At 50.3% G+C, this 142597-nt stretch overlaps 3 protein-coding genes across 3 annotated transcripts; all 3 read right to left on the reverse strand.

Annotated features, from left to right (window-relative positions):
- Positions 1–8676: 8676 nt before the first annotated feature.
- FGF18 (fibroblast growth factor 18) lies at positions 8677–75137 on the reverse strand. Its single transcript, XM_059860315.1, has 5 exons — positions 74869–75137; positions 74557–74593; positions 51496–51676; positions 24959–25065; positions 8677–9700 (listed from the first exon to the last, which is right to left on the reverse strand). The coding sequence occupies exons 1-5, from the start codon at positions 74898–74900 to the stop codon at positions 9434–9436; spliced, it is 624 nt and encodes a 207-aa protein (XP_059716298.1). The 5' UTR covers positions 74901–75137; the 3' UTR covers positions 8677–9433.
- A 10216-nt stretch (positions 75138–85353) lies between these two features.
- On the reverse strand, positions 85354–96814 carry NPM1 (nucleophosmin 1). Its single transcript, XM_059859951.1, has 11 exons — positions 96657–96814; positions 95881–95960; positions 93190–93309; positions 92328–92421; positions 91505–91608; positions 90973–91034; positions 90467–90521; positions 89736–89825; positions 88758–88859; positions 86683–86757; positions 85354–85699 (listed from the first exon to the last, which is right to left on the reverse strand). Exons 1-11 carry the CDS (start codon positions 96718–96720, stop codon positions 85661–85663), a joined length of 885 nt encoding a protein of 294 aa, XP_059715934.1. The 5' UTR covers positions 96721–96814; the 3' UTR covers positions 85354–85660.
- Positions 96815–131538: 34724 nt separating this feature from the next.
- On the reverse strand, positions 131539–133367 carry TLX3 (T cell leukemia homeobox 3). The gene is made up of 3 exons (XM_059860298.1): positions 132938–133367; positions 132313–132556; positions 131539–131749 (listed from the first exon to the last, which is right to left on the reverse strand). Exons 1-3 carry the CDS (start codon positions 133365–133367, stop codon positions 131539–131541), a joined length of 885 nt encoding a protein of 294 aa, XP_059716281.1.
- Between the last annotated feature and the right edge of the window lie 9230 nt (positions 133368–142597).

Here is a 142597-nt window from a genome sequence, read left to right on the forward strand (position 1 = left end):
AAAGGTCTCGAAGGTCTCATTGGAAAGAGGTGCCTGTGGACCTTCTTGTGGGGATGGAAAAGTAAAAGAGCGAGGATGGACCATATGAGTGTCCAGCAAGGTCATCATGGAGCATCTCTGCTGTTCCTTCAGCCAGCACAGGATTGTGAGAACAACAATCCTGTTGTTCTCTGTGACACAGGACAAGGCAAGGACTCAGAGTCCACACATGTGGAGTTATTCCTTCTCCAGAGCTATTTAATGTAGATGAAACAAGGTTGAACCCCAGTAGTTTTCACTGGGTGGGATGGGTGAAGCACCAGTCTGTACGGGGGTGTGCTGCCCAACACCCTGCCCCTCTGAGGCTGCTCTCCAGCCTCCCACTGTCTGACCCCAAAGCTAATTTCCATGCTACATGTTAATTTTCCCCAAGTCAAGAACCCCTCTCTTTCAGCAGTTTTGACATTTGCTGCCTTTCTTTGAATTTCTCTGTGTTGGGAGAGCAGGTGAGTGGGAGATCCCAATTTACTTTCTCTGCAGTCTAGACTATTCATTACTTTTCTGTCTCTAAATGAAGCAGGCACAGTCCTTTCAATACCTACATAAAGCATTCCCTCACCAGGCCTCTAAGTATTTTCATTGTCAGCCTCTGAACACTTATTATTTCCCCTATATCCCCTTTTGAGATCAGGTATCCAGAGAGAAGCTCAGTGTGTTAGCAAGGGTCTCCTCCGGATCTATGCTGTGAGCAGACAGGAATTAGGGAATATTTTATATCCCTCTCTTTAACCATCCTCATATTTTGTTTTACTCTCACAACAGCAAAGAGGAAAAAAAAACCCAGAGTGGCTGTTATTGCACTCATTTTGTGAGTGTAAATGACTACAATTAACGTGGAACCCGACAGAGTGCAGGCACAGCTCGAATTATTCTTTGCCATGCCTTGCCTTGCAGTTATCAGGGGTGAATTTTATCTGCCATTGTGCTGCCCATTCACCTAGCTTTGTGTGGTCTGACAATATCTCAACCCAAGGTGGTATATGGTTGCAGGCACTGCCGCTCTCGTTATTTACAATGGCTAATTAAGATCCTGCTACAACCTTCATCCCACCCTTAATTCTTACGAAGCAGCCAACAAAAGGTTTTGATTTCCTTTTTGGCTGGAAGACCTTTTGGCTTCTGCAAAAAGGGGATTAAGAATGAAAGCACATAAAGGTATGTGCACAATCACAAAGTCATAACAGCTCTCCCAGTGCAGTCTCCCAGGAATGAAACGCAGCATTAGCAAGAAGGGCTAATTGGGACTGGTTTAAAGAGTGCACATTGTGTAGCTCAGTCCGGTAACACTTTTGATCAGGCAGACAACACAGCCACAAATTGCTTTCTTCCCCCTCCAAAATATCTGACCCTGCAGGAAACAGTGTTTTACCTTTCCCAAGGAATCCAGACAGGCAGGCAGACGGATGGTGCACACGGAGCTGTGTGATCACCCAGATGCTCTGCAGGGCACAGCCTGCACAAGCCCAGCTCTCTCCCACCTCTGGGCAGATGCAGGGTCCGTATCCCTTTCCCTCAGGGTCCCCAGAGGCTGGTGCTGGCTCTGATGGTGATTGCCACTGTCATGGTCATGGCAACTTTAAGATCAGGCGGAGTCACACACAGGCAACTCACCCAGACTTTCTACCCAGGGAGTGCTTCAGGCACTGCCATCAGCTGTGGGTTTCCAAGCAATTGCTCTGCATCACCTCTTTGCCTTCCAGCGGAGTTGGGTCTCAGATCCCTGGTTTCAGGTTGCTTCTAGAGAGCCTCCCCATTGCACACCTTGCTCCAGAGCCTCCCCATTTTACACCTTTCTCTGGAGCCTCCTGACTGCCCACCTTGCCCCATGGGGGTCAGCCCTCCTCACTGCACTGTCCCCCCATGGGCAGGCACCCCATGCAGGCTGTCCTGTGGTGCTGTGGTCCCCAGAGCCCGTCCCCAGACCAAAGGCCTCCCCTCTCTGTCCCTTCATCCCCAAGCCAGCTCTGCAAGTCAAGCCCGGGAATCTGGTTCGTTAGCTCTTGGCAATGCCACCCCCCAAATGTCATGGCATGCAGGCATCTATGAAAACCAGAGGCCTGGAACATGTGGTTTTGTTTGTTTGGATGTGCCAACATTTCCAATGGCTCAGAAATGTGTGCCTGTGAAAGCTGCATGTGTGTTATTCATTTAGGATTATTTTCAGTCCTTATAATAGGAGGCTCATTTTATCCTTTTGAAAGCTCTCGAGCAGAGATGATCACAGCCCAAAAGCTTGCCATGGCTGTGAACAACATCTAAGCTCCACATAGCTGTCTCTCCTTGGAAAATGGTCCCACCAAGGAGTGGAAAGGTTTTCACTTTGTGCTCGTGTCAGATACACACATAAAGAGGCAGCTCATTTCTCTAGACTCCTTTGTAAACCCCAGCCAAGATTTTTACATTCTGATTCATGCAAATCCGATCATCTGATCAAAGTAACATGCTACCTCCCAGGAGCTCAGGCCCTGCTGGCTGGGCCGTGGCCCATCCCTCGCACACCAATGCCTTCCCTCTGGTTCCTGGCCGCTCCCTCCAGCCTCACACACCAATCCCTCTGGCCAGCAGCAGCTCCAGTCCTGGGCCGTGGTCACCTCCCAGCTGGCCACGGTGAGCTCTGCTCCCATCCAGCTCCAAACTGGCCACCACAGGAGCTGCTGACTCTGCACAGCCTCACAACACACTGGGACAGCCTTTTCCTGCACCCTCGCTGCTCCACCCATGCCAGAGTGGCTTCTCTCTCCTAGGTAGTCTTAAGGGTGTACCCCAAAATGGGCACGTCTCTGAATCCCCAAGCTGCAACGTTTTGGGGTGAAATTTCTCAATTACAAATTTCTCCCATGATTGCCATAGCTCATTGCATTCACTTGGGACAAAAGCAGGTTCAGAATTTCCTCTTCAGCAGAAAAAACTGGCCCTTCCAAGACTGGGATTGCACAAGCCACTGAAAACACATTCCAAGGGAGGAAGAAGCCCTCAGCTGGGAAGGGGAACATCATCATCACCTGCAGTGCTTCCCCCAGCTGGGCCACACTGTCCTGCATCCAGGACATCCCTCACAACATACCATGAACCTCAGGATGCCTGCGCTGCTTAACCCGGAGGAAACTCCCATCAGAGGCTTTGGTGCGGTTACGTCTTCTGTTATTCCTGGCCGCTGCGGTTGTTTTTTTCAAAACAAAGGCAGTGTTTTCTATCCTTTAGGCCTGAGCAGACCAATTCATCTCTCTTTAGATGGGTTTGATGTGGCTTGGGAAACTCAACCGGTTGTTTTCCAAGCCCAGCATAACTCAGTTATGCTTCCTGTGGCTCAGCCACAGGTTCTCCAGCCTGGCAGCCACTGGGATGCACAGACAGTTACCCTTTAGTCTGCTCCAGTGCTGGGAATCAGCCCTTGCCCAGGCAGGTGTCAGCCACCTTCACGCTGCACTGGTTGGACTAAACTTTCCATAATTTTCTGAGTAGAAACGAGTCCCACCCACAACAAACAGTCAGGGACTGGTGACTACCAGCCCAGAGCTCACAGCTTGGCTTCTCTGTTTCAGTAACCACTAAACTCACAGGTCTTGATGGCCACGGTGCCCCCAGTATGTGCCAGACCTTGCTGAGGGGCAGGGACTCTGGGGGATGCTCACAGTGTAGATCTCCTTGGGTTGGCACCTTAACACAAGCATTTAAAATGCCACGGGAGAAAGAAAACAGTGTTCTGAGCTGTGCTCCCATCAGCCAGGATTCAGCCTCTTATAAAAGGGGGGGGCAGAAGGAGGGCAGCAGGAATGGATGGGACAGGGCTGGAAGGTCTGGGCTCTGCACCCATCCGTGGGCTCCAGAGAAGGTTCCATCCAGGGCCTCAGCAAGTGGAGAGAGGCAGCATTTGCTAAAGCAACAGAAAACTGCCAAAGGATTGAAGGTTCAGTGGAGGGCTCAAATCAGTTTCAACTGACAAATAGGCAGGGGAGACTATTTTACTCATCACATAATTGTTTTTTACCTTCAAAATTTCTATTTCTCTTTTTTCGCCTAAGAAATCACATGTATTTAAAGAAAGTAAATAAATCCTTAATAAGAGTGAATTAAATGTCTCTGGTAAACCCAAATCACTCCACTCAGAACTGTGTCGCACTTAAAAAGAAAAAAAAGGAAAAGTTTCAGTTTGACCTGGTTTTTCCTCCCTAATTTTTCAGCTCACACTGTTGGAAATAACAGTCTACATAGGTTACATCATTTGTGAGGAATCTCCTCTCATCTGTCTCCAAATGAATAACAACAAACATTCAAAAATAATTGAAGTTTTATATATATCCCTTGGCCATTCAGGTGGTATGGCTGGCACGAGACATAGGCACTTTAAACAGCTGTTGTGAATCTTAAGTATAAACTTCCACCCTTTGGCACAGCACCAGGAAATTCTGCATAGGAATATACCTGCTCTGCCTCTCAGCAGACAAAACCCACCATGTTTAATACCTTGAGAGGGGACAGCAGAGAAAAGCTGTTTTCCCAGGGGACACCCCTGCTTTGTGTGACCCTTTACCCTCTGTTGGATGAGCATGACTGAGCGGGGCTTGGGGGAATGTACAGACCCACACACACACACACAGAGCTCTTCTTCCTCCTGCACCAGCAGATACTTGCGTTGTAGAGTAATCCAAAGGCCTAAAAAAGCCCAACCACCACTACACACACACACATCCCTATTTCACACACACATTTACACCCATTCAAACCTTATTTCTCAAAGGCAGGCATGGTAACACAGCAAGCTCTGGGAGCCAATGTAACCCATGTTTTCTGTTACACAGGCTGTCCCAGTAGAGCTGACTTCAATTGCTCAGTCAGATCTTCCTTGGTGGACAAACTCTTCTAAACAACATAAAGACCATCTTCTCCAGCTGGAGTCTAAAATCATGGCTGAACTCCCATTCCACTGCTTTTGTGAAAATACAGTGACACCAAACTGAGCAGAGAATCAGGGAAAGCTGATGGCCATCACCAGGCACAGGGTGCAGAACACCACCCCTATGGCTACACGTGTGCCTGTCAAGCCTTGCTCCAAAAGCTGGTCTAGGCTGCTAGTTTGCCTAAGCCAGATCTAACTTCCACCTCGCCGTGTTACCATGAGCAGGTAGAGAAGCTGCTGCAAAGACCGAGGTGATGCAGCAGGCAGGGCTGGGCTGAGCTCAGGCCTCACAGTGCTTTTAGGATCCTCCCCAAACTCTGCCCCACTCCAACATCCACCCACAGACACAGAGGGCTCACAAGCCTGAGGGCATCCAGCCTGTTTAGACTATGGCCTTAACTCCAGAAGCCAGGGACACAGAAATTGGGTCTTCTTGTCACTTAACTACTAGGGCAGCACCCCTTCCCAAGCTTCATTATCTTAACCTGACTGCTTCCTTCTCCCGTTTTTCCACCTCATGACATTTATTGGAGGATGGATCAGCCATGCTTCCTGCAGCTGTTATAATTACAGCTGTACAGATATCACACATGTTGATGTGTAAGAGATGCAGCTGAAGACATCAGTTTCTATCACAAGTAGGCTATACCTGGGCAGGTGCAGAAGGGCAGGGCTAAATCTGCAAACATGCTCCTGGAAGAGGCTGCCCCACTGCTTCACACCTGTGAGAAGTTCATCAAACTGTCCGTGTGACCCAGCACCAGGGGGGTGATCCTGAGCTAAAGACTGCAAGGACAGCACAGGGAAACAAACACGGCTTTCCCATGCCTGTGCTCCCAAGGGATTGTTGCCAAAAGCCAGCTGCTGGCCAAGAGGGGCAGATCAGGCTCTGTTGGGTACTCCAGGTCAGAGCCTGCCATGGCACTTGCAGACACAGAACAGAACAACTCTGCTGCTAAGCAGGAAAGACAAGACCAGCCTCAGGGCTCCAGCTGCAGGGATGTGAACTCAGTCACCCACTGACAGCTCTGTGGCAGAGGGTAGGAAGACCAGGGCAGCGTGGCAGGGGGCTAGAAGGCACCTTGCACAGGGACCAGGACACTCTTTGTCCTCTTGGCCAGTGGTAACAGGCAGGGCACAACACCACCATGGTGGGTTGCAGGGTGAAGGGTTTGCCCTGCCTGGACCAGACACTGCACCTAGATGAGTTGTGACCACTGACCCTTCACCCTCACAGGGACAGTACAGGAGATCCACCACCCAGAAGGTCTCATCAAACAGCTCTGGTTTGTGCAACATGTTCAAAAAACTTGGACCCACAAAGTTTCCCTCCTGGGCTCAGTGGCTCCTGCACCTGACAAAGCCAGCCTGGCGTGAGCAGCCCATGCCTCTCTGATCTCAGCTATCAAAGCAGTGTGACTAATCCAGCAGTGTTTCTGAGGCAGTATCTCCAATATGCTTGTATTAATGCCAGTTAAGCAGAGCACTGGTTAAAGTGTGCCCGCTCAGAGCTCCATGCACATTAATGCCATCACAGAGTGTTACATCCCTTGCTCTTGAGGAGAATCCCAGAATAGCAATTAAATCCTCATTAACAATTTTCAATTATAAAGTAAATCAAATGCAAAGCCTCCATGGGAATTCTCAGCTCATATTCAGGGTGACTGAAGATTTTCTGAAAGGACAAAATGAGGTTGAACACCACAGACAAGCTACTTCTCTGCTCTGGATGTCAGAGAGGGACCTGCTCAGCAGGGCTGCTGACAACCACCTCTAACCAGCTCCTGGCCCAAGCCCTGAGCACAGCCCAGGCAGGAGTACCATGTGCCCCACGCACAGGGCTGTCCCTCACTGGGCACAGGATGGATTTCCCCTATTTCTGTTCAGTCTTTGAATGTCTCCTACCCAGAGCACCCGTCTGTCCAACACGAAGGTCCTCTGAAGGGGACATGGTGCGAATTCTTCTCACCTTTGCCCCTGCTTTTGTTGTTAATAAAGCCTGAAAGCAGATGTTCAAATACAAACGCTTAATGTGCACCATCAGCCAACAAATCCCTCCAGCATCACCTAATCCAGGTGAGCATCAATCTCCTCACCACACTGCCTTTCCACAGCCTGGGGAACCTGTCCCACTGCTGTCCAGGGAATACTCCTGTAAACTGATGACGTGAGAGACAGAGGCCCCAGTTGCGTACCAGTTGTATGACCCCTCACTCCCATGTGCCAATTTCTCATTGTGCAACAGGGAGCAGATCCTCCCTGGTTGCTCCCAGCCTGAGTCTGGAAGAGGAGATCCCTTCTGCCCACACTGCTCCAGCCTTTACTGTCCCCACCCCTTTGAATTTCTCCAGTAGCAAACAAACCCTGTCGTTCTAACAGGCCCTGTGAAACCATCTGGGCCATGGCAATAGTTCAAGGAGAAGAAAGGCATCCATAAAACCTTTCTCACTCTGGAAATCAACTGGGTGTCTCCTCTTGGAGGTACTAACACAGCAAATCTCCAGTTGCTCCCAATCCTCCACCCCAGCACTCCTCTGAACTTTCCCCAAATCCTTCCCACATGAATCAATCTGAAGACAAAGCTGGCAAAGCCGTCCAGCCCCCACCAACCAATTCCAGCCCTGGGTCCCGCTGCTGTGCTTGTCTCCAGGTGCCCCAGGAGAGCAGCTCCCAGGACTCCCCTGGGACAGGGGCTGTTGAGTGACCTCCCATGCTTAGCTGGCATGAGGCATCACCTGTACAGCTGCCCAGCTCCTCCTGGAGCAGCGTGGAGTGACCCTGCTTAGCACTGCTCATTTTTCTCCAGGCTTGCAAGGTTTGGAGATTGGTTCAGATAAGCATCCTCAAGCTTGCATGCTTATCTGCCCCATCTCCCAAACAGCTTTGATCTGCAGGATTTGGCTGCAGCTCTCAAAGTTATCTTGGGAAAGCTTGTTCTGGGGAGAGTCATTCTCCTGATTAACAAGAAAATCTTTCTTAGTGGCTTTGAGCATTTCCAGCCCTGGCTGTACCCAGGGAACGTAGCCATGTCTGCAGACAGAGAGAAGGAAAAGCCAAGCAAGCTTCTCCTTAAAACTCCACCTGGGCTCCATCAACATTCCAGCTAAAATCTGAGGTCAGATATTTCATCTTGCTTCTTTTCCCCACTTTCTCTTTGTGGGGCACTTTATATCACCCATATCCTTTGCAGAATTCCTGGAAGGAAAGCTGGCTGGACTGATCAAGGAAACAAGTTCCTGGATGAGCTTGGTGAACCCTGCAGGACAAGGGAGAGGGATTTGTCTGGCTGAGGGCAAGTTTTAAAAGGCACAATTTTGAATTAAACAGCTGAAAGCAAGAGCCCCTCTAAAAGCTCTAATGAAGAAAACACAAGCCACACGTAAGTATGTGTTAATGCAGTCAGATACTCATTTTCCAGTTTACTTTCTGCCTGGCCACAGCTTTAGGAAATAGTACTTAGACTGCAAGGTATCAAATGTGCGGCTCTTGAAAAACGCTGCTGTGGATTCCCTCACACGCAGCCCACCATCACCCCACTGAGACTCTTCCTTGTGGCAACAACCAGGGAGGAAGAGGAAGATGGTATTAAGGAATAGGAGGAACTACAGAATCAGCAATGAAATTTATAGTGGGGAAACTGCCCCGAACATTTCCTGCTGGCCTCACATAAAGGATAAATATGCATTTAAAAACCACTACTCAGGGAAGGGAAAGAAGCGTGAACAGCAAAAATATGTACATATGTTTTAAATAATTTTTTTAATTGTTGAGGCAGTAATACTTGGTTCATGGAACTGCAATATACAGAGAGATGAAATAAATAGCTTATATATATATAATATATATAATATAGCTGGTTTTAAAATATTCCCTTATCATTGGTGTACTAGGTCATCTTGTAGTCACTTGGATGTAGTTAGCAGCATTCTCCAGAAGTGAGCGGGATGCAGGGTCACGGAGCTGTGACTCCCAGTGTCGTCAGGAGGGTTACAGAGGGTCGGTGCGCCGAGAGCTCCACGCGCGCGTCCCTGCAGCCGCCACCTGTCCTGGCCGGCGGGCAGCAGGCAATAAATAGATTACTGCAACCGGCACTCGGCGGGGCAGGGTCTCAGTAACTTTGGGAAAGAACTTTGCTTTTCTTTGGTTTTATTTATTTATTTCTAATAATTCTTTTTTTTTTTTTCCCTCTGGGGATATGCTTGAGAGGTTGTCCTTTCCGAAAAAAGCAAAAGAAGCACCTGTGTGTCATCAACAACAAGAAGTCAATTTAAATAGAGCAGTTAATTTCATTTTTCAAGTCACAATAAATCCCGAACAGCTTTCCCCAGCATTTGCCATCTAGTCTTTTATTAATTTTTTTTATTTTTATTTTTTTTAAACACAATGTACAAAAATAGAGCTTCTTCCTTATTTTTAATGTAAAAATATTCCTCTGGTGCAGTTTTTTTTTTTTTTTCTTTTTGTGGTTTCTTATTGTGACACTATTTTTGTCTGTTTTTAGCTGGGGTTGGTGGGTCGTATTCTCTTAGTCCTCTTGGTGACTGTCGTGTACTTGAAAGGTTTCTGTATCTCCATTTGCCCCTTTGGGTATCTCTTCATAAAGTGTACATCTTGCTGGTTTTCCCGGGTCTTGGGCCCTTTCCGTGGCCTCCCTTTTTTGGTGAATCCAACATACCAGCCTGAATATTTTGCAGACATCAGTGCCGTGTAGTTGTTTTCTAGGACTTTTTCAATGAAGACACACTCCTTACTGGTGCCATCAGGCTGAAAAAAGGAAAAAAAAAAAAACAAAACAGAAAAAATAAATAATCCAAATGCAAGCTCAGTGACCAAAACCCAATTTGGCTTAAATAAAATCATCACATCTGGACCTCTTTTTTGGTTCAAACATTCTTAATAAGAGCCATAACAAGCATCAGCTAAAATCAATTTTTTTTTTTAAGCATGAAAGCGTGAGGTCATAATTTTTTTTTTTTTTAATGCTCTTATCCAAGGGGAGAAAAATTTTTCAAAGACAACAGTTAAGTTTATCCAGTCCAGTGCCTTCAACTGCAAGCAAAGCAAGACATCCAGCTTTACTTTCTTCCCTTAGGGAGAGAGGATGAATTGAATTCATGCCAGGGAAACATCATACTTAGTCAGAAAAAAACCAAACCCCAGAATCTCACATGGCCCAAACAACAGCATTTCCCCTTCTACCCCTCACTCCTGAAATACCTCATGGGCTTTCACCCACAACTACCCAAATCCCACTAAAATTATGACAAGCTTCAGTCTAAGCCTCCACAGCAATTTGAAAACTCTCCCCCATGTGAAGCCAGGCAACCCCTGGCAGATGGACCACACATAGTGCTCCAGGGGTGCTGGAGCCACTGGGGTCCCCGGGATCCTGGAGAGCCCTGAAGCCAAACTGGGCTCAGCTCAGCCTGGAGATCCTACTAGACCCAGAACTGGGCTTTGAACATGGCAGAACAAGGATCTCTGCATTCAGGACTCTCACCCAGCACAGGCAGCACTGGAGGGAGCGACAGCACACAACTGCATCTTCAAGTCCTTGAGCACAAAGGAAATTCTTCTCACCCATAACCTTCTGCCAGAAAACATTTTGCCCTCTAACTGCTGAGTTACTGGTGCTGTACCTAGAATGTCACATGATTTGATTTATGCATCAGAAGATATTCAGGAGTAGATACAGGATAAGTAGATATAAACCATTGCACAGGACTTCATTTAAAGCTCAGCAAAGTCAAAGGACGGATTTCCATCACAGCCCAGTTCAGCTTCCCACTGATATCAGATAAGTTTTTTGGAACTGCAGGCCTACCTATACAACTATGAAACCCTGCCCACCCAAACTAAACACTGTCAGACCCTCTCAGTCTTTACCCATCATATCCTGGGGGGCAGGGAAGCGGCAGCAGCGCAAGCTGCTCAGCCCCCAGCCCTGGCTCTGCTTGGGGGCTCCTCTGGGCACGAGGCTGGGGTGAGGAGCTGAACCCTGCCTGGTCACCATCCCTTCCCTAAGGACAGCTCAGCCTGCCCTTCCAGGGCAGCCCTCCTGCAATGTGCTGCACAATCCCTGTGGAGTTTGCTGCAGTTTGTGGGAAGGGCAGGGGATCACGGAACAGGAGGGAACCCCTCCGGACCAGGCTGCACAGGCTTCCCTGCACCCCTGAGCCCCCAACACCCACAACAGGGAAACCATCCCGCACCACGACCCAGGCTGCAGGCAGCCACTGAGGAAAGCCAGGATGGCTGGCCATCACCTACCCCCAGGGCCAGCCATTCCTCAGGACTCCATGCCTTTAGCAGAGCTTTGGTTCCCTCTGTGTGACAGAAGGTGATGTTTGCCCTGAAGTCAGCACTGCACCCTCCTGTCTCAAGGCTTGGGGAAGGTCTCATTAAGAGGGTGAATTCTGGCAACTCTTCCAACAGTTCTGTTAATCCAGGGCCTGCACAGGGGCTCTGCCTTAGGACCAGCAGTCTCCGTCCAGGATAGGCACAAAGGTCCTCATTTACCATCCACAACTGGAAGCTCACAAATGCTTTAATGAACAGCAGAACTGGGCAAAGCTCAGTGATTCCAGTTCCTGGGGGTGTCATTCTCAAAGTCCTGGGTTTGATCAAAGCCACATGAGTGGCAAAGGGGGAAATCAGTCAACACCACGGGGTTCCACCAGATTTCAATGGGAAGCCATAAAACCAGCTCCAGGTTTCTCAGGGCCCAGCCCACTACAAACCCTTCCCCAGTGAGTGGAGAATTTTTAAACAATACCATGGCTGGGATTCAAATCCACCCAAACCCAGGTGCCTGTGAACCAACCGGATCCATACCGCAGGTAATTGGAAGGGCTGTTCCCCCCATGCTCGTGGGAAGGGACTGGATTTGAGCCCTGACCTTGTTGCTAGGAGAATTAAGGGTTTTTCATGCAATTTGGGAGGGTTCCGCTTCTACTGCAATGTCAGTTTTTCACAGAAAATGAGACTGGAATGAAAAGAAAACCTGTGTAGGAGGGGGGAACTTATTCTATTAATAACAAAAAAGTATTTACTTATACCTTCAAATTTGTCGACAGAGCCTAAGACGGAGACAGGAGGTGGAGGAATAACAAGGTGCAACTTCAGGCCAACCTCAGGGCTAATTTGAAGTAAACAAGGTGCATGAGATAAAATAACTTCGTTCTGGAAGAGGAAGAGCTAAATGGTTTGATAACATGAAATTACAGCAGCATTTACAAGTACCTAGAGATAAATCAGGATAAGGACCTCACTTCCCCAAACAGAGCATTCCTATATGTGCTAAGACACGTCACAGACACACAAATTATTTTCAAATACTGACAAGATAATTTTACAGTTTCTTTTATGATCCCCAACAGGATAAATCATTCACAGAAGTTACCTACACCATGAAGAACTGTACTCACAGCAATCTATTAGGGGGAAAATCAATTTGTGAAGGTTTTCAGTAATTTTTAAGCATCAGGTGCCCAACATTTAAAATTAAATCAGTTCCCTACTTAAGCCATAGCAAAACACTCCTTGGGTCTGTCAGCCATCCCCTCACTCCTCCAAAGAGAGGGGGGTGAAAAAGGAGACAGCTTTGGCCAAGCATCACTCCGTGCTCCAGCCACAGGCTCACCCTTCCCCAGGAGCTCCTGGTGCAACCGACCCAGGGCTGCACCCTCTGTCACCAACGCAGCTGGGAGCTGCTGCCAAGCCACATTTCATACACACTGCGCTGGCAGGGATGTGCCCTGCACAGCACTCACCCTCCAAAACACGGAGCTTAGTGTTTTCAACTGATTCTTAACAATAAAGAAATTCTTGAAAGCCTCAGAGCTGCACAGGAGCTGTCTGGTCCAGTGTAATGGCCTGGCCACAGGACAGAGGAAGTCTCACACCCAGCCCCACACCCCTGTCCCCTCCACAGCAGGAATGAGGGCTTCCTGTGTCCCTCGTGTGCCCCACTGGCTGCTCCTGCCTTTTGGCCTCACCATCCCACTGGCAGCAGCTCCAGCCACGCTCCCTGCTCAGAGCAGGACACAGCAGAGGCACAACCCTGCTCCCGCAAAGGCTCTCTGCAAGTCAGAGACCAAATTGTTGGTGTTGGCCCAGGGGCTGCTGCCTGGCCATGCAACAAGGCCATGCCACCTGGCAGGTCAGCTCTTTGCAAAGAAATCATTCAGAGCATGTTTTTGTTTAAAGGCAGCCCAAGAACTTTGGGAAGATGTGGTATCTGTTAGCCAAATTTCTGATAAATGCCTTATAAAATGTCTGATCTAAATGCCACCTTCCAGGGAGAGCTCTGGGGCATGGCCCAGCTCTGTGCAGAGTGAGGGGAAAGCCCAGCCCGGGCAGCACCAAGGGCTGGCTCCAGCAGAGCATCCCCTGGGACAAGATGGAGAGCAGTCCCGCTGGCAGTGCATCAGTGCCCAGCGCCAGGCAAGGACCTGAGCGGTGCCGGAGTTCTTACAGAGCAGGGTTAGAGCAGCAGCAGCAGCCCGGGCTCCCCGTGCAGTGAGGGGTCCGAGGAGAGTTTCTGCGCCGTGAGCCGGCTCCAGCCAGCGCAGCAGAGCCGAGGGGCCGCGCTGGGCAGCGGCTCTCGGAGCACACCGGGCTCACCGAGCAGCAGCCCCGGATTGTTTGTGCAGAGCATTTGGTGAGGGGCTCTCCAGTCTTAAACGTGAAACACGTTGAACTGACACTAAAGCAGAATTAAGTGCCAAAGCATTTGCTGCTTCTACAATTACACTCCGGAGCGATTGGTGCTCCTGCTCTCCTTTTTATGACCCAACTTGGTCTTATTGTAGTTTGGCTTTCTCGTTTTAAGTTCTCCAAATGGAAAGGATCAAAGAGCTCTTTGTTGTCGTAGCAGGAGCGCTCCTCGGAGCGAGGCATTCCTGCCACGAACAGCTTGCAGCTCAGGGGGAATTCGCGGCCGCTCTGTGCCACCAGCCCGAGCCAAAGCATCAGCAGGTGCAGCAGCCGCCCCCGCCCTCCCCCGCAGCGGCCACGCCGAGCCACCTGAGCAGCTCTTTATGGCACACGGAGGCCGAGGCAGGTTTTCTCATTTACGCTTAACAAATCTGGCGCAGTGGGCACCGAGAAATCAAAACTTCCCTCGGCTCTCACAGCATCAATGAGCCCGCGGCAGCAGCTCGGGTAACAGCGAGGAGCGGGTGGAGAAGCCTCCAGGACGGAAAAGTTTCTCTGTTTGCAAAGATCGGGGCACAAATTCAGCTGTTGTTAGCTAAGCTTAGGTTAAAACACTTTCCCTCCCCAAGCGCTGCAGTAATTAGGAGCTCTCTGGGTGAGCGACTGGTGATGTGCTGCAAATAACAAAAAACCCCAAACACCACCAAACACGTCCGTGACATCCCAGAAATGCCGGCTTGGCACATGGCACAGAGAGTCTCAGCACTCTAAGTGACAGGAGGCTGAGTCCCAGGTTTAATTATCACCTTTTTACCAGCTCACCCCCCAGGCTCAAAGTCAAACTGGTGACACCAGCCCTCCGTACTACGGAGAGCATCTCCCTCTGCGAGGGAAGCAAGCTCCCGCCTCCCAAAAGCAGGGAAAGCTACCACTCAAGCAAAAGGTTTCCAAGAGGTGCACGCACCCAGGCTTTTTCAAGGAAAACCGCTAAAAAGGGACCCCTCCTGCACCCATCCTTCTCTCCCCCTCCACAGACAGACGGACAGAGGGAGTTCCCAAGCCCTGGCACCCCACCGTGCTGGTTTTCATGCCACCCTCCGCTGTGAGGCACATCCACTGAGCTCAGCAATCATTTCAAAGGGCTGCTGAAATTCCCTCGGACACTGACACTGTTAGAGTCACCATTGCATTACACAGATGAAATCCCGCCCTGTGTCTCCTAAATTTCACAGCAGTGACAGCAGGGAAGGCTTGGGTTACCAGGAGCAGCACGGCTCAGCACACCCCATGAGCTGCTCCTGAAGGATGCCCAGCCGAGGACCCAAGGCTGGTGCCCCAAACTCCACTGATAACCCCTGGCAGCCCCAGAGCTGCTCCCCAGCAGTGCCCAGAGATGTGAAGCTTTCAGGAAGTTCCTTCTCTGCAGTTTTGCACGAGCTCAGCTCAAAGCCAGAGGGCCAATGCTCGGAGCCTCCTCTAGACTCGCTCCACATGGCTTGGAAAATCCCAGGTGGAAGGAGGCAATACAGGAGCTGTGTTAATGTCACAGCTTTTAGCACTGCCCTTCTCCCCCTTGACACACACCCACACACACACACTCCCCCCTTCTAAAGGCAGGTCAGAAAACACGATGGGGAGGTGAGCACAGCCCTGCCAGAGCCCAGAGCCCTGGGGTGGCAGAACCTGCTCACCCACAGCAGTGAGCCTGAGTGCTCAGCCATCCCCTGCACTTTATGGGCATTATCGGGACAGATCCATCAGCAGCATCCTGATGCGCAGCATCCTGGATTTATGACAAGGCATCCTGACCACAGAAACACCTCTTGACCCAAATGCACATTCCTGCTCCTAGAGCAGGCTGTAAATCAGGGAAGCTGCATCCATAACTGCCAAGAGTCACTCAGCCTCATGTGCGTTTCTTCCAGCTCTCTGCCCTCTGAACCTGCACAATCCTCCGAGGAAAATACTTAGGAGTCATGATGGGCAGTTCAATAAAAGTGTCTGCCAGCACAGCAGAGAGGTTAATTATGTATACAGGACATCTAAGTGCATTCACGAGGCAGGGAAGTAACACAAAACCACGCGGAGGAGATGCTCTGTGGAGGGCACATCTCCCTCCAGAGGCCCCGTTCCAAAGCAGCCCTGCCCACGTTTGCCCCCAGCTGCCCCCATGTGCTGGGAACTCCCCGTCCCTCCCAAAAACAGGCAAAAAAGGGCACGGTCCTGCATGTGTGGGTCAGGACATGCAGGCTTGGCAGAGCCCTGTGCATGTCTGTGCCAGACACTAGCTGCAGGAACTGAGGAAGGAAGAGAACAGTTTAAACTTTTTCTTTCCTTCCACCTTCCATTCCTAAACTTCCCTTTTCTAAGTAAGTTCAGTAATCCTCACAGTGCCCTGGGAGAGCTCTCTGTCACAGGATAAACAGGAGGACACAGATAAAAGGAGTCTCTGTAGGCTGGACCAGGCAAGGCTGGGGTTACACCAGGACAGGCCTCCTCATCGGCTCCTTCCGTCACTGCCACGGCTCCTGCCAACACTGCAGCAGGGTGGCCTGAATTAGGGCAAACCAGGTGGCTTCACCTGGAAAGATGCACATTTGCTTGACAGACATTCCTAACTGCATCTCAGAGAGCTGCATGTACTTAATGAGGAGAAATATCAACTGCTTTTTAAATTAACTTCATTAAACCAAGAGAAAATTTAGGAAACTTAAGTCAAAACTGCAGGTTCCCTGGAGCAGGAAGCTGTTGCTCTTCAGGAGGTCTGAATCCCCAGCCAGGTTTCAGATGTGATATCTGAGCAGATCTGCACCCACCAGGTCCAGTTCCATGGAAGCTGGGTTGCTACACGTGCTGAGGGATGGGAAGGTGTTTTTACCCCTCCGTACAAAGCACAACCTGCTGCTGAAGGGCTCTGCTGGGCTTTGATGGGAGCTCTTTTCCAGCAGTCATTTCCAGCCTCCAGTTGAGGCCAGTCCTCAACTTTCTATAAAAGCCATCTAAGAGCAGCAGCATATTTCATGTAGGCTTCAATTCAATACATAATTGTAGCAAGGTGGGGGTCACTCTTCTCCTGGGAACAAGTGACAGGATGAGAGGACAGAGACTCAGGCTTGGGGGAGATTCAGGCTGGACATCAGGTGGAATTTGTTAAACATGGGAAGGGGCTGCCCATGGAGGTAGAGTCCCCAGCCCTGGAGGTATCAAAGGAAGGCCTGGAGGTGGCACTCAGTGCTCTGGGCTGGGGACAGGTGGGCACTGGGCACAGCCTGGAGTCAGTGGTCTGGGAGGGCTTTTCCAACCTCAGTGATTCTGTGATACAGAGAATTGTGCCACTAAGGGAAATGTATTCTTAAAAATTTTTTTAAAACCCAGATGTAGATGATGAGTGGAGCAAGATAACAAGACTAGAACAGCTGCTGACCTCATAGCAAGTTGTGTTTGTCCCAGATTTATTCACATTAAACACATATGCACACTTACTGTAAGTTATCATTTCAAACAAATGCAATCTCATCCAGCCAAGATTCCATTCCAGTAGTGACACCACTTTCCCTGGGGGGCAAGCTTAAATGGGGGGAATTTAGAACCAGAAAGGTCATTGTTGGTATGCAGGATGGCATTAGCTCTCTTCATGTCAAGTTAATATTACTAAGAAAAGAGAGAAATCCATCATCAAATCAAGTGCCATCCATAAAAAATTATCATCCAGATTTGTTCCAGCCTGTGAGTGACCAACTTCCATCCCTATGCAACAAATGCAAGGCTTGAGACTTGTCCTCTCTGGGGAAAGCTTCGTATCTTTAGGTACCCAAAAGACAAGGCAAGAGAATCTCAAGAAAGAAAATGTATTTAAGCAGGATCTACTTTTCTTGGACCTTAAATATAGTTCTGTAACTGCCATATCAAATAGACTCTATTTTGCTACTGTTAGAGCACAGGTTTTATTCTCCACTACAAAAATAGTCTGTTTTCTCACCTCCTCCCCAAAACCAAACAGCAAGCCAAGGAGAAAAAGTCCTTGAGGAGCAGGAGTCCCCTGCACATGATCTCAGCTGCACCCATTTGAGATAAGGCTGCACTGCTTCCTTCCTTCTTGCAGTTAAATACATCAGTGTATTTGCAAAGCAGTGCTTAGAAAAAACATCACCCTCAGCTTAAGAGATGCTCAAGACCAACAAAAAATTGCACTTAGGAGATGAAATGCTGTGATGAAAGCAATTAAATCCAACTTGATAACTTTCAGCACAAGATGCATTCAGCAGCACACCCTCTTACCCAGACAAGACAAAGCATGACCAGGGCTCAGGGATCCCCATCAGTAATTTTAATTAACATTAAACCTTAGGGAACTGAAATGGTCCAACAGGACACACAGCTGCAGCCACCACAAAACAGGGGACAGGAGGTCAGCAGCTTTATGGTAACACTTGCTTCCTGAAGACAGCAAGGATTAAATTAAATTATCACACAGCTTTCAAGAAGATGGTTTTCTTCCCTGGAAGGGGATGGACACCTTCCAGCCATGGGATTAGGAAACGATTCAGAGGTCAAGCTTACGAGCTTGGGCTGCAAGTGAACCTTGACTTTGCAAAGCTTTGTCTGAGAGAGAACTGGGGCTACTTAGAAATATCCAAAGGAAACATGACATTCCCTGAAGAGAAAACACAATAAACCTGTAAATGTGTTACACAGCTTTCTGGTGCCCTGACACAGCCAGGACATACAATGCTCACATCCCCAGCAGAGTACCTGCCAGTCCTTATCATAAAAATAATACTATGAAGAATATATTTTTTTTTAAATAAAAGGACCATTTGCTTTATTTTAGAGCAAGCACTTGAAGAATTAGGGCTGTGCTGAGAAGCTTAAGTTAACTGGAGATGTTCACATATAGATAAAAGATGACTTTGATATATTTTGGTGCCCAAAACTGTCCCAGCACTGGAGGTGAGGCCACCCCAGCCCAGAGCAGAGCTGGGCAATCCCTCCCTTGCCCCTGCTGCCCCCAGGACAGGGATGTCCCTCCTGGCTCCAGGGCACTGCTGACTCAGATCTAACTGGCCATGGACCAGGATCCCCAGGTCCCTTATTGCAGCTCATCTCCAGCTTCTCAATGATGTTTGGGTCTGAGAATGGAGGAGGGGGGTTTAGCTTCCACTTCCACTTTTAATTTCATGAGAATCTCAGCTTCTAAATTTTCAGAAAAATAATTCAAAATCTTTTCCACAGGTTGCGGCAAAAAAAGCCTGATCAGGTAAATGTGGAAGATTCTGATGGCCTAACCAAAATAAAAGTGGTTTTGTCATCTCATTGCTTTTAAGACCTTTGCAATCCTGCTGGCTCTGATTCCAGATTTTTGGACACTTGAGACAATTCTGAATCAGGTCTCCCTGTCCAAAGTATGGCAATGTCCAAAGCTGGTTGGCTTCAGGGTCCAGTGCATGTGTTTATTTGGATGACTTAAACTAAAAAAAAAAAAAAAAAAAAAAAAATCTCACAGGAGAGTGAAGAGCAGACTGCAGTTCCAAACGAGATCTGAGCGAGACCCAGCAAAAGCCATGTCAGGTTCTGCTTTCACATGAGATGCCAAGTTGGAATGTTCTATGCCTGAGCATGTCACAGAGAGATCCACAAAACACGTGCTATTAAACCTGACACCCCGCCAGTCCTGCTCATGTTTATGTTGCAAATTCAGCATTCAAAATTGTTAGGTTTTACAAGTCCCTTTCAAGCAACCCGAAAACTGTGCAACTCCTGGAAAAATTCTGGATAAGCATCGAACTCCAGTGAAACTTAAGAGTTCTGCCCCAAATCCAAGATGCAGTTAGGTGTGGTTTTAAATATACAAGCTGAGGAGGGCAAACACCTCATGTACTGCATCAGAGTTCCAAACTGCAGCCCCAGGGTGCCCCTGCCCTCTCCACCCACCTCCTGGCACCTTTGCAGTGCCCTGGCTGCCAGGATGGCCCTGGCACGGCAGGCACCAGGAGCACTGGCACCCAAATGTCACACAGGACTGGGGCATGAGGAGGGCTCGGGGCTCCTCCTGGACCTCAGCCCCCAGCCCTGCAGTGAGGAACTGGTTCTCCACCAGCAGCTTTTCAAAGACAGCTTTTCAAGAAAGCTTAACCTCACTCTCAACCAAAACCAGCTGATGAAAACCTGCTCCAGGTACAGTAGAAAGGCTTTGGAGCATCCTCTGGAGTCTCCCACCTACAGATCCTACTGGTCTCTCCCCCTGAGTCTCCTTCCCTACAAAGGGAGGCTCCTGCTGAAGCCTCCACAGCTCCTTCTCCCATAGGGCCAGAGGAGTTTCAGGGGCCAAGGGCACATTTACAGGCCACGGTGGGCACCTTCAGTCTTTGATGCTGTCAAGAGTTTTTTTAGCCAACTTTCCTGACTAAACACACACATGCCTCAAGAAAACCCCTATTTTAAAGCTGTAATGTAAACAACTCCAAATTATTACTATCCCCTAAAGGCTACTGCTGGCAGGCACCAGTGATAAAGCTCTGCCAGAGCAGTCTGGCATCTAGCAACAATTTGTTTGCTGTCCTGCAAAAATACAGAGAGCATTGCCATGTGGTATTAGCAACTTTCTGGTAACATTAAGAAATATATTGGCTTGGAAAGCAGTTATCACACCAACAAAAATGCTGTGTCTGAGAGGCAGGTCTCTGCTGCGAGTGGCACCAGCACAGTGGTGCTGGTCAGTGCTGGGAGAGGCAGTGGTGGCCAGCCCGGCTGTGCCACCTCCTGTCCCCTGTAGCAATGACATGGCCCTGGCACAGGCTTTGGCTGGCACAGCTTTTGTTCAGGAGCTTGGCTGTGCCTGGGGACCAGAGCTCAGTGCTGCTTGTTGGGAGTGCTGGGAAGGCCCCAGTGCTGCAGACGTGGTGTCAGAGGACACTTCCCCAAGAGGCACCCAAATGATCTGTCACCTGTCTGGAGCTCTGCCTCAGCCACCCAGCTGCCCACAGCTTCCAACCCTTCACCAAACAGCTCTTCCCCTCTGCTCACATTCAGCTCAGAGAATGGAGGAATAAAATCAAACTCATTAAAATGTTTTTACAAAAATAATGCCCCTATATGCCTCAATACTACTATGATTTTGAGAGTGTGTGGACACCAGATCACTGAGGATCTTTGAAAGAAGGTGGGAGAGTGAAGCACCCTCCCCACAGATACCTGCTGCACCCTAACACCAGCAGTGACCAGACTGCCTCATCCCACAGGGGGATGTCAGGGAGCTTCCCTGGAGACAGTGCTGGGGTCAGGAGATGCTCTGCTCCCCATGCAGCAGCCACCCACCCTGGCTGTGCCCAAAAGAAAGGCAGTGCTGGGGTCAGGAGATGCTCTGCTCCCCATGCAGCAGCCACCCACCCTGGCTGTGCCCAAAAGAAAGGCAGGCTCTGGCCTCTGGCTGCTTCAGCTTCGCACAGAGCCCTGACTGCAAATGCTCTCCAGCCAGAGGATGGGACAGGGCAGGGAAAGGCAATCTCTGCAGCATCCTGCAGTTCTAGGGAGCTGGATGTGCTGTAAAGACAGGCCCAGCTCAGGTAAGAGCCACCTGCTCAGCCCAGGCTGCTCCTCTCTCTGGGAGACTTCAGTGACTCAGCCTTGCCAGCCTTCAGCAAACACAAATGGCCTCACCTCAATGCAGGAGATAAGAGAAGCTGAGGCAGACAGAGAAACCACAGAAGGACTCCCCAGGAGAACCACTTAGAAGCTCAAGAACTCCTCCAAAGAGACCATCAGCTCCTCTTTGCCTCTAACACTGAATTACTGCCAATATTCAGAGTTGTTGTGTTCTAGATGACTTGTCACAAGCAGACAAGTCACATTGTGCCTCTCCTTGGAAGAAGAACTGCACCTTTGAGGCCTCTTCCCCCTGTGTTTGTAAGAAGCCTGATATAAATAAACGGGTTTAATATTTTTTTTTAAAAGACAAAAAAGTTTCTCAAAAAAGCAGTTGGCATTCTTGTTCTGAATTTTCATATTTTCATCTCTCTCCTTGTAGTGTGATTCCACCATAAAGCCTGTAGAAGAGAGGGCTCTAGGAAGAACTTATTGCAGCCTTTCAGTATTTAAAAAACATTAAAGAAAGATGGGGACAAACCTTTCAGCAGGACCTGTGGCAGTAGAACAGGGAGTAATGGCTTTAACTAAAAGAAGATACATTTATGCCAGATATAAAGAAGAAACTCTTTACTTTGAGGGCACTGGCACAGATTATCTAGAGCAGCTGTGGCTGCCCCTGGATCCCTGGCAGTGTCCCAGGCCAGGTTGGACACTGGGCCCCGGAGCAGCCTGGGACAGTGGGAGGTGTTCCTGCCATTGCAGGGGGTGGAACGGGATGAGTTTAAGGTCCCTTCCAACACAAAAAATTCAGTGATTTTATAATAAAGTTCAGTGGTCCACTGAAAACCTCAGGAAGACTAGAAAACTCAGGACCTACAATTTTTATGTAGCTCCAAAAACCCATGGTCAAAGAAACAGATGAGCAGAAGTAAAAAGAAATAAAATTAAATGTTTCTTGGGCCTTTTTCAAAACAACACCAAGAATCCACAAAAAACACACTCTAGTTTGTTTTCCCCAGGTGCTGCTCACCTGTAACAGAGAAGTCACTGCTGTACAACACATCCCCTGTCTCGTTTTGCAAAGCATCACAGAGTGCCAGTGGCCACAGCAGCTGCTGTTAGAGTCAGGAGCCTGCCCAAACAGCTCCGAGCCCTTTGGTCACTGCTGCCTGTGAACACACACAGCAGCACCTGAGAGAGGCAGAACCCACAAGGTCTGGGGGTTTTGCCTCTCTCAGGTGGAGCAGGTCCATCAGAGCCGGAGCAGGCTCCATCAGAGGGCTCTGCTGGGAAACTCTGGTGGAGGTGCAGTCATCAGAAATAAGGACACAAAGGCTGCTCTTCTTACTCCTGGGGGGTTAATCTGCTTCCCTGCAACACAGCCAGCTCCAAGGTGGGGAAAAGCCCTGTCCACCTCTGGAGCTCTTGTGTTCATCACCAGTTCCAGCCGTGGCACTCTTTGTAGGTGATTATGGGACACAAAAGGGGCTAAATTCAAAGCAGGTTTTCAGCTGGGGGGGATCCAAAGCTGCTGAGTGAGGAGGAGAACAAAGCCAGATGGCATGTGCTGGTCTGGTCGGGGATTCTGCAGTGCAAGGCAATAGGAAACGAGCAGAGGAAAGGCCCGGGTTGGTCCCATGGCTCCTCTCCTGCCAAACGAACATAGCAGGACAACCAAACAATCACTTCGTAGGCTTCATTCCCTCCACCCCCAGACTGAACTTAAATATTTGTATAAGCCCAGGCGTAACTTTTATCTCATGTTTTCCTTGGGGTTTACTGGCTGTTTAGAGCATTCAGGCTAAAAAGCATTCCCTCAAACTCTTGCCACAAAGAGAGCTGAAACCATAACACTAATTAAAACCACACTCTTTGGTATCAAGAAGACATGCTATTGTTTTCTTTTGTTGCTCATGAGGAGCTGTTAATGTGGGCAACACGTCTGGAACATTTTCCTGCCAGTGCCGCGTTCCCTCTGGCCCAGCTCGGCTGCTCTGGGAACTTGTCACAGGCTGGGCTGGGAGGGCAGCAGTATTTACAAGAACATGCTTATTTATTCTTTGTAACAAAACATTTGCCAGCTTAACACCATGAAGAGCACATGGTGGGGAGAGGGAGGGGGGAAGGTTCATTCTGCCTGAAAGGTGACGAGTGAAACAAGTGTCCAGCCTCAGTGCCAGTGGGCCAGATCAAGGGATGAGCCTCAAATACACGCTGCATACAAATATATGGTGTGTTTGCAAAAACTGATGCTGACTTTGCCAGGATGCTCCTGGACACTCCATTCAGAACAGGAAGGGCTGTGGGCTGTCCTGTGCCACTGCTGACCCACCTGGGGCAAGGTCTGCTAAAGAAAAAGGATTTTTCTAAGATTTTGTGCTCAGTTTAGCCCACCTGAGTGCTCCTAAGATCTCCGTGACTGGTATCAGCACCTCATAAACATTAACAACATTATCCTTGCAACATTTCTGGGGAAAATGCTCAGATCTGGGAAAAATGCTATGATCACGTCTAAAGGATGGAAAATTAAGGCACAGAAAAATCTAAGATAGGTTTGTGTCCAATGCAACCTTCAAAAGCATCCAACACAGTTTAAAACCAGTTAAAATAATTTCCCTGTCCAAGACCAAGCAATGGGGTCCCATGCAGGGTGGTAACACAAGTGCAGGAAGCAGAGACAATTGGCTGCTTTGCCCCAGCCCTCCCAGAGTGCTGACCTCCATTTCTCCCTCATTTTAAGCAGCGCCCTGGATGCCTCCTGCCTTGACAGGTAGCTCCAAAGCAGGTCAGGCACAGGGTCCTGGCCAGCAGCAAATAACCTGAGCTTAGCCTCCACAGAGCATCTGATCCCCAAGGAAGCACAAGAGGGATGGGTCCTCCAGGGAAGGCAGTGTCCCACAGGTGTCACTCCTGGGACCACAACAGTAAATAATTTTTCATCAGAGCCATTTGGTGTCTGGTTTCTGTTTGGGAGCATGGCTTTCACTGCCTTGACTAAAAACAAAACTCTGCTTCCCTTTTTCACAGCCACAAAGATGCTAGATTTGAACTCCTGGTGGTGCAAAGTGCGTGCAGTTGAGGTTTGAAGGCTGGAATATTCTATTTGACATTTATTTTTTGGTGGCATTTCAGCTTTGCACAAGCCTCTGCCTGGTTAGCAAGCCTCCAGCTTTTCCAGCAATAAAGGAGGAATGTGTGAATTACAAAAATACTACTTCAGCACACAAGTTGGGCTGAAGAGGTGAACACACTGTGATTTGTTACATGCTTCCATTGGGGAGGCATCCCCCGATGTTCAGATTCCAGCCCTGGCTCTGCCATGCCAGTCCCTGGCTCCTGGCTGCCAGGAAGGAGCTTTCTGGTGCCCAGCACGAACAACAGCACAGTGCTCTGCTTGCCCTTCTGCTCTGAATTCTTCCCAAAAGGAATTCTGGGAGAAAATTCATATTTGAATGTTCCCCCAAAGAAAGATCAGGCGAGGAGGGTGCTGTGGAGGTGGCCATGGCTCTGGGATGCTGAGGTGACATCTCACATGAGGCACAACCCCATGCACACCTGCAGCAGCACTGGAGAGCCCTGGGAGGCTGCAGGGCTCCTTTGGCAGCCTGGGGGGGCTCAGGAGAGCCCCTGGGAGAGCAAGAGCTGCCCTGCAAAGCCCACATCCCCCGTCCTGCTCCTCATCTGAGGCTGACAGACAAGGCTCAAACACATCATTACAGCCTTGGGGAGGCTGCTTAAGGTAACACTCAGGTTACAGATGAATTAATAGGAAACACTTACCTTCCCCACTAGCTTGCCTTTCCTGTTCATGCAAAGGTAGAAATCTGTCTCCTTCCCTTTGATCCGGACTTGACTTCCAAAAGTGTCTGTTTCCACTAGAAGCTGGGCTTGGAAAGGAAGAAGACAAGAGAGCATTTACCAGTGTGGTCCCATGAAGGCACAGGGTGCAGAGCTCCCGGGGCACTGTCCCACTGCCCAGCTAAAGCACACCCTGCCCGGGCACTCTGCAGGGCACAGCCCCAGGGAGCACCAGGGGCCCAGCTCATGGCCTGGGGCAGGACTGACGCCTCTCCACTCACTCCCACACACACCCCCTGGATTTAAAGCTGGTTTACCACAGAACAACCAACACACGTGTGGGCTCCATCTGCCACACCAGCCCCACCACCGCCAGCATTAACTCAGTGTTAAACGAACCAGAGAATTGCTTTTGTTGGAAAAAACCTCTGGAGATCATCAAGTCCAAAACTGTTCCTCCAGCACTGTTGTGGGCCACCACTACACCCTGTCCCCAGGTGTCACATCTACATGGCTTTTAAACACCTCCAGTGATGGTGATGCCACCAGTGCCCTAGGCAGCCTGTTCCAATGACAGCACTGTCCTTCACGCTGCAGGAGGGTCATTGGAGGGTAAGAACATGGATTTTATTCTCATGAAGATGAAAGATTAGCATGACAAGAAAGAAAATCCTTTCCCCATAGCCAGCAGCCTTCAAACACTGCACAGAAGTGGTTCAGCCACACACTCCAATGCAAAACATTACAGTGACCTCCTGAAGGTCACCACAACAGCTAGCAGGGAGAAATTTGGCACTGCTTGTTCTGTCTGATGCACACCCACCCTGCACATGTCCTCCATGCCTTGTTGTGCATCCAGGAAGTCATGGATTTCTTTCTGGCAGCCCAGACTGAGGTCTCCAGCTCTAGCTGGGAGAAATGAGGCCAGAATCAGTGTCTTGCAGGGTATGCCAGGGCTGGTTTGCAGCAGAGGCCAGGACAGAGGACAGATTTCTGCTGCATCTCCATAAACCCCCTCCTCTGCCACAGCTGTACCTGCAGAAGGGGCCAGGCTGCCACCCAGACAAGCAGCGTGCCATCATCATCACCATCATCTCAAAAACCCAGACAGATTCAAATCCAGCCTTTTATTCCATCTCTAATCTAAACACAAATTCCAGTCATGCTCAAGATTCAGATTCCAGGAATTTCCCCAGAGAGGCATGAACAGGCAGACTGGACATTTTGGTTCAGATCCATCTCTGACATGGAGGAGGAGAAAGGAGACATGGTTGAAACACAATGCAAGAATGTGTGAGTGTCAGCAAGTGCAGCTCCACGCTCCTGCTCTGGAAATACTCATGCCTGTGAGTGCTGAGCCCCACTGCAGAAATCCAGCTTTTGCCAAACTCTGGAGAATGTTTGATCTGTGCTGCAAAAAGTCACATTCTTTTTGGCATTCATATTTCAAACTTTAAAGCCCTCTAAGAGCAAATATGTTCATTGTAAGGATTTACCATGGGGATAGAAATAGGAGTTTGTTTCATTTAAACACATTAATATTTTTCCCACTTGTAAAGTCAGCTTTTGGCTTCGGCAGCAGTGCAAATATCACAAACCTTAAACTCACAAGGGCCCTAAACAATTTTCCTCTCACAGCTCAGTCACATCTGTAAGTTCAGGGGTTTCCAGTTACTAGCTGCTTACATTTATTTAGATCTATTTGTTAAACCTGTTATCATGGGGGATATTTAAATCATAACTTCTTTCTGACAGCAAGTGGGATAATGTCTGTATGACAGCAGGATATTACTTGAAACCATGCACAGATATGGATATTTATGGAAGTTTTTCAGAAACACCTCATGGGTTTAGGTACCTGTGATGGAGAGCAGCCTGAAGCAACAACTGGGTGCTGCCCACTTGGTCCCCTCACCTGCCAGGTGACCACGTCTGTGAGGAAGGGCCCCGAGCCAGAAATAACCCCTCAAAGTGAGGATATCAAGGTGAGCCAGCCAGGAGGGGGGTGATGGCACAGGGCCAAGGCCAGCTCCTCCAGGGCAGGCTGAGCAGCACTGGAACCTGGTGAGTACCCACTGCCCCAGGAAGCCCAGGGAGGCTGCTCAGGTGCAACGCAGCATTAACAGACAAGGGAACAGGGAAGGTGGGACTGTCTGCCTTCAAAAAGGTGACTCTGAAAGGGCTTCTCCTCCCATGAGCAGAGGATGGAGGTCAGCCTCAGAGTGGGAGTCCAGCAGCCAGCGCATGAGCGAAGGGTGTGGAGCCAGCAAAGCCTGGTCCAGGAGCCATGGCCCACACCCAGAGCACCAAGGAGCTGCCCACAGCTGTGCAGAGGCCAAACCAGCCAGGCACGAACACTGCTGTGGGGCCACCCAGCACAGGGTCAGCTGGGGGCTCCACACAGGCCAGAGCAGGAGAGCACAGCTCCCTCTGAGCTGCGAGGCATTCCCTGCCCACTCCAGCCTGAGAGCGACTCTGAACATCAGATACAGGCTCTGGCCAGCCAAAGGAGGAGCTAACACCGACTAAACCCTCCAGCAGGAGAGCTGTGGTCCCGCGGGACAGGCAGCAGCTCCCACCCCTCTGACGCAGGTCACCGTGGCAGCCCGAGCTCAGATGGACAAACCCGGGGCACGCTGGCTCGTGCACCCCACCCCCTCGCTCTGCAGCCAGTATGACTAATATCCAAGCTGATTTTAATTTGAAAAATATCACCTTAAAAAGATGCCGGTTCCCTGCTGTGAAAATTAAATCCATCTGGATGGAGTGATTTCAAATAATTAATCTAGGACTCTTTTGGCACCGCTACTAATTAAAATATGATACCTTCCTCCCCCTTTTTAAATAAAAAATTTAACTAAAGTTTAAAGATCTAATAAAATAATGTCATAATTTAGAACTAGATGGAAGTCACCTTTCCTGTGGGCTGCAGAGGTTTCAGCAGCCTGAGATCCCTCCCAGGCAAGTGCCACGGCACAGCCTGAGCAACAGAGGATAAGCAGGCACCCAGTGAGACATTTGTGCTGGCAAAACAGTAGCACCCATCCGGGGGCCCTGAGAGACAGCCCAAACCCCCAGGGACCACCCTGCACCCCGTGCTGAGGAGTGGGAACAGAGGCCAGGAGGTTCAGCAGAGGATGGCTGATCCCTGCTGTGACCTGAGCTGCCCTAGGACAGGCCAAGGCCTCACAGAGGTTTCCCACTTTAGCAAAATCTGAGTGTTAAGATGTAGGAAACGTCTTATTTCTAGGAATCCCTGACCGCCTTTTCTACAAGAAAGATCAGTGCAGCTCTAGGGTGGGTTATAACCCAGCTGGCTGTAACCCAGGGGTCTGCAGCACCCCTGACAGCTGATGCTTCTTTGTGCAACAGACATCTTCCTAAGTTCTCTCAGGAGCAGGGACAGGCACCTCAAACAGCACATCTGAAATCCTCTGGGATGAACCCCAGCCCTGAAGGATGCAACCAGAGGTCCTAGGGGGTGGAGGCTGACCCAGCTCCAGGGGCTGCTCGTGTCTCCCCCTCCACTCACACACAGCAGGAGAAAAGCTCAGCCACCACCAACACATTTTATATTAATTCAGGCTGGACTTGAATGCTGTCCTGTCCTGTGATAGGTATGCCATGGCACAATGGAACTGCCAGGGAAAATCCAAGAGAATGTACAGGAGAGTTCAGCTGAAATGAGTGCCACCATGCCCCACATCACTCTGCTGTTCAGCACCCCTGACTTCCAACCCCATCTGTCCCTGGACACACCACACAGAGATTACAATCTTTATTTTCAAAGGCCCTGTGCTCCAATCTTCAGATCAGGTGTTATTGTTTAAATTCTTTGGCAGCTAGATATTCTGATATATTTTCCAGGGGAATAAAATAAAGAGAAAAAGAGAAAAGATGTCTTTGGAGGGTGAGATCTCCTGCTACATGTTTTGCCTTATTGGCCCATTTAACCTAAACCTTCCTGAAAACTCCCACTGGAAGAGACTGGAATTCCTCACAAGTCTAGGTGAGAAAGGATTACACATATACATATACATATACATATATATATATATATATATATATATATCTACCAGCTAAGAAAACATGAAGAGAGGGAGACATGTGAAGGTGGCAGAAAATACGTCAAATTACAAATTATCTTTCAGGTATTTCCTGGGAGTGGGAGGACAGGAGCCAGAAAAGCACAGGGAAAGAGAGGAGAAAGAGGGCACCTAAGAAGTGTAAGGTTTACAAGTACCAATCACAAAATCCTCAGGTCCAGATAAAGAAAGAGATAAAGGGGAAAACCCAAGAAGGGTGCAGAAGGACAGGATACTTCAAGTCTATCCACTGGTTTGTGGTTTTTTGAGGTGAAACTCGTGCAAAGGGAGCCACAGGGAGAAGGAACACAGCTGCCTACACTGTCCACAGGCATCTTGCAGCTGGCAAGACACTGGGGAAGAGGATCTCAGAGGGGACAAAGATTTTGTTGCTTTGGTTGCACTTCTTTTTCTGAAAAGTCAGGGGAACCATTCTCAGACTTGAAACCATTTCCAGCTAATGAAGAGGATGCACTGACACACTGAGGCTGGGAGCACAGCAGTGGGATGGAGGGCAGCTTTCCCAGTTTGTTACCCTGGTGCTGTGAACCAGGACATTCCCATCGTTCACAGTGTACAGATCACATCTGATGGGAGAGCAAAATCCACTCTGCTGAGACTGAATCTTCTCCTGAGACTCCCAGCATGGGCAACAGTGCTTAAAATAGTTGAAATCTGTTCAAACACTGCCTACCCCTACCAAAACCACATGAATCCCTTTCACGACCACAACACAGGAGAGACTGACCCTGTCTCCACAGTCATGATGTAATGATGAGGGAATAACACCAAAATTAGGTAAAGTCTGGAGGGTCTAATGAAGCCTGCAGGCTGTGGCCCAGTGAGGGAGTCAAGGCTGCATCCATAAGTTTTGTCTGCACACTTGTATTCTCCTGCAAACTGAATGGTATTTAATAGTCATAATCCACAGAACCCAGCTCCCTTCTCAAATATTCAGGTGCAAATTAGGAGTAACCACCCCAGTCAGTGAGGCTGGTGCTCTGACCCACATACCACTGCCCTGAGCTCATCCTGTCTCTCCTGAGCACAGCATATGCACATCAAATTATTCAAAGGTATGTTCATGGGGAGGATGACTAAGAGCAGCTCTGAGGCCCAGGCTCCAGATATTGCCTGTTTTAAGCCACTGTGTTTCAGGTGTGTTGCACGAGACAGGGGAATGCTCGGTGTCAGCAGAGGCTGCCCAGGGAGCAGCTCCCAGTCCTGACCCAGGGTTTGAAAGATGCTGTTACTCTAAACGAGGATTTCTTTTAAACGCTGTAACTTTCACTCGCTCAGCACCCTAACTGTTGCACCTGGGGACAAAGACTTTTGGGGTGTAAGGTCCTCAGGGCATCAACACACAGACCGAGTGCCAAGTCCCGGCGGGTTCCCCCACCCGTCCCGTCCCGGGTGGGAAGCGGGAGCGAGGGCTCTGTGTGAACAAAGGACGGGCTGCAGACACAACCTGCCACCCGCAGAACTGCCTCAGCGGCTCTCATGAACCAGACTGGTTAAATATTTGCATGGGAGACATCTGAAGAAAATCTATAATGCAGCAAAGACCTCAAAGGCATTTCCACTACAGCAACCTGATCTTGTAAATACTTCCACACAAAGGACTTCACACACATCGGAAGTCCCTCGAGTGCTGATAAAGGCCCTACACGTTTGCAGGGTGGGAGCGCAGCCTGGGACAGGCTTTGGGGACAGCTTCCCCCGAGGGTTGTGTGCTGCCCTCTGCCCACCCGCAGCCCGAGGGGGAAGCTGCAGGATTCCGGCATCCCCCTTCCCCTCCTGCCGCCTCCCTCGGGCCTTCCCCTCCGCAGCAGCCCACGGGAGCTTGGGGCTCGGGCGCTGCCTTCGGGCCCTCCCGCGGCCCCGCCTCACCCACACCCGGGAGGCTCCTGTCCCTCATGCAGCGCTCTGGGCTGTCCCTGGGCTGTCCCTGGGCTGTCCCTTGGCACTCGGGGCCAAGACACGCAGGAATGCCGTGCCGGTGCCAAGCACACCAGCCCGAGTGCCCAGGCCGGGCAGCCGTGCAGGCAGGACACGCTGTGCTGCAGTCAGCCCAGGGTGCACGGCCCGGCGTGGTCAGGACAGAAAGCATCACTCTCAGGCTCTTTGGTATCATTCTCCACTGTTTAATATCACTTCCTATTTAAGCCTGACACACCATTCCTAGAAACATGAAATCACACAGTGGTTGGGTTGGAAGAGATTTTCAAGCTCAGCCAGTCCCAAGCCCCTGGGCAGGGGCACCTTCCACTGGACGAGGTTGCTCTAAGCCCTCTCCGACCTGGCCTGAACCATTACAGAGCTCTTACCGGTAGGGATGCACCCTCAAAAAATTTCCCTACCACTTCTGTAGTGGCTAACAAAACACACCCAGGAGATGATGCTGAGATGGTGTTCCCCAAGCATCTCAGGGACCGTTTCAGGCAGATTCTGCCTCCCCACCCTATGGAGATGTGTTGTTTGTGTCAGAATGGCACTATCAAGGTAAAAAGGAGGTTCTAAAACATACAAGTCCTCTTTCCCAGACTGCCAGGATCCTATGGCATGACAAAGCTTCCAAACATAGTCCCTACAAACTCACTCTAGTCACCACATCTTGCGAGAAGCTTAAATGAAAATGTGCTAATTTGAGATCTTTTGTTAGCCTACACATATGAAAATTGTTTGAGAGTTCAACAGATATAAGACCAGAATCAGACCAGAATAAATACCAAGGTAGGTCTAAGAGGTTTTTGTCTAACTTAAATAAAACTTTTGTAAATCCCTGAATCTGTAATTCTGTGACAAACAAAACAAACAAACACACACAGAAACAGCGCCCACCCCATTGGAGATATAAGTACCATATTACTGGCCCAAGCTGGTACTGCCCAGGGGCTGGTCATCCCTTAGCCATGTGAGAAATGAATGCAAAATACTGTCATTCTAACAAGGAGCCATTTAGCCATTTGCACCCTTTTGTACATCTAAGAAAACAGAATTAAGGAGTGGGAATCAGACTTGACCTCTTGCAGATGTTTTATACGTAATTCACCATAAGAGATGCTAAAAATATTTTGGCAGTTGCTCCAACAATGGTGAATAAGCTTATCTAGACAAGATTCAGTAAAAGTGGAGGCGGGTAGGTTGTGTGCTTTAAAAACGCCTGGGCGGGGACAGCTGTGAACAGATTCTGCCCTGAACTTTGCCACCTGCAGACTTACCATGACTAAGAAATAAGCCTGGAAAGAGAAACATTCAGAACATTAGCACAGAAATTCCTCTATCTCACCAGGGTGTCCTGCTGTCTTCAAGCACAGCTCAAATGGACAGTATTTCTACAGAGGCAGGAAAACTGCCTGACAAGCTGCCAGGCTCTGAGTCTGGAATTACTGAAGGATGAGCCTCAAAAAAGTTCAGAAGATCTGTTATGCTTGAAAAAGCACCTAAAATGAAAAATAAAGGGCCAAACCCTGATGGTCTTTGATCATTCTCATTTCAATAAACTTCTACTGACACAGTCAAACCCAACAGACAACGACCTCAGAACCTGGCCCTGAGCTCCTCGCTGAAACGCATCCAAAGCGCTGGAGTCTCTCGGGTCTGAAAAGAGTGTGAACCTTTCCTGTCCCTGCAGAGGGTTAGAATTACTGCAAGAACAAACCCCGAGGAAGGTATTTTGACTATCTTGTTCCCAGTCTCAGCTGGACCCAATAAAAACGTTGATGTACACAAAAATAACAATAAGGAGAGAATGACCAGCCCAGGAGCCCGTGTGCTCTGGTGTCTCTGCAGAGCTGCTCCGTGTGTGCCCAGGAGCTCAGCACAGAGCATGGGGACCCTGCAGCACTGCCCACCTCCTTCAGGCAGCTGCTGGCGGGCTGCTCATCCCTAAGGATGAAGTAGGAGTGATGTCAGCACCACCATCTCTTCTTTCTGAGGAGTCCCAAGCACATAAATCTCTCCCACATCCCAACACCCAGATGGTTTCACACACTCCAGCAGTCAGCCTGTCCAGGCTCCACTGTCTGTGAGTGCTCCAAAACGGGGCTGATCGGTACAAATGTCTAAAGCATCTGCTCTAGAGGTTGAATTAGGATTATCAGACGTGCCCGATACAGAAAGATGTTAAGTTCTACCAAGCAGGGTTCTTATTCTGCACCAGTAAAAGCTGAAATTAAGATAATTAATTTTATGGATCAGAGTAGAAGTCTGTCTATGCATTCTCTCAAAGGGACTCATTGTAACATTCACTTCTTTCAGCAAGTGAAAAATATGCAGAAAATAAAGTTGCAGGATGCTCTGGTGTTTTAAGTGGGATTCTTGTGGCTCTGAAAACCAAAGGAGCAAAGGCAGCAGCACAACCTAGCAGAAGAAAATGTTCTGGCACATGGGGAAAATTCCTTTCTGTTTTAAGATTTTAAGCAGGATTTGCTCTTAGACATGGTCACAAACACAGTTTCAAAGATACCTGACTTCTTAATGCTTGTGTTGCTGAAGCTCCCTTTTGCCAGATAAAAGATAACTTATTATTAAATGAAGTACAGAAAATCATCACTCTTGGGTCAGAGGATATAAGAGAGTGTGACTGTTTTGGACTAAGGGTTAAAAGACATGGGCAAGGACTGATCTTCTTATTGCACCTGGGGACACCTGGAACCAGCTGCACCCTGAAGAGTGCCTTGGGAAGGACTGTGGAGAAAAGTCCTCTGCACCACCCCCTTTGGAGAGGTTTCTCCCTAAAGACACAGCACAATTCTTACAACTCTTAGGGCATGGGCAACAGAAATAACGCAACAACCACCAAAAATCAGGTATTACATTAACTCTCCCTTTAACACCTTTGGTTTCACATATTTATTTTTGGAAACATTTATCACGGGACTTCTCTTAAACTGTTACCCCTAGTCCTCAGCATATGTAAGACTATATACTTCCCTTTTACTGCATTTTAATTGCATGAGAAGTTTTAAAATCTTTTTTTTTTCTTTCCTGAAGTCTTTTGGGACAAAAGGCATCTGGCACTGGGTATTTAAATAAGACCTGTCAGAACTGTAAAATTAGTTTTACGTTTTAATAAAGGTACTTTAAAAATCTCAAATATAATTCTGCATTCAAACCATAAGTGTTTGGATTAAGAAAAGCAGATCCCATGTTAAATCTTAATATAAAAAATAAGTCAAGTACAGAACGAAGCCAGTCCTCATCTGTGGCATTATAAAGAGCAGCAAAGAAAAGAGGTAATATCTCCAATAGCTTTTTTTTTTTTGGGGGGGGGGGCATTCTGAGCTTAGAGAAGCAGCATTGACAGCAGAAAATGTGTATTATATTATATTATTTGCTATTTATTTCAGTTTATCTAGAGACCCAGGCTACCTTTAAAGCTCAGACTCAGCCCTGTGTTTCCATCCAAATTCTCTCAACTCTTTCTTGTCCTCCCTGGGACGGACCAGCCTGCCCTCCTCTCCCCACTCTGAAGGGGTGGCCCCAAGGACCTGCAGGCCAAGAGATCCCTGGAGGTGGCAGGTGCCACATTGGCAGGGGACATATCTGCTGCAGGTGTGCAGCCCATACCCATCCAAACTGGGACTGACAAAGCTCACTTAGCTTGGAGGGCTCTGTGATCAGCTCTGCAATCGGCACAGAATTCACTCCAAGGACCTGCAGGCATACAGACAGAGGACAGACCCAAACCTCCTTCCAACACTCACTACCCCACACCAATGAGCACATCCCTCCTCCCCACCAAGACACCTTCTGACTCCCCTTCTGTTATCTCCCTCCAGCCTTTGGAGTGCACAGAGAACTGCCCACCCCTACACCCCACAAATCTGAATATTTTTAGGCAGCCCTGCTGGCCACATCTATGTTCCAAACCCAAGGACTGGGCTGCCCTCACCTTTGGCACATGGGAGGACAAAGCCACCTTCGAACCCTGCCAATGTGACCGTCTCCCCATGTTTGCTGCCACCACTCAGCAGCCACTGCTGGGACACTCATGGCCAGCGCCACCAGAACAGAGGAACCCAAGGACACACCACAGTGGTGGGACAAGAGACAGCCCCTGGCCAACAACACCTTCTCCAAGAGCTTTATGGCCCAGCATAGAGCTGCAGGCTGACCTGTGCCAGAAGGGAGCCACTTCTCCCTCCAGGACCCCAAAGGAGCAAAGGAACCAGCCAACACGCACTAAGGAGCTTCAGTGCAAGCTCTTGGTGGGGAACTACCTGACCTTATGATCCCTTCCAAACCAAACCGTTCTGTGACTCTGTGGAGTGGCTTTCCAGGTGCTCAGCAGGCCTGGGCCTCCTCTGAGGTCACAGTGTGGATGAGGGGAGCAGGCAGGGAGGTGTCACAGGTGCAGACAGGCTGGGGCAGCACCCATCCCCCAGCCATGCTGTCACCTCCCTGCCGCCAGCTGCCCAACCTGGCACTTCCCCACAGGTCACCTCTGGTGTGAGGAGTTAACGCTCATCCCCCAGCAGGCGCGATGAAAAGGAGACAAAAAAGCAGGATGCTGGTGAATGACAGCAGTGGGTGGCCCAGCCCTGCACACAACAGGCACAGCCAAGTGTGTCTGGCACCAGACAATGCTTGGGCTGGAGGTGTGTGGGGCGGCAGCGCCAGCGCCGTTCTCACGGCGGGGCACCCGGCCATGTCGCCTCACAAATCCACTCCTCTCACTCCCAGCTCTTCCCCGGGGTTGGGTTTGTTTTTTTCTGTGCTGTCCTTCCTGTTGGGACATTGGCAGCTCTGAAAAGAAAGCAGGTCAAACCCCCTCAAATGGTGTATTTAGAGCTGCCCCTTGGGTTCCCATGGCTTCCTTGCCATTTCCCTGCTGCGCTGGGAAGTGCAGCTGGATTTTGGGGTAGCAGCCTGACCCCTGGCTGCTCAGGGCCTGATGTCAAGTGCTGCTAATGCGTTTTGCATTTGTGCTCAGGGGCAGGAAATCTCAACTTCCAGTGCCAAGGGGTTAATTATAATATATATAGCAAGATCTCAGGCTGCGGGAATTTTTTTCTCCAGCTAATTAAGAGCTGCAATTACCTTTGAGAATCAATGGGATAGTCTGGTACCCAGCTCTGAGAAGCAGATTACAGGCACTTCGGACACAAGGACATCTTTGCTTTCCTACATGTTCTTAGTTTTTGAAGTTGATCATTAACAAGAATTTGTCATATTTCTGATCCATCATCACAATGTCCTGCTGACCACACGCTGGAAGCCACTGCAACAGGGTAACACAGAGCATTGCTGCTTTCCCTGTGGTTACCGATCCTTCCAGCAACATGCTCAGCTGGCCTTTCACCTGCTGCTCAGGGCTCTGAGCAAGACTTCCTGCTTATTAATTAACAAAGCTTCCTGATGACATTGAGGTGGGCAATACCTAACTACCCAGTCTGTGCTCAGACCACAAGCTCAGGACTACTTACTCCCAAAGCAAGCAGGGCATTGATGAATGTTGTATTAATTTAATAATAATGTTTGTGGTTATTTGTAAATAGTATTATAAGTAACAATTATAAGCTGATACAATAATTATAATGAGTATTGTATTAAATTAGTAATAAATATGACTAAACTGTCCCACGGCAGCCACTCTGCATTGCCCTGTCCTACCCAGTGGTCCAGTGCAAACAGGAGGACATCATCTGCAAATCCACCCCCTCCCACAAGCTGTTCCCATCAGCTCCTTGCCTTCGTGTTTGTGCAGAGGCTTAACAGTTCCAGCTCTCTCTTCTCACCACTCCCGGAGGTGACTGCTGAGCCATTTGCAAGGGGGTAATGTAACTGAATATTCAGATGTGGGGAGTGGGGCTTTTGGCTGAAGACAGCAGTGAAAGGTTCTGGGGAGCCCTCAAAGTCCTGCTCTGGGGTCTCAGCAGAGATACACATGCAACACAGGCTGCAGCCTCAGCCTGGCCCAGAGTGCACAAATAAATCCTCAGCCATTCATTGTTTTTTAGGGATGCATTGGGCCACTGCTCTCAGTGAAATGGAGTGCTTAAGTTAGAAACTGGTGCCATGCAGTTGTCAGCAGCCCACACACGCTGCAGGGCTCACACACCCACAGCAGCAGCCTCCACCCTGACCCAGAGTGCAGCCAGAAGCAGAGGTGAGGCTGGCAGTGGCAGGAAGACCAACCCTTCCTCTGAAGAGGGGATTCCAAGAAGAAGCTCTGTCTGTGTGGGTTGGAAATGAAGCTCGTGGTGGCAAAGGTGACAGGGGGGCTCAGCAGCTGGTACCCAACATCAGCAACTCTCTGCCATAACTTGATTACACTGTGGCTGCTTTATCAGGCTGCCCTTTGATGTGCTGACAGCAGCAAACTGCCTGTGTTGAACTTGTGGTCAAGCAGGCAGGAGCACACACCTCAAACCACAGCACATGAGGGAGGCATTTTGTTAAATGAGGAGGAGATAACACAGCTGACACCTCAGCATGGAGAGATGCCTACTGGCACTGCTTATCTCACAGGGAGCTCCAAAAAGCTCCTTTAGACCTGACAACCGACTTATCCCACAGGTATTGCCATCCCTGGAAGCCATCCTTTGGTAGGTGGCTACCAGAGAAAGGGCACATCAGTTGTCATGAACCATTTTAGAAGAACACCTAAAAAACTACACAGACCTGTACCAAGCAGAGCATTTCCAGTACAACCAAGTCCCCAGATAACTAATCTGTTTCTCTTCAGGAGACTAAGCAAAAATCAGGACGGCTTTCCTCTGCAAAGGTTGAGAATAATCAGGGTAGAAGAGAGGATGGCAATTTTTAGAACACTTATTACTCTACACAAGAAGGTATCTTGCTCCTTGTTGGTGCAGGCAAGAGGTTGGGAAAGGACCTGGCTCAGCTCTGGAAAAAGCAAGAGAGGGATTACAAAACTATGCTTTTAGTCTGAGCTTAACCCACGAACCTGCACAGCATTCAATGAAAAAAGGTTGTAAATGCTTCATCAGCAACATGACCAAGCTGCATAGGAAAGAAAAAGAAAGGAAGGGCAGATCCAGAGGGAAATAAATTTACTCCAGCATTACCTTTCCCTACAGCTTGCTATTTATTGAAGAAGCAGCAAAAGCTTCAGTGTGCTTCTGGATACAAATGCTGACACGGAAATTCAGAGCCCTGAACCACCTCCAACAGGGAAAATATACTGACCGCAGTCTCTCTGGAGGTCAAACAAAATCAATAGCCTTTCTCTCCAGTCTGTCTCTAAACTAAGCTTCTTTCAAAGACATGCAGAGAAAATGGATCATCTTTTGTTGTTGTGTGTGGTTTTGGGTTGGGCTTTTTTTTGTTTTGCTTTTTTTTAAGTGGTCAAACATTCATAGAAGCATAAGAACTCCTTCCTCCCTAAGCATACTGAAAGGATTGTATAGAAGTCAACACTGCCCATCAGTTTTACTACACAATAGATGAGTTATCCACTTCTTGGGGAGGAAACCAAGCTGGGAGCTGCTTAGTGCTCGGCAAGAGAGGAAAAAATAAATCAATGCGTTTGCTTGATTGGGGTACGTTTAAAGCTGGTTGTCAATTAGTTCAACACAGTTTGCTGTTAGAGAGCACAACAATTTAGCCCCAGGAGCTGAAGTTTGCTGCATTTCCTCAGATTCCTCCTGCTGAGAGACAGATATTGGATGCAGCCAGGTCAGGCACAGAGGAGGAGAAGGGCTGAGGCTGAAGTCACAGCCACAGAGTGAGAGCCTGACATCAGATACAGCCAGAGGTGACGGCTCCCTTCTGTTCCAAGCACACAGCACACCAGGCTCGTATCCAAAGAGGAGCAGGGATGAGAGCTGGTTCTCATCCTGGCACACAGCTTGCCTCTCCTCAGCACACATCTTCTGAGATAAACTACAGCTCACACACCCTTGTGCTGATGGTATCATCTGTTCCACACAAGGTGTTCACCCCAAGATGAGCAAAAGGCCAGAAGGACCAAAGTGGGAGGATGAAAAATTTTTCCTATCTCCAATTTTTAAAGTAATACAAGTTCTTAAAAATCTCAATACAAAAATCACAAATGGGGACAAACCACAAAAGTCACTTCCCAAGGGTCGCACTGAATGCATCCAAAGGAAAATCAGAGCAAGGGATCACCAGTGGCTTTACCTGCCAGTTCTGTTCTGACAATCAGTGTTGAAAAACACTCATTCAGGCTGAGAAGGCTCTCGAGAGGTGACCCAGCTCAACCCTCTGCTTCCAGCAGGGCCACCAGGGCGGGGGGCCATCACTTCTCAGCTGTGCTCCAGCTGCCCTACAACAGGTCACTCTCTGAGCAAGTGACATCCTGACCTAAGCACACCTAAGGGTGGCATTACTGTGGCACAGGCATGGCTGGAGAGGGACAGACACATCTGCAGCTGACTGGGGTCCCAGCACCAGCAGGGCTGAGCAGTAGCCCCAGGAGCATGAGCTGTCCCCGGCCATGACTAGGGGACCCTGGTGCCTCGCAGGCACAGGGAGCCACATTCTCCAGCAGGCACCCATCCCACACTGCAGGGCTGCTGCTGGCCGAGCCTCCACGGGCTGTGCTCAAGCCACGCCGTGCCTGCAGCTGCCCGGCCAGGCACAGCACACCTGACTCACTCACACCACGGGAAGGAGGGTTTGTTCCCTCAGCCCATGTGAGGGGCACCTCATTTCCGAGCGAACACGTTTAGCATCCTGTCGTTAGGATCTTAGTCCCATACCCACACAGCTCTGATGATGCTGGAAAATCCTGGAGAAGCTCGGAACAGGCTCCAGCAATGGTGACCATCAAGGGTCCACCCCAGCCCCAGTAGCAGCAGGAACAGCCAAGGCTAGAAGCTAGAAACAAAAGCGCTGCTTCTTTGTAATGCTTTTTATCTCCCCTCCTCCAGCCCCCCCCAGGTGGGACAATTTACCCGGTGACTATAAAGCTCTTACATGTGCTTGTTAGCACCCCCAAATTAGTAGGTGTAAAGTCAATATCCTTTTGCCTATTTACTCCTAATGAGTCACCAGTCAGAAACTTCACTTGAAAAAAACGGTTACAAATGCAGATGCCGAAGCAAATGAAATAAAGGCAAGAATCACAAACGTTGCACAAAGGCAAGGGGCTGGGCACACCACACAGCACCAGGCCATTGTCACCGGCTCAAACCTAACAGCTTTGATTTGCCTCCCACCGGCTAAAATGGTTTGAAATGCAAGGTCTGAACAAAGGTGCAAGACACAGGAGGAATGGGAGGCACTGCTGGGCACTTAATCTCCTTTCAGTCTCACACAGGAGCTCCAGGAATGGCTCTGTTGAAGTCGGTGGAGTTTCAGGAGTGTAGGAAAAAGGATAATCAAGCCTTGGCTGTAACAGAGATCCAGCCCTGTGATCCCTCCATGCAACCAGCAGAAACCTTATTGGGGATTTATGCTGAAGTTACCTTTAGGCAAGTTCAGCACTGGAACCCGGCCCTACATCACTGATCCCAACAGGACAAGACCAGCTTTTGGGAGCTGCAGTGTTCACCCTCTAACTAACCAAGTATGTGATTTGAAATCAGGAGCCTGAAGCATCCCCCAGTCTGCTTCAGCACTCACCCCTGCAAACTGTGAGCCTTGCAGCTGTCCCTGGCCAAGCACTGGGGACACCTGGACAATATTTTTTAGATTTATCTGGTGCTTACATGCCATCCTATTCCTAACCCTTCCCTGCTGCTTCTCTACTCTAAGGTCCTCACAGCCTCCAGAGGCTGGGAGTGACATCCCCTGATGCTACAGCTCCCCTCTCACATTCCAACAGCCATTTCCTCTCCTGCTTGTCCTCCCAAAAGCACTTGAGTAAACCAAAGCACACCAGCTCGAAGGCAGGATCCCAAGCATGTCACCCACCACGTAGGTCAAACACCAAAGGCTCACATCACCATTGAGCTGCTCAGGAGCCACGTCTCCTCCTTCTCTGCCCCACCAGCCCAGCTCTGGGACAAGGCCAGAGCAGCTGAGCAGTGGAGGAGAACAAGGACTCCTCTCCACAGTGCTGCCTGGGGACAGACTCCTCCAGCCCGCACAGCTGCGGTCACTGCTAGAGAACACCCAAAACTCATCACAGCTGAAAGAGGCAGGGCCACAGTGGATGGGGGGGTTTTGTTCACAGTGCTCAGGGAGGAAAGGCACCTTTTTTGGCAGCTGCAAATGCAGAAGAGGAGAAGGCCTCCAGGTACACGTTTCAGCTCACAGAGACAAGGGCAAAAATATCTGAGCACTACCCAGTCACGCTGCAAGCTCCACCACTCCAGGCAGCACCAGCAAAGGACAGACACATCCCCAAGGTAGCTACAGCACAACTCAGGGACACAAAGCTCAGGATCTATTGAGAAGGCCTCAGCTCCTGTGTTCACCATAAAAGCATGAGCTGTCTGTTATGGGCATTCAGAAAATACTGAAAGCTCTTCAGGGGCCGAAGTGGGCACTATTTATTGCTGACATAGCTCATTAAAAGGGATGCTCGCAGAGTGCAGCTACGTTTCCATCTCCCTTGAACCCCAATACCCCCACACTTCCTCCTGGAAGAAAAACAGGTGTTTCCTATTTTTTACTGGGACTTCTCACTGCCTTTACACCCAGCTCACCTTCCACTTCTTGCGAGCACTGCGACCGCAGACACTCCACACGTGTTCTCCTCTGCATCCGACTGGCAAGCAGTCTGGAAAATGCCAGTATTGGAGCGTCCTGGATTCAGTGGTTTCTGAATGCTGATCGGACACTATTTCATTCAAGCCACAGATAGTCATTTTTGGGGGGTATTTTCAGCTCCCTTTCTGGACTCTTCCAGCTTTCCAAGTGCCATGCATCAGCAGTTTCTCCTTCACAGCTTTGTTATTTTTCACCTTTCTGCCGAGCCCCGGTGCAGTTCTGCAGGGCCTGGGCTCTTCCCTGTTCTTGCAGACAGCCAGGCAGTGCTACTGGCCTTGTTAATGTTTGCTGTGCTCCACCTTGCAGCTGCGGAAATTCCTGACTATCTGTTTTTTCAAAGAGCTGAGGTGAAATCCGAGTGACTGAAGTGCCTTATTTTTTATAAATTTAACACCTTTCTTGAGGAAACCCCAACCTGAAAACAGGAAGGGTCTCACAGCATCTCAAAGCAGCAAATAGTTACTTCTAAACAGGCTACCAGTGTGGTCTCTGTTAGCACTGTCTCCTTAGCATCTCTCCATGTGCAAAGCTTTCATCCTGCTGGCACACCATGGGCTGAGGGGGTTCTGGGCTGAGGAGGGACACATGAGGACACTGAGATGATGAAATCCATGCCACTTCATTATACGTGAGGAACAAAGTTCCTTCAGTGTCCAGTGTCAGGAGGGTCCAGCCCCAGCGTCCCACCACCCCAGATCAGCCCTCCTGGAGCAGGAGATGCTCCAGGTGAGTGGTGTGGCCAATGCCAACACCACCATGAGTCTCCAGGAATCTGACTTTAGGAATCTCAAATAACAGCCGAGTGAGGTTCCATGATACCTTCAAGGAGAAGTGCAATCTTCACATCAAGTTTTGTATTCCCCATCCTGTCTTTAGTTAGGCAGTTCTTAACAGAGTTATTGATATTTCTCAATTCTTCTGAAGTTTCTTGTGAAGGAAGAAAATTCTTTGGCCACTTGACATCGTGTACGGGAATGTTCACCCAAAGCAAAATGTACAAGAGCATTTGTTAACAATGTTTTCCTTCCTTCCTCTCCAAAGTAAAAGCAATTAAAGGCCCTTTTGGAAATGCAGACTAGCCTGTTTGTAGGATACTTTTACTTGTACCCCAAGAACCAACTTGAATTAATCAATGACTGGCCAAATGCTTAGACAGGGGAAAACCTCAGAGAGCACAAAACAAGGTTTGGTAACAGACACCAACACAGAACAACTGCAATAAACCTAAAGGAGCTCTCAGCATTTGTGCACAGAATCACTCCTGGCCTAGAAATATATTTAAAATTATTCAAACTTCTTCCAGTACTTCATCACAGAATGGTTTGGGTTGGAAAGACCCTACGCATAACCTGCCAGTGTCCCCCCAGCAGTCCCCAGTACAGATTTCAGACAGAAGTAATCACTGTACTGACAAGCACAGAGCATTTCTGGAGCCATGGAGGAGAAAGGAAAGCCCTAAGTTTGTTTCTGTGTTATTTAATCAGAGCCAGGGAAGAACATTTATTTAACAAAGCAGCTGCTTGACCTTCATGGGAAAGCACCATAAACACAGCGAGGCAGGAACAGATAACATCATATTGACCTGTCTTCAGGGGCTGGCATTCACATTTTCATAAAGTGTCTAAGAAGATAAATCACTATACTAATAATATTTGTATTGATTATCTAAACTGAAGCAGCAATCGACTCCATTGTCTCACTTCCTCTTAAATTGCTCACAGATGGGATCCTATTTCCTATTCTGCATTTCTAATGGGAACACTTAAATCACAGTGCAGATTTATACACACACACACAAACTGTTAACAAAAACCCTTTTATGACTTGCATGAAAATAAAGATTTTTCACTTTGTAGCTCACTTTCCACTCCACACAGGAATTAAAAATGACAAATTATCAGCAGATCTCTAAATTACCTCTCCTTGTTATTTCTAAGTCTCTAATATTTGCTGACAGACAGGCCTGTGCTTTCCAAACCCTGACCAGTGCTTGTGGAGACTTGTGAAGTTTAGACACAGAGTTAAAAGGAGATCCTTTGTTTCCCTGTGAAAGTCAAGGTTCTTTAAGCTATCTCAAGATCCAGGAGGAGGGAAGGAGGGAAATCCAAAATCAGTGTGGTGTCAGAGGGAAAATAAAGGTAAGGTTTTGCTGTCAGTGCAGGTACAAAACAAGGACTGTTGAAGAGAGACTGGGCTTCAGGTGTGATGCTGCTTGCAGCAGGAGCTCAGGAGAGCAGCTATCCAAATCAATAGTAAATTGGCAACAAAATAATTGTTCACAATAGCTTTGTCATGAATCAAAAAGGCTAGGATTTTTCTTAAACTTCTCATCCTTCCTAAGCAAGGCTTTTTCCTACCCTGGCACAGGCACAGAATATGGCAAAATAAAAACAGAAAATGTCTTCAATATACAGATGATTTGTATAAGATGCTAACAGTGTGTTTCAAGTAGAACCTTTCAGAGCCACCAGGAAGGTGAGGGTAACCAAGAGCCCTCACTGCCCAGAGCAAGCTGGAAGCCCCAGCTCCATCCCCAGCTCCATCCCCAGCCCTAGCTCAGGTTTCTGCCTCACACACAAGTTCCTCCTGGCTCAGCAAAACCCTGAGCTGCCTGAAGCTTCAGCTCATCCCCTCATCTGCTTTCAAGGAACAGCTTCACCACTGCCCCACTGCAGATGAAAAGGGGAGACGTTGTAAGGAACAAAAAACAATACAGCTCTCAGGGATTGCTGGGCTAGCAGGGAAAAGCCCAGAGCCACAGCACAGCAGCTGGAGGGAGGGCAAAGGCTGCTCGGCTCAGGCCTGTCCCCAGGACCCATCTGACTGTACAGCTGCCATGGTGAATGATCATCCCCTTCGCTGAGGTCAGCTCTGCCCCCGGGCTAAGTAAGTGAAAATAAATGGTTTAGAAGATAAAAGGTCTTCTAAAAAATTTATCTGTCTTGTCGTGATGTCAAAACTGTAATGGGAAGAGACTGGAGGCAGCGATACGTCAGTTAAATGGGAAACAGCCATTCTGATGGGTCAGCACAATAAATTACAAAGCAGATCCCAGCTCATGCAGGATTCGGAGCTGAGCTGCACTGACAGACAAAACCTTGCACGCACCTGTTCCTGGCAAGAAAAGCAGCTTGGAAATACACGTGAAAAAACTGTGGAAATACGGCGATATTTCACAGATCGATGTCCGGACTATATCTCTTATCTTTCTCGCACATAAATTCTGAGCCTTCCAGCCACAATGAGCTTAGTTTTTTACTCCTGCTCTTTCCAGGAGATGGATCAAAATTGATTTAAACTATTCCAGGAAGGGAAAGGGTTAATCAGATTTCCCAAGGCAGCTTGCTGTTAAGGTGCCAGAAATACTGAGGGAAAGAATGACTTGCTAAAGATGGGACAATGGCACTGGTATTTTGCATTTGTTTCCAGGCTTTCAGATAGAACAAATGGGAGTCATTAGTGAAATGAGTTTAGGGAGTTCTAAATTAGCTGTCAGGCTGCCAAGCCCGGAGAAGTGCTACGTCGGCCATTAATTCTGGAGAGCACCGGATTACCCAAACCTAGGAAGGAATCCTGCAAAATTTAGAGTCAATTAAAGGAGGCTATTTTGCTATAATATTTTCCACACATATTACACCTCCTCATGGAACAGAGCCCACTTCTACCACAAATGAAATCTCTGGCAGGATGGAGTGTGGCTGATGTCTAGACAGCTGTAATGTGCTCTCCGTGGGCAGGTCCGCTGGCATCTCAGGGCAGCTCCAGCTAGAGAAGGAGGTGGAGGCTGCAGGGCTCAGCAGCCCGGCGGGAGCGGCCCCAGGAAGTGACACCGGTTTGCCTCAGCGCCTTGCTGTCTCTGAACCACCCAAAGCAGCACATCTGTGCGGGGCGGGATGGCTGTGCCCACAACGACAGCCGGCATCGCCTGCATACCCTTCCCTTCCCTTCCCTTCCCTTCCCTTCCCTTCCCTTCCCTTCCCTTCCCTTCCCTTCCCTTCCCTTCCCTTCCCTTCCCTTCCCTTCCCTTCCCTTCCCTTCCCTTCCCTTCCCTTCCCTTCCCTTCCCTTCCCTTCCCTTCCCTTCCCTTCCCTTCCCTTCCCTTCCCAAACCTTCCCAAACCTTCCCAAACCTTCCCAAACCTTCCCAAACCTTCCCTTCCCAAACCTTCCCTTCCCTTCCCAAACCTTCCCAAACCTTCCCTTCCCAAACCTTCCCAAACCTTCCCAAACCTTCCCTTCCCAAACCTTCCCAAACCTTCCCAAACCTTCCCAAACCTTCCCTTCCCAAACCTTCCCAAACCTTCCCTTCCCAAACCTTCCCAAACCTTCCCAAACCTTCCCAAACCTTCCCACCCCACGGACAAACCCGAGCTTGGCTCAGACCCAAACCCGTCCCTCCTGAGTTCTGAGCCGAGCCCGCGGAGCCCGGGGAGCCTCCAGGGACTGGCACAGCCTCGGTGCCCAGTGCTGGTGTCCCACCTGTGCCCTGCCCCTCGCACAGGGTGTCCCCAAATAAAGCCTCCCCGCTGCAGACTAGAGAGCTTATCAGTGGGAAGGTTTATAAAGCACAGGGTTTATAACCTCCTGAGGGGCCTGAGAGCGTTTTTGAAAGCGGGCTGGAACGGATCCGTGGAGCAAAGACCCCCTGCAGGTGCCGATCAGTGATGTACCCCCGCACCGCAGCCCAGCCCCGGCACACCCACACCCGCCGCGCATCAAAGGTCCCTCCAGCGAGGGGAGCAGAGGGCTCGCACCTCTGCCCTGATGGCTATCGCTGCTCTGTGCCCCGCAGGACAGCAGCACTGGGGACAAATTAAACCAAAAACCCCACGGCTGTAAAATACAAATGAGGCAAAAAAATGCCTTCACCCAAGCAAGAGAGCTCTGCCTGCCCAACTGCGCCGGATACACAGATCGTGAACAAACAGGATAGAATGTCTTCTGCCTTTTGTGAAATGAAAATAAATTAAAGGATCTAAGGTTTCAGGTCACTGATCCCTCTCTTCCCTATCTGTACCATTTATCGGAGGTAGATTATAAAGGTTCCAGGTCCTTTTTTTTTTTTTTTGTCAGCAATTTAATGGTTGTTTTTTCTCCTTCACCCTTTCATTTTCTGAATGAAAGGACCACTTAGGAACCTGTAAAGTAATAATAAGCTTATAACAGAAATATTGTTTTTCTGGGCCAGTGCAAATTCTTTCTGAATAGGCTGAAGGGATTAAAGTAAAAATGCAATTTGTAAATACATCAGTCCTTTAATTAGTTTATAGTCTGTTAAGAGATAATATTTTGCTCACACGGATCATCTATTATCTAAAGATCTCAGAGCACTTTAGGAACATCAATTAAGCCTTTACAAAAAACCAACCTTGGGAAATAGGTAAACGTATTTAGATTAATTAGTGTTGCTGCGAGCAGCAGGCATTATTATTAGATTTAATTTAGTCCAATAATTGACTTATCTGTTAATGGATTCTAATTCATCTGAGAAGGGATCAAATCCATCTGATTAAATGGATTACATCGACTCAATTAATTCTATTAACTGACTTAATTTGACATTTAATGATCTGACACACGGGGCCAGATCTTGGCCCCAAAGAATCCATAAACCAAAAATTACACACCGGAATTGTTATGGCAGCAGAATTATGCATTGCAGAGCATGCATTTTGCCTTGTGCATGGCATTTGCACACCTGGATAAAACAATCAACGGGGATTCCTCTGGCTGGATCCCCCAGCCCTGCAGCAGCATTCCTCCCTGAGCCAGGGCTGGCTGCTCATTTTGCTGTACTTGGGGTGGCTGCTTGGAAAGCAGAAGTTCCCTGCCTGAGATCTGCCACCTCCACTCTCTTCTGGACATTCTCTGCAACCAAGAGGTGAGAAGTTTTACAGAAGTGAATAAGCCTTGCAATAAAATTACCCTCCCTTCAAAGGCAGGACAACCCTCCCATTTGGAAGCTAGATATGTGAAAAAAAAAAAAAAAAAAAAAGGAAAAAATAAACATTTGGACGCTGTTGTGAATAAAAGGGAAGACAGGAGAGAGGTGCTAAAACATTATTTATTCCGCTGTCCTTAAAACGGGCTGGTGCTAAAGGGCTGGTGATGAGCACCAGGGACCTTCGCTCTGACAGAGTTTCCCACGTGAACCCTGAGCCGGCGTGGCCCTTGCTGGATGTCACCTTCTCCTAACAGGACCAGGCTGCTGAGAGAATTCACGGCTGGAGCCAGCTCACGGGCACCTTTGCCCACATCTCTTGCCTTTTCTCAGACATTTCTCAGATGTGTTTCTCCTCCTAAAGCCTTCCCCAAGCTGCAATCCTTAGGCCACCGGCCCACATCGCCCTTGCCGTGCGCTCCCCCGGCAGGGCCGGGACAGGAGCCGGTGCCAACTGCGAGGGTGGCACAGCCCGCTCTGCCACGGAGAGGGAGAGGCCAGAGGGACACTCAGCCATCTGCTGCGTGGGAGGAGAGGTGTCCTCCTCCAGATGCAGACCTGACCAGCAAGACGGAGATGTGGATCAAAAGTTTATAACTTTTGAGATCCCCAGACCCGGTTTAAGCCTCTCTCTGGTCTTGATCAAAGGTTACTCCATAATAATGCCTCAGGGGGAGGGGTTCCTGGCACATAATGAACCCTGTGTCATTGCCTTTGTGTCCAGGTTGGGCTGTAACACAGATGGTTCTCACTCCAGTAACTCCGACATCTCTCCCCCCTCCGTTCTCCCAGACTGGAGCTTTGCGTGGCTCCATCCCGGCCTGCCGTGTCCCACCTCACTGTCTCCCCGATTATCATGCTCTGAATGTTCCGTGCCAAGCAGCACCAAGAGCAGATTTCCATAACCTTTCACAGGGCTGGGGGCGAGAAGGCTCCGCAGCCTCGGCGCGGTTGCTGAGAGGCTCTGGGGACGGAGCCGGGTGGGTCTGGGAGGGCAGGCAAACAACCCATGGAGCTCGCCGGCATCCAGGGAGCGGGGTTTGGAGGCAGGCAGGGATGGGGAGCAGGGTTTGGAGGCAGGCAGGGATGGGGAGCAGGGCTTGGATGCAGGCAGGGATCCAGGAGCAGGGTTTGGAGGCAGGCAGGGATCCAGGAGCGGGGTTTGGAAGCAGGCAGGGATGGGGAGCGGGGTTTGGAGGCAGACGGGGATGGGGAGCGGGGTTTGGATGCAGGCAGGGATGCAGGAGCAGGGTTTGGAGGCAGACGGGGATGGGGAGCGGGGTTTGGAGGCAGGCAGGGATGGGGAGCAGGGTTTGGATGCAGGCAGGGATGGGGAGCAGGGTTTGGAGGCAGACGGGGATGGGGAGCGGGGTTTGGAGGCAGGCAGGGATGGGGAGCGGGGTTTGGAGGCAGACGGGGATGGGGAGCAGGGTTTGGAGGCAGACGGGGATGGGGAGCGGGGTTTGGAGGCAGGCAGGGATGGGGAGCAGGGTTTGGATGCAGGCAGGGATGGGGAGCAGGGTTTGGAGGCAGACGGGGATGGGGAGCGGGGTTTGGATGCAGGCAGGGATGGGGAGCGGGGTTTGGAGGCAGGCAGGGATGGGGAGCGGGGTTTGGAGGCAGGCAGGGATCCAGGAGCGGGGTTTGGATGCAGGCAGGGATGGGGAGCGGGGTTTGGATGCAGGCAGGGATGGGGAGCAGGGTTTGGATGCAGGCAGGGATGGGGAGCAGGGTTTGGAGGCAGACGGGGATGGGGAGCGGGGTTTGGATGCAGGCAGGGATGCAGGAGCAGGGTTTGGATGCAGGCAGGGATGGGGAGCGGGGTTTGGAGGCAGACGGGGATGCAGGAGTGGGGTTTGGAGGCAGACGGGGATGGGGAGCAGGGTTTGGATGCAGGCAGGGATCCAGGAGCGGGGTTTGGAGGCAGACGGGGATGCAGGAGAGGGGTTTGGAGGCAGGCAGGGATGCAGGAGCAGGGTTTGGAGGCAGACGGGGATGCAGGAGCGGGGTTTGGATGCAGGCAGGGATGCAGGAGCAGGGTTTGGAGGCAGACGGGGATGCAGGAGCGGGGTTTGGAGGCAGGCAGGGATCCAGGAGCGGGGTTTGGAGGCAGGCAGGGATGGGGAGCGGGGTTTGGAGGCAGGCAGGGATGGGGAGCGGGGTTTGGAGGCAGGCAGGGATGCAGGAGGGGTTTGGAGGCAGGCAGGGATGCAGGAGCGGGGTTTGGAGGCAGACGGGGATGCAGGAGCGGGGTTTGGAGGCAGGCAGGGATGGGGAGCGGGGTTTGGAGGCAGACGGGGATGCAGGAGCGGGGTTTGGAGGCAGACGGGGATGCAGGAGCTCTCGGCCGGGAATCTCGGGCTCTGTCATGGCAGCAGCGCCCTCGGCCAGGACCACGCTCCCGCACGCGGGGTTTGTTGTTCAGACACGATTGCATATGTATGAAGGGGACAAGATGGGCTTTGACACATAAATTAGCACTTGTCAGCTGCTCCCGGGAACACTTCCCTGCTGCAGCCACTGTAAATGCCGCCTTCTTTCACCGAGAGGAAAACTCCATCACGGCACCTGACAGCACCGCGGGCAGCAGCCGCACCCGGGCGGCGGCGGCAGCGCCCGGCGCCTCGTTTACACATCAGAGCTCAGGAGGATGAATGCCAGAAAATGACACAATAATTAGCAGCCAAGTGACACTTTTCACTCCTGTAATATCTGGAAATTTGGGAATGACAAAGGACAAGGCTGATGAGACCTGAGGACAGGGCTTTCTCTGAGAAAGGGGCTGACCCCACACAAGTGCCTTGGGGGGTCACTCCCTACCTGCCAGGTGCTCTCTGGCTACCGCTTCCCGTGGCACAGCTCACGCTGCTCCTGCACCTGCAGTGGCAGCAGCTGCCCTAAGTGCTCGGCGTGTGCCTCATCCATCCTGAAGCTTCCTGAGGGAACAACCGCTCCCAGATTTTGACCTGCCCTCCTCGTAGCTCAGCTCCACCTCACCAGTGCTGCACCAGACAATCCCACACGAATGGTCGAGCCAGCAAACTCTCACACGCACCTCTGCAGCAGCACAGGAACACACAGGGCTGCACATCCCAGACATGGACAGGACCAGTGTTCTCTACAGCCCTAAAATCCTCCCAACAGCCAACTAGAGCAAAAGCATCTCAGCAGAAACCAACTCAAAATGAACCAGAATTACAGCATTTTTCATAGCCCAGCCTCTAGCAGCATTTCCAGCATGCTGCTTGCATGCAGATCACAACAAGAACAGTTGAATGCGCTGTCAGCACAGGGTAAGTACTGTGCTTTTGTTTTTCCTGCAAGATCCACACACTCAAGAGATTCAGCTTGAGCTCTGGGGTACTGTCAAAGTTCTCAAAATCTACTTTCAGTTTAAACCAAATATCCCACCACCTGAAAAGACGCGAGGGCTTCATTCAAACACTGGATTCACCCAAACACAAGCCCAAGAGTTCACGGGGAAAGGACTTCCCCAGCCACCAATTCAGGTATCATTTATGAATTGCAGTAAATTCCCAGCCAGCAATTTAGGTATCATTTATGAATTGCAGTAAACACACTGTGAGCTCACGGCTTCCGGAGAAAGACATTCTTTTCTTCAACCATATACTAATAATTGGGGCATGGCAGTGTTGTGGGAACTGTCTGCAGCTGGGAGGCAGCACCAGCAAAACAAATCTCATGTTCTTAACCTGGAAATGTTATTTTTCCTTTTATTTTGTTTTTTATTGATCTTATTACTTTTCTCCCAAGAGGTTCTTAGCACAACAGCCTGGATTAAAGCCTTTGACCTGAAGTCTGGGGGATCCCAGTAAATATTCTTACCATATTTATCTCCATCTTCTCCTTTGGCACTGATCCTCCTGCCGAGCACTTGGATGTGCTTCCCACTTGTCCTGCTGTAGAGCTGATAGAGCCGGAGCTGCTTCCTGCTCACATCGTCCCTCGCTCGCGTCTGGTTCTCCACGTGTATCCGAAAATCCACATTCTCCTCAGCAGCAAACATCTGAGATGGGTGGGGAGTGGGGAGACAGAGCAGAACAGACCATGAACACAACAAGGCTCTGGGCAGAGGGAGTGCAGACTAGCCTGCCAAGGGCACTGGCACTGGGGGACTCAGATTTGGCTGCCTTTCTCTTGGCAGCAGTGTCAGGCACTGTCGGAACTCAGGACATCCCTTTTGATGTCCAGAACGGCCAGGACCCCTGCCAGGGGGCTCAGAAACCCTGGCACAGAGCCAGAACACCTGTGGGTTTGATTATGACCCGTGGAGCAAATCACCAGCCTTGTATGAAGACCTGCAAGCCACAGCAGTTTATGTAGCATAATAGTGAAATTATCACAGGGAGAAAAAACAGATATTTGGGGTTACTAGAATGGGGCTTTTAGGGGCAAGATGGAGGGATTTGGGTGTGCCCAGCCTTTCTCCTTGAGACTGAGAACTGAAGAGCTCCAACTCATTCCCCAAGCCCGTGGGCTGGAAAAGAGACTCTGAATGTGTCTCGGGGTCCCAGTGACCTGGACCCTCGAGGAGGCACTCCTGTGTAATTCCAGCCAGAGCTGGCTCTCCACAGTCAACCAAACCTGGGCCATTGCAATCAAACTGGGAGTTTCTGAATAAAAACTTCTGCTCATCCCTGCTTTGACTAAATCCTAGTCAGCCATGCTGACCATAAATTAGGCTCCCCACTGCATATGCACAGCCTCTACCAGGTTACACAGGCCCAAACTGGAGAGTGGGGACAGCCAAACTGTTCTCAGAGATTTGGTGCATCACCTTCAGCAGCTGCACTGACTCTCTGGGTTAACTGCAGGAAAACTCTTTGTGTTGCCCTTAGCAGTCTGGACTTGAACTTCACACTGGCATAAAATCCACTACAATAGAAGTGACACTTGAACACTCTTCAGCTTAACTGTTTGACCAGCTCTGCCCTGCAGTGAAGCCACCTCATGATCACCAGCCATGGATGTGTTTCTGTCCACCTCAAAAGGGCCACAGGAGGAGTGGTGAGAGTCAAACCAGCTCTTCCACCAGTGGCTGTGATCAGCAGGGATCTGACAGCCTCAGCCACCTCATCTGTTTGTTCTGGCCAAGGGAATAAATTAACCTGAGTTCACTACAGCTTAAATTATTACCATGAACTGTTCATTTTATTTCCTATTTTAAGTATTCCCAAGAAATATCAAAACAGGAGTCCCACTTTTCCTTCCAAAGAGTCATCCTGACTTGCCCGAGGTCAGAGGACCCAATAACACCACTGTTCTCCAGGTGCCTTCCCAAAGGGGAGACTGGGCAGCATGCACCCAAAAGCTCTTCACACCCAAGCAATAGGAGAGCCCAAAAATTGCTCCATGAACTGTCCATCTATGATCAGTGGAGCATTTGCACTACAACATCCTCACTGTCCACTCCAAACTCACAGGTGGGCAACATTTTGGTGGCAGACTCCCTTTACAGGACAATAAATGACCTGAAACATGGCCTGCAAGCAAAAGTGTTCTGATGTATCAGTGTGGGGAGGGAACTGGCAATGAACAAGGAAAAGGCCAATAAGTCCTTGTTCAGATCTACTCCAGACTAAAACACATAAAGAAAGTGTCCACAACACACCAAAGAGCCCCACTTCAGCCTCCTGCACATCATCTCATACCAGCAAATACAGTGAAGCCTGAAAATCAAAACCTCAGTAGCACTTTGCAGCATTTCCAGTTATCCACCCAGGCCCGCAGCAGGAAGAAAAGCTCACTCAGGCAGGCAGTGCTGCTAAGCACCAGACCTTCAGAAAGCACCCTGAGCCAGAGGCCAAGCTCAGCACAGCAGCAGCAGCAGCAGCAATGAGGTTCCCAGTGATGCTGCAGGAGTGCCTCCAATGCTCTCACTAAAATCTGGGATTCTGGTATTGATGTTTTGAGGAGAAAGTGATTTATCTCTGATTTGGCTGTCAGAAGCCCATAGGGAGCTGAAGGCACAGGCAGAGGCTGGGCAAGGGAGGCTCAGGGCAGTGCTGGGACATTCACCACGATGTCAGAGGTGACAGACAGGGGTCACAATATTTCCCTCTCTCAGAAAACAGGGTGGCCAGGAGCGGGGACCCAGAGCTGGGGAGTGGGAGGAGAAGCAGCCCCTAGCCAGAGGGCATGGCAGGCTGCCACATCAGGACACTGACAGAGCTCTGGTCAGCAGAGAGCAGGGTTCTGCTTGCCCTGCCCTCACCAGCACCACAGCTACACCTGAGCGAAGCACACAGGACTTGACTTTTGACAGAAGTCATATTAATTTCTTTTTCTCCTTGCTATGTCTTTTCTTGCTTTCTTTTCAAATCCCATTGTTGCAAAGGATGCTAAACTACCAAACCCAGAAAGGTTCCAGTCATGCTGACAGTCTGCCTTGTGCCCACAAAGCAAGGCTATTTGCAGCTAAAATTCTGGCTCCATTATTTTAAGATTTAAAACAGATTTTAAATCAAGATGACGTCGTTACATTGCTTTCACCACATGTTAATGAATTTCACATTTTTCTAGGAAAAAACCAAAACAGGTGGGATTTGAAGTGGGGGGAAGGGCAGGTTGCTTTGCTTTTTTGGAAACTCCCAACAGAAAACGCAATCTGTTTTCCAAAACATGTTTTAATTATCTTCTAATTGTCTCTGGAGCACGCACACTGCAGAGGCCCCAGCCTGTGGCTACAGTGCCTCAGTGGGCCCAGGAGCACCCATGGAGCATCCTGCACAGTGCTCAGCTCCAGCATGTCACCAAGACACCTTTGTCACCACTGTCCTGCCCCAGATCAGCTAATTAAGTGCCCCTTCCCTTTGCAAGAAGGGCACCAGCAGCACAGGGGGTGACATCTCCTCTTCCCCTGTCCAAGTAGCTGGCTGGCCTCACCCTTAGCCAAGACGTGAGGAGGCTGATGCAGGAATCAGCAGGGGATGCTGACCCCAAAACACAGCCAGCCTAGCCCACATCACTCCACCACTTCCCTAGAAGTGCCCAGTGCTGGCCCGGGGCAGAAATCCTGGAAGATGAACAGGCTGCAGGTTCCCCTTGCAGCTGAGCTGTCTCCTGGCCAGGAGCCCTAGTAAGAGCAGCAGTGAAACCACCCGGATTTAGCCACCTGCCTAAAGATAAGCTCACACTTAACCACCCTGTGGAAACAGGATGCTCTCTGCTGGAGGGTGGCCAAAGGGAATTAACCATGCCAGCCTGGGCTGCATCTGGCCTGCAGCAGAGAATATCAATGCCCCCAAAAAATTTCACGCAATGTTGATTTTATGAGATAAAACTTGTTTGATCATTGCTAAAATCCACTCTCACAGGACCCCTTCCCTACAGGGTTCACTCCCTCAGGCAGCAAACCTCTCTGAGATAAGGAAATCTATGTATATATATACCAAAAGAGAGACTCTTCTATAAATCTCTTAAAAATTGGCAACATATGTCTCCTTTGGCAACTGATCACCAACACTCAGTCAGGGAGGTCACCAGAAACCAAGAACACTCACCCTCAAATACACTTGAATGCAGAAATGTCTTTAAGTCCCTTAAACTGAAGGGCTTTCACTCCTTTCACCAAAGCAAGCTTTCCTTTTTTGTTTTTGCTACTGAAATGCTATTACTGAGATAACACATCATACCCAAAATGAGGCCCTTTTTTTCCTTCCAGTCTGATCATTCACACCTCCCTGTAGGCAGCAAAACAGACCCTGGGTCCAGAGCTCCACACAACAGGTCCCTGAAGGGAAGGGTGGCTGGTACCTTCTAGCTCCTGAGAAGCACTGGGACACAGGAGACAGGACTGCTCCAGGGATTTGGGTTTGTATTATGGTCTGCCTGGCATCTGTCCAACTGGTATGGGCTGTTGTCTGTGCACGTTTGTTTGAGATTTCAGCATCTCAAAAGAGTGGTTTTGTGTGACTCCATCTCATTCTTTGGCAACAATTTATAACATGCAAAATCCCAGTTGTTAAATCAGAGCATTGAATTTCATTTCATTTTCATGCTTCCTCTCTTTTCCTTTTCCATTATTTATTATTTATTTGTCACTACACCTTTTAGTGATAAGATCCAGCTACAAATACAGTTGGCTATCCAGAGTTTATACAAGGGAATAAACAGCATTTATTTTAAAAACAACCATCACCTCCAGCCCCAGAAGCAACAGAAATGCCTCACTCATGAAAGGAAGCTGCTCTCCCTTGGCTATTGTCCTTGCCCAATCATTCAAGGTGGAGCATTCAGTCCTACCTCCTTTCCCAACAGCCAAAAGAACCAGAAACAACATCTGTCTTCCAGTGAGTCCACAACAGGAGACTTTCAAGTGCTTTTTTGCCAAATGATTCTCAAATAAGAGTAGATTTCATTTTAAATGGCTTTACAATGATCATTCAGCTTAAAGAATGACTCCCCTCTCTGTGAAATCCCAGACGGGGGGTGAGGGAAGGACCACTTTGCTGATGCAGCCTAAGGTTTCACTGTGCATTACTCCAAGAAAAGCTCAGGAGCAGCAGCAAAAGCCTCCAGCAGCAGCACTGGGATGTCAGCCCTGCACAGGCTCGTGCCCATCTCTGCACTCACAGATGCCTCCTGTGCACGGAGCAATCCCAGCCCCACCAAGGTCAGTGAAAGCCTGGCTGTGCCAAGCCACGCTTGCAGGATTTGGCTTTCCACCCAACCAACCTCCACACACTTTGGGTTTTTCTATTTCAAGCTTTCCAGTAGTGGGGGATGTTAATCTGTTATTGTTCATGTCATAAAGCATTACAGCATGAGATGGCCAGGGCCCACAGCACACCCAAGTTAGCTGGGAGCTGGACTTGAGAATTTCCTGGTGTTTTGCTATTTATGCTACAGAGCTCTCAATAGAGAGCTACATATGTCATTCAACCATATGTCACTCCCCCAGCTGAACCAGGATACAAAATCCCTCTAGCTAAGGTCCATACCGATTGCAAAAGATAAACAAATCAGGCTATTCAAAGTCCTCTCAAGCCCCATCTGATAAGCAGGAAATACTGATTACCTTTCAGCCATCAAATCAACCTAATATTAATGATTTTCTCCATGACCTTCTAAACACATGAAAGTTAACTCAATAAGGTCAACAAGAGGATATCCAAGACAGATCTCTCTCAAGCCTCAAAGGAAAGTAACAAACCACTTTGCTTCCACGACTTTGGCAGAATTCCTGTATACAAATCAGAGCGGGATTTGCTAGCTCCCCATGGCAGACACCCCCAGCACACAGTGAAACACAATGCACTCCTTTTTCCTCCGTTTACCTGCAGAGTCAGTCCCCCACCAGGACGCTGTTACCATCATGTCACAGAGCCTCCAGCAGCCAGACGGGAGTGGGTGAGCAGGGCTCGGGTGTGGCCCTTCTGTGGCTCTAGGGGCACCTTTGGAAAAGCAGCTTCATGCCCAGATATGCAGAGAAGGTCCTTTGCAGTGGAGCTCTGTACGTCCAATGGGAGAGAGGCCATGGTGCAACAGTGCCAGAATTCCACAAATGGAGCTAAGCCTTTCCAAATTACAGAAATGAGAGCTTTGCTTCGGTGTTTGTTTCTTCCCGATAGCCATGGAAAAATACTTTGTCTTGAAAAAAAAAAAATCCAAAAATTTAAGCTGCACTCTTAAACTGTGGGAGATGTCACCATGGATGGTGACTGTGCCTCCTTTGGGATGGTCTGTGAGAAAGGGCATGGAGCACTGTGGAAGTGGTGGTCCAAAGTGATCAGATATGAGACTCCACAAAAAACTTTACCAATGGCATTTACATTGAAATGCTTTTTGGTATTTATTTTTGGTGAGAAAGCTGGAAAAGGAGAAGGAAATGGGGTGATGTGGGGGTCAAGCCTGCCCATCCCTTTGGATTTCAGAAATGTTAAATAAGACCCAAGGAGAACATATTTCCAGGGCTTAGAAAAGGGGACACAGCTCCGTGAGGTGACACAAACTTGGATCCAAAAGCTGTTCTGCAAGTGAAGCCTCCTTTCCTGCGGGGAGCTGCCTTGTGCATTCAGAAAGGCAGCTTGAGTCTCCTTGGGCAATGCCAGACCTCTGTTCCCTCTGAAACACACAACCTCTGAGAAATGCAGCCATCACTCAGCCCCACTGCCAGCAGCTCCAAGGCCCCACCAGCTGTCCAAGCCATGCACCAGTGCAAAAGCCAGGCATCTGTCGGCCTTGGAATGGCAGGCACAGTGTTACTGAGCCTGGTATGAAACCAGGAGGGAGGCTGGAGGGAGCACCACACAACTGCAACCTGAGAGTTTGAGGAAATGAATGTTTTATGGCCCATCAATCAGTATTTGACCATTTTCTAGAGAAAGATGATGCCACCTTTAAGAAAACTAAGTTTCTCCTTTTGATGGTGGAATGAGCTGTAGCCAGAACTGTGAAAACGCACCATGTGTAATACAGGGAGATTCTAAACTTGCTGCACCCTGGGAAATGGTTAATCCTGGGGAAGAGCAGGGTTCAGCCTTGCTGAATGGCTTTTAGGAGCCCAGCTGGAGGCAGGATGTTGCTGCTCACAGCACAGCCCAGCACCAGAGTGCTGCTGCGGTGCTGAAATGCAGCTCCCAGAGGGGCTCCCACACCCCCAGCCTCTCACCTCCCCCTGCACCTGCCTGTTCTCACTGGCTCAGAGCAGGTCACTGCCAGCAGCTCCGAGGTCACATTACTGACAACGTCACCTCGAGCAGCAGCAGCTCAGCTGCCTGCACTGGGCAGCCCCTGTGCCCCCCGTGCCCCTGAGCTGTGCCCTGGTGCTGTAGCACCAAGGGGGCCAAGACTGAGCCCCCTCCCAGCACCCAAAGGCAGCTCTTTCCCAGTGGGACCAGTTCCTGCTACCTGTGTTGACCAAAGCAAACCAACCCCAGGTACCTCAGCTGAGGGAGATCTGTGGGAGGCCACAGCTTGCCATGGGCTCCTGGCAGTTCAAGTCTCCAGAAATACAATTTAGCCCTTAACTCTTTTTCTTATTTTTCTCCAATTACAATATATCTTGATGATAATGATGGTGACAATTATTAGTTAACAGCTGGTATTATTTTACCATACTATCCATCAGGCAAGGAGCAAGCAGGGCTTTTTCTTTCTTCCTTTCTTTCTTTGTCTTTTTTAATGCTTGTTATATCTCTGCTATATACTTCCTCTCCACACAGAAATATCCCTTCAAAGCTTGATATTATTGAGCAGCTTTCAAGCATGCCCAGCAGAGCCATGTATTCTCTGCATTTGTCTGGCCTTTGTTTCTAGGAATGAAATACCAGTGGCTGAACAGTGTGACTTCGTTTCACTCCTTCATTCCAATACTTGTTCTATTTCTATCCCACTGGGCCAAACTCACCTATTGTGAGACCTCACCGATTTCAATTACATCAGGGATTAATTTGTTCCATTGCGTTGAAGCTGTTAATACAATCCTGGCTGGCTCTAGATTAGAAAAGGCACGGTGGGACCTCCCTCACAGGCAGTGTGTTTAACAGCAGTCTTGATCTTCAGTTTTGTTCAGCGGTGGGGTGGGTTTTTTCTTCCCTTTGTGCCCCTTTGCCCCTCTTTTCACAATCTTCCCCTTCCTTTCTAAATTGCCCTTATCAGAACTGGGTGGTCCTGACTTCCCCTGAGCCTGGCCAAGTGCTGCCTCCCGAGCCACGGCGCAGCACTTGGAGGGAGGTCAGAGCTGGAAGGTCTGACCTGGCACCACACAGGTGTGACCACTGCAGCTCCAGCACCTCGACGCTGCGTGGGGTGCACTCTCTGCTCCAGAGGAAGTTTCTGTCTTCTTCCACGTCCCCTGCACTCTGTGGACCAGTGGCAATGTCCCTCACCCTTCACCTGGGCTATGCTGGACCCCACATCCCTGAGAGGCTCTGTGCTGCTGCCACCACTCCTCACTGCTCATACCAGGAAACACAGATTTCTCAGTAATCATTTCATGTCCCTGTCCCTCCTCACAGCACTGGTGTTGCTGCAAAGAAATCTGCAACAGGCTTTGCAGAACAGCCCCAACCAACCTTGTGAAACCAGGGACCAGCTTGGCATGCTACAACTGCCTCCGCTACCTTAACAAAAAACCTGTATTTTCTGGATGGAGAAAGCACTCCTGCTGAAATAACCTACTCTGCTATGCAGGAATTAAACCCTTGCCCAGCACAGGTGGCTCTGCACAGGTGAGCACAGGGCTGAGGGCTGCCTGCCCCACCCAAGGGCATGGCTGGCCAAGCACACGGGCTGTCCCCAGGAGCCTCTGCTGCTCACCCAGGGCTGGAGGAGCAGTGGGGCTGCAGTGGGCAGAGCTCCCAGTGGGGTGTTCCTGGCACAAACGCTGCAGCACTCCACTAAAAGTACTTACCAGCAAGTTGTTCACTTCTTCAACTGGACCTGAGTCCAATTACTGAGAAACATGCCAGGTTGAAAGCACCCTGGACCTTTTCTCCCCTTTCCCCAGGGAGATGCTCCTGCTGCAAACCCATTTGGCCACAGCAGCAGGGCAGAGCAGAAACCCCAAGCCCACTACCCTCAAACTGGTCAGGCATTTCCTAAACCCTGGAAAAAGGCAGAGTTATTCACCACAGGCACTAAACATGTCAGTTTGAAGCATGGGCCTGCCAGCTTCAAGGTGACACCTCTGCTCTTCTGCTTGATACCAGCCCAGCCGAGAGCTCCACAAAAATCAGAGCAAAGGCACAAGATACAGAAAACCTGAGGGTTACTCAGGAAAACCCGAGGGATACTCAGGAAAACCCGAGGGATACTCAGGAAAACCCTGCCATCAGAAGGAGATGGAGGATCATCAAAGACCAACCTGCCCATAAGAATAAACATTTGCAGGGCAGCACCTCAGCAGCGATCCCGTGCTTATCCTGGGAGCTCCCTTCATCTGGTCCCCTGACAACCTCCAAGGAACACAGATCCCTGCTCCCACTGCAGAAAAGCAACTCCCTCTAGGGTAAAACACGGCAACTACCGAGCAGTGCACACCAGGGCAGGGCAGAATCACAAATACCTTTTTGCCTTGCATTTGCAAAGAAAACAGAGACTCGGCCAGCCACTGTCCCCACAGCAGCTCCCAAGCAGTGACCTCAGGAGAGCAGTGGCTTCTCTAAAAGCTGATTCAGCAGAGATACCTGGGGACATGACTGAATTATCCCAGCACCACTTTCCTCTATCAAGTGTCCTCTCTGGAATTGTTTTACTAAGCTCCAGTCAGTTCCACTGCTGCCCATTCTGACAAGGTAACACCCAGTGTCCCTCTGTGGGAATGGTGCCAAGGGGATGGGACCTCCTCAGCAGTCCCTGCCATTCACACCAGCCCTGTACCTGCTAACAAAAGGGTCCAGCAGCAGCTGGGCATCCTGATTTCCCTCTGTGACACAATGCCCTTCCTGAGGAACCACAGGATGAGTCATAGAATGGCCTGGGTTGGAAGGGACCTTAAAGATCACCTGGTTCCAGTACTGCCATGGCAGGGACACCTCCCACTGTCCCAGGCTGCTCCAAGCCCCAATGTCCAGCCTGGCCCTGGACACTTCCAGGGGTCCAGAGGCAGCCACAGCTGCTCTGGGCACCCTGTGCCAGGGCCTGCTCACAGGGAAGCATTTTTCCTAATATCCCATCCAAGCCTGCCCTCTGGCACTGTGAAGCCATTCCCTTTTGTCCTGGCACTGTATCACCTTGTAAATTGTTTCTCCATCTTTTTGTCAGCACTGCCTGCTCCTGCCTGAGGACTGATCCATTCTGCCTGCAGGAGTCACCCTCAATGCCAGCCCCAGGCTGTTGTCCCAGGCCAAAGGGCTCCATGAGCATTTCTGCTCCAAGTTATGAACTCTGCTCCAGGCTGTCCATGGAGTGCCCACAAAACCCATCAGCATTAACAGGGAGAAATAAAAATATGCTGGCTGGGTTGGTCTGTAAAGGCTCTTCCTCCAGCACAGCCAGGATCACCCCATACCTGCCAGCAGTCACGGAGCTTCTCCTTCCCCAAAAGCCCTTTGAAATACATTCTCAAGCCCTATTATCTCTCCTGTTTATACCACACTCCCTCTATCATTGAGAAATCTCCAAATAATGTATAAGCCCACAAGCTCCAGCACTAACAGGGCCATAAATCACATGGATAAAACCCATCACCTGCTGTTGCCAGGGCTGTGGCCCCGGGAGCAGCTCCTGAGCTCTGCACAGCCCTACATTCTGAGGAGAAGGCAGCTCTGGTCTGCACCAGCCACAGGTTTGTTCCCAGCATCCAGAGAGGATCCCAGCCAGCGTCCTGCCTCACTGTGCTCTCCCCATCTGACCCCAAGACAAGCACGCAAAAGAGGGTTTTCTTTGCACAAAATCAAACCGAGGGAGGAGGATGTTTTTGGCTACTTTCCTCAAGGAAAAAGGTTGCCCATCTAATAATTCCTAAATGAGCAGTGGGTTGCTGGGCTTTCATGTTTGGCCTTCGAGCCTCCCCTTGCCGTGCCAGGTCGCTGGTTTTCTTTTCCACGGAATTGCAAAACCCCTGAATAACGAGATTTGTGCGGGGAAGTGCTGACACAACCCTTAACTACAGCATCCTGAACATGATACCAGAATAAGGACGCTCCCTGTGTGGCCCAGCCCATGGATAAATAAAGCATTTCAGCAGCCAGCACCGACAGATCATAAACCTCCACAAGCATAAATACCAACAACAACCCAAAAAGATGAGAGGGCTGACGGGCGAGGCATGCTGGGATGATTTGGAGTTGGGGTGGAAGGGTTATTATTGCTGAAGAGGTGGGGGTGAGTGGGCCACAGGAATCAATAAACCATTCTGTTCCCAGGGAAGGAAGGGCCACGCTAATTGTGCAAACACCCATTTCCATTGCAGGCTGGAGCAATCCAGCTCGCCCAGCATGGAGGGGTGCAGGGAGCCCACTCCACTGGCTCAGGGACAAGGACCTCAGCCCGTGACATGTCCCAGCAGCTGCCACCCAGGGCACAGCTCACCTGAGGCCCCGGCTGGGCACAACCTGCTGTGGAGGCAGCTTCAGATGAATGCAGATGCAGGCAGCATTCAGCTCCACCAACTCCACTTCCTAGGGAGTTAATGTAGAGCTGGCACAGGTATCTCACTTGCTTTCAGCATCACCATCAAGCCAGAGCTTTTCTAGTGTCCAGTTCTAGCACTGAACAATCACCCAGCGGGTCCTGCCAGCACCAGTTACCCTCAAGCACCAAAGACAGCTCTGGGACCCGTTTATTCCCAATCAAATAATCCCATTTGGAAGTCTCCACACTGGCATCAGAGATGGAGGTGGCCACAGAATGAACCACAGCTCTCTGAATCGTCCAGTGAGGACAGAGCCAGAGCTTTGCAGATGGGTTTCCAGGCACAGAGCTGCTGAGGCACAGAGTTCAAAGGCAGGGAGCAATTCCCAGTTCCTCCGTGGGTCCTCCCCATTCCCAATTTTTCTACTTTTTTTTCCCCACTCTCTTTCTAGGAAACACAGAAATGACAAAAAGACACTCACTTTGGGAAGTGAAGCTGATTTAGAAACAGAATAAACCTACACCATACAAATACACAGCTTTTTGTACCCAAGGGGAACCAAAGCCCATTTTGGGGACTCACCAGGGAGGGAAGCAGCAGCATGTGGCAATGCCTGTTGTTCCCATGAAGAAGCCTGAGCTCACAAGCACATACAGGTGCAAATGGTGGCAGCTTTCACTCTTGCTGGTCAGAACTGGGGGATGGTGGTTAAGCACGGGGACCTGCTCTGCTCCCCCTGCATGAGCCAGTCTCCTCCTCTCTGCCTTTCCAAAGGTATTTAAAGAAAACAGGCTCTAGATCAGTTAATAAAATAGCTTGAAGTTTGCCCAGCTCACATCCAGCTTACAGCTTGCAGTTAATGGATTTCAACTTGACTTGGGATTTTAAGAGTTTTTAAAACAAGAAATTTCATCTTCCCTCCAGAAATAAATTCATCAACAGCTTCACTGCAGAAATATTCCCAGGAATGGACAATTCTACTACTTATGTACTAAAGGCAGTCTGGAAAAAAAATCAGATTACTACTGAGCCTTATCAAAAATATGGCATAAACCATGTGTTGACTTTAATCCAAACCAAACTGTCAATCTGCCTTCAGGATCCCATATAACAAACATGAGCCTAGGGCCAGAAAAGAAAAGCAGAGTTTGTTTTCTAATAGAAGATTTGTTCTGATCTCTATTAGCCAAACTTCTGCCTGGAAATATTTACACTGCAACCATCAGGGAAATAGGATTTCTTATCTTTCAGCTTTGTTGAGTTAGGGATAAGTCTCATTTGGTATTAATTAATTTAGATTGCAAGTTTCCCATTTTCAGGAAACAATTCTCAACAGTTTTGGAAAATAAATCTGGTTTTGAAATATTTTAAATAAGGGAAAAAAATAAAGTGGTGTTAAAATCACTGAGGTTTGGGCTGCTGCATCCCTGCATAGCTTGGAGGTTCCAGGGAGAAACCCCCACATTTTGCTCCATCCATCACCAGTCACCAGCCGTGGGAAAATGCTGCTGGGGGAAAATTCAGGCCAGACATGGGCAGACACAGACATGAGACCTTGTGGCACGAGGCTGGGGATCCCCCAGGAGCCCTTTCTCTGAGCCACCAGCACCACACCTGCAGCACTGGGGTGATGTAAGGCCCCGTGCCTCGTCCAGACACCCCCAGCTCCCTGCCTGCTCTGGGAATGCCTCGGGTGCCTCCCCCAGGGCCACTACCCAGCACAGGGCAGCTCTGCCAGCTCAGCCTTGCTGACCTCAGATCAGACTTTGCACAAATTTCCTTTGGAAGGGAAACCCCACAGCTGAACCTGATGGTGCTCGGTGTCTTGGCTCACACGGCGACGGTGCACACTGGGGAAATCAGGCTCCCAGAAATGAAAGCTAAGCAAATCAATTTCATTTTCTTGTTTGCTACATTTAAATAGCAATCAAATTCCTATTACCTACTCTTTCAACCTAAACAGCACAAAGCAAGCCCTCTGCCTTGCTGGCAGACTGTTCCCGTTTATTACAGGACAAGGGGGAATGGGTTTAAAGTAAAAGAAGAGAGATGTAGATAAGCCGTTAGGAAGGTGGTCAGGCCCTGGCACAGACTGCCCAGAGAATCACAGAATATTCTGAATTGGAAGGTACTCATTAGGATCATCCAGTTCACCCCCTGGCCCTGCACAGAGACCCCAACAGTCCCACCCTGTGCATGCCAGGGAGTGCTGTCCAAACACGCCTGGAGCTCTGGCAGCCTCAGGGCTGCTTCACTCCTGACAGTGTCCCAGGCCAGGTGGGACACTGGAGCTTGGAGCAGCCTGGGACAGTGGAGGGTGTCCCTGCCCACAGCAGGGGTGGAACGAGGTGGGCTTTAAAGTCCCTCCCAACTCAAACCATTCTGGTTCTGTGATGAGCAGGGGAGACTCTCCATGCTGGCCAGAGCTGCCCTCGCTCCTCCCTTCCAGCCTGAGATGTTCCAGCTTTGAGAACCCTCGTGGAAACACACACAGAGTCCCTCCCATGCCCACAGCCTGGGGTCAGGCTGGCACAGCCCAGCTCCCAGCACGGAGCTCCAGGTGGAATTGCAGGGAAAGCTTGCAGCACTGCCTGCTCCCCAGGACAAAGGTGCCATTGCCTGCAGCACAGCACTGTCCCTGCAGCAGCACTGCTGTCCCTGCAGCAGCAGCACTGTCCCTGCAGCAGCAGAGCTGTCCCTGCAGCAGCAGCAGCAGAGCTGTCCCTGCAGCAGCAGAGCTGTCCCTGCAGCAGCAGAGCTGTCCCTGCAGCAGCAGAGCTGTCCCTGCAGCAGCAGCAGAGCTGTCCCTGCAGCAGCAGCAGAGCTGTCCCTGCAGCAGCAGCAGAGCTGTCCCTGCAGCAGCAGCAGCAGAGCTGTCCCTGCAGCAGCAGCAGAGCTGTCCCTGCAGCAGCAGAGCTGTCCCTGCAGCAGCAGAGCTGTCCCTGCAGCAGCAGCAGAGCTGTCCCTGCAGCAGAGCTGTCCCTGCAGCAGCAGCAGCAGCAGCAGCGCTGTCCCTGCAGCAGCAGCAGTGCTGTCCCTGCAGCAGCAGCAGTGCTGTCCCTGCAGCAGCAGCAGCAGAGCTGTCCCTGCAGCAGCAGCAGCAGAGCTGTCCCTGCAGCAGCAGCAGCAGCAGCAGCGCTGTCCCTGCAGCAGCAGCAGAGCTGTCCCTGCAGCAGCAGAGCTGTCCCTGCAGCAGCAGAGCTGTCCCTGCAGCAGAGCTGTCCCTGCAGCAGAGCTGTCCCTGCAGCAGAGCTGTCCCTGCAGCAGCTGCTGCTGCCCCATCGATTGCTGGGGCTGCTCTGAGCTCAGCTGGCTGGGATGCTCCCAATCACTGCAAGGTCGCGACCACGGGTCAGAAACCTGCAGCACATACATCATAATTTATTGTACAGCTAATCAATACTGCACTGCCCTGTGCAGTCCTAAGGTGCAGCCTCACACCCAGGGACTGAGGCTGCTCATGTGGGGTCGTAACCTTCCAGCCTGCAAGAGTAAGAGGGCCCAAAGCAGCTTCCTGTTAGAGCTGGAGAACACGGCTGGAACCAGAGCACAGACTGCACTCACTGTTTGTTCCTACAACACAGTCCAGTTCCACCTGTGGTTTGAATTCAGCTTGGGAAGGTGAAGCCAATTATCTGATCAGGACTGCACCCCATACTCCAAAGGCAGAAGCAATGCAGCCTGCTGTGACGAGATCACCCGGGGTGTGACAGGAAGGAAGGGATCCCAGTCCCCGTGGTCTCAGCACTGCCAGCTTTCCAGACCACCCCTCTCCTCAAACGGATAAAAACCATCACAGAAGCAGCAAAATGCCTTTCTATCAAAAATGGCCTTCGCCCACTTTCTAATTTATGTTCCCAGGGCTTCCCATCCCAGCAGCCGTGCCTACAGCCAGCCAGCACACACACTACTCACAATCATTGACTAGGCTCACCACTGCTCCCTGCATTTCCCTGTTAATTCTGATTTCTGTGCAAGAGCAGCTCAGGGTATCCCAAAAGACACAAAAGCTTTTGAACAAGCTGTCCTTCAAAATGCTGCCAAAGACAGTATTCTAGCAGGAAAAAAGGTATTTGAAATACAGGAGAAAAAGGAGAAAAAGGAACTGGAAGGACTAAGGAGTGCTGGGAATACCTTGTAGGAAAAGCAGTCTGTTATTAATTGCTGCATCCTAACATTTCTATCCACACAATATGCACTTCTCTGGGACCTTCACCAGGATTTAGCATCCATCCATTTGGATTTTAAAAGACGAGCAGAGGAATCACAGGGCGCACTGGGCCCCTCTCCACCCTGCTTCCCCTCATTGTTTCCAGCTCCAGCCCCTTAGCCTGGCCACCACGGGGGCTCTGGGTCTGCCTGGGGCAAGTGCCAGCATCCCCAGCCTGCCACCACTTCCATCTCCACATGGGTGAGCCCAGGGGCTGGACTCTGCCCCATCTCCTGTACATCACCCGCCACTCAACAGTGAGCAGGATGTGCTGGGCCGTTCCCCACTGCCCACTTCTTATCACAGAACATTTAGGTTGGAAAAATCCTCTAAGATCACCAATCCACCTGTTAACCCAGCACTACCAGGCCCGTGGCTTAACCAGGTGCTCAAGTGCCACACCCACACATCTTCTGAACACTTCCAGGTATGGTGGCTCCACTCTTCCAGTGCCTGACAACACTTTTGTTGAAGAAATTTTTTCCTAATATCCCATCTAAACCTTCCCTGGCACAACTCAAGGCCTTTTACCCCAAAGCCACAGCCTCAGATCTTCCCCTGTTCTACCACAGCCCCCAAAGCATGTTGACCTCCAGCAGCACCAGCAGCAAACTCAGCAGCACCAGCCCAGCTCCAGCCCCACCAGAGCAGCATCAGCCCAGGCAAGGAGCCACGTGCAGGGCATCATCAGAGCAGCTCTGCACCCTGAGCTCCAGAGGTTAAAAGTGTTCTGGCTCTCCTGGCCGCAGCAGAACCAAGGCAGCAACTGCATGAAAAGGCACAATGAGCAGGGTGTGAGAGAGTCTGGCAAGGGGGAGGATGTGCTGTCACTGCCTGGACAACACTGCCATGTGGTTCAGGCTGAAATGCAGCTGTTTGTGTGGGCAGAGCAGGCGGGGGCTGAGGTAGCCCTGCCCAGGGAACCAGCCACACACGGGAGCCCCGGGGGCACAGAGCAGAGCCCAGCCCCGGGAGGGGGAAGAGTGGCAGTCGGCTCCCACCTGCCACAGCCCCTGGGGCTGTGAGGAGGTAGCACAAAGGGAAACACACAGACCATGACAGGCTAAGCCTCCTCCTTCCTCTCTGTTCCCCTTTCTTTCTCTTCATGCTATGGCGAGGCTGCTGAATGGCAATAGCAAAATACTCTTGCAGAGCCAGACAGTCTTTTATATGTTGGGTTTTTTCTTACTTTCCTTCCAGCTGCTTTGCCGGATGCCTAATCCTCCATGGACATCTGGAGAGGCATCAGGACACAGAGGCGACATGCTAGGTAGGCAGCACATTGCAGAGCTCTGCATAATTTCTGCTTGTACCTGCTGTTATGGCACAGCAGGTGAACAAAACACAAAAACCCAGGGAGGAAAGAAAAACAATCATGTCTGGACCTTCCAGACCACAAGTGCCCAGGTGGAAGCCCCCTGGTCTCAGTGTCAGAGCACAGGAAGACCGTGCCCTGCAGCAGAGCATCTCACAGGCAGGAGGGCATTTAGGTGCCTCCCTGGGCCCAGGGCTTCCAGCTCCCCCAGCACAACCCACCCCAGGCTTCCCAGGGCCAGGGCAGCTCCCAGACCCCAGGCAGGGACCCTGGCAGGAGGTATCCCCATCCCTGTCCAGGCACCAACAGCAGCCATTCCTCTTTTCCCTTTTTAAATCACATTCCACGAATGCATTTTTCCACCTGCATTTAGCACAATAAAGTATCTAAATCTGTGGAAAAACAAGGCAGAACAGAGCAAAGCAGAGACTTAAGGAAAGGAAGAGATACATAAAAATACTCCCAAGGATCTGGGAAGCAGCTTATATATCCAAAATAATGATTTTTCAGTCCCAGATAAGTCTCTCTCTTGAGCTCAGCCTCCCACAGCAGAGAGTGGCCCAGTGGCCCAGCTGACCAGCTTGGTGCTACCAGCTTACAGCAAAATCAAGTATTCAGTGTGGCTGCCTGAGCCCGTGGTGCTGCTTATCCTCCCTGAGCCTCCTGCAACCCTCAGCAGTCACTTGCAGCACCAGCTGCATCCCACATGCCAGCCACAGCCACAGGGCTCAGGCAGTGCCACCCTTTGCCTGTTCTGCTTGTTCTTTTCTCTCCCACCAGTATGATACAGCCAAGCTACTCTATAAGAAAAACTAATTCTGAGTCTGAGCAGGAATTCCTCCTGTGAATCCCACTCCACTCCAACCCAGCACCCCTCAGAATCCCACACTGCTCTGAACCCTGCACTGAACCTCACACCACTTCAAATCCTGCACTGCTCCAAACCCTGCGCCCCTCGCCTCCATCCAGTCTCGTACTTGTCAGGTGCAATAAGGAAAGCAAAACCAAAATACAATACAACCATCATACTGCACCCAATTAAAATCTGAACCTCCTGGTGTTCTTCTAGGCACTCTCCTCAACAGCACCCATGGCCATTTCTGTTCCTCTGAAGCACCTGACACATCTCTGGGGCTTTGGAAAAGCAAACTGCCCTCACGCAGGGGTGCAGAGCAAAGCCCCCAAGGAGCTCTGCTCTGCTGCCCATTGCCACAGCAAAGCCAAGCCAAGTGCTGAAGCAGCTCACATTTGTGTCAGCCTCGCTGGGGGGAATCTGGAAACAGCTTTGCAAATCTTCCTGCTAAATGTCTTTGAGGGGTCTTTGTGGCAGAGAACCTGTCCCAGCGCTTTGAAGGGCTGGGGACCTTCAGTGAGAAGCAAAGGCAGGATGTGCCCAGGGCAGCCAGCCAAGAGCTGCTGGTGGGGCACAGGCTGCACATCCCCATCTGTGTGGAGCAAGACCCACACCTACACCCCCCTGAGCTAAGCTGAGCTTCACCCCTCCCACGGGAGAACCCCAGCACACCTCAGCCAAGCACCAGCCCACTGCTACTCAGCTTCCCCACTCCAGCCCAGGCACTGCTCCAGTGTCTCCTCCTCCTCCACAAGCCCAAGCTCTCCAAAGTTCAGGAGGCAGAAGCAGGATACACAGGGCAGCTTCAGGACACAACACTTCATATTCTGGTGCAATGAGTCAGCAGCAGGGAATAAAAATCCCTTGTGGCAAGGCACATGGTTATTTCCTGGAGAGCAAGGGCATTTGCAACTGGAACAAACGATTTCATGCACAACAGGACCCTGCCTCTGCAGGCTGCAGGCCAGCACAGCCATACCATCAGGAACTGCATCCACCACTGGGAGTCCAGCACAGAGCCACAGCCAGGGACCATCCCATCAACTCCAGCCCACGAAGGGGCCAAGCACTTCCACATCCCTGAGCTCCTCTGCTCATTAACTCAGGCTTTGCTTACAGAGTTCCTCTGGTCTTCTCACTGCAATCAAGGCAGGTGCAATCCGAAAAATCAACAGAGAGCTGCCCAGCCTTCCACAGACCACATTTGCCATATTCTGTTCTTCTCAGCATGACCTCCACCCTCGTGGAGCAGGAGGAAGTTACTGGCACAGGGATGCTGTGCCGAGGACGTGGTGCTCCCAGTCCAGGCTGAGCAGAGAGGGCAGGCACAGATCACCCAGCCTGGGGGGCTCTGGGCCCCAAGGAGTCTTGGCTGCAGGGCTTGACCACGAGGAAGGAGCAGCCCACGGAGGCAGCACCTACCCCATCCCACAGCGTTCAGGAGCAATGTGGGGATGCCCAAAGCTCCATCCCTGGCAGCACACGCAGCCTTGGCACTGCCTCAGGACAGACACCGTGCCACCCAGAGAGGACAAAGGCAGGTGGGTGCCCATCTGCAGGGAGGGGAGACATGAGAATAACCTTGTTGGTGATGTGCAGTCCAGCAACCTGCCTTTGGTGCTGTCACCAGGAGGGCAATGAAGGGCAGGCAGGGAGCTGTGGCTCTAGCACTGCTGCACAGCCACAGAAAGAGTGGCCAGCCAAGGCAAGCTGGGCGTGTCGTGAGCAGGACCTCCTCTGTCTTCTCCACGGTGAGTCCCAGAGCCATGTGGTGGCACTCGCCACCCGTCCTGCTTGTCCCGGGGAGAGCAGCCCTGGAGCAGCAGGCAGGGAGAGGGGAGGGAGCTGCTCAGGCGGCTCTCGCTCTGACATGTGCTGCGCGCGCCTTCGCCAGACCGCAGGATCTGGCTCACTGAGCGTGTGGAAGCAACACTTCTCCGTGTCTCACTTTACAGTGTCCCAAACAATAACTGTCTGTCGCTGCACAGGAGCTTAGGAGAAACATCAGTTGCTGTTGGCATGGCACACAGCAGCCTTCCTCTTACACAACACCAGCAGATGTGAAAATAGCCCAGTGCTGCCTTGAGCATTCCTCTGACCTCCTGTTTGCTTCTGGATCAGATTCCAAAGCTGGATCTTAACCTACAAGAGCCATAAAAGCAAAGGATTTGGCCCTATCAGGGACCTCTTCATAATCTAAGACAGATGCACTCCGTGTAGGAGAACATGGAGAGGTTTATCAGGCAGGGAGGAGGCTGAGGCAGGACCACCCTCTGCTCTGCAGCACAGCCAGGCCAGCCCACGCTGGCACTGCCCCGTGCTCTGCCTGGCCATGCACTTGAGGTGGCTCAGGGACAGAAGAGCTGGAAGTTCTTGCAAACCAGGACAGAACCTCAGATCCTACTGCTCAACTTACACTGAAGCTGCCTTCAGCCCCCACCTGCCCTGGCAAAGGGGGACCTCTGAGATCTCATGTCCCCAAATTTCTTATCCTCAGGGTGCTGCTAGAGCCAGCACAGCATGGGGCAATCCCCTCCAACCCTGCAAGGTGCTCCTGGGGTTTCTCACCTGCTTGTAGAGCAAAGACTGACTCCAAAGTCAAAGCCAAACCCAAAACCACTCTGGGGCACACAGAACAAAAAAGCACGTGGAAGAGAAATCACTCCTGGAAGTGTGAAAAGGTAGGAGGATAAACTGAAGAATGTTAAAGACGTGGTAGAGGGAGAGTTCAGTAACCATCAGCCAAAGAGCACTCCTAAGAACAACCTGCATAAATAAATTATTGTCTCCAGGGTCTGCAAGGGTATCCAGTGTCCCTGCTTTGGAACTGCAGCAACTCCAAGCATCAGAGTGACTTCCTAAGAGAGAAGAGAAGAAAACAAGACAGGGGCATTGCTGCTGCAGGGGAAGGTGAATGACCTCTCCTCCAGGCAGCCCTGTGAGGTCCAGGGCTGCTCCCAGGGCTGTGCTGCACCCATGCTCCAGCAGTGCTCCCCTCTGTCCCACCATGTGTTAATCCCTGTGCTTCTTGGAGGAAATGTCACACGATGGCAAAGCCCTGGAGGAGTCTGACTCATCCAGGGGTCTAAATCCTGCTCCTGAAAACTCCCGACCCTCCGACCTCCCCGTGGGCTGGGCTGGGGAACGCTCCCCAGTGCTGCCATAACCTGCCCACAGGAGATGCTACACCAGCCCCATCGCCCACTGGCAGCTGCAGGGTGGCCTTGGGGTCTGGGAGAAAGCTTTTGACCAGAGCTGAGCCCCACCACAGAACTGCAGCAGCTCACACATCAATGCAGCACAGCCCTTGAACACGAGGATCCACCAGAACACACGGAGCATACCCAAACCATGGTGTTTTGTCCCAGAATCCCTCCAGCCCCACACACACGGGAGGGATTTCTACCTCTGCACACCGAGCCACAGGTACCAGGCAGCAGCAGAGCAGAGTAATTCTAAGAGCAGCACACAGGACGAGCCACAGATCATGGCTTGAAGGCAGGGTGAGAGGCAGCCTTAGAATATAATCCCCTTCAGGAACTCTTAAATCTCCCCAATACAACACAGAGCCCTTTAAGCAAAACTAAACAACTTCCTTTAGACTAAATAAATATTAAACCTAAGTGATGCATTAATTTACTCCAGTTCACCAAAGGCTAACTCCTACCCAAACTGATCATTATTAAAGAAATCCTATAATCCCTTGGTCCCATTCAGGATCAAAACATGTAATCCCATGAATAAATCCAGAAAGAAAGTGTAACAAAATGGGCAATAAAAACTTACGGCATTCACATCTTTTCATCTACCATTAATACTGTAAACACTCACTCGAAGGCCCTCGAGTATGACTAATCTAATGTTTTGGCTCCCCACACCAGGGCTCTGCCTGTGTCACCCAGCGAGCTCCGCCGAGCCCAGCACAGCCATCCCACCTCACAGCCCCAAAACGCTGCAAAATCAGCACAAAAGGTAGCAAGTATGGTTCTAATAGCACCACAGCACAGAGCTTTCTTCTTTTTTTCCTTTTTTTTTTTTATTATTTTATTGCTTTGGAAGCCTGCAAGCTCCAACTGTATAAATGCCAATAACTTTGTTTTAAGGCTGCTGAAGTAAGAGATCAGATTTTAGCAAGTGCTTTCCAGGCAGCCAGCCAAACTTTTTCTGATTCACTAAAAGCACCGAAGGGAGGGGGAGAGGAAGGGGACTGGAGGGCTGATTAACTTCAGTTACCGCACAAGCGCAAAGAAACCTCTCCCCGCTGCAAAGGGCTCCGGCGCTGCGAGCCCGGCGCAGCCTGTGATTCCTCGGGCCGAAAAAAACCCGCACCAGAGAAGCAGAGCAAACACCTTCCAGCGGCAGGGGAATTTACAGCTGCGGATCCTCTCCTGCTGGGGAGGCTGCTCCACCGGGGGAGGCTCTGCCGGCGTCGGGTTCGAGCTGCACTTTTTGGAGGGGATGAGGAAAAAAATGCGACCGGGCATTTTTTGGATTGGGTGGGAGCGCAAGGGATGGGGCTGGTTCGAGTTGTAGCTTGGCCAGAGGGATGGAGCCCCCTCCCAGGCAGTGCTCATCCAGGACCATCCCCGGCTGCCGCTGGGGACCCGGAGCGGCTGAGCAGGTGCAAGCCCGGCCAAAGCACAGCTCAGGGCCAAGGAAGTCACAAGTGTCCCCCAGCTCCGGCGGGAAGGTGGCCGGAGCCACCCAAGTGGCACCTGCTCTGCGCGGCCCCGCAGGTGGGTCTGCTCCAGGATGTCCGGCTAAAGTCCCCGAGGCAGTGGGGCAGCTGCCATCCCCTCCCCGCGGGCACCTGGGCTGCAGAGCCTCGCTCAGGGTGTTCCTCCAACGGCCTCATTCCTGCCGAGACAGGATCAAAGGCTGGAGCTGACTTGGACGGCGTTCTACTGAATAATGGGGAGGGAGCACGCAGCCTCCTTCTCTTGGCTAGGAAAACTTGTGTTTTTCAAAGCATCGGGTTTTGGGAGTGAGTTACCGAAGAGGGGAAGGGAGAAGAAGAGGAAAAAAAAAAAAAAAAAAAAAAAGGAAAAGAAACATTTAAAAAAACGAGGGGCGAAAAAAAAAAAAGAAAGGGGGAAAAGGGCGAGCAGGAGAGCGCCTGCTCTTCCAAGGCAAGTGCATCAATCAACATTGTACAAGGAGAGTCCAGCACTCCCTCTCACATCACCAGCCAGGCTAATGCACTCCAGAGGATGCTGCTATGGCAGGCTACCGGCGCACCGGCTGCACCCCTGCCCGTACCGGCGGCCGAACACAACGCGGCACGGGACGGGAGCTGAGCACAGGGGAAGCCCCGGTCCAGGGCAAGTGACGCTCCAGCATCTGGTGTGGGGCTCGGTTTAACACAGCTATAAAAACTAGAGGGAAACAAGTGAAAGCCCCAGCCAAACCTGCCTGGCACTCGAGGTCAGCACGCCGCCTTTGTTTCTATTTTACAACCAAAAGCGAGAGAGGACAGAAAGGACACGTACCTGTACCTGAAAGCACAGCAGCAGGAAATGTAAACATCTGGAGAGGAGAAAAAAAAAAAAAACAACAAAAGATCAAATGATGCGGTAGAATAATTAAAGTTGATTTTTGTTTTGTTTGGTTTTTTCTTTGTTTTTGTTTGCAATTTTTTAAAGGGTTCAGAGCGATGCTCTGCTTATAAAAAGGCTCAGGTCCCCATTACCACTGGCTGCAAGGAAAATGCAACCGGAGCCTTCAGAATAAAAGTTTTTAAAAAATTAAAAATATTTCTAAAAATTAAAAAAAAATATTTAGAGATATGCCATAATCCTTACAGGCAAGTGCAGGCTGAGAGCAGTGAATACATCGCTGGGCGAGGAGGGGGTTGGCCGGCGGCTGGTCGCTAGCGGAGCGCAGTCCCCCGCCGCCGCGCTGACATGGGAGCGATCCGGCCGGCGAGCTGCGATCCGCGCCGCGCTGCTCCGCGCCGCTCCGCGCCGCCGGGAAGTTGTGGTACCGCCCGCTCTGCCTCCGCCGAGTGACTCGTCAGGCATCAGCTCTCCTCTCCCCCTGTCTCTCCTCCTCCTCCTCTCCCTCTCTCCGCCTTTGGGGGGATGAAGGTGCTTATTGTCAGTAACTTCCGATCATCAGCAAGTGCCCCCCCGCGTCCCCCCGGGCCGGGCCAGCCCCGCCGGGCGGATGGAGCCTCTCGGCCGCCGCCGCGCCCCGCTCCGGGCTCCGCCGCGCACCCCGGGCGGGCGGCATAGCGATGCGCGGGGCGCGGAGCGGGAGGCGGGACCCGCCCGGGCGGACCCGGAGCTGGCACCGCCTGCCGGAGGGGGCACCGCCCGGCCGCGGGCAGCGTTCTCCACAGAGCGAGCGAGGGAGGGGGTCGGGCTCCCCCGAGCCCTCCCCGGCCCGACAGAACGGGCGGCGCCGCCGCTCGCCCGGGACGCGAGGGGCTCGGAGCCCCCGGCGCAGCGGCCAAGCCCCGATCACCGACACGTGTGGCCGCGGCTGCCCGGAGACCGCTGCGCCCTTACCTCCGACGGGGCAGGAGCGCGTCCTGTGCCCGTCGAGCCCCGGGCAGGCGGCAGCGGGGCCCGGCAGCCCCGGAGCGGCCCCTCGCGGGCCGGGACAGCCGCGGCCGCCCGGTCCATGGGCCCGGCACCGCTCCCCGGCGGGACGCGGACGGCGGGGTCAGAGCGCCGGGCTGCCGGCGCTGCCTCCCCCGCTCCGCACGGCTCGCCTGCCCTCCAGCGGCCGCTCCGCCGCCCCGCACCGCCCGCAGCCTCGGGGAGAGCCCAGAGGCTTCCTCTGCCTCATCTTTGGGGGTTTTTTTGGTTTGTTTGGGGTTTTGCTTTTTTAAGAAAAAAAAAAAAATCACACGCTGATAGCGTGTGGTAACTCTTTCCTCTTGTCTGAAAGCTTGTTTATAGCAAACAAGATGCCAGGAACTGTTAACCTCCACACATAGCCGAACTCTCCAAAGAGCACCCAACGTCAGTTAACACTTTATTAAGTGAGAACATAACCATAGCTCAGAACTCTGAGCTTTCCAAATTCTCCACTCAAATAACAGTGTGCATTAGCACAGAGTGCTGGGCCCAGCTGCTCCCACCTCTGCAGGGACTGAGGTGCTTGCTCCCCCAGCACTCTCAGCCACAAATCAAGCAACATCTTTAATCCCTGGCGTTCATCACTGGGGAGTCTTCAGCTATCAAGTCACAGGGTTTTTCAGCCCATAGTTTCAGGCCCAAGAGGCACAGAAAACATTAAGTTTTAAAACAGTGATCAAAATAAGTCCTTATAAAATTTCCAGCACTAACACATGTCTGTGATGTATCTAACAGACTTCACACTTCTGGTCTTGTGGATCTGCAAGTTTAAAAAAAACCAAAAAAAAAACCAAAAACCAAACTGCTGTCAGTTTGTCAGTTGCTGATGTCACCAACATCAGAGGCCCCATGCATCCCTGTCCTGGCAGTGCCATGGCACCTTGCCACAGCCAAAAGCTGTTTTCACACATGGCCAAGAACATCAGAGCCACCATCCTGAGCTCTACAAGTTGAGCTCACCGAGATGCCTACACTGGAACGATTCAGAATTTGGGGACTCACAAGATCACAGTATTTGGTTTAGATGTGAAAATATTCCATATATCCCTAATCATCACCAGTACCTTATTTCTTGGAAGCAGTTTGGGTAGCAGAAGCCCAGCCTGTGCCATCTTATGCTAGTAGGTGCTGCTCAGCCCCACAGGAAAGGTACCTGCAGCACAGGGACATGGCCACCACCAGCCCCTCACCTTGCTAAGTCCAGTATCTGTTGCCCAATGCACACAGGAGTTCTGCAAAGCCAGAGGCAGTAACTCCTCCAAAACCCTCACAGTCACCTGTGGGCGTGAGCTTTGACTGCTCCTCAGGCTTTTCCATCACCTGCCTCCAAGAAAAAGCTCTGCAGAGGGCCACTGATGGCTCTGCCTGACACCCAAGCTGCCCCAGGGCTGCTGCACCTGGCTGGAAGCAGAACAGCTCAAAAAGGAATTTGTAAAGCTGCTTCTAACATTTATCATTTTGATTGCCCCAACAGCATGTAAAATTACAGCAGCTACAACAGAGCTGTGAGCTATGCATGGAAAAACTCACCCAAGGTGGTGCTGGCCCAGGCCATGCTGAGGAGCCCTGCGCTGGTAGCACAGCTGCCCCCACGCCACGACCCAAAGGACTTGGATTCACACAGGCCAGAAGGACCTGGACTCCTCAAACAGCAGGAACTGCCAGGGCAACACAAGGGGTTGTTTTGAAAAGGGCACATGAGGGTTTTCTTCTTTCAATTATTGTATTTGTAATCACAAAAGTTCCTTTTTAAAATAGATCCGTCCTTTGTGCCTCAGTAGTCTTGCAAAACCACTAAATCTTCAATATCCAAATAGTTACCTGGAGAATAATACCAATATTGGGGGAATTTCAGACTACCAGTCTTGAACAACTCAGTTGGGGCACAGAGTAGAGAAGAGACAGCTCATACATGTTTCTGAAAAAAATCGAAATATCATTTAGCAGCATGCTGCTATGAATATATACGAGCATGTGTGTGTATGTATGTGTATGTGTATATACATATTTCTAATATTAAGAGCTCCACATCCAAACCTGTTGCTCCACAGCTGAAGGCTCCCATGTGATCATTCCCAGCACAAATCCAGCCAGAGAAGCTGATGCCCACTGGAAAACCTTGAAGGGTGTTTATTTTTCTTACAGCAGGCTCAGGGTGTGAAGGCTGGCACAGCAGCTCCTGAGAGCCTGACATTCTCAACACTTTATGAACCAAGGCAGGGCTGGGTAGGAGCGTGCACTGCAGGACACCCTGGGAGCTCCTGGGGTTACTGCCTTCCACTCACCCTTGCAAATGCCTGAATTAAGGCGGTGTCCTACAGTCCCTCGGTGGCTTATTGGATTAGTGACCGTCCTTCAGCAGCTCAAATCAAAGTCTGAGCAGCCTGACCTTTCCCTTGCAGGGCAGTGAAGTGCCCCTGGTGAAATGAGCTTCCCTCGCCCTGCTCCACTGGTCCATATCCCAAGAGGAGCAGGCATTTCACAGAGCATGGAGCCCATTCAATGGGGCCAAGGACTTAAGAGCATGCTTGAATGGGAAGCCTTCTTACCCCAGATACCCCTCTGGAATGTGAAAGAGAAGCCAGCAGGAATGGCCAGGATCTGGCCCCGCTGCATCTGGCACACCAAGATTTAAATTAAAATACAAAACCTGGGCTGATGTTTTACAAAGACCAAGTTCAGCTCTACATCCCAGCCCTGCTGCCAGTGAGCAAATCCGTGTGCAGTTTACTCCTGTTATCTGCATCTCCAGCCTTGTGTTCTTCCATAAGCAAACTTTTCCCTACAGAAAATCCAGCTGAAGATTTTCCCTTCAGAAAATCTTTCTGAATTTGAAAGCCTTGGTAAAAGGAAAGACAACTTTCAGACTGACTGGGGTGCATGTTCTACTTTTTTCCAGTTTACACACAAAAAGACAACTTCATCCCAAGGTAAGGAATGCTTCTGCCACATAGTTTGGACACTCAGGGAAGGAGGGGATGCTTTGCAGTTACTGCCTTTGACAGAAGAGCCACCTCAAAATGACCTGAACTGTCCAGGAGGACAGGACTTCAGCCTCAGCTCCACCACATTCAGGCACAGGCTTGCAGAAGGAACTTGGTGAAGAACAGTCAGGACTTGGATTCAGCCAGCACAGCCTGGGCTTCTTGGGAACTGAGGCAACTGCAGCATCCCTTCCAGCTCTTGGGATACCATAGGGATATCTTATGGCCCCTTGCAGAGGGAGAACCCAGGGAGTGCAGCCCTTATTCTGATGTGTATCATTATAAGAGAAAAGAAGCCCTAGAGAGGCAGGCATTATTCAGCAGGCAGGGTTTCAGAGTTTATAAAGGTTTTACTCCACTGGAACACCCCCTGGATTTTCAATGGGATTGGGGGATTGAACCCTCAGATTCCTCTAAAAGCTCCAGCATACCCATAAACAAATCCCAGAGCTTTATCAGCAGAGCAATGAGGTTACTTCCTGACAACGATGGACATCTCAAGCTAAAGGGCAGACCAGTGGGTTGGTTCAACACCCTGCTCTCCTGGGTATCCAGCCCCTCTCCAGTGCCCAGGGCCTCTTAGCAGAGCCTGCCCCCACTCTGTGTCCCCCAGGCCTGCCACCCTACTCCAGTGTCTGGCACAGGGTGGACACAGACATGGGCTTTCTTTGATCCCAGTGCCCAGGAGCACTGCAGCTCCCCTCTGAAAGCATGAGACAGCTGCTAGAATGCTTTTAAAGGGAGGCAAGAACAGGCCAACCTCTGCAGACAACCTCACACAAACCAGTGGGAAATTCCACTTTTCACCCTTTGCACTGCATTAAATCCTAGGGCTTGGCTCCTTGGATTTATATTCCTCTATGGTTTCACTTTTCCCTAAAAAAAAAAATTAAAAAAAAAATCACAAGCTGTTAAGCTTCAAAACTTAATATTTCCTTAACTTAGAGCTTTTCAGCTCAACAGCTCTTAAACATAAACCTCTTTGACTGAAGTCTTCTGAATTAATCTGTCTCCAGCAAGTCCCCATGTCAAACGCTGTCTGTGGGATGAGCCATCCCTCCCCACACCAGCACCCTGGGCTCCTGCCCCCTGCCCCAGCTGCTGGCTCAGGGCAGGAGCTCACACAGCCTGCATGTGTCCCCACAGCTGGGAGTGACACTGCAGGGGCAGCTCAGGGCTGATGCAGGCACTGACTGGTGACATCACAGACCTCTAATGCCCTGTGCCACTGTCCCCAGCGGTGACACAAGAGAATGAGTGACCCCAGAGGAACTCAGGGTGGGCTCTGAGACAGCACAGTTTCTGAAAACAACGCTGGATAACCTATGTTTCTACTAATCTTTCTGAAGAGGAACTGTAGCCACACTTTGCATCAGAGCAAGAATTCAGAAAATGTCATATGGGTGGATTTACACAAAAAAATATTGGAAAATGCCATTTTTCTGCAAGGTCACAGATCAGTAAAGAGGCATCTCTGGAAGTCCCATTCTCCTGGGGCATGCACAAATGTCTCCTGCAAGCAGAGCTCCACTCCCTTGGAGGTACAGCAGCAGGGCTTTTATCAGTGTTCTCCACCACGGCCACAGCGAGGGCACCAGCCACAGCTGGGCTCTCAGGGACACTGCCAAGCAACCCAGACAGGGGACAGATTCATGTTTGCAATGGTGTGCAAGCTTTTCCTAGAAATTAGGGAAAGGCCATGCTGCTCCAACAGCAGTGGCTCGAGAAGACTGGAGGAGAAACTGAAAAGGATCAAAACACTGAAAAGTCTGAGGAGCAGTGAAGGCCTAAGCAAGAAGGTTGTGGCAAGATGTAGAACTAAGAAGGAGTTGGAAAGGACTATTTAGAACCATGAAGCCAGAGGGAACAAGTAGAAGCATCTCTCCTAATTCCATACCCTAAAAATGAAGCCAAGGTCCCCCAACCTCCCTGTCCTGTGCTCTCTGGAGATCACAAGGACTGGCTGAGTGCCCTGCGCTCAGTGGTCCAATTACACATTACTGCCCTTAGCCACAGTCATTGAGTTAAACTCTATTTTCCATGTAGAAAATTGGAAGGAAAGGCTTGAAAGTATGGGGAAAATATTTAAGAAACAGGGTAGAATGTCCTAAACACCAGAGGTGGCCTTATTATTAAATTGGAAGCTTTACTCATTAGCTGTAGCTGTGCACTGTTGGTGTCCTCACACACATTTACACCCAGGGAACAGCTTTAACCACTTAAAGCAGTGCCCAGATAACATTCACTGCCTCAAAATAGCATGATAAGGGCTGCTAGGAGCCTTTTATCAAGGACATTCCTGGGAAAATAGCACAATTACAAGCTTTGGGACAAATGTAAGGAGCAGTGGGGAAAGTTTCATGAACAGGCACGGATAAAGGTAGCTGCAGTGGTGAAATGCCAAATACCTCAACAGCTATGATACATCTTTAATTCTTCCTGCAATTATTACTCATTAAGAAAAAACCAAAACCAATGTAAAACCTAAGGCTTAAGTTGAAAACAGGCAAGAGAAACTGTTTTCTCTTAAATAAAGTAAATCAACAGAATTGGATGGGGCTCAGCCAGCTTCAGGCCCCAGCAACTGGTTGAGTAAGACTCCAGGACCCTTCTAACAAAATTACCTTCAACTGCCTTCAAAGACTATTTCTAGCATAATCACTTGAGGTGCATCAGGCCCATCACCTTGGAGTGGGCCAGCTCTGCTGCCTCTCTTTGCCACTTGCAGTACAAGCAGGGTGGTGGCCGTGCCCTGGTCCTGGACAAGGCTCTGGGCAGCAGCACACAGCGCTGGCCTGGCCAGTTCAGAGGTGGTGGGCACTGTCAGAGGTGCCCTGCTGAGCACCCCTCCCAAGGTCTTCACTTTTCCCATTCTTACTTTTGACCCTCGGCCACCTTTTCCCCCCTTGTTTAATTCATTGCCCTTCCTTGCTCATTTTCTCCCAGAATCCTTTTCCCATAGAGGCTCTTATGGCTTGGTCAGGGAGAGGTGACAGGAGTGGTGGAAGGAGGGAAGTTTTTGAAGAAAGGAGAAGGGCAAAAGTCATCTTCATACAACTGGAGGCAGGCCATACATGTGGTCCCCACAGCAGACATCTTAATTAACATTTGATATATTTGATTGATTTACTTGGTCCCAATTAGCTACTGCTTAAAATTCATTTACATGAGACAATCCAAAGGTCAGTCACTGAAGAGCTGATCCAACATAACACAGAATTGTTCCCAAAAGTGTCCATGCAGGTAAAGCAGTGAGCAGCCAGGAGGGTACTCCCTGTGCTCCCTGCAAATGGGAAGACAAGTCAGGCCCCTTGGGGCACACCTGCAAATCCAGCATCACTTTTCCTGCACCCCATCACACACACTCAGCTCTCTGTGTTCACATTGAGAACCAGGCTCAGACAAAGCAATCCTTAATAAATACCAGATCACAAAACCTCCAAACCTCACTCAACACAATCAATTGCACTTGCTGTTCTTGCCAGAACTGACTGCCCACTAGCCAAGGGCAGGAATAAAGGCGCTGTGCTCCATCCAACACTGAGCTTCAAGCCACCCCATTCTTTTGTAGCTTTTTCTGACGTTTCTAAGGAGGATCCAGTCTTTAACGCCCCTTTGGGAAAACAGTGAGGAGAATAAGGATCTAGGTAGGTGCTGGTTCCACAGAGAAGGAAGGAAAATTTGAGAGAGTTTGGCTGCTTGTCAGTAATGGCACATGAGAAAGAGGACATGGCTTGGGGTACCTGGGTAGAGCATGAACTTGGCCCCTGAGGGACCGTCTGGGTGGCAAGGAGCCCAGAACCACCACCCATCCTGGCCCTGTTTTCCATTACCTCAGCCCACACACACTCCCACCCTCCTGCCAGCCATGCTTGAGCTGCTTCTCTGCAAAGGCTGCAACAACTGCTGAGCACAGGCAAAGAGCCTTGCACTCATCACAGCCCCTGGACTTCGAAAAGCCACTCTGGCAGGTTTGCAGGATCACAGCAGCAAAGAGAGCCCCAGGACAGATCTAGGGCGGCCACAAACACTTCTCTTGAAAACCCCTAGGAGTAAGGCACAGACTGAGAGCTCCTAGCAGGATGGTGTCCTTCTGTTATCACCTCTTCTGAAGTGAGATGCCAAGAGACACCAGAGACTTGGAGACAAAAGATCCGTATGGAGCAGCTCTATCTGCAGCCAACACAGCATGGTCACCCAGCCCCACTCGGCTGGGGAGCCTCCCCTTTGTCCCACACAGGGGGACACCAGCTACTTGCTCACTGTAGGGAATTAAATACTTGCAGGAAATGAAATATGAAAAAAACTGGAACAGACAGGATCTGCAACAGGAAAGGCAGCAGTAGGGGCAATTGATGTACAAAGGAAAGGTGAAGACACCACTGCCTGGAGAGGCATTTCATCATCCTGTAAAGAAGTCAGGTTGTTTTCCCATCACTGTGTTAGGAAAGAGCAATGCATTTGGCTACAGAGCTCCATGCTCTCAAACAAGCCAGCCTCAAGGACCAGGATTACACACACCAGCTTAGACCCCTCAACACAGCTATCAAAACACTACAGCTTTGTTGCCATCATTACCATGGCAAGAACATGTTCCAACTCTGCAGAAAGTCAAAAGCAGTACTTCAAAACCCCACATCTGGTATTTGTCTTTTCTCTTTAACAGGTATTTTCACATCTGAGCTTATTTTCAAATTAAACTTTGAGGCTCTGATCAAAGTGAAAGAACTGGCAGCTGCACGTGAACATCCAGGAGGATACAGCTGCATCCAGTCATCAGATAGCCAGTCCCAAAAGGAGCCAGGGTTTGGAGATGTGACCAGCACAACAGCAGAGGTAGGGAAAAGGCCCCACGGCCAAAGTGGTCCAGTGACCACCCCTCACTACTCCATAAACTGGCAGAGAACAGTGCAGGACCTAACCAGGGCCAAGAGAGGTTATTGTTATGCCACAAGGGTGCCTTTAAAGATGCCTCCTAAGGTTCAACAGCAGCCTGACAACGACTTGACCTGCATTATACCTCAGCAGCAGCACAGCAATGATTTCCTTCAGAGCTGCCCATACAGGCTCTGCCTTCCCCCTGCAATGCTTGTGCAGAGCATGGCTGCAGCCCAGACCTGCTCTGGTCAGTCACCTACAGACAGACAACACCCTGGCTTTTCTTAAAAACTTCAGTAATCAGAGTATTTTACTGGCTAGTAATTTCTTGCTGAAATTACTGTACAATTTTCACTTCTTTCAGCCAAAATTGAGGGCAATTTTGCTTAAATAAGCCTGTCTGTGTCATTAGCTCTGTTTCACCAGGGAAATCTGCTCTCACTCGTGAATGACATCATCTATTGACATAACCCCACCAAAACAGGCATTTCAAACCGTTCTACTCTGCCATTTCACATGCTGCAATTATACTCAAGCTTAAACGAACCTGTGACACAAGACTTGCACCGTTTTGCTTGTCTACCATGCACTTCCCTTGGCTTCTTTCCCCAAAAGAACCATTTGCTTCTGGAGACTTGCACTGTTTTCCATTGCACCCAGCATCAACTACAGGAACTAAGGGTTTTTAATAGCAAACATGAAAAAATTAATTCAGTGGCAGTTTTACAAAGCAAATTGTATATCCTACCTAAACAACTCATAAAGAATGCTAAGTAGAACAGACCCCATGGCCAACCAGCAGAACCCAGTGCGTGTTCACATGTCCTGCAAAGCCACCTGCTGCAGGACCCAAGGGTCCCAAGTCCTTTAAGGGGGGAAAACTCAACCTGCTTTGCTCAGGGGGTTGTGAGAACACAAGTCAGTTGTGTTCTCAAGCACAGCAAGGATTAAAGCAGTTTGATAGTTACCATACAAGTGTTTGAATGTTTTCTGAGTATTTGTCCAGGCTCCGTGACTGCAGATACTGGACACAAGATGGAGCAGCCATGCACTGGAAGTGACAGCAGACAGGAGCCTTCAGGAGTCTCATCCTCAATGCAGACATCCATTCTTCCCTTCACCTGAAAGCCCTTACAAACATTGATGGTTTTACTTCGTGTAACAAGAATGGCCCAAAATTGTAACTTTGGCTCTGAGCACCATGTGTAGGCCAGAGGAACAGAGAGGACTTCCTGCTCATCTAAGCTTTTGGATTTGTTGGAGATCAGTCTCAGCATTCCCAGGAATTTATCCAGAGGCTCTGAACTCACGCAGTAAGCTCTCTAGGCACACCCTACAGCATTCAAGCTAATTGTTCTCTCCACAAAATCCTCACAGGAGTCATTATGTGAAGCAGCTTCAGACTCTGCAGCTCCTCAGAGGAACAGCACAGCCAGCAAATCCCAGATCAAAAGCATTGCATTTTACAAGTGGAGTTCCAGGCCCTATAAACCGAGTGGTTAGGGAGAAATCATAAACCCAAGTGCAATGAAGCAGGTCAGAAACTGAGATGCAGGAAGGGCTGGTTTAGGCAATTATATAATCAGTGGTCACTTTCAGACAAGAATAAAGTCCCACTTGCCACTTCAGTCTTCTTCCCAATCATCTGCTCTGTGGCACCAAAGCTCATGGAACTGGAGTTGTGTTTGAAGCTGACAACACACAATAGTTTATGTGTACTTGCTGAAGAGAAACAGCTAAAATATTTAAAGGTAGTTCCTCAGAGAACTTTAGAGCCCAATTATCTCTGGGTTCAGTATGCAGATACCCCTCATCCATAAAAAAAAAGAAACAATAGTACTTTATTAAAATACTAAATTTTATTTTTTTCACACACATTTAGTCTCTCCACCGTTTCTATTTGTCTGACCACCACCATGCCTTATCAAAACATTCCAAACATACTTAAAATGAAGCTGAGGGTGGAGTCCCGTCTTTAAAAACTAAACAGGCATTTTGGACAACACATTCTTGGCAAGGTAATCTGGATGACATTTATCAGACACAGGAGGGAAAGCTCTTTCAGTATTTGTAAAAAGAACAGCCAAATAATGGTTACAGAAATAAGACTGCAGATTTTAACGAACTGTTTAAACTGTTTTCTTTTCTTACAGAGTCTGTCTCCACTGCCAGAGAGCTTGAATGACCTGGAAGTGTACACAGAAAGTTAGAAATTGAAATCCATTTTAAAAAATTATTTTTAGTTTACTATCACCACTTATTTCATAAAATACTGACAAGAAAAGTATTGAAACAAAAGTACATTCCTTTCAGAGAAAATCAAGCTGAAAGCATGACATTGGATCCTTTTGTTCTAAGATTATTACTCACACTAGGTCACAACAGTGAGAATTCAGTGAAGGTGAGAGGATGGGTGTGGATCAGTAAGGCAAATACTGGTGAACTCTGCCTGTCCTGGCTAAAGCCACAGCAGGCTGAGTAGCTGAGGCTGCTCAGCTGAGGCTGACTGCTTTTAACATTCCTTCAGGAACACATCAATTTGTCCATCAGACAAGTTTCCACCAAACCACGGAGGGAAGCAGGAGATCATAAGCAATTCTGTCACTGCAAAACTGACTTGATGGAATTTTGATAGGGAAATCTAAGACACATTTTCAGCCTAGTCTGTGTTAAGTAATAACTAATTCAGAAACTTGCTTCCAGATAGCACCTTTTGGCTTGTGCTCTTTCAAGAGCTCTGTTGATTCTGGGAGAGAATGTGGCAAGAATGCCATAATCTCCATCACAAAACAGCTCTGCTGTCCCAGACACCCTCCCCCAACAAAGGGCTGAACACCAGACTGGCTGGGGTGGCCAAATTCAGCAGCAAGGGAAACCACAGCTCATTTCCTTAGCCAATATGGTGCCAAAAGGAAAATTCTGTGGGTTTAGTAAGCAAGAGATAATTTACCAACCATATAAAAGCTGGAAAAATGTAATAAAATATTAGCTTTCCCATCTTAGCCAACTAAAACCCTTAAAACGATTCCCATATATTTAACCTGAAGTATTGTTTGTGGTTTGCAACCCTTTAAAACAGTCCAAAGCTTGTAAAGATTAAGAAGTGGAAAAGAATCCCTAAGGTTATAAAAGTTTTTGGACTTTATCAAGCTCTGATGAATTCTGTTACCTTCTGGTCCTCCGTCCTGAAGCAGTTCTTAACATAGTTGGCAAATTTGGGCTCCAGCTTAGGAAGGGTAGTACCCTATTTGGAGAAAAAAAGCAAGCTTTAGGGTCTGTAGGTCATTTAATCCTTTTGACATATGATGCTGAAAACCCTCTGCAATACACAGAGTTTGAACTCACCTGGCAACTTCCCACATTAGTCTGCTTTAAACTCTTTTAGGAAGTTTGTTTTTCTACCATGCCCAGGTATTTCTGACAGAAGTGGCTACAAACTGAATTGCTGTCCAAGATTCTTTGCTGAAGCTGAAGAGCACAACAGTGTTCACCACTTAAAATCACTGTGGTAAACAGTTCCATGCTACTCAGATAAATTACAATTAATTCTGTATTCACGGACTCTTAATGCAACATTCAACCTGAGACTGCTCTTTACAGGTAGATTTTTAACTTCAGCTCTCTAAATCATGAACTTGACCTCCAACCTATCCTTTAAAACTCACTAATACACTACTCATTATACATTACTTCTATTAAAGAACTGGTTTAGAAACAATTCCTTGTGATCCCTGGAAGTGTGTTTGCACATGCTCAAACGTACAAGGCAGACTCAGTTACTAAAACATACATAGAGGTTTATCATCTTGTCTCCTAGTATCTCCAGGGAAAATAATACAGCATGCTATTTTAGGAGACACTCATTTCCTTTCACAGGTCCCAAAAGAAATACTTTCCAATTTATCAGGTGAATCAGTTGAAATATCCCATGTCGATGAGGACAGCACACTTAGCTGCACCCTGCCAGACAGTGCTTCCCAGTAGAAACACTCTTCAGCACTAGACCATCTGTTTTAAAGCTCTTTTTGCCAGTTATCTGCTCTGCATGCTTCCCTCTGCACATGTCTCCTGTGAGCAGCTCAGCCACTTGTGCTCACACTGCAGAAGTACCACTTATCATGGCTCCTGAGTCACTAACTGCACAGCAGCATCCTGGGTTACTGTGACCCACCACCCACCATGCCAGGCTCACAGTCCAGGGCTCTGCATTTCCATCCTCATCACAGCCTGTCATTGCTCATTCTGCATCCACCCTGTATTTCAACACTTCTGGTCTTATTTTGCATTCCTGGAACAAAGCAGCCCCAAAACACTAATGGATCTAAGCAGAAGATGATCCCAATTCTTTAGGTGACCTTTGTTTGCCACTGTATGGGTTAAGAAGTGTATTATCTTGAATTAAAAAATCCCACTGGCAAACCCACAATGCTTCTCAGCACTCACATCAGCACTTCTGAGCCAGCCCAGTGCAGCCACAGCCAGGCCCTCACTCCCATCTGCTCTGAGCACAAGGATACTCAGAACACAGCCTTTGCTGGCACATGCACTTCAACCCTGGCCCAGGAGGTAAAGAATCACCTGCTACACCCAACCAGCCTGCAACTGGATTTTTTTTTTTAATATTTAATAGCAGCTAAGAACACTACTGACACGTGTGACCACCAAGTGCTGGTCAAACCTGGTAACAACCAGCACAACTGACTGGCCTGATACCTTAAAAGGGTGAATGAAGCATCCACTGAAGGGAGGGAGACTCAAGCCCAGATCCCTGCAGAAAGTGAATGCTTTCAGGTCTGCAGCAGTGCATTAACTCATACCACAAGCCCCTATCTCCCTCTTCTGGAAGTAACTGAGCCTTACAAACATCAGGATACTGCTTCAAGACCAGGGATTCCAACCACGTGAAGAACTCACTCCACTTAATTTTAGTAACCCAAAGTGTATACGCACTATTCAAGTCATCTTTGCAATAAGTATAGCCTAAGGGTTTTCTTTAATTTGAACAGAGACAGTTCCCCAAGAAATACCAAATTGCTAATCAGCACTACCGGAGAAATACAAAGTGGTTTTGTTTCTCATGAGTAGAGGCTTTTTCCCGCAAATGTGTTTTCATCTCTCTGAGCTTCAACATCAACACCCACTCATAATATTAGCATCATCATAACCATTTATTGAAACATTCAATTCTTCTCATCTGTGAAAGTGTAAAATAAAGGCTGAGAAACTTCATTCCCAAACACTCACCTTATCTACAGATGCTTGCATTTTTGCTTTTATCTCCTCTAATGACAGAGGGACTTTTGGTGTTTTCGGAGTTAGAGTTTTATCCTTTTTGGAATCTGGAGTCTGAAAATTATTCATTGAATTAGTAACTTGCACATAAATAAACAGAGAATATAAATTTTATAAAACTAGCTATCACACTGATAGTCCTTACAGTTTTTAGACAGTCACAAAACCTAAATTTATGCTTCCCTCACATTCCTTAGAAGCATGAAAAATAAAGATTTTCAAATCTGGAATTATTAGAGTTAGCATAGCTGGAGTCTCATGCTTCTGGGTAGGTGCCTCCACAGATCTTTGAATAAAAATGAAACCAAAAATAGCCAAAATTTTTAGTGATTAAGAGTTTACTCCACATCTGCAGCCAGATTAGGTCACGCTCTAAAAAAAGCACACCTGGAGTTCTTCTCACATTCTGTCCTGCCATGCATCCCATGCTCATGTCTGTATGAACCTTCCTGGCATCATGTCTGAGTACATGCAGCAAGGAGAAGCTGCACAAGGATCAGGACACCATCACACAGCATGAACGAGGAGACTGCCAGTCCTGCAGTGGGTCATTGTCACGAGAGCCCCTTTTCCTGGGTTTCCACTGGAACACAGCCTCCAGTGCTCTCCAGTGGAAACTCACCCTGCAGTCACCCTCTTGTACTAGGTGCTGCACAAAGACAATAGCTTTAGTGTTTCAAACAAAAGAATTACCAGTATTCCCAAGGGACAGTATCTCTGATGTCAGATCCTGACTGTTGTAGGTACATTACTGATCACTGAAGAGCTTCACAGAGAACATGAAGCAGTGAACAGTATCTTCAACATGCTTCATATCAAGATCTAAAAACCTAATTTGAAGGTTAGTATGTTGTTTGAAGTTACCATTAGGCAAGAAACTAGCTTCCGCAGTGGAATAAACCTTTGTTCCACTCAGTTGTTTTCACTCACTTTTGATTTAGATGCTGGTGTGGATGGCTTGGAGTCTTTTCCATTCTGCTTTGCTTTCTGCATATTTTTTCCCGCAGCCTCACGAACAGGCTGAAAAGCAAGCACACAAGTTCATTTGTCAAATGAACTGCAAGTAAACTCAAAATAGCATGTTACAGGAACCCAAAGGAAAACCTCTTGGTGCAGTACAGTAATGCACCCAAGAACAAGTTCTGTTCCATCATTCAAGGCTTTTTTCAGTAAACCACTGTCTCATTTGGCATTTCATCTAGAAAGGCACCACCAGATGGCCCTCGAGGGCCGACTGAACAGCACCTCCCTGCCTGCAGTGAACCCTTCCAGAGGCTCACCCATTTACAGCCTTCGGCACTGCTGAAAGCTCCTTTCCACAGCATGCAGGACTAGAACTGCAAAGCACAATCCCCTCTGAGCAGGGTTTCATTGGCTCAGAGGGGATTGTTTAACAGCCATCCAGGCCCACACCTGTCTCACAGCTGCATTCCTGTGCTGCTAAGACCCAGTCACCCCAGTGCAGCCAAGAAAATAAAACACGGACTGGACTGGTGCACATTCACACTGAAGTTCTTTTGCACCATATCACAGATTCTTCACACAGGCTGAGCTAAACTTAGTGCATCTCCCATTCACACGCTCCAGAGAGCTGGGTAAAACTCATTGATTTAAGGGACTACCTGCCCGACTACTGCCATATCACAGGATTAGCCACTTACTTTCTTAATTGGTGCTTTAATTTCTTCCTCATCATCGTCTAAGTCATCCTCATCACTACAATTAAAAAGGAAGACACTCACCATAACTCAAGATCCACATTAGGAATTGATCTTTCCCCTCCCTCCCAATAAAATGTTTTATTTGCGAAGGAAGCAAGCAGTCTTTTCTAGTTTACTTTATACCTTTGCACATGGCTAAGTGCTAGGACAAGCCCCTACCTTTGAAGCAGTTAAATGCACTCCCTCCCCTTCAATACCAAAGGGATATATCCTAGGGACTTCCACTAGTACTTTTAGAAGTTAATGAGTAACAGGAAGCCCAGTATAACATATCTGAAGAACATTAATTTACATAATAGCATTGCAGAGATAAGCAAGACAAGGATGCCTTTTCCCTAGCCATGATACAGGAGCTTTTTCACTTAGCATCCAGTTATGTCACACAATTTATGTTCTGAAAGTCAGCCCTGTATTTTTAAACACATTTTAAAAACAGGAATACATACTCATCATCGTCATCGTCATCTTCATCGTCATCCTCATCATCATCTGCTAATTTTGGTTTTTTCTTTAAGAAAGAAAGAATGTTTAGTGTTGATACCATTTTTGGTAATAAAGAGCAACTGGCATACAAAACAATTGCAGCACAAGTACAAGGCTACTTTCCATCAATTTAGCTAACCCAGTAAGTTACAGCTGCCAAGTCTAAGGCTATTGACTAGTTCACTGCAAAAGCTCTGAGCCTAGGAACCTTTCTTATTTAGGCAAGTCCAGTGCTTTAATCAGCATTTCAACTCTTGTTGTACACTGATGTTTATACCAGAACCTGCAGTTACTACAGGAGACAGAATTTCCACAAAAGTAGCCATTATATCTACCCCTTCAGCAAAATTTTGGGACCTTCTGTACTTTATTACACTTCTGTAATTTAGTACACCCCACTTATAATAGCAAGGCATCTAACTGCTTCCTCCTAGAGACAGCACTAACACCAAACTAGAAGAAAATGCTGTGAACAAAGTGACTAAGTTCATATACCTGTGGTGTTTTAGCTCCTCCTCCACTTGCTGGTCTCTTTGTTGAAGCATTAACAATCTTTGCATCATCTTCTTCCTCATCTGATTCTGGTTCTTCTTCTAATGCTGATAAAGCAAATGCAAAGTGTAAACCTCACCTCATTTAACTATATAAAACAAGACTGCTAAGAAACAAAGAGCATCACCCACAACTGAGTAGGTTTGGTCAGGCTGAGGAGCTGAATTGATAGCAGGAAGCTTCCCACTAGTGACCTAACCACTGACTAGGAGGTTTTCCAGCTGGCTGAAGCAAGTACAAGTACAGGGAAATCCCCATCAGGTGAACTACCACTCCTCACACTGGTCAGAACACTTTTCACCCACAACCAACAACAAAAAGTCAAAAATAATGTTTTCTTCATTCCTAAGGAGACACATTTGAAAACTAGTAGAGATAGTTTAAAGACAATTTCTTAAAGGAGAAGACTAGTCCTGGCTTAGTTAGTTAAAAACCAGAACTATTTCCTGGGCAGTCTTCTCACACTGGGCTGATAAGCAGAAAGCTTACAGTGGGACACCAATGCCCACTTCTAAGGGGAGCAATTAGAACTGAAATTCCAAGAATGACAAATGCCCTTTATCCATACAAAAACCAAGTGACAAGCAAAGGCATGCAAGCAGTCCGTCCAACTTCTGCCCTACAGCCCCTTCATGCCGAGGATGTGCCTCCAAAATTCAGAGGGTCAGTACCAGCAAAAGCACTGCCTGCAGCACCAGCTGGAAATCCTTCAGGTTCTGCAGGTACTGCCAGGTGCCAGGACACAGCAGTGAGCAGCCATACGTACCTACGAGGTGCTGACCACTGACGTAAACAGGCCCTGAACCACATTTCAACCTCAACACCACTGGTGGTGTGATCTCAAAGCCACCCAATGAAACCTGCGAGACAAAGCATTGGTATTCAGTCAAATATTGAAGGCAAAGTGTATTTAACAGACACTCCACCCCAGTGGAAACAAACATCAACAGCTGGAGACTCCATGGCTAACAGTTACTTTTAAGTTCCCTTTCAAGAGAGTATTCTGCAAATGTTAAAAGGCCAACTCAGGGTCAATAAGCCACACACAGGGGTTTACTACACTCATTGCTTATCCCAGTTAAAGCACACCAAGGCCAGACCAATACACATTAGTTCCTATTCCACTTGGCAGCAATGTCGATTTGAACATCATCCATCCCACCTGCCCCAGCACAGTGTAGCTGTACCCTATCAGCAGCTGAGTCAAACTACATTCCAGAGAGCAGAAATGACAAGGTACCCATCAATCAGAGAGTACCAATTATCTTCATAGTGGTGTTAGAGCTTGCATCTGCAGAAAAAATGAATTGTTCCCATCCCAGGTTTAAAAAAAGCAACACAACCTAAAGATGCATCTGCTTGCATATGCCTAGACTTGTCTGTCTATAGATGACATGAGTAACTACTATGGTTTAAAAAACGTGGAATTTTAACAAGTCAGTTATCTCCACATGACTCAAGTACTCTACCAGGCACAAAAAGAGATGTATTTACTACATCTAGTAAAACAGACACTTCTCTGAACACACTGTTTTGTTTCCCTAAAATTCAGTTTACCCAAGCCATTTTTAATTTTTTTCTCAGTAGAGACCAAATTTACAGTAGATTCTTAAAGTTTCTACACTTACTGTAGGCTGCACTGACATTTTCAGAGATGCCAGTACTACTTTAGTAGGGTTGCCTTCATAGTCCAGTGCTTCTGCTTCTACAATGTGCAATTCGTCTTTGGCTCCAGCTCCTAAAGTAACCTGTGAAGTCAAGAACAGGACACAGTCTGAGCATCCCAAACATTTTTAAATCCTCCAAACTCCATTCACTGTTCTGTGTCAATTAATACTGAAATTTGCATTTCTGACTGCAAATGATTCCATCAGACTCCATCCTAAGCTGACATCCTTTCTCTACAAGCCTGAAACTTCCAAGGGGCACCTCCAGACATGTTCTGATGACAGTGACATCATGTCACTTGCTGCTGGATCGCTGCACGAAAAAGAGGCAGTGGCAAGTTCAGTCAGCTCAGCTGGTCCAAGGAGAGAAGTATAAACACATCACCTCCTCTACAGAATCACACCTATCTTTCCCTGTCCTGCCACATTTCATCTGCCAACTGCTTCACTTTACCACGCTGTGCACCTTTTGCTTACTTCACATTCACTGAGGACTCTAACAGCAGCTTAGTTTTATCCTGTGATTTATGCACATGCCTTTTGCTGTAATTCACCACAGACTAGGAACTACTGTCCCAAGGCATGTCTAAACTGAAATGCCTGGATCCCTTACTCTGAGCATGAGTCTGGCACTTTCTGAAGAGTCAAAGCTCATAGCTGCAAGGAGACAAGTGAATGACAGACAGCAGTCAGGCCTGAAATTCCAGTTCACTGAACCCTGGGCCTCTCAGACAGGAGTACATGCAGAAGATGTGAAAACCACAAATCCTTCTTACTACAGCTCTTCTTAACAGCAGCGCACAAGGCTTTGTGCTTCCTTCCCTAAACCTTTAACAGAGAAAGCTTTCCAACCCCCACAGGAGATGTGGGTGTGAACACTTCAGGCAGAGGCACAGAAGTTTCCATTCTTCAAGAGCTGCGCTTTATTGCGGCTGTAATGGTCCACACTTTAAATGTACCAGACTGAAGGCTGGAAAATAGGACACTGGATTCACTACTTCGGGCAAATTTTATTAGCAATTCAAAGAGGTGAAATTGCAGCTCTGATGGCACCTCTCAAATGTGTTGTCAACAACACTGAATTGCTCAGCTAGTGGGACAAAAATTTTAGAGCATGTCCTGTCATTTGCCCCAGTTCAGTACTATAGCACTTTTTATTTATTTCTCGTGTGTTTGGCAAGCATCCATGCACGTGCTTTAATTTCTACGTTGAAGGAATGCACATCAAATAGGTCATGAAGCAGTGACCATCCCTGCTCTTAGCTGCTATTAGTAAGACATTTACAGAAACTCACTGCATGTTTACCTCCTGCATCTTTCCTCCTCTTATCCTTTTTAACCCCTTTTCTCCCCATCTTGCTGTACCTCATACCCAAGTCCACCACCACGCTTGGGGGTGTAAAGACAGACAGACACTGTCTTTACCTATCTGGGAGCATAGACCAGCCCCCAGGTAACTGCTGCCTTCACACCTTTCTTTAAGTCCTTCCTCTACTTAATAAGGTTTTTATGGTTTAAACTATGCCCCACACCTTCCAAGTCTTCAAGTCTCTAAAATATTTCCTAGTTTATTCTCCAGTATCTTAATCCTATTTCTCCTGGGCATTATCCCTTTAAATTCTATGAGAAGACGTTACTGACATAAGACTTCATTCCCCCCAAGCCTAACAACAAGTAGTGGTGTGGATTTCTACTTCATCTCTCAGTATACAACATCAGAAGGCATGCTACAGGTAATTTTGAAAATATAAATAGAAAAGGAACTTTGAGTAAAACAGTAAAATTTAAGTATCACTAATTTTATCTGCATAACATTCAGATACAAGAAATCTGCATGTGAACTTGCCCTAAAAACTGCTATACTCTTCCATCAAAAAGAATTGTAATTAAGAACAAATTACTCATTGTCAAGTCCAGGCTGTAGTTTTCATAATATACAAAGATGAAAAACACATGATTCACATAGCTAACACAGGATTGTTTTAAATAGCAGCATGAAATGTTGGGAGATACTTATTATGCAAGTGACCTCCAGGAAGCAATTCTCCTACAGGAGTTAGCCCACAATTTAAAGACCCTCTTGCTTCCAGGCATCAAAGCATTTCCTTGCATGTACATAATCACAGCAATATGCCTTAAAGATGCTACAACTCTTAAATTTCTTGTCTATTAGGATAGGGCACATTATTGTTTTGCTATTCAAAAAAACCATGGTCAGTCCAGAACAAAAGCCTTGAAACATCGTGTCCGACTTGTGTGGCACCAGAAAGCCCCAAAGACCCATCCAAAAACTCCCTGAGAGTCTGCAAGATGAATTATCTGTATGAAAGATGGGGTTTCTCAGTTACATCCTTGGAGAAGGCAAACCAAGGACAATAAATCAAAATATAAACTTTCTGCTCTCTTGTTTGGATTTACTTATTATTTGCTTCTGGGAAAGAAAAAGGACTCGAGTTATGTTTGGGAACACACTGAAATGGTTCTTAAAAATATCTGAAATTACAGAATATGCTCCACTGCCAGTAAGAGATGGTTATTTTTAACAGATTTATGTAACAATTATCACCTGAAATATAAAAGACATAAAAACCCCAACATCTCAGTAGAGAACTACATTTAAAATGGAAAATGTAAAAGCTAAACACTACTTGCCGTTCTCAGAGACAACTGATGTTCATTTTCTTCATCATCTACTTTAAATTGAAACTCTTTATCCGCTTTAAGCTCGCAGCCTGTAAAACAACAATTTAATTGTAAGCCTACTATTTTATATAAGACACAAGTATTAGCTAACCAGTTACTTGGCAGCTTGCTGCTCCCAGGCCTCGTTCTTGCAGGGAACGAGCGGCACACTCCAAGCACGCCCGGAGCGGAACACGTGGGGAGAGGAAACCCTAGGCGAGCGCGCGGCCTGCTGCCCACCACGCAGCTCCCCGCGCGGCCCGTTCCAGACCAGCAGCTTCAAGATCATCCCCGCCCAGCGTCCGCCGCGGTGCCCGGGGCGATGGCCCCTCCACAACGCCCGCCGTGGGCGGCCGGGCCTGCCCCGGAGCTTTGGGCGGCGAGGCGCGCGCGGCCGCGGCGCTCCACGTGCTCCGCCTCCAGCCGCGCTGCCATGTGCTCCGCGGGCGCTGCCGGGGCGCCGCGTCCTTAGGAACGGCGGGAGGCACCGGGAACAAAGCGCGGAACAAAGCGGGACCGGCCCCGCCACGTGCGGGCCGCGCGCCACGTGGGGAGCGCGCGGGAACGGCCGCTGCGCGCCCCCGGCCCCGACAGAGCCCCCCCGCCCCTTCCCCGCGCGCGGAGGGGCGCCGCTCGCCCGGCCCAGGCCGCGGCCCTGCGCGGCACCCGCACGGCGCTCGGCCCTGGGGCCTGCGGGGGCGACGGGACCAGCGGGGCCCGGGAGAGCGTGGCGCGGCGAGCGTTACCGAAGAGGAAAGTTTGCGGGCGCAGGGGGCCCATGCTCTCCATGTCCATGGCGCTGTCCTCCATCGCGGGGCTGGGGCACGACTGAACGAGACTGCTGCGCTGCAGGCGGACGCGCACTAGAGGAAGCCCCGTGCCCGCCCACTCGCTGATATAGCCTCGTGTTCTCGCGAGAGCCGCGCGCCCGGCCCTCCGGCCCCCGCGCCGCCCCTGCGCACGCGCGCACGCTGCCGGTGGTGGCGCGCGGGGCCGGGCGGGCCGCCAGGGGGCGTCGCGGGCCGGGGCCGTGTGAGGGGTGCGGTCCCCGCCCCGCCCCGAACGGAGCCGGGGCTGCCCCGGGGCTGCGGGAATCGCAGGCACCGCTCCAGGTCCGCATCACACGTGGGGCAGAGCCATGTTTGGGGATCGCAGCGTTCCGCTCCACAGCCGCGCAGCACGTGGGGACAGCGATGGGGGGCGCGGCCGCAGCCCCAGGCCTGGCACGGGGCTTGCAGCCGCCCCAGCCCGCGCGGCTCCGCCGGCCGGAGAGCCGTGGTGCAGTGGAACGTGCCCTCCTCGCTCTTTGACGGGAACTGGCTGTTGCTCTCATCTTTGACTAAAATAATAAGAACGAAAGCAGCTTCCTTCCTGTGCATTACTCGTTAGGATAAGCTCCCATCCCGAGCTGCTGCTCCCTGTGCCACTGGCTCTGAAGGCCCGGCACAGCAACACTGTGGGAACCTCCTCTTCAGCTGGCATGTGATGGGAGCAAACCACTTTTTAATGTGAATTGGCACACGGGGAAATCCGTCACAACAAAGCTTAAAGTCACGGGGTTATTTTATATGTAGAGCTACCAGTCCTGGAGAGACTTGTTTGCCTCAGTAGTGGGAGCCCATCAGTGGCCCTGGGCTGGGCTGGGCTCACCATCCACCCGTTCCAGGCCATTGCTTCCTGGGGCTGATCTGCCCTAGTCAGGTCCCTTGTGTGCTAATCTCACACTTACCTGAACACTTACTCTGCAAAAATAAAAGCATATAGGCTCTTAGTACTCTTATCTCTCCACTGATTTGAAATGTGTAACTTGTAGTTGTGTTACCTTCATTCACGTTCATAAAGGAACAACATTAAATGATGTTGCTGAAAATGGGACAAGCTGAAGTGAATAACTGACACAAGGGGAAAGTGAAACTTACGCTGTCAAAGATTCCCTTTCCTCACTCTTCCATGAAGCTGGCCCCTTTGCAAACAGCAAATGCAGTTCCACAGGATACACGTGGTTTCATCAGGATATGATCCCCTGCCTCCTCTTAACTTTAGAGCAGGTTGTCCACTGAGGTGTTTCAGGTGGGGTGCCACAGGCTGACTAAAATTCAGTAATAGTTCAATTGTGTGTGAAAACAAGGTACAGAAATAAATTGAAGCACAGCTTAGCATATGAGTGAGGATGGATATTCTGTGATGCTGTGATTTACTCCCCTTAAAGTCTCACAAGGTATCAGAGAACAAACAGTGTTTATTTCATTTTCTAACATTTGGTTTGGTTAATTTCTGATTATCTTTACAAAGTAATTACTGCTGAGGGTGGCCCTTAGGGTAGGAAGAGTGGCAACTATGGGAAGATACACCCAGGGATCTGTGGAGCAGCAGAGGCAGAAATCCCACCAAGTGCAGTGGCTGGTGTCCCTGGCAGAGAGAGGCATCATTAACTGATCAGACACCTCAGCCTTAAGAGCTGCAAAAATGCAGATGAGGCATTTGTTTGGGTTGGATTGAAAATGGGAGCTAGTATCAAAATTTCAAATGAAGTTATGGCATGACCCACACGTCAGACTGGAGCTGGAAGGTGAATCCTACACAGTAATAGCAGAAGGGAGTGAACTACGTTCACCTGTAATGCCAACAGGAGGACATGGCTGCAGGTCAAACCCGCCCAAAGCCCTGCCCCGAGGGCACTGAGCAGCTCACACACTGCAGCTCCAGAATCCACCCTGCTCTGCTGAAGGGAACAGTGCAATCACAGCCTGTCCTGTGTGCAGAGTCACTTTTAATGCAATTACAGTCTTCCATTACGGAGGAAATAAATGTGGGAGGAAACAAAGGACAGACACAGAGAAGCAAAACAGGGGTAGGAAGTAGGAGATATATGCTTACTGCGTCTCATTTGGCTCCATGGGGCTTTAGAAGGGCTGCCATATATCATGACATTTATTATTTCTGCCGTGGTGCTAGGATGAGAAGTCCATTACAATATCGATCATTTCGCTTTGCTCGGCTCTGTGCTGTGTAATACTCGGCATGGCAGAAAAGGCTTACAAGTGATTTAAAAACAGCCATACAGAGACAACTAGGGGGAAATCAGAGCTTCCCTTAATGGAATTCTCTTTTTAGTGAGCCTTTACAAAATTTAGGAAATTGTATTTTAAGCATGGTTAAAACCACAGTGCAGTTGTAGTCAAACAATCAGAAGCTATAGAGACAGTAAAGATTTCCTATGCAATCTTAATTTACATGCTGACATAATGAAATAATCTTCAGCTGCCCTGTCCCATGGCCGTCACATAACCTCTCCGCCAGGCTTCTCCTCCCTTCACTAGCCAACAGTTTCTGTCCCAGTAAACTAAGGGCCAAAATCTTAACTGGCATCAAAACACCCTTCTTGATCTCAAGAGAAGATCACTTGCACACCATAAAATCCAAATATTTCACTTTAGCCTGAAATAACTGCATATTGCCATCCCAGATAGGGCAGCAAGAGGCAGGTTAGCTGTCCTCATCCCCATGAGCTGGGGGTACCAGCTGGAGCAATGTGCTGAGTGGGCACTGCACTGGCAGAGGGACAGAGCGCCCTGCTGGGTGCCAGGTGAACACCTGAACACAGGAGAGAGCTGCATCTCCTGCAGCTGCTTTGACAGGATTTGGCCTTGTGTTTGTAATTGCCCTTCACCTCCAGGCTGCTTTGCTGCCAGCTCAGGACAGGGAGCTCTGATGGAGGGGCCATCCTTACCTGCTTGTCTTCTTTCTTACCCACAGTCTGCTTTTTGCTGCTGACCCTGCTGCAAGTGTCACTGGAAGCTTTCTTCATCTTCCCTCTTTCTGCAGTGCCTGTTCCATCCCCAGCTTTGCCTGTAGCATATTATTCATGCAGAGCAGCATAAAGAGCTGCATCACAAGGTCTTTCAAGAATGCTGCATAAGGGGAGCAGAGGGAGGCTGGTGACCCAGCTTCTGCTTATAGCAGCACAAGCTGGTGCTGCTCCATCTCTTCTATGGTTTTGCATAGAACTTTCAGGGGGTCCTTCTCCTATTAGGGCCCAATTTCAGACATACAGCTGTAAAAGGGAGGAATGACAGGTGAGACAGGATGTCCACAGGGGAGGCACTAAGATAGTGCAGTGATGATCAGAAGTAAGGTTACACAGATAGATTACAGGTGTCAGTGTCCACAGCAGTAAAAACTGAGATTGCCTGAAATTTTTTTTTGTCTTTTTTCTTTAAATATTCGGTACAGAATAGCCTCTGGCTACTGAAAAAAATTAACTCTGTCCTGACTGAAACTGGGAGAAAAGCCAGGATACTTTAAAACTTTCTGTGTCCTGCAGGTCCCAAAGGTGAGGCCATCTCCCAGCAGGAGCAGTAGGAGTTTGGAGTTGGTGGGGCTGACATGGGTCAGGAAGGGGATGGCAGCAAAGAGCTCTGCCATCAGCCGTGTGTCTGTTAGGCTGACGGGGCAGACTGCACCTAACATCCTCTCTCCAGTGATGCCAGATGCCCTTGTCCCATGAGGCACGACTGCCCCTGCAATATCATTTGCTGCTGCGTACTGATATATACCTGCTGCCAGCCATGGCACTGCTCTGCTTGTTACACCCCATGAGCCCAATCCTAAAATGATGCTCTGCATCACTGCCAGGGTACATGAGTTCTGCTGACCACCCACAGGCAGCCAGGACTGTGGAGATGGGAGACAACACCCGCTACTCCACATCAAAGTAGCCTGTTCTGGTGGTCCCTTTTCACATCTACTCCTACTGCAGCACAAGCTTTGAAATACTGTCCCTGTGCCCCATGGTTCCTGCAGGAAGAGTAGACATAAGGCCATGGAGTGGGGCACAGCACAGTCGTGTCCAGTTCCTGATTTTCCTGTGTTTGTAATGCTCCATTTCTACAGCTTCACTGCCAGGGCCTGAGGGGCAGGTCCATTTGGTGTTTGAGTAACATGCAGGATGCTGTTAGTCAGCCATAACTTTGTGAAGATGCTCTGGCTCTAAGTACAGGAAAGATGTTCCCTCAGCTCTGTCAGTTCCCATTTCAAGGTCGACAGCACCATCTAGTGATCCCTAATCAGCTTCCTACATGGCTGCCTGCCTTCTCTCAAGTTTCATCCATGCCCCAGGTGTCCCAGGTGGGGTTTGCCTGTCTGTACCTACCTACTACACCCTTCCTACTAGAGGGTTGTTTACTGGAAGGTCTTGCATGGGGAGGCTGATTGCCCTTGGCCACAGTCACAGACCTCAGAGATGGGATGGCATGATCCAAACTAAATCCCAGGCCAGAAAACATGGCAGAGCTGTGTTCAAGACCCCATTTGGCTCAGTGAGAATCTTTCCCGCCCTCTTGGGCAGATTCCACATTTAAAATAAATCAGCTCAGGGAAAGAAAATAATTCCTCTCATTCTTCCCCTAGGTCTCTGCTACGTTTGACCTTAGCCAACATGTTGTGTAAGGACCTCAAGCACACCAGTCAAAGGTGGCATTTTGTCTCCAGGGTCCCACTGGCATAGCACAGATGTCAGGAGAGTCAAAAGCTTGGCCGACATTATTTCTGTTCTCTCAACTTAGAGCACAGGCAGACAGGCAGCTCTACACCTCCAAAGTGCAGTGGGCTCTTCTGTTCTTTTCCCATTACACTCCCTGCAAAATACCCTACCAAAAAAAAAAAAAAATCTGCTGGATCCACAGACAAACCTGGAGAAGTTGATGTGTTGTTATCATCCCACTCCTGCACTGCTGCATTTCACCCTCTCCACAAGGGTCTCTGGGGCCCTGGTGGTGGATAAAAAGGCAGAAGGGAATCATGTTGATGGCACTATCATGCTGTGCCTCTACTCTTCCTAGCTGGGACAATGTGCAAATTTCACTATTGCCTTCTCTCAATTCCTTGGCGCTTCATCTTGTAGGCTCAAGGTGCTGCAGAGGAGGAAACAGGACAGCAAGTTTCTGACTGCTCTTGCTAAGGAATTTTGATGCATCAAGCACCTCCTCCATCAGCATAGTTGTGCCAGGAAAACCATACTATGTGGGATTCATGTGGCAAGTTCTTGTGTTTCTACTTGATTGTTAGGCTACAACGGCTCCATGTTCCCAGCTTGTGCTAGAGGACCCTCTTGGAAACCAGGAATCTGAAACCATGTGGTTATACACATGAATGTGGATCACAGCTTTCAAATTTGCAGAGACAAACCTGGGAAAGTTCTTTCAAAACCACTCCAAAGCTATGCAGAACATGATGTATATTTAAAGCCATACACATGAATCAATTTATTTCCTGGACTTTCCTGAGCTTATCTAATGTGAGCAACAGTATGAAACCCCTCTGCAGGCTAGGTTGAGTGTGTCCAGCTGTGGCAGCAGGATGGGCTTTTATCATCACAGCAGCACTCCAGGGTGGGTTACTGGCTCCTGCAAAAAAACCACCTGCAGATCACTTGATATGATTGTATGTATATCAATATGTATATCTATATCTATATATATATATATATATGTGCTTATAAGCTTCATCAGGCTTTTGGACAAAGATATTTACTGAACAAATGAATATCTACCCCATTTCAAACTACAGTTTTGAAAATCTTACAGATGAAATAATGAGCTCTGGTTGGATCTCTGATCACAAGTGAGTTTAGAGATGTAATACGTAGCTGTATGATCTGTGTGAAGCACTGCAAATATCAAAAATCAAATTGAATGGTAGGAATCTCTGGGAGATAAACAGCAAATATCATTAGGTCAGTGTATGAGTGTGGGGTACAACCACATCTTGACTACTGTAGGTAGCAATAGGCATGTTGGGGAAAAAATAGACAAAATAAAGGGCTATTCAATAACAAGAAGCATGGAGAACAAGAAACAAGTGCCTGATGCCCTAATACAAGAAATAGAGGACATAAAATGAAACTTGTAGGTGGCAGATTAAATATAAAAAAAATAAAGAGGCAGATCCTCAGCCAACACGTAGCAGAGCTGTGCAAGTCACTGCCACAGGATGCTGGGGACGTCAGAATTTCATGAGCGTCAGACATGCTCATGGGAAAAGAAAAAGCTGCAAGGGAGAATAGGCAAAAGACACTGTTCTGTGGCTCAATAAATCCTTCAACAGCTTGGAAGATATTCTGGGGAAACGATCACTGTAATCTTAGTCTGCTCTCACACATTTCTTCCAGGCACTGTTGGAGACACTGGGCTGGCTGAGCACTCAGGTGACCTGGTGTCACAGACAGGTGTTCCCAGCACCTGCAGCTCAAGAGCCCTTGGACCCAGGCTGGGCTCCAGCCCAGTGGGCCCCACAGTGCTGGGTGCAAGACCCACATCCAGAACAGAGTGCAGTTTTGAGGCTGGTCACACAGAGCAGAGGTTTAGAATATTCTGGCCAGCTGTTACCATCCACGTCCAGCCAGCTTTGGCAATCCCACAGTGGAAAGCTGTTCAGTGATAGCAGAGGCTCCTACCTGCTTGTTCTGTCACCTGCATTGGAAACCTACTTCAGATGAAGTCTCTGTTGTACTGCTGCTGGTGAAATCTGCAGCAGGTAAAGACAGAAAGGTGAAAAAATATTCCCACAGTTATCTCAATGTTCTTCTCACGACTGTATCCTAGAGTGGGTCAAACTAATCCCTGGAGGAAGGTTACCCGGGTCCCTGGTCCCTGCATGACACAATGAAAAACACACAGACACATGTTTAATTCTGTGCATTGCCCAAACCAGTTGGGAACCTGGTTGTGAATGGTGCATGTTTGGGAGATGTAGGCTTTCAAAAAGCTGGTGGTAGGTTTACCAGTGGTTGGGGCCCTGTGGTATGTTAGGTCCCAGAATAACATATATATAACTTCCTTTCAGAAAGGCTTTCCAGCTTCCTCAAGAAGAAATTCTTCAATTTCATCTAGAATTTGGAAGTCTGAGTGCTGACAGCAGCATTAAAATAAGAGTTCCTATCTGTCTTGTACTGCATCTACATGCTGTCACTGTGTCACACTCGCCTGCATCATCTTGTATGTTCTGGTCTTGGCATGTGACTGGAACACCTCCCATGTGCCCAGGCATCTCTCAGAGCAAGTGGCACATGACAATGCTGGAGCTGAGAAGGACACCAGGTGGATCAGCTCCTGAGTGTCCATGAGGTCCACAATGCCATCCCTCCATATGCTGTCATGGTCACCTGGTGTCCACAGCAGGTTGTATCAGACATAATCCAGATTGTATCAGACACAATCTAAAGAGATGCAGTTGCAAACCCACAGTTTATATGTTAGCCATAAAGGAGCAGAAGTCAACTGAGGGGGTCTCTGGCACTCATTTGTTAGACCTGGCACACTTTATTGCCACCTGCTGCCAGCACCCAAGGTCCCTGCAGGGCCATTGTGCTCCTAGAACCATCCCATAACACACCTGCTCCTCCCTATGGTGCTGAGGCCTCTGGCCCACAGAGGTTACTCTGGTTTTATTTTACAGCACTGTTGAAGGCTTATGTTTCCAAAACTAATAAACCTTTAAAAAAGGCATTCCATGTAATGAAAAACAGATCAGAGTCTCAGCTAATATAAATGTCATTAGTCTGTGTAAGAATATCATCCTCCAGATAAACCCACTGCATGCAGAGCAAGGATGATTTTGGCTTATTGGTTTCTTGTTAATATATTGGAATACTTGGATCAGTTCTGCAGCCACACTCTGCCCGGGTTCCCCACTGAGTGAGAACAGTGTCCCCGCTGAGACAGCCCCCTGCTCTCCAAGGCTCCGTGCTCCAGGTCTTCTTCTCATCAGTAGCAACATGAAACCATTTTCATCACAGCTCTGGGCTCTGACATCACCATCAGATCAGCAGAACTCTTCCCTAAATAATGCAAAGTCTGGGAGCTCGCGGGGACTCAAGCCGAGTTCAGGCTGAGGAGTCGCACCTGCGGCCCCTCGTGGGTCTGGGGGCCGCGCTGTAGGTCCGTGGGGCGCCCGTGGGTCGGGCATGAATGGGTTAAACCCGAGCGCTGGGGCAGGGCAGGGCCGGGGGGGCCTGGCGGGGTCCGGGCGCCAGAGGGCGCTCTGGAACCGCAGATTCGGCACGGAGCCGCGTGCGGAGCCGGGCGGGACGGGCGGGAGAGGGGCCGGAGAGCCCGGGGGGGGACAGAAACTGGGGACAGAGAGCCGGGGGGACACAAACTGGGGACAGAGAGCCGGGGGGACACAACCTGGGGACAGAGAGCCGGGGGGGACACAAACTGGGGACAGAGAGCCCGGGGGGACACAAACTGGGGCCGGAGAGCCGGGGGGACACAACCTGGGGACAGAGAGCCGGGGGGACACAAACTGGGGACAGAGAGCCCGGGGGGACACAAACTGGGGACAGAGAGCCGGGGGGACACAACCTGGGGACAGAGAGCCGGGGGGACACAAACTGGGGACAGAGAGCCGGGGGACACAAACTGGGGACAGAGAGCCCGGGGGGACACAACCTGGGGCCAGAGAGCCGGGGGGACACAAACTGGGGACAGAGAGCCCGGGGGGACACAAACTGGGGCCGGAGAGCCGGGGGGACACAAACTGGGGACAGAGAGCCCGGGGGGACACAAACTGGGGACAGAGAGCGGGGGGACAGAACCTGGGGACACAAACTGGGGACAGCCCCTGGGAACAGCACCTGGGACAGCACCTCGGGACAACACCCGAGGACAGCACCGGGGACAGCGCCTGGACACAGCACCCGAAGTGCATCCCCACGGGAGCGTGGCCTGCAGACACTGAACCCTGTGCTAGAGAAACACAACATTGTGCTAACAAAACATTGCCAAAGTCTTGAACTCAACCTCAGTCCTTGCAGTGTTCAGGTTCTGGCTGGATTTACCTTGCTTTTATGAAGGTGTAACTTATCAGCATCTCTGCTGCAGTCAGGCTGATTTAGTCAACAGTAAATTTGGACTTTTGGGTATCTTGAGCTGTTACAGATGACTCTTATCTTCTGCAAAACCAAACTACCCAGTACCGTCATCTATCCCGAGACTCTGTGGAAACACAGACACCTGAACCAGGCAGGGAGCACCAGGAAACTCCTTGGTAAAATCCCTGTGCTCTGCAAGCAGGCCTGAATAAATAAATGGCCACAATTGCAGGGACTGCAGCAGCCAGACCTTCTCTGGGTGGTCTCACTGCTAGAGAGCAACAACAAATGCACACAGGAACAGATGACTTATCCAAAGCCTCTGCTTCCAGCCCTGGAAACCCTTCCTGGAGCACACAGCATTGCCTCCCTCAGCTCTGCCAGCAGACTTCTCCTCTCATGATGGGCACAGTGTCTCCCACTGTCACCAGCGTTAGCACTTCAGATGATTTTCTGCTTGTATGCAACAACTGAACCGTGGAGCAGCAAACCCAGAATGGACGAGGTCTGAGTAAGAAACCCAGAAAGAATTAAATCTGCAGCAAAGTGCAGGGCTGCCCAGTGGGTTTGGGTGAGCCCTGGAGCAGGTTGAATCCTGCAGGTTTCCTAGGAAAGGGAATCCTGGAGCTGGAGGGATCTCTCTATGTCATTCCAAGGATCCCAGCTCAATAACAGAGAGACGGATAATAGCATTTGAACACTATCTGCTTCAATTCAATTGTATTGATTTATTGCCTGTCCAATGAAGCCATCAAGTGTACAAAATGGTTAATCTTATTTTTTTTCCCTGCTGTCTGTTCAGAGGAGTGAAGTTGTAAACACTGATCCATGCAAGGAGGGTGGCAGGGGAGATGCAATGAACTTTTTCAAGGCAAATGCTGATTTGTGTCTGTGCAAAGCGAATCCAATTTTAGCACAGGGCAAAGGAAGGACACAAGCCCTTCCCAGTCCAGACTCCCAGTGGAAAGCTGGTCCACCTTAGCGGTTTGGACCCACCTTGCTGACCCACCTCCCTGGCATCACCACACTCACTCAGCCTCTGGGAGGTGGCAGCAGCACCAACATCACCAGCCTGGGTCAAGTGACCCCAAACCCACCTAGGGGCTGTGGGGCTGCCTCCCTCCTGTCAATACACAGTAAGGTGCATGATTTACCTAATTCCCTGCCTTCTCCAGCTCAGGGAGGGAAACAATGGTCCAGCCCATCCAAGGAGACCCAAGTCAGGTGGGACATTGCTGTTGTTTGAAACACACCACTGCAAAACAGAGAGTGATGTGTACAGTGTGGCCAGTGGGGCCCTGCTCCAGTGCCTGATGCCTGGGAGAGAAGGAAAACGAGTTATTTCTTAAAAAGGATTTTCTTTCAAAATGTACATTTGCAATTAAAGGCTGAGTATACTCTATATTTTATTAATGATGTGGGAAAGCGAGGCATTTTAAAGCTTTCTATTTTGATGATTTTTTTTAGGAGGAGGAAGGGAAGGAATTGAAATGGAAAACTTAACACTTATGATTTCAAAAATTTGGCTTATATTTTAGGTTCTGGTAACATGCAATTACAGGCACTTAGAAAGAATTCCCTTTTTTATACTATGCCCTAGAGCATAAAATTAAGAGGCCAATTCAGGCTTTGTACTGCTTTCAGAGGCAGTTTGCTGCAGCATAGATCAACACAGAGACTGACTGCCGCCTTTCTATTGAATTAGGTCTATATTTTTGACAAGTATGGCAGCAGTATCATCACTTTAATCACCAACAATCCGTTGTGTCTCTTTATAAAACATTCTAATAAATAAAACATTCTGTGTTAAATATTTCCCAGTAAGCACTTGAAGACCTGAAATCACCACTCCTCCTATATATGTTCCCAAGTAAAATAATATAATGGTAATAAAATCAAATGATGTCTAGGAGTTTTATAGACAACTAATAGCAGTTATTGCAAAGTGCACATCAGATACCAATTGAAGGTTACATTTCTCTTTAATATAATATAGCATGCATATTTCACTAACTGTCTCTGTATATCAAATGAATTAAGCAGTAGGATGATATCAGTCAAAAATTGAGTTCTTTATGAGAGGTCTTTAGGCAGAAGAGTTTTACTGGAGCTGTATGTTAAGAGTAAGAACACTGGCTGCAAAATATGGGAAAATCATCCCAGGTTACTGAGGAGTTGCTCAAGAAACCTCCTGACAATTCCAGCCAGCCTTGTCCATGCACTGGGGCTTTTCTTCAGGGATTGATGTGTGCAAGGGTCTCACAAAGCATCATGGAAATGGCTGGGAGGGACCCCCAGCCCATCACCCATTCTCTGCTCTGGAAGAGCACACTGGGCTCGGCCCAAGTGCTGGAGCTGTAATGGCAAAGCAGAGGTGGAGTCTTAGAATAAACACACATGAGAGGAGGGTCAAGAGCGAGCCCACAAAGGAACCCAAGCTCCTGCCATGTGTTCTCCAGGGCTCTGGCAGCAGCTCAGCCAAGGCTCAGGGCATGGGGCCACTGTTTGCCCTTTCCTGAGGCAGGACTTCCCTTTCTCCCAGCATCCATGGGGCCCTGGACTGCCCAGATCCTCCTCCCCCTCGCAGCTTGGCCATCCCAGGGCTCCTCAAGCCCTGCAGCCCCTTTGCTGCTGGAGCGACTCCACAGCAGCACTGGGAGCACGGCACAGCCCGGGAGCCCCAGTGCAGCTCCAAAAGTACACCTTGTCCTCAATCTCCTTGATTTCCCTGGCTTCATTCCCACACTTCACTCTGGAGTCTGAGAGCTTTGGAGTCACCCTAAAGAAACCCTTTCCTAAACTTCAGATCTGCTTGTTGAGAGGTTTTTCCCATACCCATTACTAACATAGCTAATACATTCAGGGGGCCCCGCCTCAGTCAACATGAATTGTAAACCATTTCTCTAATCCCCTCTACAATACCCTTCCCCAAACCTTTTTTCTATCTTAATTAGATATTGTATCCCTTCGGTTTAAAATAGTATTTAATTTCACTTAATGATTTCAACAAAAAATATTAAGATTCCCCAAACAGACATGTTCCCTCTGAATTCTCTCATTCTTTTTTCCAAGGGCTTCAGTTTCATCTTTTTGTTGCTTTGTCAAAACACAGCTAATTGACTGTCCTGAAAGTACAATTTTAGTAATTTCTCTCAATGAAGCATTGCTGCCTCCTCTATTAACACTGTCTAATTGGACTTTGAATCCCCTGCCAGCGACTTCACCCATGCTACAGGCCCGGATCACTGCAACAGTAAATATCAGCATCCCAGTTAAACGTAGGTTGGCTCACATTCCCCCAAAATTGGCTTTCTGCTCCTTAGAGTCCAATCTGATGTAATATTGCATTAACCATTTTTTTCTCTGGGAACTGGAGGGAGGAGAAGCTGCAGCGCAGATCTCCTCAGCTCGCAGAGCGCGTTTGCTCGCGGTGCCGGCAGGGAGGGAGCGCTGCGGGCTGGCAGGAGCTCTGCAGCCTCCCAGCCCTCATTTCCACCTTCTCTGTTAGCAGCTTCAGCTGCAGACAGCACGGCAGGCAGGGACGCAGCAGCGCTGGTCCCCACGGGCACCCCAGCTCCAGAGGGGTACCCGCCACCCAACTCCACCCAGCAATGGACCCCAGCACAGCTCTGCTGTGGGCAGCAGAAACCATTTCTCTTTTTTCCCCCTCCTTCTCCAAAATACGGGCTGTATGATACGTGGCTTTCAACCATCGAGGGCTTGGCACATGCTGGGGGGCTGGGGAGGTTGAGTGGCCGTGCCACACTGCAGCAGCAGCAGCAAACCACCCCCGGGGTTCATCTGCAGCCGCTCTAATTATCTCACAGCATCTGCCATTAAAATGCAAGATCAGGCCAGCTACAAGTAGGAAACAGAAACAGAACTCCTCATTGATGCCTGTAGCAGACACCAAAAGCTTATAACTCTGCATATTTGCTAATTTTTATTGCTACTGCAGTTGATGCCAGAATTGCCCAGAGATGCTTCTTGCTCCTTGTGCTCCTGCGGGATTTGGGGGAGGCTGAATCCCACCACGAGCAGCAGCAGTGTCCCCAGGGCAGAGAAGCCACCCCTGGAGCCTGCAAAGCCCTGTCAGAAACCCTCAGCGGGTGCCGCACCAGCAGCCAAAATTGCAGGGGACGGAGTTAAGGGCGAGTTCGAGCGCGATGAGGGCGAGTGAGCGCCGCAGGCCCGGCCCCGTGAGGGCCCGGCCCCGTGAGGGCCAGAGCCGCGCCGAGCGCTCCCGCTGCACCGCGCTCCGCGTTCGGCTCCCGCCGCCAGAGCTCCGGGGCTAATGAAGCACTTGACCTCTTGCTACCCCCATTTTCCGATCTCCAAAGAGGGTATTAATGCTCCTGACACACAGGCAGTCGGGGTGGGGGTGGGTTTGACACGGGCTGTTCTAGCCCTGCTCACAGCTCTGTAACCGTGCCGCCTAAAAACACCCTAAGATTCCCCATTCTGTTGTCTTGAAGAGCTCCTTACAGTACACAACACTATCAGATGTTTTTTCCCCTTTGCCACGGCATTCCTGTGCCCCCAGCAGGATTCAGCTAGGATCAAATTTTGTATTTCAGGGCTGGATTTTCATTGCTCACACTCAGACCAGTTCACCACCCACACTGCTCCAGGTGTGAAAGCCTCATAAATGTGACCAAGCAGCCCCATTTCTGCTCTGTGTGTGCACAACCCACTTGCAAACGTGCAGCTGAATGATTCCTTTGCTCCCCTGCAGTGACTCACCAACTGCTTCTCCTTGCCAGTGCCCAGTCTGGAGGCCCAAAGCCTCCAGGGTGTGGTTTAGAGCTTGGTCCAGGTTTGATCCCAGGACCAGGCTGTGGAGCAAAGCAGCACTCCGCTTTCAAAGATGTTGGGATCAGCTCTTTCTGTGCTGCAAGCAAGCACTCCAGCAATCCATGTTTCTTGTAAACATACCATAGGTGGAGGTAAAATCCCATAAATTGGAGAAGCCAGAAGCTTTTTTTGTGATTTAGTTTCTTATTGGAATATGCTACTGAGGAAGAAAAGACATCTTTGATAAGACTGACATTAGAAGCAGCCAGTAAAATGAAAACTCCGAGGAATGGCCTGGCTTTTTCTTGTCAGGCAGGTATACAGATTCCCTGCTGAGCACTTCAAGATACTCATAAAGATACACTTTAAAATATTCATAAATATTAGGGACAAAACTTTCAAATAAAGAAGGGAAGAAGAGGGAAAGGGCTTCTGCTGCCTTCAGTTTTGGCAGACCAGTTTCAGATGCCTTAAAGGGCCTGGCTTCAATCTGAGTACTCCTTCTCCTGCCCCAGAAGAGGACCCAGCCTCAAGAAGGCACTAGCACACCTGGTTTTGGGGCTGGAGCATCTCATGTTTCTGCTGCCTTCCACAAGCTCTGCTCTAAATGATGCTAAAGAAAACCAGTGTCAGAGCCCCACAGTGGGCTTGGAGCGGCACCCAGAAGTCAACAGCACATGTACACAGAGGATTGATAGATAAATCCTGTTCAAACCCATCCCCCCTTATATCTGCAGGCTTGTGGAGCTGGAGCAGGAGGACTCATGAGCTCTAAGCTCAGAGGTGCTGGGAGTTTTGTTCCTGGACAAATCTCCAGTAACTTCTTGGAGCTCAGATAAATGCTTTGCTTTATTCTCACTGGCCTCATTCTCTTCTTTAATTTTTACACAGATTATACCTTACCCTGAAAGCACATTTTTTTCACAATGGTGAACAACCCATTCTGTGTCTGGGTTCTTTATGTCAGGGCAGCAGGGATCAAGCTTTTAAATTCATTTGTCTTCTCCCCAGTCCTGCTCCCAGCAGCATCTTCCAGCTTCCACCAGCCCGACACAGAGAGCCCTGCTCCTGTGAGCACCTTGCCAGCATGCACTGCACACTCATGAATGTAAATGAGCAACACTCCTTGTCCTTCCACATTTTAGTAATATGTTTATTTTGTCTATAAGAAGATAATAATCTTACAGCAATCTTGCAGTAAGCACTTAAATAATGTTACAAATAAGGACTTGTGTATGTGTTCAACCATAAGCACAAGGGAGGTGAGGTGGCTTAAACCCACCCCTGATTTTGCAGTACCAGCCTGTGGCCCGCACACTGGGCCATGAAGCCACAGCAGCAGCTAGCCAGGCTCACAAGAGGGCTTTCCTAATAAATTCAGATTAATAGAGAACAAGTTCCTCCTCCCCACCCCTTTCACAGCCTCTAAAACCAGACACCCAGGCCCTCTCTGACACGTGTGTACCACCTGAGTCTCACACCAACATTACATGTCATTAACAAAACATAAACCAGCGGTCACATCTTAACGGGAAAAGTGAAATCTCTTTATGCAGTTAAATAAAGATACCTTGTCCAGTCATTAAGAAGTGATTAACTTATCTAAGAAATAACAGCACTAGGGCTGTCAGACTGGCACACAAACACTAAAAAGAGTAGGAATCAGATATCATATTGGGCTAATTATAAAGAGAAGAAAAGACAGAAGCATAAAATAGCCACATGGACAGTATTTTGCTGGAATTTTTCTTTGCACAGGAAAGGCTAAACATGTTCTGCAAAAAAGATATATGGGTATTAAAAAAATTTCTCTCCTGGTTTCCCTAATTTACTGCTGTACGTGAGGAGGCAGTGCATGTTCAGACAACCTTCCAGGTTGTGTGAAGCAGTGGCCAAATCTTCATACAGACCAAGCTTCTTCAAACGAACAGAAATCCTTAAATCTCTGCACAAACGACCTGGAGCACAATTCCAGGTCCTGGAAGCTTTGCAGAGCAGAAGTGAGGCAGCACAGCCCGTCCCACCCACCTCCTGCTCAGCCCCCTGCCATGGCCATGTTACTCTTCCAGAGCAGCCACAGAAGCTCCTGAAATTGCTGGGTACACTCAGCTCCTTTTCAGCCTGGTGTGGTCATCAGAGTCACCCAGCCCTGATGTCCAAAGATGCTTGATTTCCCTCAGAGAGAAACTGAGTGCCTTTCCTGCAATTTCTGCCCTATTTATACTTCCAGAAATGAGGTTTACCTCTCTGTCCTGGTTTTGGCCAGGCTATTCCATACCACCTCATGTCATTGTTGGGGCCAGGGGAAAGGGACACTCTGTCTTCTGAGAAGAAGCACATGGCTTCCAGTGGGAAAACGTGGCGGCCTTGCCCACGCTTCTTCCCTGCTCGGGGTCCATGTGGATGCAGCCTGCTGCACACAACCAGAGTGAGGTTATCTGTGACAGCCTTTGGCATCTGCCAAAATCCTGGCACCTGAGAGACTTGGGAGGCAGAAAGCAGGGAGCACAGCACTGGGAGGAACCTCTAGGATTAAATAGGGATTATGAGGATCTCAATTAAAAGTTTAGGCTTTAAACATCAGTTTAGTGGGAGCAGATGAGTTGCAAACCCGTCTTTGGGCAGGAGGCTGCCCACTGTGCTCTGACAGCCAGCCAAGCACAGACCTGCCCTCCCCTTCCAACCATGGACAGCTACAGCCCCCAGCTCTGCAGGGATGTGCTGATACTGAGGGATATCCAACCCCTGGTCCCATTGTGCAGGACATCACACACAGCAAAGTTTTCCAACACAACCAAAGTACTGACCTGACAGCTCAGGACATGGGACCAAATGACTGGGACAGCCAGAAGTATCTGGTCGCTGTTCAGGGAAAAGGGAGGTGGGTTTCCATTTTTAACACTTGCATCCTCTTTAAAGTTTTTTTCCCCCCACTAAAACCTAATATTAATAATGATGGCAGATCCTATTTTCCTTGAAGTAATGCCAGTTTTAATGCATTTTTTATTATAACTATAGTGCTATTGAGGAACAAGTAGTAAGTGATAGATACTTTAATGGGAGTCAATATGTATTTGTATGTGCTTTATGACTTAATCAATATTGCTACATTAGCAAGAATAAATATGGTGTTTCCTTTTCTGGCCTTGGAAAGAACAAATAAGGAAAGTCACATGCTGAAGTTTAGGAATGAATAAAATCTCCACATTGCGCAGACAATTCAGTAAATTTCTTGACATTCATTTGTTCTCCAGAGCAGAGGAAATACATCCTAGGCTGCACAGGCAACACTGAGGACTCAGCCTGGGACTCCAGTTCAGGTTTTTCACAGGGAACTTCCTAAGAGGAATTTTAAAAAAGGAAACAGGCCCCAGTAGACAGTGTAGATCCACTCCAGCATGCTGAGTGTCAAGGTGAAGGGCTTGGCACCCTGAGCAGTGAAGGCTTTTGCTGATGAGAAGCAAGAGGAGTTCATCAACCCTTCCCAAGCTGTGCCTGGCCCAGCACACTGGCAAAAGGAAATGACAAAGTGATCCTGGTTAACTACTGCTCAGCCATTCACTGCTCCAAAAGCAAAGGTTGTGGCAGGGATAGGACATCCAATTTTGTTATTGACACAAATTTTTCCATCAATTATTTGTTCTGGAGAACTGGCCTCACCCAATGCAGCAAGGAAGCCCAGCCCCAGCAGCAAGACATTCATCTTGGACTCAATGATCCCAAAGGTCTTTTCCAGCCTAGTTAATTCTGTGATTCTGTGATCTTACACATTCTACACATTCATCCTCCAGTGACAGGCCTTCAGCTGGAGCAAATCTGCTGGGAATGCTCATTCCCAGCTCTCCTCTGCCCTTGCTGCCCCTCAGGTCAGAGTCACACTGCTGGCATGTGCTGGTACTTGCCCCAGGTAAGGCATTCCCTGTGCCCCATGCAGCAGCTCCGCTCCTGCTGAACCCATGCAGGGAGGGAGATCCAGCATGTGCCGTCTGAGCTTGAGCACCCTGATGGGATGCAGCACGAGACTGGCTTCTGATACTGGCTTTGAGCATCCCCAAACTGTGCCAGAGTAGTCCCACTCCAGTCAATGCTGCTGGGTGACAAATCCTGGTGGCATTCAAGAAAACAATAAAGATCACAGCACTCGTTCCTACCCCAAAATCCCCAAAATCCAAGCAAGCAATATCCATTTCTGCTCAGAATCTTCGTGTTTCCAATATCACATTTTGGGGCTTCATCTTGAAGACACTGGTGAGATGCCCAGCCAGGCACATTCTAAGGGGTTTAAGGCAGGATCTTAATTTATCTCATCTGACTAAATGCACTCAGAGCAAGTCTCAGCAGTGACCAGTGTCCCTCGATGTCCTCCCACAAAGCTTCTTTCCCAGCCACACCACCCATGCAGTTCCAGAGGGTCTCGCACTTGAGCTCCTCATTGCAGTGCTCAGTGTTGGATGGAGGCTGTGGTGCCTTCCCTCCCCAGCCCAGCTCTGCGAGGGCTCCTCCATCTGCACGTCGGGCCGGCCACAGCCTCAGTCTTTGCTGGGGGCTGTCCATGCTCCACACGGGCAGAGCTGCAAGGTGCATCTGAGATACTTGCCACTTGAGAGGCTTTTTGGTGTGCTCCTCTTGAGGAAATAATCTGTGGAAATTCAGTCACTGCTTATTGCATCTGCCTTTGGCTGGACCCAAGCTGGTTCTGTCTGCATCCTCCACCGCTGTCCTTCTGAGCTACTTAGAACACGGACTACTTTCCTAGAACTGGGCTGAAAGGTTGTGCCAGTGATGCTGGAGCTCTGCTAAACCCACCTAGGGCTGGCTGCTCCCAGCCCAGAGGCACCAGCTGAGTTAAATGCAGTCTCTCCCCATGCACTGGGTGTCTCCTGCACTGCTGTCACACAGGATAACCCCCACAGCTATCCTGCCATTCTGGATTTACTCTGCTTTCCGTGGGGTCAGAGCCTCACCCTACATATCATTGAGCCAGGACTCACATAAGGGCAGGAGAAGAGAAAAAAATCTCCCCTATCCTCAGTTTGGAGAGTTTGGCAGCATTTGTTTATTTTTAATAGATCACCGCCACCACATTTCAGCCCTTTTCCTGTTGTGATCATTAGAACTTTTAACTGGATCATAAATCTTTTATTAACATTTGGTATTATACTAATTAAAACTGTTCCATGTATGTATTATTAATTTCTCCAGCACTTCTTGTAAGGGTGATGGTTTTAGCTGGCTTAGCAAAATTCACCATAGTAAATAAGGAGAAACCAATTTCCAGGCAATTAGGCTTGCAGAAAAATAAGTTTCTTAATGAAGGGGAATGTCATTACAAATTTTACCTAAATAAACAGGGTTTCTTAATGGTAACTCTTCAAGCTAAGTAAACAGATTGGTGTGGTAATGTCCTAAGCAATACTTAAATGTAACTGTTTAATAAATTGGTAAATTACTCATTTCATCTTAGAACAAAATGGTAATACTGTAGTAATAACCTAGTATATATTCTGTAAATATGAAGCATTATCACTTTAGCTCTGAAGAAATCACCACAGTGATATGTCAGCATTGATCTAAAACTGCAGCATTTTATCTCAAGTTTATTACCCATTTTTGAGAATTGCTGAGATTTTCAGAGCATAATGGCAATAAAAGAAGATTTTAAAAAGCGCTTAAATGTGCATAAGTTAATCAGAGGTATCCTCAGGGGGAAAAGGAAATTTGGTAAAACATGAATTATAAGCATAATTTAAACTTACTTTGGACACTAGAGATAATAAATGGCACCATAATTTAGAAATAGCTTTTAACATCAATGACTGTAAGAGGCACTTTACTGTTCATAAGAATTGCAAAGCAACGGTGCTGAGGCCAATTTTATTAGCCATTTTTTCCTTGATAAAAGCAATACAGCCATTTCCAAAATGAGCAGACAGGAACAAGAGTTACGTGTTAATATGCAAAATGCATTTGAGTTGGTTTTTTTTTTTTTTTTTTTTTAATAGCCAGCAATAAATTTACCAAAAGATACAGCCTGGAGACAATTGAATGATCATTGAAGAAGAATAAAGCCTGCTCAGAGTTTACATGTTTGGGAAGAGTGGATAAGAGGAGGGAAAGAGAATCGTTCAGACATCCCTATTTACTGGGGAATGTCGCAGCACTTCCGAGCTCAGGGAAGCCGCCGTACATCAGCGGAGGCAGCGCGGGTGGAACAAGGCTTCTCCTTGCTAACTTTTCCCAGCCGACAGCGCATGCCAGCCTCGGGGCCCGCACAATGCTCTATTAACGCGCCCCTCTCCGGCGGCAGAGCCCCACAGTGCAGCTTTCAGAGCCATCCCTTACCAGCCCTCGCACCAATACATTTTGGCGAGGCAGGACAAGAGCGCCTTTGAGGAGCTGCAGCCCGCGCGTTACCGGGGTCCGGCTGCCCCGCCGCCGCTCCCGGGGAGCGGGACCGGCCCGGGTGAGCTCTGAGCCCATTGTCCGGGAGAGGGACCGGCCCGGGTGAGCTCTGAGCCCATTGTCCGGGAGCGGGACCGGCCCGGGTGAGCTCTGAGCCCATTGTCCGGGAGCGGGACCGGCCCGGGTGAGCTCTGAGCCCATTGTCCGGGAGCGGGACCGGCCCGGGTGAGCTCTGAGCCCATTGTCCGGGAGCGGGACCGGCCCGGGTGAGCTCTGAGCCCATTGTCCGGGAGCGGGACCGGCCCGGGTGAGCTCAGACCCCGCTGTCCGGGGAGCGGGACCGGCCCGGGTGAGCTCAGACCCCGCTGTCCGGGAGAGGGACCGGCCCGGGTGAGCTCAGACCCCGCTGTCCGGGAGAGGGACCGGCCCGGGTGAGCTCTGAGCCCATTGTCCGAGAGAGGGACCGGCCCGGGTGAGCTCAGACCCCGCTGTCCGGGAGAGGGACCGGCCCGGGTGAGCTCTGAGCCCACTGTCCGGGAGAGGGACCGACCCGGGTGAGCTCTGAGCCCATTGTCCGGGAGAGGGACCGGCCCGGGTGAGCTCTGAGCCCACTGTCCGGGAGAGGGACCGGCCCGGGTGAGCTCAAACCCCGCTGTCCGGGGAGCGGGACCGGCCCGGGTGAGCTCAGACCCTGCTGTCCGGGGAGCACGGGCCAGTATCGCCCCGAGCTCTGAGCCCGCTCCCTGCCCGTCCAGCAGCACAAAACATCCGACCTCGGCTTTACCCTAAGGCTCTGCGCGTATGCTCATGGAACTGGCAAACGAACCCAGCTAAAGAATTAAAATTTAATTTAATTGGTTTCAGACTACCCCCGAGTCTCGAGAATAAGAGAGATGAATATTCTTGAGACTTTCCGTGTCTGAAACATCCAGGATCCTTGACACATGAAGTAGCCCTGCTTGGCAGAATGGGCTGTTAACGCTGAAACTCAGGAGAAAGAAAATATCTACATTTTAATTATTTTACTCCTGGCCACTTTAGCATAATCAAGATCTAATTGCAGTTCTTATCCCACATTGCCAAAACGACCCCTTCATGCTCTCAGAGCTGCTGGGAGCAGTCTCAGCTCTCCAGTTTGTCCCCCACTAATTTCTGGGTTGTGATGTGGTTTCACACCACCCAAAGATAAAATAAGGTCACTTGTATAATTTCCTAGAGAACCAAATTTAAGCCATCCTGGTTTGCTAATATTCGATGTTGGCAAGATTAATTCAGCCACTGGAAGAGCCACAGAAGCTGAAGCAGTTCAAGAGAATATGTGAGGAGCAGGGTAGCATCACACTTATTCCTGAGAGCATCCTCTGCTCCAGGACTTTGCCTTGGCTTCCAACAAAGCACATTTCCAGCGGGAGAGATCACTCTGGAAGTAAAGACAGAGGATGGGAGCAGTTTGTTAAGTTGAACAAAGAGAAACCAGGAGGTGACGTAAACCTGAGTCTCCTGTGTAGGACTCAGCAACTTGAGTAAACAAGTGTGCCATTGGTTCCAAGGGCTAGAAGCTAGAATTATACAAATCCAGGAAAAAAACCCAAACCAAACCAAACCAAAAACCAACAACAATAAACCAAACCCATAAAACAAACAAACAAAAACCCAGGAGCAATATATTAATTTTTATTGTGGCTCTGATTAAGTACTTAAATTTTGAATCGATTCTTCATCATTAGGGATATTTCATTCAAGACTGGATTACTATTTAAACGAATTAACTTAGCTCAAATAAGGCTTTATTTGGGAGAAATTTAATACCTGTATAATTAGACACTGAATTAAGATGACCTTGCCGTGGAACAACTACATTTTAATTTACTCTTCATAATTAAAAGCAAATCTCTAAATACCTAAGGCTGATTTTTTTTTAAACACCCATTTAAATCTTCCTGTTGTTCAAAGCGAACATCTTAAAACGCCGGAGGCTGGTACCAAAAAACTTGTAACCCTGAGATCCCTTGAAATCTGGAAATACATTTTTAATTAGAGAACTCAGGTGCTATACTCCGTGAGCTGGGCAAGCACGGCTGAAGCAGCGAGCCTTGCAATCCTTTTTAGGAGCAGTTTAAAACCGGAGGCATGGGGAGACTGGAGGACGGACAGACAGGCTGTGCCCCCCTGAAAGGTGCTGCACCCCCTCGAGCTCCCAGCAGGAGGAACAGCTCCTGTTTCACAGCTGGTTCCTGTGAAACCAGCACTGCCATACCGTATCTGGCATCAAAAACAGCAACGTGGAGCTTGGCATTTGCACGAAGACAGCGACACTTCCAGCCTCTTTTTCCCCTCCCCATTAGCGGGGGGTTTGGCGGTCGCACTAGAAGTGAGCCTGCTATTTTAGTGCCGCCGTAGAAGAGGGATCTGCGTGCTCAGATCTGTATTTGCTCCCTGCAGCTGTGAGCAGCTCAGCCCGAGGGCATCCTCGGCAGCAGCGCCCTCGCAGAGCCCCGAGGGGAGCCGGAGCCGCCCCCGCCGGAGCCGCCCCCGCCGCCCGCTCCCGCACGGCGCTCGCTCCAGACCAACCTTTGGACCCGCGATCAGCGAAACCGGACGCATGCCCCTATGAAGATGAAAACTCAAACTGAAACGTGCACTGAAGCATTTGGCAACCAAAGGGATTGTGAAATGGGGCCCGTGAGCCAGATTTTCAGTAAATCAGAACATCTCTATGAACGCTCTATCCCAGCATACGAGGCATCGTCGAAGAGCTCCGAAAAGACCTGTGCAGCAAACATCACGACACAGCGAGTTCCTCATGCTGCCCCGAATCTGACAGACCCTGCTGTTCCTGGCACTTACACAGAGAGAAGGGGGAAAATTCCCTTCTGGCTCTGCCTGGGCTACGGCGGGGCTGATCGGGAGTACACAGCCCGAGTTCATTGGTGTTATTCAGAATTGACTTTGGCCTCTAAACCAGAGCTGACTGTTGCTCGAGTACTTACTGAGCTCGGTGCAGAGGGCTGCATCCTCGGCTGCTTCAGTCGCTCTCAGCCCATTCACTCCTGGCAAGAGCGATGCCAATTCCGATCAAGCCCTATTGTACACTAATGACATTCAGGCGGCACCAGCCAAGCGCTGGGAGCAGCTGAGCTCTCCCACTGCCTGGTGGGTTCAGGAGGAGTTACAGGTGTAGGATTTGGCTTGGCTGCTTTGTTTTTGCCTCATCTATTTTCATACATGTTTGAGTCTTCCATGACACGTCACTGAATTCCAGACACAAAAATTATCTTAAAGGAGATTTATTATTTTGGGATGAAGAAAAAAACCGCTGCTCTGTACCCAAGTGAAATCTATAAAAGGTACGAGCTCGACCCTTCCACAGCTACTTTAAGAGCCCCCGGCCCAGCCCGCATCAGTGGGTGTCAGTCTCCCTCCCTACCTGGGGGCAGCACTGCCCCCGCCCCCGGGGCCGGGCACCCTCCGGGGCTCGGATGCGGCGGAGCTCCCGCGGCAGCCCCGGGAGACGGGAGCGCAGGCGGCCGAGCAGGTGGCTGCACACGCTGCCTCTCCCACCTGCTTCCCCGTGCCGAGGCACAATGAGCTTGTCAGGCCGTGCTATTGTCACCGAGAGCAGATGTCGGCTGGGCAGCGCGGCCCCGCTTCGCCCGGCCGCGCTCCAGCCGCTCGCTGCGAGGCGCTGCTGGAGCCGCTGCTCGGCGCTTCCTGCTGCTCGGGGGTGCTCGCCTGCGTTTCCTCGGGCCCCATTTCTCTCTCTCGCTTCCACCCACTTTCTTCAGCTGTTCCGTAACCCCTGCTTACTGCACTCTGCAGGATTTTCGGGTCCTTCTCGCCGAGTTTTACCCGGTTTGCTGCTTTCTGTCTTGCCCAGTGGGATGGTGATTTCTTCACGGAGCTGTCCCACTGTTCGCTATCCAGTGCGGCCCCAAAACACTGCACAGTGCACTGTGCACTCCCTCCCTGCCCCTCAGCAGGAACTCATGCCACGGCCATGCAATTTCCATTTCTAAGGCTGTACCCGGTTGTTTGCTCACATACAGCCCCGCTGCACTGAGGTTTTAAATACAAAAAATATTTATTTTCCACCTGAAAGTCCAGCAGAGCCCCACGGCACAGCTTCCCACTGCTCCAAGCATCCTCATGTCTCTTCCTCACCGCTGCAGCTCTGCACAGCCCTTCCCCTGCTCTCTCCCAGGTGTTCCCATCACTCCCTCTTCCAGCTTTGCTCTTGTTCATTCCTGGCTTTCCCCCTCCTTCTCAGTTTTCTGTGCACGCTCAGAGGTCTGGGATGTCTCCTTTCTCTGGTCTTCCCCTGCAGCTTTCCCAGTTGCTACATTTCCATCCCTTTCTGCCCTCCAGTCCCACCAGCTCGTGCTCCATTCCCCTTCAACCCATCAGAGTTTTCTCACCTCACTCAGTGCCACAACCGATGCGGTCAGAGTGTGGATCACACCTCGTGCATTTCTGCCTCTGCCCCATTGATAATTTGAATTGATAAGAAGGAAAAGTCTTGGCCAGAGAAGAAGACAAGAGCGAAGCAACAAACCCCTCTAAGAAAATGAGCCAGCACTGTGGGAGGTGTTCCAGCTGCAGCTGGGAAACTATGGCCTGGCATCCAAAGCAAGTCAGGAAGCAGAAGTAAACAGAGATGGACCAGACTGAGGGAGGGTCTCTTTTTTCCATCTGAACTAGTGAACAGTGATTTGTGTTGTGCACATCAACCCGGTTTCACTCCCACTCATGCGAGTCTCGTCTGAGCTCTAGGACCACAAGTCTTGATGGACAAAGGGCTGACAGACTCTGCTGTGTGTGGTGTGACAAAGGCATTTGCAGACCTGCTTGGGGACCCTGCAGAGCAAACAGGGAAAACCAGTTGTTCATGTGAATCTTGAGCAGCACAGGAAGGTAAAAGCTTTAACAGGAAAGAGGGATTTGTGCCAGAAGGATCTCCCTCAAAGCAGTTTGACAGTCAGTCACACAGGGGTTGGAAGCCCCATCTAAGAATGTTTTTGGAAAACTGCCTGCTGTTTGAAGGAAAATCCTGACATGAAGAAGGGACACAGGCTGTTTTATTTTCCCTGCCTTATTCCCTATGGCAGGGAGAAGGGACAGTGGTTTCACCCCAGCTCCTCCATGCAGCAAAAGTACATCTTTTCCCCTCTGAGCACTTGGCTAGAGACAGAGAAGGTCAGCTTCACAGAGATCAATGTAGGAAAGCCACAAGCATGACAAGGCAGAAAAAAACCCCTAAACCCCTACAATTTCTACCCTTGATGATTTAGAGGAGGATCATATTTCAGATCTCCAAAAAGGTCCTTCAAGCGTTTCTATCCTGAACACCTCACTTATTTCAGGTACTCCAAAATATTTCAGCCTAGAAAGGGTGGAAAAGGCTTTTTCCCTGCTCAGGCTCCTAGAGACAGTCTCCTTTTTCACATGGGGAGGTAGCACAGGGCATGGACGCACTGGGCTTGAAGGCTCTAAAATGGAGTTTCAAAGTGAAACCATTAACCCTGATGTGCTGATTCAACACAGAAAAGGCTCCTTTCCCACAAGCCCCACACTCACCACTCCTGCTGAATAAAGGGAACATATTCAAGTTGAAAGCATTCCTGATGAACAGTCTGAGGACAGAGGAACCTCCACAGCCCATGATAATCTGGAAGCAATGCTGGGTACAACAGCTGCTCCGCTGGAGCACCAAAAGGCAAAGCTCCCCAGTGCAGCTCGACAGCTTCAGCGAGCGAGTCCCCAACTGTGCAAACTGCTTTCAGAATCAATTACCCATCTCAGCTTCTCTGGGCAAGAAGCAACATCCCACTTTTTTTTTCCCCTGCAACACTACAAAAAGAAAACAGCACAACATTAGGGTGCCATTTGAGCCCTGAAATGCTGAGGGGTCTCTTGGCTCCAGGCAGAGAGCAACCATGCACCTGTGCAGAGAGGAAAGCTGGGAGCAGGGGGCTCAGAAGCTGCCAAAGCTGATGGAAAATAAAGGCTGGGGAGCTGCACAAGACCAGAAATAGGCAGTCTGTGACCTGAGAGACAACAACATGTGCCTCAGCCAGGAGCAGAAAGGCAGCATGGAGGCAGGATGCCCACAGAAGATATGTAACAAGGACAAAAAAGAGTATTTTTAGAAACTCCAGGAAAAGCATGACTAAGTACTGCTTTGAAGTTCTGCTCAGGAACACAGATTAGGATAATCCATGATGCAGGGTGCAGGACTGCAGCTCCCCAAAGAAATGTTTAGGTGCCAGAACCAAAACAAGATTAATTATCACAACACCTCTGTTGCCTATGAAGGAACCATCTCCTACACATCACCCTGCAGATGCACCCACCTGCCTGCCCACGTGCCAACCTCAAGGGTATAAAAGACATAAGAAAAGGGACTTGATGAAAGATCTAGAAGGATCACTGTTTCCTCTTCCCAGTCTACAGCTCTGTGACAGCTAAAACATCCCCATCTTCTCTGTGCTGCTAGAGCCAGAATTGGGCACATCTGAGGGGGCAGGAGAAGAGCTGGCATGGAGGAACAGCACAACCTGGAGCCTCTGCCTGTGGGCTGCAGTCAGGAGGCTTCATCCCAGGCTGCCCTTGGAATACCTTTTGTCCAGATCTAGAAACATTTTAGCTGTGCTAAAATTCCCTGTTTTGCAGATTTCCAAGGGAAGCACAGCTCAGGCCGTGGTTCATGACATATCTACCCACAGCAATGGCATGAGAGAAGCTATTGTCCCAGCCACTCCAGCCTCATGCCCTCCTGGCAGGGTGCCCACCTGGTGAGGCCCCCAGCACATGTCCAGCCCTCACAGGTGTCCTTGGAGCTCTTGCTCCATCCCACCAGTCCAAGGGAGTTGAAGGCTTCTTTAATTATTAACTGTTTTGCTTTGGTTTCCCACTCCACTTGAGAGCATGGGCTCTCTGGAGGCCAGGAGCAGCCTAAGAGAGCAGCAGCCCTGGTGGGAGCAACCCAGGGCTGGCACCAGCCGTGCCCACCTGCGGCTGGCATTGCCCCACAGGCTGCTCCCATCACCAGTAATGGGAACAAGAGACTGGAATGTCTTTACATTACACCACCAATTGAGCTCTCAGGGTCATGTCCTCAGCTGATGTAAAGCAGGGGAGATGCACTGAAGTTAATGGATCTTTGCTGATTTACACCCTCTGAAGGGCTGGCCCTCTGCCTTGTATAAAGCTGCCGAATTGTTCCAGCAGCCCTGGTGTTTAACAGCTCCATACTGAGCCAGCCTTCTCTATCACTCCAGTCCATAAACCACAAGCTTTATTAACTAATAATTAGTCCTGCAGTTAAGTTTCAGGGTCATGTTTTAAGAACTGCTACCCTTAGAGCTGGTGTGGAGTTTTGAAGAGACCTGAAGCAGTGGAGAGAAGCAGAGCAGAGGCGCTGCCAGGCTGCCCTGAAGATGCAGAGGGTCTTTCACAACCATGCTGGCACCTACTGCCCTGTTGAAGTACCTGGGAGTTCAGCACCTTGTATTCAAGCTGAGGGATTGCTCTCACAAATACAGAGGTGATTTTAACCCCATAATTTCAACAAGGCTCCTGAGCTGTGCAAAGATTAGTTTGGGTGCAAGTGTCTGCCTGACCAGGGCACAATGTAAATGCTGGGGGACATCAAACTGTAAAGAAGGGCCCAAGTGCATGGAGCAGGTGTGGCACAGGGCAAGCAGGATGATTTGGGAGGACAGACTAACAGCTACCCTCATTTTTTTTTTCAGTTGTACATAATACCTAGTCAGAAAAATGCTGTGAAGCTGAATCACATCCTTCCCTTGTGTGCTGCTCTCTGGGTACCCAGCTGTCACAAGTGTCCTGAGATGGGTAACACACTAGTCCAGTTAGGAGGCTAAGCTTGGGAAGAATGGTGGATAAAACTAGGAATAAAATAGGATTTTTCTAATCATAGATTAAACACAACTTCCCAAACATTAGCTTCAGCTAATGCTCCCCTTCTTCCTTCTCTGTCTGGACTGAGTGAAGAACATCAAGTGCCTTTCTGCCACCAGAAGGAATAAAAGTTCTGCACAGAGCTGGGGAATCACGACAGCCTAGCACACAAATGTTCTCAACAAGGAATGTAATACAGGCAGCTCTCACTGAGATGGTTCTTGTGCAATAACTTAAACAGTACAGATTACTACTTGGGGAAATAAAAGAAAACATAACTTTGAAACTTGAAAAGCTCTTTCTTCGTTGTAATCAATTGCAATAATCCATGTCAGTGATTTAGATGAAGATCAACTTTACCTTTCTTTGCTGATGACACAAAACTAAGAGCAATAAAAAGCTTAAGTGCATTTGTGCACAACTAATGGATTGGATGTGGCATGTGCCAATGGAAGTCAGTATGTATAATGCAGCATATACTGGATGCCAAATTAATGGGATCATTTGGGCATTCTGGAACACTTGTAGCATTGAGTTTAAGTCATTTAAGGAGTCTGGCAGGGGTTGATGGCCTTCTGTTTTAAAAAAATTGAGGAAGCCTAGTACTTCTGTAGGCAAGCCATGGTATGAATTTTATCCTCACTGTCCAGCTGCTGCTCAGTCCAAAGATGAGAGACAATAAAACCAAAGCAGTGAGATCATGCCTGATGTCCCTATTAAGAAATAAAAGAATGCAGATTCACCTGAGTAGAGAGCTGGAGGTTCAGGCACACAGATGATGCCAGATGGTCCAACCTCCTGCTAAACGTGTGGACCTTCCCCAGGCCACAGGGCTCACACCAATTCACCATGGCACTGCTTCCTGCTTGGATTAGTTCATTTAGGAGAAAACTGGTCATAGTATGGAGCGAAATGCATCTCACTGCCAATGTGCACCATCCAGAATTACCTGATGAGCTGCAGAGATTCATTCAGGGAGCTCAGATGTGCAGCAGAGCTGGAGACAGGGCAGCTTTCTACCACCTGCCCATTCTAGCAAACTGGCTCAAGCTAGGGTGAGGCACAGGGACAGAAGAAGCTGGGTCTGATCCCTGTGGTCCTGCCACTGGGCAGAACAGCAGAGAAGGAATTGCACATGCTGGTAATAACAAAGGGCCTGCTCTCTCTGCCCCTTCACATGGAAGCGGGAGATGCTCCACAGAGGTGCAAAATCACTCCCTTGAACTCCCAGGAGGTAAATACTTGCAGGCTCAGCTCAGAACATTCATCAAGGACCAGCACAGCACCCTTGATATCTGTGTAGATACTGCAGATGTTACTGGGAGATCTCTGGAATCCACTATCCACAGGCAGATTTCACTATTTGCTTTATTTTTATCTTTTGAAGAATGACCTAAGGTCTTAGCTTGTGAGGGTGTTAAAGCCTGCCCAACTCAGCACCCCAGCAAGCTCAGGCCCCACTCTGTGGACACCTAGCATCACCTACACCAAGAGGTCCAAGGCCAGGCTGGACAGGGCTTGGAGCAGTCTGGGCTATGGAAGGTGTCCCTGCCCATGGCAAGGGGTGAAACAGGATGAACTTTAAGGTCCCTTCCAACCCAAACCTCCATGATTCTGCGATCACACAGTTTGTGGGGCTGAGCACAGATCACACTCTCCTGCAGAGGTGTGGAAACTTCCATCTGTGCTGCCTGAAGAGCACAGATCCCTCTCACACGGCTCTGCTTGGCACTCCCAGCCTTTCCAGCTCTGGGCACAGCCTACAAAGGACATGTGGACAGTTCTGAATGCACGATGCAGAGATGCCTTTAGGCAGCTGGCTTATTTTGTCACAATGATCTGAGAAGACTATTTTATTTCCTAAATTAAATTCATGGGAGTATTTATCTAAATACCATTACTGCTCTGATCTTAAAAGCAGATTTTTAAGATATCTGAAATGTTTGGAAATGCTGAGACCCCCTCAAAAAGGGGAGAAAAGCACATAGGTGCCAAACTGCCACAAACCGCACTATAGCTCTGCCCATCAAAGCCACAGGAGGCAAACCCAGATACCCAAAAACAAGGGGGCACCAAGTAGAAATATTTATTTTGCTGCTGAGTCAGAAAAAAGATAGGAGCTTAAAAGACTCAAAAGACTGGGCAAGGGAAACACACGGTGTTGAAGGGAAATGCTCCAAATAGCCTAAAGCAAGGGTGTAAATACCTCTTCCTCAAAAAATGCCCACCTGCACAGAAGCAAATACTTCACCCACCTGATCCAACTCAGGCAACACATAAGGAGGGAATCTACAGACTGAGGAGGAACAGCTACATGAGCAAGTGCTCACCTGAATGAGTCACAGCCCTTAAATTATTACTCCTCAGCAGTGAGGATGATTTTGGTGCAGAAATAAATGCTTCAAGGAAAGTTCAGAGGTGTGATGTAAATCTCAGTATTATTTATGCCATCTACAAATGAGCTAAATTATGACCTAGCTGAGCAAAACACTTACGTAAACCAAGACCTTGAATATTGTATAGTTTGCATGTTTAACAGGACCAGGCTTTCATCACGGAGTGGAGGAGAGCTAATAACCCATTGATTTTAGGGCCCATTTAGGAAAAGAATTGCCTATAAGAATTTGATCACCACGCATTACTTTGTAACATCTAATACCCTGGGCACAAAATAATGCTGAGAGAGGCAAATTGTGGAGCCATTTTTATCCAGAGGGTTTGAGCATGAGGGCATGGCACAGGGGCTGCTCTGGGCTGGGGCTCGCAGCAAAGGCAGGAGGAGCTCTGAGGAGATGGTTGATGTTCCTCCAGTTTGCCAAGCTCTGCCTTCTGCATCCACCCACGGAGCTGCTCAGCCCTACCCGGGAGATCATTCACACAAACAATTAAGCAAAACTTGGAAAACAACCTGTCCAAAATTAAGTCCCACTGACAGTTCAGTAATCCTTAATTCTCATTGCATTTTTCCATCCTTGTTCAAGAAAGTGGTTCTGGGCTTAAAACTTCCAAACAGAGGAATTTGGGTACGTAGCATGGGCTTTTCAAAACATAAATTCACAGAGGTATTTCACTTGCAGATTTAAGACTGCTTGGGAAAGATCCAAATGCTAAGAATTATCAATTTCATAGCAGCATCAAGCATCAGCAGATTGATGGGATGTGCAGCATTTTCAGCACTCTCAGACCACATCTCCGTCATGACTTTCACTGCCTACACTGAAATGACTCCCCCTGAAACAGCCATGCTGCAGTACAGCTTCAGGAGCTTCTGCTACCCTCACCCTGCCTGCACACCACTGATCTCTTCCTGGAGCACTTTAAGGAGTCTCCCATGGACCTTAAGGAGCATTTAGTGATGAGTGGGGGGGTGAGAGATAAACCATGCTCCCCCACAGCTAGCCGGGGCCTGTGCTGCCAGAAGGGTGTTTCAGAAATTGGGAGGTCAAATGGTTGCTCATACACAACAGCTCGACTTAGGTTGTCCACCCCACAGCCCAAGTGCAAAATGTGAACAGGACAACCGACAGGATCAGGACAACATCCAGCCCACCCCCAGACTGTGTCCTCTCCTCCACCGGGCACCCACATCCTCCACAATTACAATTCTTGGGATGAAAAGGCTCAAGCTGGTGGGGTCTAAAGTCTGTGCAGGTCCCTTCAGGCATCTCTCTCTCTGTTGACGGATCTTCAGAGAGACACAGCAGGGATCGTCAGACAATCCTGTCACACCTGAACCAGGCCGGCAGGGAACACTGCTCTCATCCACAGGGACAAATACCCTGTGTTTGTTCCAACTGGTGTTTCCCTGAGGCTCCTGTAAACACTGGATTAACTGGGCAGAGTAATTGGAGGTAACCTCCGCTCGTGTCCCCCTCAGCACGACCGCACACGTCGAGCCCCTGTACCGCCCACGCACTCTTGTCGTAGGAGACACGAACGCACGAGGCCGCCTGCGTCCCTCGTCCTCAGCCCAGCTCCAAGTGCACCGAGACAGCTCCTCGGGAACAAAGACACCAGGCACAGACACCAGCAAGCCCAAGGCAGCTCCCGGGACATAAATCCCGCTATTTGATGACTACTCAGATGGTTGAAATGGAAGCTTGGTCGTGATTTATTAAATCCTTTGACAAATTGAGGTGCCCTGAGGCTCAATCCCGCTGCCCGTGGCACAGCCCATGGGCAGCAGTGGTGAGGGGACCTCCTGGGCTGTCCCTGCTGAGCTCGGACCCGCTTGGCACTGCCGTTCATTACCGGGCTGTAAGCACCCCGTGGCTTTGCGCAGGATCCTCGCCCGTCACAAAGCCGGTTCCTGAAGAGCGCAGCAGCGTTTTGTTCTCTTCAAATACACTGCTCCTGGGCTTACAGCAGTTTGGGGAAAACTGCAGGGAAATCGGGAACGCAGAGGCTTGATGTTCAAGCAGTTAAAGAACAACGATGTATTGAACAAAACGCACTTTACAGATGTTCGACGGTGCAGAAAGAACGCAACACCAACACACACGTGAATATGTGTGCCCTTGTATTCCATCCCCATTCAGAGCCGGATTCTTCCCCGCTTTCACTGACACTGGGGTTTCTGGGGGCTGCTCTGTGCACGGTACCCGGGGCTCTCTCCCTCTGTGCCCCGCGCTGGGTGCTGATGCGGAGGGAAGGCCGAGGGCCGGCAGCCCCTGCATCGCCGCGCGGCGAAGGGCGGTGGGATAACGAATGCACCAAACAGGGCCGGGCTGGGGCTGGGGCGCAGCAGTGGCGGGGAGCTGCTGGGGACAGAGGACCGGAGTGCGGCGGTCCCTTGCGCTCCGTCGCCCGGTATAGATTTCCCCGTTGTGTTTTCTTTCTTCCCCGCCAGAGAACCTCCCCTCCATCGGTGTTTCAGCTTAGGCTGCACATTCTGGCTGGTGGATGGCACCGGTCGGGCCCAGCATCATCATCCTGGTGTGACTGGATTCGGCCCTGCCATGGGCCCTCCACAAATCAAATCGACTGGAGCCCGTGCTCTGGTATCGCTGAGGAAAGAACCAGTTAGGGAAATTATTTTCTCCATCCCTCGTCCTGCATGCCTGCCTGGCCCTTAACTGCCCTGCGCCGCAGCCGGGGCCGGGACCGGCGAGCCCGGGAACGGCGTTACACTCCTGCAGCCTCCCGGTGACCGGGGCCGGGCTGCGGCCGAGGCAGCGGCAGAGCCCTTCTCCCGGGAACGTGGCCACCGGAGCGCCGGCTCCTGCCCGTGGCCGGGCGAAACCCGCCTGGTCGTGGCTGCTTTCTAAAAACGTCAGTTTTGCAGCTTCCCCCGTTGCTGGAGGCCGGGGCACCCCGGCCCGAGAACTACGGGAGGTTGTTCTTAAAAATCCCCTTGTACAACGGGGCTGGGGGCGAGCACCAGAGCCTCGGCTGCAGCCACCGCCGTCCCGCTGCCGGCGCAGAAAAGGCAGCAAAACGAAAACCACCGGGCTCCGCCGGCGGGCGAGTCGGGACCGCGTAGCTGAAGGGGAGAAATTACCGGGGGCCGGCGAAGCCTTCACCGGCGCCTGCTCTGAGGGGCGACGGCCCCGCACTCTCCCCGCCCGGCCACCCCTCGCTCCCACGCGGCGCTGCCGACCGTGTCCCAAAGCCGGGATTGCTCCCGGCCGCTTCTCCCCGCACCGGCGGAGAAAGCGGCAGCACCGCGCGCAACCGCGCCGGCCCCGCCGCCACAGCCCCGCTCCGAGTCCGCCCGCCGTCTCGGCTCCACTCCCCGGTCCTGTGCCGCCCTCATTTCGGCTTCTCTCCTCCGTGCCAGCCGAGGCTCTGCGGCGGCCGCCGGCCACTGCCCGGCCCGCGGTGCCCGGCCCGGCGGGCTCGGCTCTCCCCGGCGCGGCGGCAGGCAGAGAGCGGAGAGACATTTGTAAAGAAAACGTTTATTTACACGTCTCGGCAAGTACAAAGTATTATACATGGTCTGTGTCAACCCCAAATCTTCTTTATTATGAAACATAAGGCGCTTTCTCGAGAGCCGGTGGCGCAGGGAAGCGAGCGCTGTTTTGGGGCGCTAAAGCTCAGCGGCTGGGAAGGTGAGGACAGAAGGGCGTGTGGTGCCTGGAAGGAGCCCTTATTACTACGGTGAATAAATTACAGCTGACATTAACTTCACCTGGGACAGATGGGAGCTACCGCTTTTCAGTTTAATAGGGTTTCCGAAGCTAATGAGTCATCACCGGCTCCACCGAGTCCCCTCCGCTAAGTGATAGGGAGGTATTTTTTCTTTACACTATCCTCAGAACAGGAAAAAAAATAGCCTTTTGTTCCAAAGCCAACACAAAATACCTATGTTCAGATTTCGATATAAATAATCGAGGTTTTATATAATTCCATATTAATAGTGCCCAAAATCTCGATGCATAAATAAATTAAAGTATTAACACTTCTTACAAAAAGTGACATATTTCCCTTCCTAGTGGAACATCGACACAAATATACAAGCGGCTCCTCTCCGCGCCGGCCTGGGGGAAGCGGCTCCGGTCGGACCCGATCCCAGTGTCAGCCCCGCCGGTGCCACTCGCCGCCCCGCCACCGGTCCCGTCGGGGGAGCCGCGGCCCCGGGGCAGGGGAAGCCGCCGGCCGCGCTCCGCGGGCCAGTCCGCTGCGTGCCCCGTCTGCCGGGCTCAGACGAGGGAGGTGACCGGGGGGATCTTGGCGCTCTCCTCCTCCCAGGGCTGCAGGTTCTGCAGCGCGAACAGCGACGAGTTGTGCAGGCACAGCGGGTCGGGCTGGATCGACTCGTTCAGCGACTTCTGGAAGGCGTCGTGCTGCAGCTGCAGCATCAGCCGGCTCGCCTGCTGCCGCTCGGCCTCCCTCTCCTCCGCCGTCTGCCGCCTGCCGGGGGACACGCTCAGCCCGCGCCGGGACACGGGGCACCCTCCGCGGGGAGCGGCCGGCCTGGGACCGGGACCGGGCCGGCGGTCGCGGGAACCAGGCAGGGCGGCCGGCGCGTCCTTCTGGGGCCAGGCACAGCAAGCGGCCGCCGCTTTACCGCCAACGGAGGGACTGTGGGCGGCGGGAAGAGCCTGGAAACCCGCCGTTTCCCAGTAATCCCGTTTCCAAATATTCCCCCTATTTCTCCCAACATTCCCTCGATTTTTTTTTTTCAAATTGTTTCCCCGTTTCTTCAAAAAATTCCCCGTTATTTCGAAGACTCCCTCGTTTTTACTAACAATCCCCCGTTTTCCCAATGAGGGACTATTGAAAAAGAAATATATAAAGATAATAACAATAATAAATATGATAGTATAATAATAAAAATTCACCCCAAACGGTTTGCCTGCCAGGAGCTGGCAAGGGGGGTGATCCCGGCCAGAGTGGGGCTTGCAGGGCGGCGGGCGGGGGACGCCGCCGGGGGCAGCGGCAGGACGGGGCGGCTCCGGGGGCACGGGACTCACCGCCACTTGGTGCGCCGGTTCTGGAACCAGGTCTTCACCTGGGCGTCCGTCATCTTGAGGGACTTGGCGAGGGCAGCGCGCTCGGCCGAGGCCAGGTACTTCTGCCGATGGAAGCGCTTCTCCAGCTCGCAGATCTGCACCCGGGAGAAGGATGTCCGCGGTTTCTTGCGCTTCGGCGGAGTCCGGTTCTGGTAGGGATGCCCGATCCGCCGTGTCACGGTGAAGGGCGTCAGTGCCGCCGCCGCTGCCCGGGGGAAGCACAGGGGTCAGCCCCGCGCCCGCACGGTGCCGGCCGCCCCCCCGGGGCCGCCGCTCTGCCCGCCGGACGCCCGCGCCCCGCCGGCCCCCGGAGGGACCGCGGCTCCCCGGGGTCCCGCTTCCACCTCTCGTCGAAGAGCTACGGAGACGACCGGGGCCCGGCCGCCCCCCGGGGCCCCCCGCGCTATCCACGCCGTGAGGAGAGCGATTTTTCGGCTCGCTGAGAGAGCGGGGAAGGGAAGCATCCAGCGGCCGCCTTTGCTTTTATTCTTACTCCCATTACTGTTATTATTTCGTTTTATATTTTTTATTGGCCCTTCCGTTCGTTGTCGGGAGCCGGCTCGCGCGCTCCGCCCCGGCGCCTTACCTGTGAACCTGTCCTTGACGAAGCGCCTGCTGCTCTCCATCCAGGGGAAGTTGAGGCTGCCCAGACTGGGCACGGCAGGCATGGCCGGGATGGCGCTGGAGATGGGCGGCGGCACGGCCCCGGGGATGGGCCTGTGCGCCGGCACCCGGATCACGCCGGCCGGGGCCAGGCTGAGGTTCACACTGTACGATCCCGAGTCCTCGAAGGGCGCGGCGATGGCCGGGAAGGGGGCCGGCAGGGCCGGATAGGGCGCACCGCCGCGGCCGCCGGGGCCGCCCAGGAAGGTCGCGCCGTCGGGGCCCCGGGGGGGCGGCGGGGGAGCGCTGTCCTGCTCGGGGCTGTTGAGGATCTGGTCGATGCCGAAGCTGATGGGCTCGTGCTGGTGCTGGCCCTGCGCCGGCCCCGGCGGGTCCATCCTCGGCGGGTCCATCCTCCGCCACCGCCGCCCTCGCGCCGCTGTGGAGGCGCCGCCGCTCGCGCTGCGCTCGCGGCCCGGCCGGACCCGCCGCCGACACCAAACTTTGCGGAGCGCGCGCGCGCCGCCCCGTCACCGCCCGGGGGCCGCCGCGCGCCCCGCGCCGCGTGCGCCCCCGCCGCCGCCATTGGCCGCCGCCGCCCGCCCTCCGCGCGCCCATTGGCTGCCGCCGCCCCGCACCGGCCTCGCGCCCGGGCGCGGGGGCCGCCGCCGCCGCGGTGACATCACAGGGGCGCGCGAACAATGGCCCCGCGCGGGGCGGGGCCGAGGGCCGCACGTCGGGGGCGCCGCTCCCCTCCCCGGCCCCGGCCCAGGCCCCGGCCCGCACCGCCCGGCGCCCCCGGCCCCGCCCCGCCACCGGCCCCGACGGCCCGAGGCCACCCTGCCAGGCGGGACTCGGTCCCCGCAGCCCGCGGCTGCCCAGGCGCCTGCCCCGACGGCAGCGCGAAGCGGCGGGCCGAGGCCGTCCCGGGGCCGGCCTGGGGGGCGGCCGGGGTTCTGCAGGGCGAGATTCCGTTTGGGTTTAATTTACAGAGCCCGGCGCGGCTGCCGAGCGCGTTGGCAGCCGGTCCCTGACGGCCGAACGGGACTCAAGGCGTTAACAATTAAATAACGCTCGGTGCATTTACTTAGTTCCCTCTTATAAAGGGAAATGAAAACAGGGAATAGAATTTCCCTGTTAATAGAATGTAATGGCATTTGATCAGCACCTGGCAGGGCGAGCACGGGATGCCGGAGCGGTGACAGGAAGGACTTGATTCGTTTTTAAACCTTAGCATTCAATTACCTCGGCGTTCCCAATCGTTTCGCCGGCAGCGGCAGCGAGCGGGACGGCCCTGCCGGGCGCAGGTGCCGCGCTCGGAGCCCCCCGGCGGCACCTGCGGGTCCCGCTCAGCGCGGCTCTGCTCCCGCGGCGGCCCCTCGGCAAAAGCGGGGCCCGGTGTGCTTTTTTTGAGACCCCCGTGCTCCGCACGGGTCGCGGGGTCCGAGTAGGCTCCGGCCCCGACGGGGTCCGACGGCCGCGGCGAGGCTGCCGCCCGGAGCTCCCCGGCGCGGGCTCTGGCGGAGGCGCGTCGCGGCCCCCGGCCGTCGAGAGCGTTTCCCCGGCTCACGGCACCTAAGGACACCTGCCCCGCCTTGCCCGGCGGTCACAAACGCGGCCGGTGAGCGCCCGACCCCCCGGCGGGACCGCCGGACGCCAGCGCGGCCCCGGGCGGCCCTAATCGGATTGTCCCCGCCCGGTGCGCCGGGCAGCGGAGCCGCCATCAGCCGCCGCTCCCCGGAGCGGAGCTAATCCGATTGAGGCGGTCCCGCAAGCTGCTGCGAGGCCGCACAGCCCCGCCGGAGAGGCCGCGGGCGCAGCGCCCTCGGGGCTCCGCTCCGGGCGGCCCGGCGGGGCGGGCAGGAGGCGACGGGGAGGGGGCAGAAGGGAAAAGGAGAGAGGAAAAAAAACAAAATAAAAAAAAAAAAAAAGGCAACCGGTGGATGATAAATAAATAAATAAATAAATAAAGTGCCACCCAGTCCTGGATCAGGGCAGGCTTTGTTAGAGAAAATTGCAGCTCGATCTGCATAATGGGAGTTCGGGCTGCCCAAGGCGATCTTTTTATTGCGTGTGTGTCTGCTGTTATCAATTTTGTGAACGATTTCACAGGGAGCCTGGCAGACTTGAGCTGGAATAATATGCAAAGATGAGCTTTGAATAATGAATGATGTGCTTTTAAACCAATTCCAAAGTGTCTGTGATAGTACAATATGAAAAGGGGTGGTAAGTAATAGTATATTTAAAAGGCACTAGTATGTTTTTATTACTATATTTAAAAAGATATCTATATTATTTTTGTGAAATGGATAATATATCACAGAGTCTTTGATAATCAGCTAAACAATACATTTTTCTTTGGGAAAACTCTCCTGGTTTTACACAGTTAAATATAGAGTATCAGCGCACAGCTCTGTAACGCTCAGCTACCTTATTAAATATTAACGCTATTTTAATATTAGCTTTTAAATTTAATATGTTGACGTTCTGTAGTTTTACTTTAATTATGTTTTATAATTAATAACCCCGGACGTATAGTATCCTTAAATGCAGCTCTCCCGCAGCCGCGCCGTTTCCCTCGCCCCTCTGCGGGCGGAGGGCGCGCAGAGCCCGCGCAGAGCCCGCGCAGCCCCGCATAAACCCTCACAGCCGCGCAGAGCCCGCGCAGCCCCGCATAAACCCTCACAGCCGCGCAGAGCCCCGCGCAGCCCCGCATAAACCCCCACAACCGCGCAGAGCCCGCGCAGGGCCCGCGCAGCCCCGCATAAACCCTCACAGCCGCGCAGAGCCCCGCGCAGCCCCGCATAAACCCTCACAGCCGCGCAGAGCCCGCGCAGGGCCCGCGCAGCCCCGCATAAACCCCCACAACCGCGCAGAGCCCGCGCAGGGCCCGCGCAGCCCCGCATAAACCCTCACAGCCGCGCAGAGCCCCGCGCAGCCCCGCATAAACCCTCACAACCGCGCAGAGCCCGCGCAGCTCGGCGCAGAGCCTCGCACAGCCCGCATATCTCCGAAAAGCCCCGCACATCCCCGCACAGCTCCGCACAGCTCCGCACAGCCCCGCACAGCCCCGCACAGCCCCGCACAGCCCCGCGGCTCCTTCCCACCCGAAGTCCTCATGCTCCACGGCAGGTGCCGCGCTCCTGGCCCCGCGCAGGCCTTCCCTCCCGGCCCCGCGCCCGGAGCTGCTGCCCCGGCCGCAGTGCCCGGGCCGGCCTGCGGGGCGGTGCTGCTGCGGGGCTGGAAGTGCCCACCGGAGCCCGGGCTACCCTGCACCCCACCGGGGAGCCGGAGCCCGCTCAGGGCTGGCTCCAGCGGGCACTGAGGCAGCGGGAGCCCCGGGAAGGCGCAGGGCACGGGCAGCCAGGCAGCTTCCCATCACTGGGAGGTAAGAGACCCCACACCCAGCTGGGCTCTGGCCAGGCCCCAGCCATGGCACAGCAAAGCACGGCACGGCCTGGCCTTGGCATGGCCTTGGCCCTTGCATGGAGTGGCACAGAACAGCACAGCCCGTGGCCTTTGCCTGCCGTGGCACAGTGAGGCAGTGCATGCTCAGAGCCCGGCCTGGGAGTGCAGCCATGAGCAGGCAGCTGCAGGTGCCTCTAACCCAACACACGGGCAGCAAGGGCTGGGCAGCGCCAGGGGACAGTGCTGGGCAGGGCCAGGGGGACAGTGCTGGACAGCACCAGGGGACAGTGCTGGGCAGCGCCAGGGGACAGTGCTGGGCAGCACCAGGGGACAGTGCTGGGCAGCACCAGGGACAGTGCTGGGCAGCGCCAGGGGACAGTGCTGGGCAGCACCAGGGGACAGTGCTGGGCAGCACCAGGGGACAGTGCTGGACAGCACCAGACAGCACTGAGGGGACAGTGCTGGGCAGCACCGAGGGGACAGTGCTGGGCAGCGCCAGGGGACAGTGCTGGGCAGCACCAGGGGACAGTGCTGGGCAGCACCGGGGGACAGTGCTGGGCAGAGCCAGGGGACAGTGCTGGGCAGCACCAGGGGACAGTGCTGGACAGCACCAGACAGCACTGAGGGGACAGTGCTGGGCAGCACCGAGGGGACAGTGCTGGGCAGCGCCAGGGGACAGTGCTGGGCAGCACCAGGGGACAGTGCTGGGCAGCAGTAGGGGACAGTGCTGGGCAGCGCCAGGGGACAGTGCTGGGCAGCACCAGGGGACAGTGCTGGACAGCCCCGGACAGCACCAGGGGACAGTGCTGGGCAGCAGTAGGGGACAGTGCTGGGCAGCACCAGGGGGACAGTGCTGGGCAGCAGTAGGGGGCAGCCACCTGAGCCATGCAGGCAGGAGAGGGCTGGGAAGGGAGAGTTCTGGAGGTGTGTGGGAAGGCTGCTGTGGCATTGTCATTCCCTGTGAAATTCTGCTTTCAGAATTTCAGGTAATATTGTTCAGGCATTAAGTGAGATGTGGAACCAAGTGTGTGATGCTGGCAGAGAGGAACACGGTGCAGCCCTGTCACGCTGGGGCACAGCTCCCTGGGCCTGTGAGGGACTGTGGCTGAGCTAGCTCTGCCAGGATGCCTAGGCACAGGGACTGACCAGGTCTGGAGAGCACGGCTCCCAGCCACCTGCAAAGCTATGGGGGGACAGAGTTAAGCAGGGAGAAAAGCAACTAAAGCTGTGGAAGAGGAGTGACCACCTCCCTGGCCCCACTGGGCAGTAGAGTCCCCTATCCAGTCTGTCACTGGGAGTCACTGGGGACAGAGATGTGGCAGCTGTCTCACTCATGCCTGAAACCCAGAGCTGCTCCCAGGCCTGGCTGCCAGGAGGTGACAAGAAGGGGATGTGCTGCAGCCTGCCATGGGGTCACCAGATTTGGCAAAGGTGTGCACAGGCATTCCTCAGCCCTAGGAATGTCCTCAGGATCAAAACAATGAGGGCCCTGAAGGGAGGGTGTCCTTGCAGCACCATGTCCTTGCAGGACCCTTACCCTTGCAGGACCCCCACCATGTGCTTGATGGTGGCCAGTGCCGCTGTTCAGCTTTTAAAAAGTGCTTCCTGTAGCAGGAGATAATCAAACCACATGGTGAGCACTGCAAATAACCCCCTGCACCAGGAAGCAGCAGCAGATGCTGAGATGTTCCTGCTGTAGCTCCTGTCTTTGGCAGGGTCTCTCAGGCTGGGCAAGGCCAGTCCTGTTCTCCATAGCCTTTTCTGGATGGATATTGCTGCATAAACCCAACATGGTTTGGAGTGATTACACAACTCATGTGGAATTCAGCACAACAGGGGACACAGGCTGCTTTTCAGCCCTGGAAGCTTCCTGTGCAGCAGGAGGGTGACGCTGGTGTCCATGCTCAAGAGGGACATGTGTGATCTGTCTCCTGGCATGAGCAGGGGAAGGGGAACAGGACAGCCAGGAGCAGCTTACAGGCTGCCTGAACTCTGCCTGTAGCCAGATGTGCCCAGCTGTGGAGGGCAGGGGCAGGCAAGGGCTGAGGTTTGTGCACCATAGGGGGATGTAGTCCTGACCCTTGTACCTTCTGCAGGGCTCAGTGAGACCCTGGGGGCAGCACCCCAGGGTCCTCCTGGTCAGTGATGAGCCCCCCTGGGTGGGGCCCACAGTGGCCAACAGGCCCCAGGACAGAGCAGAGGCCTGGCTGCCCCATGCCAGTGATGGACCCTGGGTGCCAGCTGTGGCTGTGCTCTCACGGGGCAGCACTGGGCTCAGGCACTCAGCTCCTGGTGCTCAGCAGAGCTGACGAGAAGCCCCTTTCTTTTTGTCAGCCCACAAGGTTTAAATCAGCTGCTCTTTTCTGAGGGAAGAGCTCCGATGCTGCAGAGCCAAAGGTCATTCCCCTCTGCCCCTTCCTTTGGGTTTGGAGGGCTGTGCCCCCTCCTGTCTCCCCTCACCCCGTGAAGGCAGAGGGGAGGGCAGGGTCATGGAGCCCTGCCCTCAGCAGCCTTTTCCCCATCAGAACAATCTCCCTGCACCCCGAGACTGAGATCAGGACACCTGCCCCATAAGCCCTGCCCAAGGGTCCAGACACACAGGCTCCAGCAAAACTCTCTGTCCTCCATGTCCCAGGGGGTGGAAGCAGTTAAGCCCCACTCAGAGAGCCAATGCTAACGGGTTCTAAAGCCTCTGACAAATGAACATTCCTTAGTGGTCTCAATCCCTGTTCCAAAATACATCTTTGTGGGGTTGGTAACCTTAACTGTGATATTTAAAAAGCAAAAACTTTATTTCAGTTCAGAATCCACACACTGTTCCACAAATGGCTGAGACTAGGTGAGAAGAGAGGGTTCAAGGGAGGTGCTGGGGAAGGAGCTACCCCTGAAAGGGCAGAGAGTACAGAGGGTGCTCTCTGTACCCTCTTTCTGCCACCTTTAATAAAATCAGGCTGTAGTGAAGCTGACAGGGAACATCCTATTATCGTGGACTAGCCCTGAAAGACACAGAGGCATCTGGTCTGTGGGAGCAGCAGCGCCAGCTCCAGGTGAGGGGGAAGGCAGGGAGGTACCACAGGTCAGGGATAAGGCTGGGGAAGCAGCTGCTTCCTTCCCTCTTTCATTCCTATTTTAAATACCAACACGCAGCTGCTGCCAGGTTTTTATACTAAATATGACTTTTGCTGGGCAAATTACATTAGGATGGATGCCACAGGTATCCATTAAGGTTTATTTATTGTGATACCATTTGTATCTCATGCTTATAAATAACTTATGTTATAGCTTTTGTTTGTAGAAATGTAACTTACATATTTTATTATGCTTTCTGTAAACCTCAAAAAGAATTTTGTCAAAGCAGTGCCTCTTAACAGCAGTCTACACCCCGGTACATAAACCTACTCCAGCATTATTTTTTAATCTGGTGAGGAAGCATGTTATCCCGCTGCAGTTTGAGAGGTTCGCTGTCATCGTAAACTCCTTGTGCAATAAAACATTAATGAAGCCGAGGAATTACTCTGTAAGGTGTGCATGTGCTGGGGCTGAGCTCTTCACAGCCTCCTTGGCAGGCAGGGCCCCTATGCAGAGTGCTCAGGCCAGGGCTGCCCGTGCCCGCCCCAGGCAGCAGAGCCCAGCCAGAACAGGCTCTGGGCTTGCTCTGGCTCACCCAGGGCTGGAGCCTCCCCTGAGCCTCAGCCCTGCCTTGCTCTCCAAGGCTGTAAAGCACGGCTGGGGGAGAAGCAGTGCTGCTCCACAGTGCCCAGCTGTTGGCACTACCAGCCAGGCTGGCGCTGGGTCTCTGTGAGGCATGGCTGGCGCTCTGCGCGACCCCTTCGACGCCTCCCGCTCCGATGTTCCCACCGGCTTTAAAGGAGGAAGAATTTCCAAAGCCCTTAAGGCACTCATGTCTTTTCAAAAAATGCACAAGGCATGACAGGTGCTCCATGGATTTCTGTAGCCTCCATGGATTACTGGAACTTCCATGGATTTTAACCTCCATGGATTGTGTACCCTCCATGTGTCACTTTGCCTCCAGGGATTACTCCTCAGGTGCTCAGCATTCCTGGAGCTCAGAGCCTTTGGCTGAAACCCTTTCTTGAGCTGAGCTCAAATGTGAACAGCAAACTGACAAAACACCTTCCTTCCAGCTGGACTTCCTGCCGTTTGAAAATGGGCAGGAAAGTAACAATTGCCAAGAAGAAAACTGGAAAAGCCCTGTAAGAAATACAGGTGTGAACTTCTTCTCCCTGTTGGCCACAATTAATAATTCCCATTCTTATCTAAGAAATGGTGAAATGTTATTGAATTCACAAATGTCAGCAAACATGACAAATATGTGAAATATTTTTTTTACCTTAGGTAAATAATGGAAAACCCAACTCAATCCCAAAGCAAGTTTGTAATTGCACATAACAGCTTTTCCACATAATACACTGAGTTATGGTTTAAGAGGTTCTAATTTTTATTAGGTCTTCCTTCAATTCATTTTGCATCTCCCCAGCCAGCAGAGTCCCTCCTGCCCAGCACATGACACCCACTGCTCCCCAGTGTAAGTTTCTTTCTTTTTTCTGCAGTTTTGGATAAACTTTATGCTTTGTAAAGGGTCGTAACACCTTCATTTTCTTCTGTGGTTCTTTTTTTCCTGTTTCTAAAGATCTGGAAAATGTGTACTTGTGAAATAACATCATCAGTACTTCACTTAGTCTTGCTTCATCCTCTCTTATTCCACTCTGTGCAACATTCAATTTTCTTGTTATACTTATAGCCTAAAAATGCCTGGTTTTAGTCTTCTTTGTGGTCCTCATTGTCATTAACCACCTGTGCTACAAAGAAATATAGAACATTTTGCAGAAAAATAGTTTGAAAAGGTGTCATATAAAGTTTGTGCTGGCTTCCATCTCATTTTCAAACAAATGTGTCCTCAAGAGTGAGCTTAGAGGTTTGAACTGATGAGATATTATTTACTATTATGTACAGAACTGAGAATCATGAACGGACACAAATTCAGAAGGACTGCATACCCTTTTTTCCTCTAGTTATACACGTTTTTACACTGTTTCATAAAACTAAAACAACAGGATTATAAATTTTGATAAGAAAGGCTGAAAACATTCTTCAAAGTAAAGCTGGTTTTCCATTGTTTTCACTATTATAAATCCTTACATTTAGGCTAGAGATAGAAGAATGCAGAAAATATCTTAAAAAATAGTTTTCACAAGAGTAACAAATCTCTCTAACAATATAACAGGGTCCCAGCACTTTCCAAGAGGCTTTCAGTCACTTCTCTGTTTCCAAAGTCCTTGTCAAATCATACCCACGCCCTTGGGACTGGAGGCCCTTTTGCAGTGCAGAGCTTTGGCCACATCTCTCCAGCCTGCTCTGAGTGACCTGGAAAAGCAAACACCAAACATCTGCTTAAAGGAGACCTGACTGTGGGAGATAAATTGCGAGAGGTGGTAAAAATAGCAGCTATATGTGTATTAAATTGAGGGAAATCCAGAGCAAGACTTAACAACAGAATCACCAGGGGCCCTCAAAAGCCAGTTCTATGCCATGTCAGTCTGGGCACAGCAATGTGTGAAACACCTGAGAGCCAGCAGAGACATGACAGCAGCCAGAAGCTTTCCCAGCCCAGCGGGCTCAGAAATGTCCTTCCTCCCCAGCAAAGGGCTCCTTGGGGCGTGCCATGGGGGCCAGCCCCACCTGCCCCCTCCGGACAGAGGCCAGAGCCCAGCCTGGCTGCTGAAGGGTGGAACCAGGCCCCTGTGGCACAGCACGAGCACACAAACCCCCAGCAGCTCACCACCTGCGGGTGGAGGTGAAATCTGCCAGGTAACATCACCTGAGACAGAAGGACATCCCACAGAGCCCAAACATGAACTCCTCCCCTGGAATGAACATCTTGACTGCCATTTGTCCCACCCCAACGCTGTCTTTGTCTAGGGACAGGTGTTCCTGTCCACGGGGCTGGAATGGGTGATCTTTAAGGTCCCTTCCAACCCAAACAATTCTGTGATTCCATTTTTTCAAAACCCACGCACCAAAACAATCCAAAACCCAAACAGAAACGATTTAAAGTACCAGATGTGTCTGCACTCCACATTTAGAGCTTTTCAAATGTTCTTTGTCTGTTGCCTCCATGCTCTTTGCTGTGATTGTGTCAGGCTTTGCAGGCTCACAACAGCCAAGCTAATAAAGTCTCCCCAAAACAGCTCCTGAGGGCTCCTTCCTGCACAGG

Source organism: Haemorhous mexicanus, chromosome 15 (genome assembly GCF_027477595.1).
Source record: "Haemorhous mexicanus isolate bHaeMex1 chromosome 15, bHaeMex1.pri, whole genome shotgun sequence".
In the NCBI taxonomy this organism is placed as follows: domain Eukaryota; kingdom Metazoa; phylum Chordata; class Aves; order Passeriformes; family Fringillidae; genus Haemorhous; species Haemorhous mexicanus.

Coding starts and splice junctions, on each gene's coding strand:
- NPM1 (XM_059859951.1), bottom strand. CDS start 96,720: ATGGAGGACAGCGCCATGGACATGGAGAGCATGGGCCCCCTGCGCCCG. Junction 95,961..96,656: donor CCCGCAAACTTTCCTCTTCG/GTAACGCTCGCC, acceptor GTTGTTTTACAG/GCTGCGAGCTTAAAGCGGAT. Junction 92,422..93,189: donor AAATGTCAGTGCAGCCTACA/GTAAGTGTAGAA, acceptor TTTGTCTCGCAG/GTTTCATTGGGTGGCTTTGA.
- FGF18 (XM_059860315.1), bottom strand. CDS start 74,900: ATGTATTCACTGCTCTCAGCCTGCACTTGCCT. Junction 25,066..51,495: donor AGAAGATGGAGATAAATATG/GTAAGAATATTT, acceptor TTCCTTTCCAAG/CCCAGCTTCTAGTGGAAACA. Junction 9,701..24,958: donor AAGGCAAGCTAGTGGGGAAG/GTAAGTGTTTCC, acceptor TCCTTTTTTCAG/CCTGATGGCACCAGTAAGGA.
- TLX3 (XM_059860298.1), bottom strand. CDS start 133,367: ATGGACCCGCCGAGGATGGACCCGCCGGGGCCGGCGCAGGGCCAGCAC. Junction 132,557..132,937: donor CGTCAAGGACAGGTTCACAG/GTAAGGCGCCGG, acceptor TCCCCCGGGCAG/CGGCGGCGGCACTGACGCCC. Junction 131,750..132,312: donor AACCGGCGCACCAAGTGGCG/GTGAGTCCCGTG, acceptor GTCCCCCGGCAG/GCGGCAGACGGCGGAGGAGA.